This window comes from Acanthochromis polyacanthus, chromosome 14 (assembly GCF_021347895.1).
Source record: "Acanthochromis polyacanthus isolate Apoly-LR-REF ecotype Palm Island chromosome 14, KAUST_Apoly_ChrSc, whole genome shotgun sequence".
NCBI classification, from domain to species: Eukaryota; Metazoa; Chordata; class Actinopteri; family Pomacentridae; genus Acanthochromis; species Acanthochromis polyacanthus.
In genome coordinates, this window is record NC_067126.1 from 9,518,543 (window position 1) to 9,662,721 (window position 144,179).

Genomic DNA, 144,179 nt, shown 5'->3' on the forward strand with positions numbered 1-144,179 from the left:
TTGTGCAGTTATGTTAGCACATGAATAAAAGAGTGAGTTTTCGTGGAAAACATGAAGTTGTGTTGGTGACCCCAAACTTTTGAATGGTACTGTATATAAATTGAAAACCCGTACTGGATTGAAATTTGAGCAACTTTCCCAATCGAAGTGGTCATCTTGTACATGCATGTCAGAAAATGGACATTAGCTGTAATACCTGGTTGTGCCACCAGGCAGTGCTTCTTACGGTTTAGTAAGATGGTGACTACAGATCATTTCAAACTGTATCGACCAGAGGAGACGCTTGTGGTTCCACCTTCACAAGCACGGAGCGTTGTCGGGGTTTAGCTAGCAATGGGCATCATGACAAAGACTTCTGGGGTGATTAATGGCTTCTGGTGAAACCTCACATCTTTCAAGTAATCACACAAAGCTACTTATGTGTTTAAGGATGCATTCTGCATCTGGTATAATATCCACTGGACTTCATTAGGATTAGCAAGTAATTGATGACTGATTATTAGCACTCAGAATGTTGGGGATGCTGGGGACGAATCAACAATGCACAACCACACATATGGTGCAGAAACAGCAAGCGAGTTTTTTTGGTGCAAATCTTTGACTGTGAAAACTGCTATTTCTTCTCTTGATGGACGCTGCCGATCCTCCTCTGGTCACTAGCGATGATGAAAATTAAGGTTTAGATAATCCAACTGCATGGAAAAAGCACAAATGTGTCCCTAAGAGTGGTTACAAAACTTGTTTGACACAAGTCTTGATGTTCAACACCATGAACAGTCCCAGGACTTTTTGACTGCACCATGTCAAGGGTTGTTGTGGGACTTCTTATTTATTACCATCTCATCCTGAAAGGGACAAATTTAGCTAGTTATGTAATTTACGAACTCTTACTAGAATTTGCAAACTTCCACTGCTTCCAGGTATAAAAAGAATAATAATTTACCCCCAAAGAAGCAATTTATTGATTGATATATCACCAGTTCTTGGCCCTGTTGAACCATGTAATCTGCAGATCTTCAGTTATTATCGTAACTGGTAGGAATTATGAAAAAAATAGTATGTTTACTCCAGTGTTTTTGTGATTATAAACAAAACACAGGTTGAAGAATTCATTGGAAGCTGTTCCGTCACAGAGACTTTCTATTAAAATGCTTCAAAGCAAGTCTCTGTGATACTTTGCCTCTTACATTTATGCACCCTTTGAACTTTAAAGTCAAAAATAACTGTAATCTTAACCTCTCACCTTCAGCCTGGGGCTAGTTAACTAGTTTACACATGTATGGGGGAGTTAGTGAGCGTCGCGGTGTGGTTACTGACAGGATAGAGGACATATTATCATGCTGGACGTCCAACTTTTGCAGCATGTGGGTTTCTTATCTTCTTTTACAGTCACAACACAAAGCTCCCCAAAAATTCCCTGGGAAGAACCAGATGCTGCTTCCAACAAACTCCTCTCCACATCTCTAAGAGTGTGTTTAACACATTGCTTAAACTGGAGGTTTTTCTCTGCTCAGCTGACCACGACCCACACTGCAGTTTATTCTAAAGCCCCTCTCCCACTCAGAGGAAAGAAGTCCCCTCCCCAAACAGAAGCATCTGTGGTTTGGTTGTTATTCAACCCACAGGACAGACAGAGAGTAGCTGGGAGATTAAATTCATCATTCTCATCTGGTACAAATCCAATATTATTGTGTATTAGTTGGTGTAGCTTTACCACTGAAAACAAAACAGTAAGGCTCAACATGAAAAATGAAACAGTTTTAATCAATCTTTTTGAGATTCTGTTCTTCACCCAACAATCAATGACTTGATGGAATCAGCTTTTCCTCTTGGATCAAAGGTTTTTTAATTACTTAGTGAGTAGTAACATCTTGAAGTCTTGAAGTTGACTGCTCAAATAAAAGGTGTTCCAAATAATATTTCCAAATTATTTAAAATGATTTTTAAAAAGTGTTATGCACTTAATTCACTGTAATTGTGAGGTTTTGAGTTGGCAAATAAAGAAAAATGGTTGCTTTAGTGTTAAGTAGGAGAAAGGACTAGAACTTCTTCCTCTATGAAGTTATAAAACTAACTTTACTGAGATACCTCCACTTTTATTTAGTCGTAATGCAACTATTGCAGCAATCTGAGTTGAAATTTCACACAATATTAAATTGATGCAACACCGTTACGTCTACTCAAGTCATCAAAATAACGATTGCAACTTAAAAGGTCGAACTAAATAACAAAATTTGATTATTTTCAAATCCTGCAACCTAGCATTTAATTAAGTAGTAGGATCAGGTCCCTTGATTCTTCTTGGCATCAGATTGGTCTGTAATGTGTATGAAAAATTGTTGTTCTTCTTGGATTCACAGCTCAAATCAGCCAATAATAAAACATTGAAAGGTACATTCATTTTACAATAAAGATAATGTGAGATGCCGAAGTTTTTTATGGCATTTTTGTTTGTATTGGCCGGCCTCCACATCCACACATAGGAGTGAGACATATACAGTACATTACCATTCAAAAGTTTGGGGTAGCCCAGACAATTTCATGTTTTCCATGAAAACTCACACTTTTATTCATGTGCTAACATAACAACACAAGGGTTTTCTAATCATCAATTAGCCTTTCAACACCATTAGCTAACACAATGTAGCATTAGAACACAGGAGTGATGGTTGCTGGAAATGCTCCTCTGTACCCCTATGGAGATATTCCATTAAACATCATCCATTTCCAGCTAGGATACAGTGGGTCTTCGGTCTACGACGTCCTCTATCTACGGCGTTTCATCATTACGTTGGAACTGGTTACATGGAACTAGCTGGCGAGCAGAGTGGATGAATACGGCACACGTGCCGGCACAGAGCAACACCCACTACTGCTGATTCTGACTCAATCAGAGGTGAGGTAACTAAACATGGCACGTTCAAAGACATTCGGTAAATCTCAAACTGAACAATAAACACAGAAACCTCAACATCAACGATCAGTCTGTTATAATATTCTCTTATTTTCCTGTAAAATGACTCATACACCCATGAAAGTGACTGGTATTCATGACTTCATCATCGATATCGTGATGCACATAACAGCTTTGCTTTACATTTCGCTGAAGTTGTGACTCACGACAAAAACTTACTTCCTTCAATCCATAGGAACGGAAGTCTGACATAAGTCGAATACTCCCTGTAGTCATTTAGCACATTAACAACATCTAGACTGTATTTCTGATTAATTTATTGTTATCTTCACTGAAAAAAAAAGGTTTTTTTTCAAAAATAAGGACATTTCTATGTGACCCCAAATTTTTGAACAGTAGTGTGTATTTTTAGGTTTTAGCAAAAAAGCATTTTGGTTGAATTTCAAGTGTCAAATGGAGGACCTTTGTTGTCACAGGTAGTTAAAGACTCTCTTAGGGGATTTTTTTTTTTTTTTACATTTTTTTACTGGTTAACCATATGGTGTTTTTGTTTATATGCTGGAAGACACATCATAAGTGAAAGAAAACAGTAATGGTCGAGCATTTGAACCTTAAAACATCAGATAGTCTCAAAAACACAGATTTAGACTTTGAAGGTTTTATACGTGACAAAACTAAAGGATCAGTTCTGTCCGTTTACAGGGTACAGCTTTCGGTATCATTATTGTTCAGGATTGACATTTGATTGAAACGTGTGGCATTTGTTTAGCGTAGAGGAGTTTTACAGACTCTGAACAGAGTTGTAGGTGAGCTGGTGTGCTCAAGCTTCCTCGATCCACACAGTCTAGAGGAAGTAATGATGTATGTAAACCAGGTAGAGGCAGGAAGGGATTATTTTCATGGAAGAAACTTCTGAAATATGTAATTAATATGGATGAGTTTTCAGATAAGAAAGAGCAACCAGAGTTTAAGGTTATGGAATGGTCGGGAGTATCAAATCAGACTGCAATCAGAAATTACCAGCTGTCTACTTTGTTCAAATCCAGTATGCCATGACCCATCCATCCACCCCGACCTCCCCCCTTATGCAGCATTTGTGGCTTTAAAACAACATCGCCTGCTTCTGGAATATTTACTGTTTTCCCTGGAGGCTGCTGTCACAATGAAACACAACTATAGGTCATAAAAGCTGCTCCCCAACCAGGACAGTTTCATAATTGCACTTATAAATTACAGAAAAACGACACTCCTTACATAACCGCCCTGGGAGTCAATCATCACGTTTTTAGGTTCTCGAGCCCCAATGCTGCAACGAGAGCAGCTAATTCAACACGTTTTAACGGTCCAGGGTAAAAGTTGTAGCTCAGAGCCTGTTACACTCCCTCTGGGTTCCCCTTTTTCTTGACCTGCACTCAGTCGTGCTTTTAAACTCTGCTTTCGCAAACTATCTCTGAGAGTTTCAAACCAAGTTTTAAGAGCCTGGAAATGTCAACACAGTCGAGAAGTATTTACAGTCTGTAATAACAAATCATGCATGTCAATGATCCCAAGCTGCCTCCATTATAACCTCAAATCCATCTAATGCAAGAGCTGCTCCATTTACAGTCATATTGCTCCATCGCCACGCAGGCTTTACAGTAAATGAGGAACGTACTGCGATGCTGGAAGACGTGGGAAATCAAAATTACAGGTTGTAATGAAGACATTATGGGATGAGGAAGTACGTAAAGATTTTTTTTATCCTTTAAACAAGCTGATTCAGTAATTTATCCAAACAATTTTTATTAAATGAAACATAGAAAGAAGGAAATTTCCTCCTAGGTTGTAATTATCCAAACAGTCTCAGACGCCTAACACATTTACAAGCTTATTAAAGATGCATATCAAACGTGAGTGACCTCAAAAAATCCAAGGAAAACATCCGCTGTCCTGGCTGGATGGGATTGTTTGACTGTGGATCTCTTTACAGAGAAACCCGGCCAGGTTTCATTATCATAGTCATCTGTGCTCCATTATATATCTGCTGTTTCCTTCCACAAGGCATGGGATTTCTATTTTGATATGCACTCGGACTTGGAAATGCAGAGTTGTGTGTGTACGAATGTGGCTGATATTCAAGGTTAATAGTCCCACTGCTCCCCCAGCGTGGAAGTCTGCAAGTTATTATCCAATCTGTGCTGCAGGATAAAGAACAACGAGACTCCTGAGCTCAGAGACAGATCATTCAGCTGATTTCTTCATATTTATTACTGTAAATGTCATAGTTTTCTCCTATTTCCATCATTACATGTACCTTCCTACCAATTTCCTGCACTTCAGTCATTTATGTAGATACACTTTAAAGCAAAATCAGTGAAAAAGCACAAAAACTCTGGCAGTAAGTGTGCCAGAAAAATTTGCTTGCATGGAAATGTAATATTCTTCTTTTTTTTAATGGGGTAAAATAATAGCATGTATCTGTAAGATAATAATTTTTTTTATTTAAATACATCATAATGAATAGTTTTACATATCTTGAAAGAAAAATAATATCAATCATAAAAAGATTTTTTACCATATTTATATGGGCACTATTTATATGGACAAAATCTGTATATTAAAAAGTATATTTTTAAAAGTTCTTTAAACATACTTTGCATGTTTTTCTTTCATTTTTCAAAGCATTTCCTACCCCTAATATATGTATTTTTCTTTCAAAAAACACAAATTTCTGTAAAATAATACAGATTTTTTTTCCTGATTTACATAGAGTAAAGATCAGTGTAAATTTAAGATGACAAGTTGTAAAATAAGTAATTACTATTTGTAAAATTATTTTACTGATTTTTTTTATTTGGAAACTATTTAAAACAGGGGAAATCAGTAAAATAAAAGTTTAACAAATATTTTTAAATATTTGGGAAAGTTCTTTAAAAATGCTTAGCATTTTTCACAGTTTTGAAAACATTTTTCTATCCCTAACATACATATGTTTCTTTCTAAAAACACACATGCATGTTGTAAAACTAATTACAATTTATTAAACATTTTTCACAGATTTTTTTATATGGCCATTATTCATAAAACAGGGAAAATCTGTAAAATAAAAGTAAAAAGAATATAGATTTAAAAATATTTTTAAAATGTTTTTAAAGATATTTTGCATTTTTTTGTATTTAGCCTTTTTTAAAATTTTTCTATCCCTAACATACATAATGTTCTTTCTGAAAACACATACATACTTGTAAAATAAAATTAATTCGTTTTCCTGATTCAAATACAGTAAAGCTCAGTGTGAATTCAAGGTGACATGTAAAAGAACTAATTACCAATTTACCATATGTAAAACATTTTTGCAGATTTATTTGTACTTGGCCATTATTTATAAAACAAGGAAAATCAGTAAAATAAAAGTAAAAACAATATATTTAAAAATAGTTTCTAACATTTTTTTAAATATTTTTTTTGCATTTTTTCACTTTTTTTGCACTTGTCTATCCCTAACACACATATTTTTTCTTTAAAAAAAACACATAAATATCTATCAAAAATATTTTTATTCTGATTTACATACAGGAAAGATAGTTGTAAATTTAAGTTGGCATGTTATAATAGTTACTATTTGTAAAAAGGTTTCTGGACATCATGCACAGTTTTAGACAAGTGTATGTTATTTTTTTCAGGATTCTTGACACATTTTGGACAACATTTATTTACTTTGGAAAATATTTGAAGCACTCTATAACTCGTTTTGGACAATTTTGAACAATCCTCTTATTTTAGACAGATTTTGAATTATTTTTTAACATTTTATTCCATTTTGGACAATTTATGAGTCATTCTGGACAAATTCTGATGGACATTAATTAATCATTTGGGATAATTTATTCATTTTAAACACGTTAGTATATCATTCTAATTGTGTATTGCTATTTCACTGGTTTTCTGTGATTTCACAAAACTGTGAAAATCTATTAGTCTAGCTTGCTATCATCATTTTTATTTTTGCATTGTATGTAACTCCATTTTCATTGTGATTTTTATATTTATTTTCTGTTTTCTCTTCTGTGCTTCTCAGATAATTCTCTTTCCACATGGAGATCAATGAAGTTTTAACATATTTTGGGAGGGGGGCTTAGCCTGTGGTTCTAAGAAGCCTTTGCAGCGATGAATCAAACAAGCTAATTTACAGTTTGTGATGCAAAAGAGGCATCGCATAAAAAAGTGCAACCACGTTCCTCTTATTAATTTTCCAAAGCTTCCGTCACACATTCCGAGAGTCTGACTGCACTGAATTCGTTATTCCATAGCTGCAACAAAGCCTCACATGGACTTGATTTGGGATACAGTGTGGTTTGAGGAGCTTTCTCTCCCTCATCTTTGTACTAAATTAATGCAATGCAGGAATGCGCTTTGTCCTGCTGAGTTTGGGGACGAAGCTCGTTGCAGAAGCTGCTTTGACTGCAGCAGCATCCGTCACTTTCCCTCCCAGCTGCAGAGTTTCCCTGTGGTTGCTGTGTAACATAAAGCATGAATTCAGATCAGTTGTTTTTCTTTTAGTGTAATCATAACCTGTTTGAGTACACACTAATACAGATATTTCTGTTTTGGTGTCTTGAAAACAGCATTTTAGGTCTTTCCAACCAAAACTTTTCCAACATTTTCTGTTGTGAAGATGTGTCTGTGTGTGTAAAATGTAGAGTTTGGGAAGCAACACTGTCATATTCAATTTGTACAAGCCCGTTGTGTTGTGAGTTGTGATTGTGCTATTTGATGTATTGTTGATGTATATTAGTCAACATACTCCTAAATGATGTTTTTATGAACAGATTTAAAAACAAATATCCATATCAGTGTTGAACGACTTGAATATGTTTAACAGTAGTCGAAAATTTCTGAGCAAATTTGTTAACTTTCAAGTAGTTCCATTTTTACTTTATGTTTCTTTTCCACTATCAGAGATGAATATTGTACTTTTACTTTACTGCATGTACTTGCACATGATCCAACAGGAGGATGATTATGTTATTGTTTTGTCATCATTAAGAACAAATCAAATCAAGGAAAATCCTGATCGAAAAGGTTTGTTTTGAGTTTGCTGGATGTTTTGTTTTTTCACATGAACATGTCCCTTCGACCCGCTAAAGCTAAATTATGCCACTTTCACACAGTTTATTAAAATGTTGCTATTTTTGTGAAACTTTTTGACCACCAGATGGAGCCTTGTAGTGTTTCATGCTGTAGCAACCAGAGGAGACATCATTCATACCCTACTGGGCACCATGACAAAGATCTCTGTGTCATTTAATGCTCTCCACCCAAAGTTTATGTGTTTCAGACAAACTGGGGTCATCTAGGACAGGGTTCATGAGGTAACTGAGGAAGTATATATAGCATAGCTGCATTTGCAATTAAATATTTTGTCATTTAGTCAAGTGTTGAGTGATAATTTTGCAAATTATTAAGTGAGAGGGTGACTCAAAATGTGCATTCCCTGCATCCTGCCACAAATTGTGCTCTCCCTTCCTGAAGGATCAGGATGAAGTTAATTTTACTAGCAATTATTTCAAAAATACGTTGACTATGAATCTTGAATTTCACCTGTTCATCACTGCGGGAAGGGAAATAATGGCTTACGAGATGTGCAAAATACCCAATTTCTGTGACTTTACAACAACCGTATGCTGAGACGTGAAAGTTTATTTCTTTCATACCTCAGTTCCCCATTTTTGTGTCTCTTTGTAAACTTTTTATGTGACATTTAAAAAAGAGAAAATGAGTATTTTTTGATTTAATGCTTAGAAACATTTTTTCAACTTAATGCTGTACTTGCTCTTGCCCAAGCTGATCTGTATATAGTGCCTGGTATTTTATATGAATGTATCTTTCATCTTTCACACAAACACTTTTTTTGTGATTCTTCTTTATTCTAGTAGATTTTCATTGTATTTTTTAAATCTGCATTGCATTGTAATGTCTACCTTTGTGTCAGACATTTAAGTTGCTCTTCCTACCTATTTTAAACTCCACTTTCAAGGATCTGTATATGTTTTTCCACCACAGACGGAAGGTTTGATTCAAGTCAGAGCCATTTTATTTCAAGTTCCCAAAAACCACAAATGAGAAATTTGCCTCAGGGGGCCTGATTTGTACTATAAGCAACATCTTTTATGTTTAGGCGCTTGATTTTGATTGAGAAAAGGAACCTTAATGTAAGAAAATAATATGTACTTTTCGATGTTTAGCCATCCAAGAAGATAAATCTCCCCCTCTGGCATTGAAGTCTCAGGTTCACCCTTAAATTTCTATAATATATCTGCTCCACCCCACACAGAAAACAGAACAAGTGGGATTTGAAAGGCCCACATGTTAGGGTCATTAGTTGGGAAGCCGTGGCCTGCAGCACCATGTGGGGATTGACTCATAGTCTGTCCTCCTACACCACAGGCCCTCTATGATGTTTCACCCCAATGAAAGGCTCCCTATTGACATGATGAATGGGCTCAGCCTCGCGGTGCAGTTCTCAGGGAAATGCAGTCATGGCTGGGAGGTCATTGGCCTGAACCTGGCTTACACATGAGCATAATCATCCTAATATGCCCTCGAATGCATCAGCAGGTTAATGCACTTACAGGCTACTTAGCTGAGCAAACTTTCCTGAAGAATCTGTTCACGAGTCAAAGGATTCGCTGTCTGCCAGGTTGAATGACACGACTAAAGGCTTCTCAGAATGGTGAAGATCATGGACCGTGAACTGCGAATGAATTTAATGCATTTTCTGTGTGCTGAGAGAATTTTCATGTGCTTGAAACATCTTTAAAAGTCAAATTTTGAATAGTCAAAGTCCCCTTTTCTGCCCCAATTTCATAACCATGCACTGGACCACTTAAAAACCGATGGCCAAAGGTGTATGAGATTTTCCCTCTTTTTCAAAAATGTCACCAGTCAAAGTTTTATGGGGGAGTGGCAAAGAGAAAGACACATATTAAATCTGGACTAGAGTTCACCAGAAGACATATGGGAGACTCTGAAGTTAACAGAAAGAAGACCAGCACAACCATCCCTCCATGAAGCATGGTGGTGGCAACATGATGTGAAGCATGGTGGTGGCGGCAACATGATGTGAAGCATGGTGGTGGCAGAAAATACTTTCCCACTGCAGCTTTCCTTTACCTGGTCTGACTGCTTCCTGTGTGGGCGGAGCCTCAGAGCCTATACAGGAAGCAGCTCACCTGTGTCGAACATTTGAACAGAGAAAGATGGCAGGACTCGTGTGGATGTCGTTGGTGTGGATTGTGTTCATGATGTGTAAGTTTGATTTGTTGAAGTTTCTGCCGGTTAAGCTCTTGTTTCATTTGTGTTAGTAGTTATAAGTGGAGTCTGTGCTTCTGTGGAAAGATTGTTGATAGTTAGCTAATTAGCATATTCAGACAGTTAGCTTTTCCTGGGTCTTTTGCATGACTATGAACGTGCACGAGCACAGACATGTACATAATACGCTGGAACAGTGTTTTGTGGATTGATCCAAACCACTTTGCGTAAAATAGGGAGAAATAGGATGATAGCATTTTCATCCTATTTCCAGATCCAAAGGGCAGTGCTATGAAGTGAGATTAGCGGGTTAGCAAAGTATGTTGAGCTTAAAGTCAAAGTTTCCTGTGTCATGTTTAACCTGCTAGATCACCATGGCTACAGATGCTGTGGTGCTAACCTGGTCCAGAGCAGGTTCTGTTCAGAATGTCAGATTTAAGAAGCATCTCCTTTTAAATGAATCTCTTCTTGTTGATTCTCTAAAAGTGATACAGATTCTCAGCTGAGGAAAAATGCTTTTTCTGCAAACCTGTTGATCTGTACATTGCAAAAACCATTGAATGAAGCCGTGTAGTTACAATATCACATACTGTCTACATCATGTTGGCCCAGAACCCAACATATGCACTACCATTCAAAAGTTTGGAGTAACCCAGACAATTACATGTTTTCAATGAAAACTGACACATTTATTCATATGCATGTGTTGATTAATTTCATGTTATCTTCATTGAAAAAAAAATGCTTTTCTTTCTAAAATAAAGACATTTCTAAGTGACCCCAAACTTGAGTGGTAAGGTATATACAGAGCAAAAACAACCAGAAACGCCTTTGGGTTCTGAGAGTTCACTGGTTATGGTCCTTTAAATAGCCCTCATCTCTGCTATTTCCAGTAAATCGATGCCATATAAACAGAAACCAAATTGCTATTCAGTCTAGTAATCAGGCTGCCTCTTATTTTGTTGTTTTTTTAATTAAATGCACAATCCCAGAAGCAATAATCTGAAATATTTTCTCTGCTGTTCTGACCTGACATGCAACATTTACTTTCTTTTTCCTTCCATAAACACAAAACTTTCAAATGTGAAAGAAATATAATAAAACAGCAACCCTTCAGTCTCCGCCGGGTTCTCGTTTCGTTCTGTTTGCACAAGGTGTTCACAACAGGGGTGGACGGGGTCCTCCGGCCTCAGCAAAACACTTGTGGTTGGGATTAGAGCTCCACACCCAGAAGCAAGCAGCACTCACACTCACAAAAGCACATAGCACACACATGCATACTTTCACAGCTGCTCTGTGTTTTCACATGTGAAGTCATGTTCTGCTGAGGTGGAAAAAAAACAGTGGGACACGTTAAAATAGAGGACCGAACCAAGAAGAGAACAATGGAGCGGAGGGTGAGAACAGGGAGTCAGAAAAGGTAGCTCTGAAGTCCGACTCTGCTTCATCAGACGGTTGTTATGCTTTGCTCCTGCTGCACTCCACTAAATGATGACATATGAGGATCATTAGGTTATTTTAGTCTCATGTAAGCACTGGCCTTTGTTTCTAAAACAGGTTCCGTCTTTCAGGCGCTTCCAAGCCGAAAGCTTTGTGGGTGGATGTGGTCAAGGAGTCTGACTCTGAAGCATGCTGGGAGACCCTGTTGACCCTTCTGTTTCCATTTCTTGAGCTGAAGTGATACGAGGCATTCATATTCTCCACAAGGGTGCAAGAAAAAAATATGTTAAAAAAAACTATGGAATAATGTAACATTAAAAACTGTAAAAATGGTAGAAATAACTTGCAAATATCTGTAAAATGTTGATATTTTTAGCTGATTTAGGACACTTAAACACTGTGAGTTTATTATTGCCATTTTTAAACATACAGACATTTTATTGGACATCATTTGACAAGAATTTACAAGAAAAAGACTCAAAGAATAGAAAATTTAAAATCGACTTTTACAAAATAATGTCAGTAATTGTATTAGTATTCAACCGCTTGAAAGTGACTCACCAAATTCAACATGGATGGAGCTAATCGGTGCTAGAAGTCTCACAGTTAGTGAACTAGTGATTATCTAAACATGCAGTGAATGTGTCTCAGTGATTGTATGATAAAGTCTACTGTATCTGGTATATCCAGTCACCGGTGAATCAGTAAACCTGGATATAACTACACCATTAAGACTAAAGAACACAACAAGACACTCTGTGAAAAGGTTATCGAAAAGCATAAATCAGAAGATGGATAGAAGAAAATTTCCAAGTCACTGAATACCCCTTGGAGTCCAGTTAAATCATTCATTAAGAAATGGAAGGATTATGGTACATGTGTAAATCTGATTAGAGCAGGTTGTTCCTTGAAAACTGAAATACCGAGCAAGAACGAGACAAGTGAGGGAGGCCACCAAGACACTTATGACTCCTCTGAAGGAGTCACAAGCTTCAACAGTGGAGATTGGATGGACTGTTCCTACAACTGTTGTCTGTTCTTTACCAGTAAAACCTTTATGAGACAGTGTAAAAGAGATAGACACTGTTGAAAAAAATTCATATTAAATCTTTACTAGAGTTCACCGGAAGGCATGTGGGAGACTCTGATGTCAACTGGAAGAAGGCTCTTTGGTCTGATGAGACCAAAGTTGAGTCCAACAGATTAGATATTATGTTTGGCATCAAACACTGCATGGCATCACTAACATACTACCATCATGACATGAAGTATGGTGGTGGCAGCATCATGATGTAGCATCATGACGTAAAGCACGGTGGTGGCAGCATCATGATGTAGCATCATGACGTAAAGCACGGTGGTGGCAGCGTCATGATGTAGCATCATGACGTAAAGCACGGTGGTGGCAGCGTCATGATGTAGCATCATGACGTAAAGCACGGTGGTGGCAGCGTCATGATGTAGCATCATGACGTAAAGCACGGTGGTGGCAGCATCATGATGTAAAGCATGGTGGTGGCAGCATCATGATGTAGCATCATGACTTAAAGCACGGTGGTGGCAGCGTCATGATGTAGCATCATGACGTAAAGCACGGTGGTGGTGGCAGCATCATGATGAAGCATCATGACGTAAAGCACGGTGGTGGCAGCGTCATGATGTAGCATCATGACGTAAAGCACGGTGGTGGCAGCATCATGATGTAAAGCATGGTGGTGGCAGCATCATGATGTAGCATCATGACGTGAAGCACGGTGGTGGTGGCAGCATCATGATGAAGCATCATGACGTGAAGCACGGTGGTGGCAGCATCATGATGTAAAGCATGGTGGTGGCAGCATCATGATGTGAATCATGGTTACAGTGGCAACATCATGATGTGAAGGATGGTGGTTGCAGCATCATGATGTGGGAATACTTCTCGGCAGTAGGCCCTGGAATGCTTGTGAAGGTAGAGGGTAAAATGAAATTAAGGGGAAATCCTGAAAGAGAATCAGATGCAGTCTGAAGAGAACTGTGACTTGGGTGAAGATTTGTTTGCAAGAATGAAAATGACCCGCAAGCAAACAGTCAAAACTCCACAGAAATGATTCAAAGACAACAAGGTGAATGTTATGGACAAGTCAGAGCCCAGACCTCCATACAACTGAAAATTTGCGACTGGACTTGAAAAGAGCTGTTTACTCATACTACATCTGCAACCTGACAGAGTTTGAGCATTTTACAAAGAATAATGTGGTAAAAGTGCAGTGTCCAGATGTTTAGGCCTATCCAAACAGGCTCAATCCTTTAACTACAGCCAAAGGTGCATCTACTAATTACTGACTTGAAGGAAGTGAATACTTGTGCAATCCCTTATTTTATGTTTGATATTTTTGATTATTTGATGTTACTTTGTCGAAATTTTTTCACTTGAAATAAAGGAATCTTTATTCCTGTGATAAAAGACAAAGGAAATTGAATACTAAATACTGCTTATAGGTACTGTAGAGATCTGGAATCAAATTCTGTAAGTCATAGTGTAAAAAGTCAAAGTGATGTTGCTCGTGTCTGTAATTTTAATTCCAGATAGTCAGACTCATCTGTACAGTACATGTATGTGCAGTTTCCTCTCACTGACCAGTCAGTCGCATGATAAAAAAGAAGAGGAGGTTAAAGGTGAACAGGAAAGGTCGGAGGTCGCTGTGTTTATGAATGCCAGCCTGGAAGTGGAAGTGCTGCGTCAACAGAACTTCATTAGGGTCAGGATGTCGCTGTGGAGTGAGATAATCTCTTGTGTTTCCATCAGGTTGGTCTGTAGCAGCGCTGATGTAAATGACCTTAAATGCTAAACATCAGCAGGTTTCCTTCTCATAAGTGTCCCAGTTCTGATGTGTTTCTGTGACAGTGTTGAGCTAACGAGGAGATGTTCTGCAGGATGAAACTCAAAGGTGTGGCTGTCCACCTTCCAATTAGAGATGTAGCGGGCTGCCATCCATCCAACTGTTTTACGGGACGTGTGAGAATTGTCATCACCTTTTGAGCTCTAAATGTCGGAAAGAGCTCAAGATGATAGCGAGGTTTCAGATATGTTATACTCCCCAAGGAAGCCTTTGAACAGAACATGTGAGACCCAGATGGCTGTGATCTTTGTGTGGGAGGTCAGGCTTTGTGCAGAGGAGGAGGGCGGTGCAGGAAAGCCAAAATGTTCTTTCTAACACAAAGTTTCCTCATGTTTTTTTTTGAAGAATCAATTTTCAGTTGTGCCTCTTTTTCATATTCTATACGAACACTATTCAATAGAGCATGTACTGTAACCTTGCCAGCAAGTTGATTTCTCGCGATATTTGTGAGTTCACAAATCTCTCAAGAAACCATCTTGCTCCGCTCCCGCATTCACTGTTCGTACAGAGCCAAGTTGGCACGGGCCAATCACACAGCAGTATTCGTGTGTGGGGCGGGATATCCGGGTTTGAAGACGACACCAAGCGCCAGTAGATCAAAACAAACACGGCAACGGAAGACAACGATCGTGTAGATGCTGCTATTGAGTCAGTTTTAGCTGAATCTCGTATCGCTTCTTTGAAGGAAGAACAACGAGAGGCGCTTTGCGCATTTCTGGATGGTAAAGATGTTTGTGCTTTTTTACCAACGAGTTTTGGTAAGAGTTTAATCTACCAATTGGCTCCGCTCGTTGTGAAGATCTCGCGATTGGCTAAAAACAAACCTGTCAGAGGCGGGACATACTGTTGCATTGTCCAATCCGTGCCTCTTTCCTCCGAACGGATTTACATGGAGCTGTCCCAGATTGATATTGTGGAGTACTATCAAGTACTACACAATTATTAATCTGGCTATTGCCAGGTTACATGTACTGTTCTGTTAGCAACATGTTTTTGAATTGAGCTTACACAAAATTAAAGCACTTAAATAGTGACACAAGGTGAAAATCAAAATGCAGTTTTCAGAAACTACTGAACCGAACAATGATATGGCTGATTTTCTTGACATTTCTCACGACTATTTGCCATTTTTAAAGATATATTTTTTCCCAGCTGCAACTAGCTCCATTTGTGGAACAGTGGCGTTCACACCTTTGTGCTCGGACCCTAAAAAATATGGATGCAGCATAAGACAATCATTTGTGTTAAAATTATTAACAGAAAAAACAGTGCAGGTAAAATATTAAAACGTCAGTGATATAAAGAATTCACCCATGAGCACATGAACGTTTGGTGCTGACCTCAGTCCCCCTGGTAGCTTGTTCCATTTGTGTGCAGCTTAACAGCTAAATGCTGCTTTGCCATGTTTGGTTTGAACTCTGGGCTCTACTCTGACCTGAGTCTGTAGATCTCAGAGCCCTACTGGGTTTATATTCCATTAACATGCCATTAATGCATTCTGAACTTAAACCATTCAGTGCAAATGATTTTTTGTAACTTTTCAGTGTTTCTCTGCTGTTTTTCACTCATTCTGCTGTGCACATGTGCAGCCTGCATGTCAACAAAGTCTTCGTCAAACTTAGTAAATTCAAGAAGCCTGAAATGGGAGTACATGACGTTCTATCAAACTTATTAGTTGTGAAAAATAAGAACCATGTGAGAAAGAAAAGTAGCGGCATGAAGTGTTTGAGTTGTTTGCCTCAAATTCACATTCTTCAGATGTATTTTGCTGTTGATGCTGGATTCTGCCACACATACACACACTTTGTATACTGAAAACTCATTTTCAATCAGTTTCTGTAAATATCAAACACACATTCCTTTCTGAAAAAGTAGGTCTGAAGTCTCCAGTTAAAGAAATCGTGTTGCAAACCAGAGAAAATGTCAGAGCAGTTACCATTTCTGTGCCTGTCTAGATGCTGTTTGCTAGGGGCTCTGGGTCACTGTCAGCTGCACGTGTGAGCTCCACATGCAACATTCGTTTAAAGCGCACCATGAACCTCTGCTTACATCTGCATCCCTCTTGCTCGCTGTACGTGAACTGTGCATATGAATGTCGACTGCTGCTCCTCAGACTTTACTGGTTTGTCTGAATGTAATAAAGCTGTGTAATAAAGCAGCATCTGGTTGGAGGTGAAGTACAAGCTTCAGCTGGCAGCCTGGGAATGATTTGGCTCGTTCATGGTGAACTGAATGGACTGTGCGGTGGTTTGGAGAGTAAATCACAGGGATTCTCAGAAGAGGACAAATGCAGCAGTCAGTGGTATAATAAGACCGAAACAAAACACATCCAAACTCCTCTTCTCGTTTTAACCCAGTTTTGCAGAAATCACATGAGCTCTCTGTGCTGCAGCTGTTTGCATCTGCTGACGTCCTGGATGCTCCAGGCAGCTCTCTTCATCCAGAAAGCATCTCTTCAGTGGCAGTATTTCTGTCTGGGGAGGCTGCACGTGATGCAGACTGAGCAGCAGAGTTCATTGTTTTCCTGCAGCTCGTCCAGACTCAGCAGGACGGTGTGAACAAACAGCTGCCATCTCCTCGTTCCCGTCGGAGGCTTTGAGAAAGAGAAGAAAGTATGCGGTCAAGGAGCGGTTGCCGGTTACAGTCGAGAGCGTTCAGGAACATTTTTCTGACATTATTTTTAGCAGCTCTGAAATGAAAGAGTCCCAGAAAGCTGGCCGGGAAGGTCTATGATTTCCAGCTGCTTCACATCCAACGCCGCATGTCAACACTGACAAACACTTGCAGAACTTTGGGAGAAAAGTGGAGACAAGTGACGAAACGGCAATAAAAGAATATAATCTGTGCCTGTTAAGCTCTAAAATGTAGTTCAAGCAAACTGTTCCCAGCACTTGGTTGAATGCATGGCTGCAATACAAAACAATTTGCTGATTTAAGAGAAGATATTCTTTTCCACTGCAGAGAAATGTGCAGTGGTACAGCAGCAACAGGGACAGCACAGAAATGAGGAAGAGCAGTAAAAAGAAGATTCAGGAGTTTTTATTTGTTGATAACATACATGCAGTGAAACTGTTTCTCAAGGATGTGCAATAACAAACATTATGAAGTATACATAAGTCCTGTTGATATTGCAGATCTTAAAACAAAACTAAGTAATGCACAGATTCCTCTGAATGTGGAAAACAACATTGCTGCACAGAGTTCTTCTACAAATGGAAAAACATAAATATTACACTGATTTTATTGGTTTTCCACAGATTTTTCTATATGGAGAGAAATACTGACATATACGGAGTCATCTTAATCTACAAAATATTGCTAATCCACAAATTTGACTGAAATATGACTTTTTTCTGACGTGAGCACTTCTTTAGATCCAGCTTTTAAGGCACAAAATTATTTTTAGGAGTGTGTTGACATAAAAATGTTGCATCAATTTAATATTTGTGTAATTTAAACTAAAATGTATGCATTAGTTGAGAAAAAAACTAAAGTTAAGTTGAGCTAACTTAATGAAATTGGTGTGATAATTATTATTATTTTATTTAAAACTAAGTTTAGGTTGAGCTAGCTTAATTAAATTGGTTTAAGTACTTATTTTTTTCTTCACCTTGAGATCAGGATTTAAAGTCCTCTCCTCTTCCCACTAATTCTTGGAGCAACTTAAGTTTTTTAAAAACTTAACCAACTTATAGCCTATTTAACTTAAAAATTCCTTTTAAAAAAAGTGCAAATACTGTAACAAGTAAAGATTTTTCAAATTTGCCAACTTAAAAACCTTGTGTTCATAATTATTATAATTCAATACATAAAACTTTTAAAAAATCCCTTTAAACAAGGTGGAAATGCAACATGGAATAGTTGAATTTTGTGAGTAATCGACTTGTATTTATGCTACCAATCATTAAATTGATTGAATTCAAAGAAAAAGCCAATTCCACTAAGTCAATATAGTTTGTTGGTTGAACTTAATTGCACTGAAAGTTGTCATAACTCAAAAGGATTGATTCAAACTGTTGCATTTATTATTATTTTTTACAGTGTCCATGACATATTGTCTTCATTCAGATAAATGTGGAACATATATTCCACTCTGCGTCCACAAACAGTGTGTTTTTGTCTGTGCAGTGAGAGTGGATGTGGCCCAGACTTAGTGGTTTACTTTGCTTTACTTAGGCCTTAATTACAAGCCAAACTTTCATGGAGGAAATGGAAAAGAAACTAAAAGAGCCTTCATAAAAGAGCAAAGTCAGTCATTGTAATTATGTGATTTTGGCGCTAAACACGTTACTGCATCATTCTGCTTTATTTCTTTTTCCTCACTTTAAACACCCAGGATGGACAGTAAACAGACAGTCGGCCTGCAGATTAAATATTTAAAGACACACCAGTGCTGGTCACGCTTTGTGCACCAAAATAAGGAGCAGCAGCAGCTTTCTGGAGGTGGAAAAAAGGGTCCAGTGTGAGAATCTGACGGTGGATGAGGGGAAGGCTCTGGGGGCGTTTCTCTCTCTGGCTTTAAGGAGGAACTTGACACTGTGTCTGATTATGGTCATTTCTCTTCCCGGTAATCTGGCCAACAGGGGGGCGAGATATTCCACTTTTTGTCTGACATATTTAGCATTTTAGTCAGCTTCTTACGCGCTGAACCTCAGTGGAAGCTAAAAAACCAAAGCCCAGACTGAGCAGTGAGCTGGCAGTGGAGCGTCCCGGGGCAGGTCCTGACGCTGCGTCGCCAAGAGTCCGGAGGCTGAGGTTTGTGTGGACATTTCTGGGAAAACCTCCAAACGCTAACATTTGCCAAAAAGGGGGAAACCTGGGAAGAGCCACGGTTTTTCCCTGCACAGTCCCGGCGAAGGTTTTTCAGACCACATTTTGTCGGAGGTTCTTCCTTCCTGCGCGCAGAGGATCGACTCACAGTTTGCTGGAAATAAGCGATGACTGAGGATTAATTGGATCTTAAACTGCAAGAGCGCAAAAGCACTAAGTGTTCTGGAGATGGTTCAAAACTTTTTTGGAGTTCATTCATTTTACCCACTGCTGAGGGATTATTCAACACCATCTGGATGTTTGAGGATGATCTGAGATGAAGTTGTGGATGTAACTCTTTACGCACAAACTCTTTTCTCCCCCCGCCGTGTCCGTGATTTCCTGAGCAGAAGGCATGCTCACAAAGTGATCCCTGGTTGACTATTATGCGCTGATCCTGCGCCCTGAACGTCCTCATCTGGAATTAATTGATTAACAAATGCACTAAAGACGCGCCAGGACCGAGGCTCCACCGCTGGATCTGTATCTTCAGCCGACTTCAACTCCACCAGAATGAGGGCTTTTGTTTTCACTGTGGCTCTGATATGTCTGCTCACCTGGACCCAAGCCGACAAACACACTCACCTCAAGCGGGTACAGATGCACCGACGCGCCCGGCTGGGACGAACCCATCTGGGCGTAACGGACAAGGAGCGCTTCGTCGGACGTTTGCGCCCCGGATCCAGGTCTGCCATCTCGGTGCACAGCTCCAAGGGGGCGGAAGATGTTCAGGCTGACGAGGCTGTTTCTCCTGCCAGGACATGGGCCGGGCAGGGCAGGAGACCAGGGGGTCCGGTGCCAAGGAGAGGAGGCACCGGGCAGATCGGTTTGCCCCGCCAGGCGGAGTTGCTGCAGGATGAGGGGACTCCAGGAGCCAGAGCCAGAGTCACCAGGATGCCCAGCAGCTCGGGCTCTCCTAACCTGCTGGCCAGTTTCGCAGGGAAGAACCGGGTGCTGGTGATCTCTGCGCCCCATGACTCAGATGGATATTACCGCCTCATGATGTCCCTCCTGAAGCCAGATGTTTACTGCGAGCTGGCGGAGAGGCACGTCCACCAGATCGTCATGTTCCACCAGGAGGGAGAGATGGGAGGCAGGGTGAGGAGGATCACCACAGAGGGGAAGGTGATGGAGGAGCCGCTGGACACTGCCCTCATCCCCAGACTCATGAGCTTCCTCAAGCTGGAGAAAGGTAAGAAACCCTCAGACTGAGCTCCTCTAACGCATGATGTAAACACTGACTGGTGGTGTTCTGGTCTGCAGGTAAGTTTGGGATGGTGCTGCTGAAGAAGACTCTGCAGGTGGAGGAGAGGTACCCCTACCCGGTCAGGCTGGAGGCCATGTACGAGGTCATTGACCAATCGCCCATGAGGAAGCTGGAGAAGCTTCGTCAGAAAGGCTTCGTCCAGAAGTGTAAAGCAGCAGGTGTGGAGGGGCAGGTGGAGGAGGGAACCCTCTCAGGTGAGTCTTTAGAAATCCATTGGTCCAGCTAAATGGATTTGTGTGGAGCTGACATCGTTTATTAGGGTTAATTGAATTTATTTCCTGTGACTGGACCTGACTTAATTTATCAGGTTGGGCCAACTAATGTAAATGAAGTTGATTAAACTCAAATAAATTAAGCTATCAAACAGAAGTCAAATACAATTGCTTAATCTTTTAAATGAACTTAGTTAAATTGTGTAAAGTACTTCCACATTACTATATAGCTTCTGTTCAACTTAATGAACTTGTGTTGAGTCAGCCTGTTTCATTTGGGTTTAGTCAGCATAATTGTCTGGATTGAGTCAACTTAATTTAATCCAGTTGGGCTAGCTAGTGTAAATGAAGTTGATTAAACTCAAGTAAATAAGTTCCAACAGAAGTCCATCAGAATTGTTCAATGCCGAAAGAAAGTTGATTAATCATATGGAAAAACTTAAGTTAATCCAACTAATAAATTTTGAGTGTAATCATAGTTAACTGCAGTCAAAAAACTAAATTGATTAAATTATGAGAAGTACTTCCATATGATTAGATGGTTTTGTAAAGGCATTGAACAATTCTGTTGGTCCAACTAAATGAACTTGTGTGTAGTCAGCTTAATTTGTTTGGGTTGAATGAACTTATTTTCAAAGGCCTAAGCCTGACTTGATCCTAACAAGTTGGACTAAATAGTTTTGTATGCTTAAAAGTACACCAGTAAATAAGGTCGATTCAACCCAAGTAACTAAATGGTCAGCATTAAGCAATACTGTATTACAAATGGTCAAATAGTTTACATTTCAGCATTTAAACAACTATTTTGGTCAAACTATATTTACGTGTGTTGAGTCGAGATAATTTATAAGGGTTGATTCGACTTATTTCCAAAGGTTTGGACCTGACTTAATTTTAACAAGTTGGGCACAACTAGTTCTATATACTAAAATTCACACTAGTAAAGGAAGCTGATCCAACCCAAGTAAATTTAAGGTTAAATAAATGATTAAATAGCTTTCTTTCTTGCATGAAGCAATTCTGTTGGTCCAACTTAAGGTACTTGTGTTGATTCAACATAATTTATTTGGGTTAATTCAACTTATTTTTCTGATTTGAGCCCGACTTAATTTAATGTAAATTCAGTTGATTAAACTCAAGTAAACAGTTGTCCATCAGAATTGTTTCATACTGAAAGAAATCTGATTAATCACATGAAAAAGCTTTAATTAATCCAACTAATAACTTTTGAATGTAACCATATTTAACTTTGCTTAGGCAGCATGGAACTATATTGTACAAAGTCCACATTACACCATTCTGAGTGTGTCTTTATGCATTTTTTCTGTGCCTGTTGCCGATTTGCTTTCACTTGCTCAGACTTGGAGCGTTACAATGGCAACAAGTGCACTTTAGTTTGAAAAATCCAACATCTCTTTCCAGCACGAGTGGCTTCAGTTAATGCTGAGTCATTCTTTCCCATTACTCAGCATTAGCCACACTGACAGCAGTTTTCACTGGGGGCCGATTCTTCAGAGGAAATAAGCTCCAGTGAATTGTTGACAGTCTTTTCTGTGGATTATCCAGCTTTTGAGGAGAAAAGAGTTCTTGAAAGCTGAATTAGTGTTGAAATTCTTAAATATAATTCACTTCCACTGCTTTGCGGTATAGGCAGGGTATTTAAAAACATTGAATGAATTAAACCAAACTGTATGGTTGGCTCTAATTAAACCAAATGATGAACTACAGATTTAGTAATGTGGGTGCAATGTTCCTTTAAAAGCATGAACTGAAGTGTAGTAGTTATTTAAATCAATAATGTCTACAGTGGTGATGAAGTCTGGCAACATTTCTAAAGCTTCATTCTAAAAAGAAATAGCACTCACTGAGTGAAAGTTTTTATCCAAAACTGCACTTTGGCAGATGATATACAGAAAAAGTTTACAGTTTTGGTAGTTTGTCGTGTTGTTTTTCACAAATATGAAAGTTTTGGAAGGAAACCTGTTATATATTCTGTTTGTTTGTATGTGTGGACCAGTTCCTGACACTCCTGTAGAAAGAAAACCAATGAAGAAGATGCCAAGAAAGCCAACACAAGCCTCAACAACAACCACAACAACAACAACCACACGACCAACAACGACAACAACAACCACAACAACAACCACCCGGCCCACGACTACCACCACCACCACCACAACCACAACCAGAGCAACCACAACCACAACCAAAGCCACGACAACAACCACCAAACCCACCACAACCACCACCAAAAGAACCACCACCACCACAAGAAGACCCACCACCACCACCACCCAGAGGACCACCAGGGCCCACACCACGGCGATGTGGCTCCCAGCCCCCAGGACCACCGCTGATCCCTACTACTACAGCCGCAGAGATAGGGACAGGTACCCGGCTAAGACCACCCCGGCTGGAGATAACCGAACCGACAAGGACAACCGAGATCCACACGGTCGCAAGCTGGTGCCCGCAACACATAAACCTTCCAAGATGAAACCCACCAAGAAGAAGACCAGCACAGAGAAGGTGAATCAAAAGTGTTTGTTTTATGTTAAGGATTCAATCTGTATGAAAGCGCCTAAACACAAGGCAAATATAGATTCCAAGACAGTCCATTTTTTACTTTTGGATACATTCCTTTTGAATCATACTGGCAAAGTTGACTCAAAAACATTGTGACATGATTTTTTATGAAGACATGCAGTTTGTTGACATGCAAGTTCCACATTTGCACTGAAAAATGAACAAGAACCAACTATAAAAGAAGATTTAGATGCAAAAAAAAATGCTGTATGGAGAGAACTATCAGAAAAAAACTTTTTTTTTTTTGCAAAGTCCACATAACAAACCTTAAACAGTGACAATTTAATTTGAACTTATTCACCGTGGTTAATTAACTACAACTTCTACTTAAAGGCATTTTTCTAAAAATGCAAAAAGATGTGACATATTGAAACTGTAAATGTTTAAAAAATCACATTGGATGGCTAAACCCATTTTATGATGCATCATTATTTTGTACACAAACTGTACATGTAAAATTCACAGATAGTCCAAGCTACATTATCATTCAGTAATGGCTAAAAGAAGGGAATTAAAACATGGCAAGAAGAGAATGAAGAAGAATATAGTCAAAAAGTCATTGCTAACTGACCTGGAAACAGTTAAAGAGGCGTTCATCACAACTTTCTGAAGAAAATGAAGTGTGGTTCTACTAAGAGGAGGCAGAAAACAGTATCACAGTGGTCTAATGATGTATTTCAACTACAGAAAGACAAAAAAACAGGTTCTATGTCAGCAGTGTCTTGGAGTTGTTGCCACCACAAGAGGCAACAATTGGCTTGACCCTTTAAATCAACACCACAAAGCCAGATCTGAATGACGTCCAAAACATAAAACTAATCTTGATCCTTTTGTCAGTGTTGCACCATATAAGAAAAGTTCCAAGCAACTTTCCTCAGCTTTTCAAAATCATTTTTGATGCGGATGCAGTCCCCCACAAAATCACTCCAATCATTCTTTGCAAACAAAAAATCACAAAGTAATTTTCCCCAACATTGTACCACACTGCTGAACACGCAGCACACTTCCTGGAGAGTAATTGTTTTTATCTTTAGATTGTGTGTTGATGAAGCAACATTTTTTACATTTTTGAAAATAAGTAAATCTTTTTATTGAGATGTCTACTTAGGACATGTTGAATGGAGTATCACTTGCTTAGTAATACAGTTGATGTGGCTCTGAAATGGGCCTTTTGAAGTGCTCATGATATATTTTGTGGGCTATCCTTTAGTGTGTTGTATGGCTGCTTTTTTGTGCACGTAAAAAGTCAGATTTTGAGTCATGCATGTCCAGACCATTCTCTCTGTGTAGAATGGTATGGCAGCACCATATTATCAGTCTGGTTTATGGCTGAAATATCCTCTGTGTTGCTTTAAACCAACCACAGTTGCATTGCACAATGCTAAGCCCAGGATGCATTGAGGATGCCACTGAAAAATCATGTTTGGGAGGTGAGAATTGTGATTAAATTAATAAATGCATGATCCAAACTTTTGACAAAACATAATATTTCCAGCATGTCGGTTGGTGCTTGGAAAAAGATGCATATGATGGGCAGCCCGTGGCAAATTCTAGCAAAGTCTCCTTCTAGTAACTCAGGCTACAGGAGTTATTCTCTCCGAGCTCCAAACTTTGAGACACTAGCTCTTGAAAACTCAAGTTGGAAATCGCTAAACCATTGAGACCAATTTCTAGTTGAAACTGGCTTAACATCTTGTGTTTTTGTACGCAGGTGTTGACGAACGAATACGAGGACAAGTACGAGCCAAGCAGGCCGACGGTGAGCGACCCCGAGGAGGCAGAAACTTTCACTGACGTCAGTCCCACTAAGAGGGTGAAGGGAAAACACGACAAGCACGACAAGAAGAAGAAAAAGACTGACAAGGCAGCCAAGAAAGCCGAGAGGAGAGGAGGGAAGGCAGGAAAGGAGGGAAAGATTGGGGGAAAGAAAAACGGAAAGAAGCTGTCCAAGTACTCAGAGAAGGAGGACTACCCGAAGCCTACGAAGAAGCCGACGCCTCCTCCAAAGGGCTCCCTTGCCTCCTTCCTGGACTACTTTGAGAACCGGAGGCGGCTGCTGGTGAGAGCATGACGTATGATATTCACAGTCCATATAAAACCTCAACTTCAGGCTTTGACCGCTTTCTTTCCCAGTCTTGGATGAATAAATCCATACATGTGTCACACCAGGTGAACAAAATATCCCCACCAGCACCTCTAAGGTTCTCTTATTAACCCAGTATATCTTTCAAGGCAACCATAGGAGAGTTCTGTGTCCAACCAAGAAGAAGTCCACACCATACCCCCGTTTATAACCACAGCATGCAGCGTTAACCCTTCTGTTTTTCTGTCATAAATACAGAAGACCAGACGTGGTAATTAGTCAGCTTTAGGGTTGCTCATAGGTGGATTTTGTTACCCGTAAATAGATGCTGGCTGGCAGTTTCCTGTTGATCTCAGGCTTACTCATAAGCTACGCTAACTGGCCATAGCTTTGCATCCAAATACTCATCCCTTCTTCATGGTTGAGTTCTCTAAGTATTTATTGCAGTGAAATGTAGCATACATTGAATGAACTATTTGACCTTTCCAACAGTATCCGCGATATTGTCTGTGCGATAAAGTGTCAGTGAGAAAAGTAACTTGGAATTTAAGTCAAATGTAATTAACTATAGTTATGATTATACCGATCTTCTTTGACTTACTCATCAACTCGTCTTAATATTGATGTGTTAGTATGGGTCATGTGCAGTTTAACACAGCTATATTGATGCAAATCACAATCTCCCCGTTCCCTGTGCCCCCACCCGCAACAGCTGACGTTTAAAATGGTAAAATGGTGTGTGTGTCTCTGTGTGTGTGTGTTTGTGTGTGTGTGTGTGTGTGTGTGTGTGTACGCGCACGCGTGAGTGTACGTGTGTGTCTTTTGGCAAATATGTACTGTTAATAACGTTACTTTCACGTTGAAAATACGCGCGAGCTGTGTGTGTGTGTGTGTGTGTGTGTGTGTGTGTGTGTGCGTGTGTGCGTGCGCAAAATATTTCGCCAAGGTTGGCAGGTCTGTACTCCTGTTGGCTTGGTGTGCAGGGCGGCATGGATCAGTGGGTAGAGTGGCCGTCTTGTAACTGGAGGGTTGCCGGTTCGATCCTCGGCCCGTCGAGCTCATGTCAAGGTGTCCCTGAGCAAGACACTGAACCCCTAATTGCTCCTGGTGGGTCATGGTTAGCGACTTGCATGGGAGCTCCTGCCATCAGTGTGTGAATGGGTGAATGTGATGTATCATGTAAAGTGCTTTGGATAAAAGTGCTATATAAATACAACCATTTACACTACCTGCAGTTCAGCTGAAAAGTCATATCAGTATGGGTCCAACTGAGTTACTCACAGCTAGTCAATTGTGTAAAATGGTTGATTTTTGATGAATATCTAAATGAGAGAAGTAAAATGTGAAGACTGAGGAGAAGAAGAAGTGATATCGATGAAATATTATCATTTTTGTTTTGATTTAGTTAATTTTTGAGTCTGAACTTCACATCAGAAATGATAAATTCAAGAACCATTGGCAAACTGAAAATTCTACCGTTTTTTCTGTTTTTACGGTTACTGGCTTGGATCCATCATCCATTCTCTATACACCGCTTTATCCTCACTAGGGGTGCTGGAGCCTATCCCAGCTGACTCGGGTGATGGCAGGGGACATCCTGGACAGGTCGCCAGTCTGTCACAGGGCTACATATACAGACAAACAATCACACTCACGGGCAATTTAGAGTAATCAATTAACCTCAGCATATTTTTGGACTGTGGGAGGAAGCCGGAGTACCCGGAGAAAACCCACACATGCACAGGGAGAACATGCAAACTCCATGCAGAAAGATCCCAGGCCCACCCCGGGATTTGAACCGGGGACCTTCTTGCTGTAAGGCAAAAGTGCTAACCACTAACCCACTGTGCAGCCCTTGTAATTTATGTGATTTTCTAAAAGATAACATGCCTGTCAGAACTTAAGACATATCAATAATTCCACTTTTAATTGCATGATAGTCCACTGACAGCTGCTTTGGAGTCATCTTGCACAACTGTAGATGTTTTCTATGCAGACAGGAGGGTGGTATCACTCTTCACATGCAATTCTCTCCAAGAAAGCAAACATTCCCCAAAATGTTCAACTTTTAAAGTAAATAATAAGAGTTCAGCAAGTTTTCTACATCAGCAGTGAGAAACCAGAAGACACCAAGACGATCAGTGCAGTGATCCAACTGGAATGTCTGCAGAAACCATCATATTTTAGTTTTGTGAAGCTAGACACGGCAGTGTTCTGCATCCCTGAACAGTTGGAGATGTGGAGCAGCAGCAGGCGGAGGTGATCTACTGTATTCTGAGATAGTTTGTTTCCAAAACGGAGCACTGGAAGGTTACGAAAGTTTTAAAAGCCAAAAAGAAAATCTCAACATCTGGAATAGTGATTTGACACTGATTAGTTTTCACTGGTCAAGGACCTCTGTGCCGCGGGGCGTTTCCTACGTTTTATTTTTTTCTACTATTTCTTTCTAATCACACTGAAGTGCAACACGTCTCCCTGACAGGCTGCTCAGCTGTGTGTTACCAGACTGTGTGTCTCTGCTTTACAGTCGGTGTAGATTCTTGTCGCTGCTGGGAAAATATGGCTGCAGGTTCATGTCAACATCACCTCTGCAGCACACTGTGCATGTACGTATGTGTGTGTTTGTTGCGTATAGACGACATTCTGACCTCCATACCTTCCTCCCTGCAGCTGATTACGTCCCCCAGCGAGGAGAACAGTATGTATGTTCAGCAGAGAGACGAGTATCTGGAGTCTGTGTGTGAGATGGCCATCAGGAAGGTTTCTATCATCACCATCTTTGGCTCCCTGACAAACTCCACCATGAAGATCGACCACTATCAGATAGGTAGGTACACTGTAATAATAATAATTTTTAAAACTGTAATTTACTTTTATTTTACAGGTTGTCCGTATTTTGTTAATGATAACAAGAAAAAAGCTCTCAGAGGGCGCAGTACTCCACCAAGGCTGCTCAACTGTATCATTTCCAACGGCTGAAATCTTGAAAAAAGTCGGGCAACATTGAATGTGGCCATTTAATATAGATGTACCCATAAACAAAATGACATTGTGCTGAGCACACATGTGTGTTATGCATGTGTATGTTATGGACAGATACAGAGTCACGTGACCTAAATATGTAGCGGGTGGTGGGAATTGATGGGACTCAGAAACACCCCAACAATTTAATCAGTTGTTCCTTGTATCATTTCTGACGGATAAGTCCGCAATGTTCGATTTTTAGTAGGATTGCAAGCATGTGATCGTCAACAGGCAGCTGACGTAGTGTTCACTTGTTGTCATGGTTACAGTGATGCTGTGTTGATATCTCGCAATGATACAGAAATCTTTATCAGATCCATGGATCCAGACTATAAGCTGCATCACTGCCAAAATGTAATCACTTGGTCCTTGTATTATTTAGGACTTTCCCAGGAAATATCATCTAGATCCGTTGGTCTGTTTTTGAGTAATGTTGCTAACAGACAAACAGACAGACAGATGAACAAACCAATGCCAACTGCCTACTTGGTGGACTAAAAAAAAAAAAAAAACTATGCTTTTTAAAACTGTGATTTACAGGTTATCCCTATTTTGTTAAGTTGTGGATAATAACTTGTAAAATCAAAGTTTAAAGTGTTATTTTACATAGAAACTGTAATAAAATTACAAATAACATATCAAAAATTTCAATTTTTGTAATTAGTGATTTCATTCTTTTACAACCATGTACCATAAAATTATACTATTTCTTTTTAGAGCATTTAATGTTTGAAACATCAAAATATATTAAGGTTTTAAAAAAGGGAAAAATAGTAAAATTACAGAAAAAAATGTTAATTTACATGCTGACTGTGAAAAAATGCAAAACCTATAAATGTATGACTGTGAAATCAGACCATTTTTCCCTATTTGCGAGTGCAAAAATGTTATATTTCCCATAGCTTAAAAGAAAAAAAATTGTGCATCATAAGATTGGAAAATAGCTTTTCTATTTTGTTAAATTTCAAATAATGTCTAGTAAAATCACAGTAAAAAGCACTAATTTATATGCTGACTTAAAAAATAAAATAGGCCAAACATGTACATTATCAAGAAATCTGCTGTTGTCTAAATATGAATTTGTTATTTTGCAATGTGTGACTGTAAAATTGTACAGATTCGCTGTATTTAAATGAGAAAAAATAAATATTTTCTGTTATTTTCACAATTTTGCAGTAGTATTCCACCGTTTTTCGAAACGTTTTTTTTCTGCTACTGTGCTGTCAGATTTTTACAGTGTTTTTTTTACGGGTTTGGTTTTTACAGTGTAGTACCACATACAGGTCTTACAGCAGTAGGTGAAGGTTCAGTAAGTGTTCTGTCCTTGTTCTGTCACGACCTTCACTGTCTGGTTCTGCTGAATCAGGCTCCTGCTTTGAATAGTTGTTTCAGACCTGCACCACACATTTAAAGTGCCTCTCTGATGTTCTTTGCATTCTTTACTTTGCTCTTGTCAGTCTTTAGTAATTGTGCAACATATGCTCCTTATTTACACCATTAAAAAGCTCATTGAGAGTAAGAATCTCTTTCACTGGAGGCATAATTCAACACATTACAGACACAAAACTATTTCAACAAGGTTTATACTGAGCTTAAGTGAGTATGACGTTATCATAAAATCAAAGAAATATGTCACAAATCATCAGTGATGAGGATTAAGCAGAGCCATTAGAAGTCCGTCTTAACATCTGAATGTCTCTGCCTCCAATTAGCGTAAAGCTGCTTTGAATTTATTTGCCGCTGATTCCAAGTAAAGGAGGCAGCGTACTTAAATGCCCTTTTCACCCGAATTCGCGAACAGACTGTACGAATCAGTTCTGGGAGCAAAGACGATCGTTTCTCATAGTTTTTATGATGGCAACAGATCAGCAGATATGAAGGAAGCAGGCCAAGAACAGCTTTATAAGGGAGTTTATGAGCGAACAAGGAGGATTGTCCAATTTGGGCTTATTACACTGGACAGGAAGATATTTATTATCTGTAATAAACCTCAGTGCTTCGTACTAATGCATGTGAACATTGCAAGGAGTTCATGTACAAATTTGAGTTGTTTTCAATCAAAATCTCGACTCAAACCTCTATTTCAATCTTATTTACAAATCAGAAACAAAAAGTTGCTCCAAACAGTTTTCAGCTATCATTTATCGAGATGAAAAGCTGCTTTCAAAAGTGTGACGTATGTGGGCGTTACATAAATAGTGTTAAAAGTAGAGAGTTCAGGCCCTCATGTGTGGAGTCTGTTTGTCAACGTATGGAATGTAGATTTAGAGTTTCTGATATGGTCGAGGAGAATTCCAGAGGTTCAGCTGGTCAAAACATTCAAAACAAAATGATGGAAACGCAGACTTTTGCTCAAATGCAATACATGAACCTGTCAGAGTTGTATTTTTTAAGGCCATAAGAGTCATATCAGGTTTGCTAGTTGTTTCTCAATACTGAAATAAACAGAGTCAAGTATTGTTCCACTAAATATGCATTCTGCTTCCATGGCAGGTTTTAAAGAAGACAGCTTTAGTTAGCAAGTATGCTGCTGTTGCTATTCAAGCTCCAGCGAGTTCTTGGGGAAATTATACTGTGTGAATGTTCTCCATGCTAAAGCCAAGAGAGGTGTCTCCTGCCACGTCTGCTGTATTGTCCTTGTTTTACCTTCCTCGCATTATGTCAAGCTAGATGTTTTCGACACTGATTTCTACTCCAAGTATACCTTTCAGAAAGTACACCGACTCTGCCAAAGCCACAGTATTGTGTACCTCTCTCCACAGATGACTCTAAACGCTTCTGGCTTATTGGCTTCTTGCACTTGCTGTCATGTTCATGTAATAAGGTGGTGTTTGCTTTCTTAGTAACAGTGATTTTATTTGAGAATTTGTCATGTCTGTGTAGATTGGCAGTCATCCAGGTCTTTAGAGAAAACATAAGGGTGCCTTTCAGACCAGAAACACTCTTGGACAAAAACCGGTTCGCTCTGAAGATACAACAGCCAAACACATGCACAGACTTATATTTAAGTCAAATTAAAAGCAATGGACTTCTCTTTTTGGTTCTTCAGGATGTTATGCCTTCATACAAGAAGCTTCTTTAGTTCTAACTGACTGATGGGAAGTCTCAGATCAAGCTTGTCACCTGGAAATCCCACGATTGTCAGAATTAGCAACCCAAAACTGACATGGCTCGAGGTGTAAATGGTTTTAAAAATGCCAGATTAAGGATGACAATTCAAGTAGTGATTGGTGGTGTAACTTTGTGGGGAGCAAACTCAAGACCGCATTATAAGTACCTTTTAACTGGTGTTGTGGATTCCCTCAATTGTTGGCAGAACAACATGTAGCTGGTATGTCTGAGAAATATTTTTCCAAACTACAGACCCAGCATCACTCTTGGACAAAAAACAGTTCACTACGACGATAAAACAGTCAAACATGCATTGAGCAATGTTACATATGCAGTACAATGCAGAAAGGAATGCACAGATCTATATATAAATCTATGTAGATTCTTACTCATCCAGGTACACACGTGGACAAAATTGTTGGTACCCCTCAGTTAAAGAAGGAAAAACCCACAATTCTCACTGAAATCACTTGAAACTCACAAAAGTAACAATAAATAAAAATTTATTGAAAATTAAATAATCAAAATCAGCCATCACTTTTGAATTGTTGATTAACATAATTATTTAAAAAAACAAACTAATGAAATAGGGCTGGACAAAAATGATGGTACCCATAACTTAATATTTTGTTGCACAACCTTTTGAGGCAACCACTGCAATTAAATGATTTCTGTATTTGTCAATGAGCGTTCTGCAGCTGTCAACAGGTATTTTGGCCCACTCCTCATGAGCAAACAGCTCCAGTTGTCTCAGGTTTGATGGGTGTCTTCTCCAAATGGCATGTTTCAGCTCCTTCCACATATGTTCAATGGGATTCAGATCTGGGCTCATAGAAGGCCACTTTAGAATAGTCCAACGCTTTTCTCTCAGCCATTCTTGGGTGTTTTTGGCTGTGTGTTTTGGATCGTTGTCCTGTTGGAAGACCCATGACCTGCGACTGAGACCAAGCTTTCTGACACTAGGCAGCACATTTCTCTCCAGAATGCCTTGATAGTCTTCAGATTTCATCGTACCTTGCACACTTTCAAGACACCCTGTGCCAGATGCAGCAAAGCAGCCCCAAAACATTACTGAGCCTCCTCCATGTTTCACCGTAGGGACAGTGTTCTTTTCTTCGTATGCTTGGTTTTTGAGTCTATGAACATAGAGTTGATGTGCCTTACCAAAAAGCTCCAGTTTGGTCTCATCTGTCCAAAGGACATTCTCCCAGAAGCTTTGTGGCTTGTCAACATGCATTTTTGCAAATTCCAGTCTGGCTTTTTTATGAGTTTTTTTCAGCAGTGGTGTCCTCCTTGGTCGTCTCCCATGAAGTCCACTTTGGCTCAAACAACGACGAATGGTGCGATCTGACACTGATGTACCTTGGCCTTGGAGTTCACCTTTAATTTCTTTGGAGGTTGCTCTGGGCTCTTTGGATACAATTCCAACGATCCGTCTCTTCAATTTGTCATCAATTTTCCTCTTGCGGCCACGTCCAGGGAGGTTGGCTACTGTCCCGTGGGTCTTGAACTTCTGAATATTATGAGCCACTGTTGTCACAGGAACTTCAAGCTGTTTAGAGATGGTCTTATAGCCTTTACCTTTAAGATGTTTGTCTATCATTTTTTTCGGATGTCCTGGGACAATTCTCTCCTTCGCTTTCTGTTGTCCATGTTCAGTGTGGTACACACCTTTTCACCAAACAGCAGGGTGACTACTTGTCTCCCTTTAAATAGGCAGACTGACTGATTATGAGTTTGGAAACACCTGTGATGTCAATTAAATGACACACCTGAGTTAATCATGTCACTCTGGTCAAATAGTTTTCAATCTTTTATAGAGGTACCATCATTTTTGTCCAGGCCTGTTTCATTAGTTTGTTTTTTTAAATAATTATGTTAATCAACAATTCAAAAGTAATGGCTGTTTTTGATTATTTAATTTTCAATACATTTTTATTTATTGTTACTTTTGTGAGTTTCAAGTGATTTCAGTGAAAATTGTGGGTTTTTCCTTCTTTAACTGAGGGGTACCAACAATTTTGTCCACGTGTGTAATTGCAATCTTAGGAGGTTCTGGTAAAAGTAGTTTGATTTTGCTTTTTGGTTGTTGAGGATGTTATACCTTTATCCAAAATGTTCCCAGATCAGTTCTAACTGACTGATCTGGAAACATTTTGGGGTGCAAACTCAAAATTTTTGCTCAAAAACCGGATAAAACAACTCTGAGGATAAAACAACCAAGCACACACTGAATGAAAATATATATGCAGTACAAAAACCTAACTATGATGGAGACTATAACCACTCCTCAGAACTAATCCACCTCCATGTAAAGGAACAAGGGATACTCCTTTGAGGACAATCTCTAAACAGAAGAGGGATCTGCAACCACTTATCAGGTACTTAGAATGTACTCTTGAGACACCTCCCCAGACAGATCGACATCAATGACATCAGTCATCCTTGACCTGGCATTTTCACATCCATTCACACCTAAAGGTACAGCATGTAGGTAATTGTGGGAGATTGAGGTAAAATGAGCCAGTTTTACTTGAGGTGTCATTACTGTGGAGGCATGACAGTAATGTGTACTTCAAGATGTGGGGCATCCCGGGGAATCAATGATTTGAATTGAAAATTATTAAATAAACTATAAGAAATTCAACACCAAATGACCTCTTAAAAATTGTATTTAAAGATAAAATGTACAACTTTAAAGGCCAGTTTCCTTCAATAAAGCCCACAGATGACAAATTTTGGAACAAAATCATTTTCAAAATGAACAAATTTTACTGTCATTTATACAAAACTGGACTATAGCTATAGATTTACAGTAATGTAATTATTTTCCAATAATTAAACAAAAGTGCGTCATGCAGACAGTTTAGAGCTAGATCATGGTAACAGTTTAGCCTGACATTGTAGCTTACTAACGCCCGAACACGTGTGAAATAGTTTCCGATGTCTCAATAATTGTTCAGACACAACACTCATAAAACCATGAACATGAAAAATTTACTTTCAACAGCAAAAACCTGTTTTGTTAACTAGAATATGCTTCCCTCTTCCTCCATGTGCTCCTTCTCTTCACTGGGAGAGTAGAATGGATACCTCTTCAGGAATATTTGGTCTCTTGACGAATTTCTTCCATTGTTTTTAGAAACAAGAGGTGGCTCCATGAACCTATAGGCTCATCTTACCTCTAATGGGCCATTAGCAATGTGAGTTGGGGGTGAAAATATTTAACTGGGACTTCGTATCAGCCAGTTAGAAGTGAAGAAGTTTCTTGGATGAAGGTGAAATATCCACTTGCCTTAATAGAAGCTCTTAGGATGAGCACAGTAGCCATCAACAAAGGTAAAAATCAAGATTTCTAGACATCTTCCCAGCTGTCTCAAGCTGTCAGCATGTCCATATGCTGTTTTTTGTATGCTAGAAGAAACATCATGAGTAAGATGAGCAATCAAAGCTGAGGATTTCCACCTTGAAACTGCAATGTACCGATGACAGACTCAGTGAACTCACTGAAAAAAAGCTTCCAAATATGGAACTTTGAAACACAGAGATGAGTTTTTTTAGGACATGTCTGTATTGAATGTATCAGGGGAGGAAAGGAACCGCAGCTAGAGTACATACCTTCCTGTTGTATCATCCCTAACAAGGGGGTGAATCTGCCTCCTCTGGAGCTGATGTGTAAGCAGGAGATGGTTAATTCATCACACCCACACTTACACTCAGTGCAATTATGACAGCTTTTGAAAACTTTTCTTCTATTAAATTACTGTTCAAAAGCGAGAGAACCGCTGCTGCTTTTACAAGCCGTGCTGTGTCATTTGTGCTCGGCCGCCTTGTTATATTTTGAGACATTTTACAGCCGTCTCCAAAGCCGAGGCTTCGGTCAGTTTGTGTTAACTTCATGACATGCAAGCCCACTTTGTAAAACTTTATGAGTCTGTCACTCCCACACGACAGCGAGGTTTTATCCAGATGGAATGCTGGAAAAAGGGCGGAAGGTGACGTCAGCCGGCCTCCCCCACCCATGTTTAGGCTCGTTACACTTTTGTTCCACTCACCAGCTGGAGGGTCGGAGTGGATGCACCAGGGTACTTAAATTACCATGTTGTGGGGAACATAAATTTGTTTGCACTGTCACATTGTGGTGACCCACCTCCCTTTAAGGCACAAAAATCACGTTCTCATACCATAAATCTTACAATTTTTGTATGGAACCTTGGTTTAGGAGTAATGGTTAGTGGTAGTTATGGTAAAAGTTGAGTTCAGTGTCCAGGAAACGAATGTAAGTCAATGTAACTACCCCTAAAGTGATGGAAACATGATCTCTGAGTGTGGACATGAGTGGACTGAGTGTGGACATGTACTGTATACAAACAGCTGGTTGTTTCAGTGTTGCCCCTCCCTCAGTTTAGTGTGACTTCATGGTGTTTGGGTTTTTACTTGTGTGGAATATATCTGTGTGTTTCTTGTATATTTGTCTGTTTCTGAGGTCTCCTGCATGCTCTGAACTAGGGTTTTCCTGATTGGATTTCTCGTACGCATTACACAGCAAAGAGTGGGTGAGCCATCCACCAAAAACACGCTGTTCTGTGGTCTCTGTGTAGCGCACATATGCGTAGAGGGAGTGGTGATTAAAGGCTTTTGCTTTGGCTTGCTACAGTAAATTTCAAAGTCGTCCGACCTGCCAGATCTCGGCGGATAAAAGCTGCTCTTTGTCGAGTTTGTCCCTGACTCAGTCTTACATGTTTCCTTTCTGTTCTGAGTCTCCTTCGCCATCTATTCAGACACATTTCCATCTGATCATTGTTTTGGAGTCAGCAATAGAAAACACATTTTACTGTTATTGTGGTTTATTTGATTGAGAAAACAATTCTTCAGCGTCTTTTCACATCAAGAAGTCTGGCAGTTCTGTGACTTTCTTACAGTTATGTAAGAGCTTTTGATGCCAGTCTTGTCAAGTTTTGAGCAAATTATCAAAGCAAAAGTTACCACATACAATCAAAAACATCAGAGACTTTTCTATGAAAAATGTAAACAGCACCTGATTTTAATTTGGCCACTATCCCCTTAGAGTAAGGTTTTTGTGCAGCGATACACTACTCCCAGGGCTCCTGCCACGTTGGCTGGAAGTCCTGTTCTGACAATGTGAAGGTGCACATTCGTGATTTTGCCTTGAATTTGCAAAAACCATACATCCAAATGGGTTTAAAACTGACCAAACCTTCATGATGAGGATTATCACCAATGATGAGGTCTACGGTTACAACCCGGAGACCAAACACCATAGAGCTGGATGCTCCTTATTTTGTACAATCCATTGCCTTTATTTATCTATTTTTCTATTATTATTTTTTAGTTTATTTATATCGTTATATCTGTTTTATCTATTTTGTACTTAGATTTATATTGTTTGGCATTCGTTGTGGTTAGCAAAGAAAGAATTTCATAGTACAGGGAAACACTTTTCTTTCCTTTGCATATGAAAATAAACTTTGAACCTTGAACTAATCCAACATTCACATGATTTTACACCATCAGTTTGTTCCTAATTGGCAGTCTTTGAATGATGAGTTCCACCATAATGTCCTATGGCAGACATTTGAGATAGTCTTCTTGTGCAGTGATACTCTGCTCCTAGCGCTCCTGCAGCACTTGTAAGGCTGTCTGGAGGTAACATTCTGTAGGTATGTCAAACAACAAATCCCTTTATATCGACTGAATATGTCAAAATGATGAGCTTTCAACTTATATTGCATTCTGGGGAAGATAAAGAAGTCACAGAGAGCCAAACATGGCCAAAAAGGGAGAATGGAGATTGTTGATTATGTTGCTGAGGCCAAAAAACACCATTGTGAGTGGGGCAAACTTTAGCATGACAACATGTGCCATAATTCAGTTTGTTTATGCTCAGTGTTCCACGTCAGACACATTAGGATGTTATAGTAGGACTCTTCAATGATAGTGTGACCCTGGGGAGCAAATATATGGTACACAACTCTCTGAATGCTGAAAAAACAACAAGCACTGCTGATCTGATGCACCTTCTTCGGTCTTGGACATTGTGGCTAAGCTTCCACGGTGAGGATTAGATTGTTATTTGGTCTCTAGATTGTAGCAGTAGACCTCATCACTAGTAACATGTAAGTTAGGTCAGTCGACACAGAATCTGATGTTTGCGAAAGTTTGAGGTCCACAGTGAAATTGCAAATATGCATATGCTAGAGGCCAGAATAGGACTTCCTGGTAGGTCTTTAGGATGTTGCAGGAGCACTGGGATCAGAGTATCACTGCACAAGAAGAGTACTTCAAAAGAGATCGCAGTAAACAGTATAGACACAACTTCTAAACTGTTTGATTTCACCTTGTATACTCCATCCATCCATCCATCCATCCATCCATCCATCCATCCTCTATATACCGCTTTATCCTCACTAGGGTCGCGGGGGATGCTGGAGCCTATCCCAGCTGACTCGGGCGAAGACAGGAGACACCCTGGACAGGTCACCAGTCTGTCACAGGGCTACATATACAGACAAACAATCACACTCACATTCACACCTACGGGCAATTTAGAGTAATCAGTTAACCTCAGCATTTGGACTGTGGGAGGAAGCCAGAGTACCCGGAGAAAACCCACACATGCACAGGGAGAACATGCAAACTCCATGCAGAAAGATCCCCACCCCGGGATTCGAACTGGGGATCTTCTTGCTGCAAGGTGAAAGTGCTAACCACTAACTCACTGTGCAGCCCTTGTATACTACATGTTCTTGTGAATTCAGTTAACAGTTAACTAAATACGCTGCATACTACAAGCTTTGACTCCTCAAAAAGACATCTTAGCAAAATGTCCCTTGAAATTCAAATTCAAAAAATTCTAAAATGTGTGTCAAAACATACAGTACCTCACTCAGTCTGGTTAATGTTTCTTCCCTTCTCCAGAGAATGACAAGCCGATGAAGGGTCTTCGTCAGGAGGATCTGGTGAACCAGGAGCTGATCACAGAGCTGAGGAAAGAGTTCAGTATGACATATGATGAGTTCTACATGGTCCTCACTGACACCGACATGAGAGTCAAGGTTGGGACCAATGTTTTGGTGATAACAGCTTTTTTTTTCACTGATACCGTATTAACTTACTCAGTAAATCCACTTATCATGTCCATTTGGTTTGAAATCCATTTAAGCCTGTTTTACCCATTACAGGTACTATTGTGAGATATCTAATCATCAGAAATATGAATACCTGCATTACAGCAGAGGAAACACAGACGAAAATAAAAGTAAAGAAAAGCTGAAAAGCAGAAAACACTGAAGCAACAGCATCATATTGTCGACTGAGTTGAGTATACACTACCATTTGAAAATTTGGGGTCACCCAGACAATTTCATGTTTTCCGTGAAAAGTCACACTTTTATTCATGTGCTAACATAACTTCACAAGGGTTTTCTAATCAACACCATTAGCTAACACAATGTAGCATTAGAACACAGGAGTGATGGTTGCTGGAAATGTTCCTCTGTACCCCTATGGAGATATTCCATTAAAAATCAGCTGTTTCCAGCTAGAATAGTCATTTACCACATTAACAATGTCTTGACTGTATTTCTGATTCATTTAATGTTATGTTCATTGAAGAAAACTGCCTTTCTTTCAAAAATAGACATTTCTAAGTGACCCCAAAGTTTTGAACAGCAGTGTAGATAGTTGAATATAGGTCTGTGTGAGTATCCATGTCTGATATGTCATAAGATAAGATAGGATAAGATAAGATAAGATAAGATAAGATATACTTTATAGTGCTGCAGAGGAATTTGTCCTGGACTTTTTTTTGCATTCAACAACAGCATCATAATACACATTGTTGCAAGAACTTGGATCATGCAAACAACCTTGTGCCAAAAAGAGAGAAAAAGGTGACTAATCATGCTTAAATTCATAAAGACAGTAGTTTAATTGAATTAAAAGCAGATATAACAATGATACAAAATCGTAAAAGGACAGTAGTTTCAAATCATAAAAGTAGCAATGGTCAAGAAAGTGAATCTTTCTTGACCACTGATAAGCATGATGATGAAATGAACAAATTCTTTCCTCCTGCCTGATGATAACACCATCTTGTGTTCTTATGAAATCAGAAAGTTTTTGTATTCCCATCTGCCTCTGCTGCATGTTATTTTTAGGCCTAGTTTAGCATGATGTAAGATGGCGAACTCGGTGGTCAAGTTTTGCCACTATGAGCTAAAAACATCCCTGCTCAGACAGAGAGTCTTCACAAAATGTTTACACTGCATGTGCTCATCAGTCATTGGTTCTATAAACGCTGTAGATCACCTGAACTGGAGCAATGCAGTGAGTGCTCATGGACCAGACGTGAACTCTCACTGGGAAACTTTTGGATATATATTATGGATATGTTTATCATTCATATCCCTCTGTTACGACCCAGCTTATTGGGGTAAGGAAGCAACGCTATACTAGCTAGCAGAGACAACATTCGATGACATCATCTAATATTGTTTTAAAGTTCTAATGTTTACAGAGTGTTTTGAGGATATTTATATGTTCAAAGAAGATTCCTACATAGTTCAAACTTAACTACGATACAAGCTGCAACATTCAGTGGATGTTTGGACGATGTAGTCAGGGTCACACATTCTGTTTTATGATACCAATGTTATAATCAAGCATTTTACAATGTCTTCCACCTTTAGGATAGCCTAGCCAGCTAGACCCATGTTTCTGAAGGCACAAGGGTCTAGGCACGCTCGACAGGGAGGGAGGCGGGCTAAAAGGTTGTCTATCAAATCACTCTGCAGCAATTGGGTAGGTATACAACCAATCAGCGCAACGAATAGGCTCCTAGAGCGCCGGAAATCAGAGGATGCGGCAGTTCGGTGAAGCCTTATTTGTACAGTCAATGGGTGAAGCTCAAGTATATTACAGACATGTTAACAGAAAGATTATTCAGAATCGGTGCTAATGGAGCTCAACGACTGTTGTCGTTTTTGTTGTCGACCCTGGCAGAGAATTAAATTCATTGCCGTGGGTTGTCTAGCGCGGCTAGGCTACTTGTTTCCGGTTGTTTCTGTCAGAATCGTCGCGCCTCTGTCGTCACTTAGTTACGCCCGCCTTCTGACTCTACACTTCATGGTGATTCGTCCGGCCAGTTTTAGGAGAATCCAGCCTCGAGCCTTATGGAGGGTAACTAGACCCACCCTGGCAGAGAATTAAATTCGTTGCCGTGGGTTGTCTTGCGTGGCTAGGCTACCTTTAGGAAGGACTAAAAGAGAATTCCTACAGAAAAACATTCGAACATTCTCTCTCGAAGAACAAGTTAATTCTGGCTTTTTTGTAAGTTTTCTGTCCTTTGAAATGCACAAAAGCAGGAATGTAACACACTGAAGGAAAGGGAGGAACCTAAAAAGCATAACATGGGCTCTTTAATTTCCCTAAAAGGTTATAATAGTTGCTCTTTTTTATATTGTGCTGCTTATTTCCTTCAAATGAAGAATGTCTATGACTTATGCTGGTCTTCATGCTCCGTCTTGTACATCTCTTTGAAGGTGGACTGACGTGTCCTCGTGTTACCAGCACGGTGGCTTCATGAAAACACTGTTTTAATTCACACGACATGACATTTGCTCACCAGCTGTATGTGTGCGTTAGTGCCAGGGTAAATCGGCCGGCTGTTTTCGGACAGATCCATCAAAGAGGCCAGTGTTTGTGCTGAGACAGGGGAGTCTGTGAGGGACGTGGGCGTATGAAAGGTGTGAAAGAATCGGAACGAGCTGTGCAGCAAACTCAGCACATCGCCAGGAAGCCGCGAGCTGCATTTTCACGCACGTGTTTGACGCGGTGGCTGCTCAGCATTACGTAAATTAAACAAAATGCTCTGTTATGTTTGAGCAATCCAGCGCTGCTTCCCAGAAGTTATTATACAGAACAGTTGGGATGTGGTAACGGTTCAAAGCCCCAAAACTTCACTTCATCACTTTATTGGAAACAGTTTCACCATTGTTTTCTATTTTCATATTCTCTGGGCTGATTCCAGGTTCTCCTCCACAGGCAGATTGATTTTCTTACTCAACCTTTGCCTGCTTCTTGTTGATACTGTTTTGTTTTGTTTTTTTGTCTGTCAGCAATCCTATGAAGTTCCCATCGCCATGAAGGCCGTGTTCAACTACATCGACACCTTCTCGTCCCGTATTCGAGAGATGGAGCAGCAGAAGAGAGACGGAGTTGTCTGTAAGAAAGAAGACAAACCCAGATCACTGGAGAACTTCCTGTCCAGGTTTGTTAAAAGGTTTTGACCACAACATCGCAGAACATGTATTTTTATGCATATTTTGTAGTATTGCGATAGTAAATGTTCGTAGAAATGGCAAATTTCTGCATCTGCCTCAAGAAACTAGTTGTTTTTGTGCTTTTTAAAAAAATAGAGTTAATGAGCTTTATGGCAGATGGAAACACCCTTTCAAAATAAATTCAGATGTAGTGAAACATTTAACTCACAAGACTAGTTTCATCTGACAACAGCATGAAATATGTCTGATATGAAAGACAAACTACATCTTACCAGACTGAAAAGAATTCCTGTTAGTAATTCTTCTCTCGTAGATGGACAAAGTTTGGTTGGTTACATTGTGTTTGAGATTTTTTCAGTTGGCAGTTAACTGAGGTGTGTTCCAGTATCCTGGTTACAATCCTGTACAGAGTGTGACAAAAAGATTTAGCATGTCCCAAAAATTATAATGCAAATAAATAAATAAATAAAAGTTACAAAGTGCTTTACAACAGTGCAAATAAACATTTGCTTACTTCTAAGTGACATCGTATGGAACTCGAATTATGCACAAAAATGTTATGTCTGATTTCCTGCAAAATATCATTAATAAGTTTTATTACTATAACATTTTGTTTCGCCCTCTAAACCCCAAAACTCACTGCAGGTTTGAAAGGCATGTTATCTTTAAAATAATCACTGCAATTACACAATTTATCAGAGCAAGAAACTGTAAAAACAGAAAGAATTACCAGCAGCCATTGAACTCATCGTGTGTGATATGTGGTTCATTCATAAGAATTACCAAAATCTAACCTCAAAATTGTGACATTTCATGAAAATTTTTTCATACATGTCTCATTTAAAAAATGTCCCAAGATATAAACCAGATCCTGCAAAAAAACAAACTAACAAAAGAATCTGCCATCAGTGACTGAGTTGTGACCAACAACTGTATCAAAAAAAGATAGATAGATAGATAGATAGATAGATAGATAGATAGATAGATAGATAGATAGATAGATAGATAGATAGATAGATCCTTTCATAATTTTTTCCTAGAATTACAGTGCCACAGCAGTTTCAGAACAGACATAACACCACATATTTTCTCAAATAGCTTCCATACTTAATACGTTTTTACAAAGTTACTGGCTGTTTGTTTTTATTGAAATTCTATTGGCTGAACTGCAGGCAGTATTTTAAAAGAGCAGTGAAGAGACAAATATAGGAACTAATTAAAAAGAAAAAGATCTATAGTATGTACAGCTACCATTTTTTTTCTAGTATTGCTAACCTATGGAGTTATTTTCCCATTTTTGTAAAATGTTCAAAAATCGTGTACGGCGTAGCTGTGTCATAATGACAGAATACATTTCTGAGTTAGGTCTTCTTCTAGTCATGGTTGTGTTGTTTCAATAGAGGTGCAGGACTTTATATTGCTGTGAAGAATGAGTCCACAGTGAAGAAAAATGTGACAGGAACAAAAAAATAGAGAAACCGCTTGGAGTTGAGAGGGTTAATAACAACAAAAATGTCCAAATGGGTGGTCAGGCAGTGTTTACTTTGACATACTGTGAGAAATTCCCTCCAGCTCCAACTCTCCTTCATCTGGTCTGACTGCTTCCTGTGTGGGCGGAGCTTCAGAGCCTATACAGGAAGCAGTTCACCTGTGGTAGGCTTTTTTTTAACAAAGGAAGATGGCAGGACTTCTGTGGATGTCAGTGGTGTGGATTGTGTTCATGATGTGTAAGTTTGATTAGGTTTCTGTTGTGGATGAGCTCAGTTGAAGATGGAGTCTGCAGAACGGCTGTTGATATTCAGCGAGGCAGCATGTTCAGATGATTAGCATGAGTCCGATTCACTGTCCAAACTCTTCTTCCTGTGCATGAACGTGCAAGAGATGTCTCCCATTCCCAGAGCCAGAGAACTGCACTATGAAGCCACATTAGTGTGTTAGCAAGTATGCTGTTGGTGTTTATTACTTGGTGGCTGCTGTGGGGTTGTGAGTCCCTGTTTTTGAGATTTTCAGGGTCAAGATAGAAACGTTTGAGAACCCCTGTTGAATGTTTGGTGTGTAAAACTGGATCCCCTCTTGAATCTGGGATATTGTCTCAGCAGCTGCAGAGGAGCCATGGTCAGGATTATTGGGTGGTCCCATCAGGCTGTTCCCACTTCTATCAGACATCTGCTGCTCTGCTCACTAATCAGCCGGACCACAATTTATAGCCATTAGCGGCAGCGTTTGGCAGATTGCAGCAGCCTGTTTTTGTGTGTGTTCCACAGAGATTAAAAGTAATATAAACCCCCTTCGCCCTTCCTCAAGGCTGAATCATCACAGGCGCATATTTTTCTAAGGCAATCGGGCTGTCTTCTGTTGCCATGGAGACATGGATCACAGTGCAGCGATCTGGCAGCTTTTTTGACCATAATTCGGGGTTGTCACCCCTCTGGCAGTAATAGTAGACGGGAATACGTAGCACAACTCCTCGTCTTCGGTGCGGAGCTTTCGCTGCTGCATCAAAAGTGCCATTTAAGACCGGGCTAAAAATTTTCTGTGATTGCAGGTTCCGCTGGAGACGTCGCCTGTTCATCATCTCGGCCCCCAGCGACGAGGAGTGGGCCTACCAGCAGCAGCTCTACGCCCTCACCAGCCAGGCCTGCAATCTGGGTGAGTTTACCTCAATTAAACCTGCAAACTTTGACCTTCAACTGCTGAGTCAAGTCGCCTTCCTCAGGTCGGCGCAGCTGCTGGAAGCTGTACAGTGTCGTCCTGCTCTTTGCTGAAAACTGCTGCCTGCTGCAACCCAAACCTTGTGCAACAAAACAGTAAAACGACAACAATAACCTAAAAAAAAAACACCTTAAAGCTCCACAGTATTCAGAGGAGCAGCTGATGCTTCCCTGCAGGCGCATCAGTACAGCTGTAAAGCTTTCAAAGGCAGCTACTTTCAACTGTTTTTACTGTTTCGCAATTTTAAAAATGACTTCCCACATTGCAAAATAGTAGAACTGAACATTTATCCTTGGCTGGCGCATATTTTTAACTATTTTCCCACCATCATGGTTGTAATATTTCAGATTCTGCACAATCTCTCGGACACATTCCTGAAAATATCTCTACTGTCAGCATTTAATAGTGAGATACATGCAAAAAAAACTTGATTTTTTTTCCCAGTCACTTGATAGAAAGGCTAAAAAAACAATCTATGAGTATTATCGCATCAATTGCGGAAAGGGTAGAAGAAAAAATTATGTATAACGTGTAATTAATCCAAGTAATGACCAAAATAAAAGCTTAGAAGTAAAGGTCCTGAGAATAAACTGTATAAAACATTATACTATACGTGCATACGTTACAATATTTTTGCATAAAAACTGTATTATCCTCCTTTTGACTGTTAAAACAGAAACAACTGACATGCTTAAATAAAATGGTGCACTTATACGTACTGTGCTTAAGTGCAAATTCATAATACTTTTCCATTTCTTGCACCTTTCTACTTCCGTTCCACTACGTTTCAGAGGTAAATATTATCGCCTTGTGTTAAATGTTTCACTATTTTATTTTTTATTGTCTTTTAACTTTTGATATTTTTATAATTTTATCCTGTCTTGATGTGCAGCACTTGGAACAACTCATACTCAGTAAATAGATTAGGTTCAATTTGTCATAAATAGTGATAGAGCAAAGTCAGAAATTGTGATTTTGAATGTGGTTTAAGCACAAGTATCAGTTAAAGTTCCTTAAAAGTTGATGTTGTTGTGCCTTTTTTGCTGGTGTTTATTTAATCAGCATGATCAGATTAATGTTTTTTAATCCGTATCTTTCTCCACCAAAACAATTTCATGCTGCTGCAGCCCGGAGACAAAAATGCAGCATGCAAATGGTCTTATAGACTGAATTATACTTTAAATCATCTGTAAAAACAAAAATAAAAATAAAGAAATATGGAAGGAAGGATGACAGGAAAAAACATGCTGAATTTGTAGAATACCGCCATGTTCAAAAACTGTAAACAGTGAGGAAAAACAACAAAATGTGTACAATAATGATATTTTCTGCTGACTGAAATACAACTAGAAAAGCACTCAGAGCGCAAAGCCAAGGCTGTTCATTCCCTCATGTGGTATTGTTAGAAATGAAGCATTATTATTATTATTTTTTTAGAAATGCAGCATTTTTTTTATTAGTTACTGATGATCAGAAATCACGCCAACATAGAATGTGGCCATTTAATATAGATGTACCCACAAAGAAAATGACCTTGCACTTAGCACTGGTAGTGTGTGTTCTGCATGTGTACATTATGTACAGATACCAAATCATGTGACCTAAATACATAGCAGGCGGCAGGAATTGATGGGACTCAGAAACACCCCCACAGTTTAATCAATGTTCCCTGCATCATTCCTGATGGATAAGTCCCAATAAGTCCGCAGCGATCGATTTGTGGTAGGATCACAATCATGATCGTCAGCAGGCAGCTGGTGCAGTGTTCACTTGTTGTCATAGTTACAGTGATGCTGTGCTGCTATCTTGCAACAATACAGAAATCTTTAACAAATCTAATGAGGTGGTCCTTGTGTCATTTCTGACCTTTCCTGAAAATTTTATCGAAATCCATTGAGCCATTTTTAAGTAATATTATTAACAAACAGACAGACGGACAAACCAACACCGATCGTCACATAGCGCCGCCGTGTTACCACCTGAAAGAACAGGCTCTTAAAGCATCTTTGTGTTATTTCAGATCAGCAGAATGGATGTTTAGGTACCTTAAAATGTTTGGAATTGTTATTATTTCTGCACATATTCACCAGTGTTCTGGTAAATATGTTCAAAAGAGTGTTCAAACTCTTTTCTTTCCTGCTGACCCGAGCTTCACCTGAGCTTCCCTCACTGCCAGAGCATTAGTCAGAGCATCTATGAATATGTAAATGCCATGAAGAAGTTGATTACATGGAATGTTTCTGTTTACTGCAGCTCTCCAGATGTTTCAGAGGAATCCCAGATGACAGAGAGCAGCTCTGTTCAGCCTGAAGCCCTCTCCCCTTTTTCCAGCCCGACAGCTACTCAACTTTTCCACACTTGAATGCTTTTACTGTACATCTCAGAGAGGCGTTTATCTAAACCCCACACATCTCAACAAGCTGACGCGTCTGACAGAATAATGTAGGATAAATGTAAACTTTTATTAGCCCTCAGTGAGCTTCACTTCTCAGTATAAATCAAATAAAAGCCGTCAGGAGGATTTTCTACCCCGACCGAACCTCCTCCTGTGTTTATATGAATTCAAGATTTCAACATTTCTCTCCGGCTCCAGCACTTAATGCTTCAGACGGTCAGAACGTAGATGGATTTGTCACATTTCTGACTATGAATTCGATACAGCAGCAAAGGGAATCATGCAAACATTGAATAAACATCAATAGAAGAAGCCAAAATTCCAAATATTGCACATATCTATGGTGTTGCTCGAGTAAAAATACTGATTGAAATGGATTTATATGACACAGTTTTTTATCTATATCGTACAGATTTATGATTATGAAACAGATTTAAAACTTTATGGGAGGCCAGATGTGGAACTTGAGTGGAAAAAGTCAACGAGATGAGATCACTTAGCAGTAAAAGCCTCTAATATGGCCGAATGTACAAAGAGCTTGTAAATATTGTTTATTAGAGTTTTAAGCATCAGTTTTGGGGTGAATAGTTGTTTAAAGGTCTGACAGTTTTTAGGCAGTCAGGTTTTATGTATTTTTTGAAACTAAAGCATTTTTCTAGAGCAAGATTTTAAAGATATCTTTTATAAAGTGCAGTTAACCTCATCTCCTTCTCATAATTTTTACTCTGAATGGATTATTTATACATTACAATGAAGATATTTTTGTCCTCTTTCACTTAATGTAACTCTCTCTGCTGTAGGAATGATGTTTTTGGCATAAATTACCTCAGATCACAGAGTGTGTCCAACAAAACTCTCATTCACTCCCATTATAGCTTTAAAATTTTTGAGTGAAAATCGAAAACGGAGTCTGTCTAACCTGCCACCAAATCTGTATAAATCACAGCATGGACATGAAAATATATCAACTCGTTCAGAAAAAGATTCTGCTTCACACGTGAAAGAATTTTTCTGATCGACTTCTGGTTTTTGAGCTGTGACCGTTTGTTTAATCCTCAGTCTGCCTGCTCTGCTCCCTCCAACCAGCCAGTGGCTCACAGCTGATTGGCTGATTGATACGCTTTCAAAGTAAAAGCTCTAAGATGTTAAAAGGTGTTGCTCAGGGTTCGTGAAACATGCAGATATATAAGTTGTACCTTATGTATAGTTATAGCAGCACATGAAGTTGCATTAGCGCACTCAAAATGTAGAAGTTTAGAAATGTTCTAGTTTATTTTCCAATTATTTGACATCCTTTAAACCTTATTACATTCATTTTTTAGTTGAAACTGGCACCGTTTTTCTCTGAGTGAGTCATATGACTGAAGGAAAAAAGCTCTTCTCTCCTTATCAGCAGCTCCAGATCAGGCAGTTTGAGGACTTTTTTCCCCCCTCATGTGTTGCTCTTGGCCGGGTCGGTCCCTCCCAGACAAAGGCCTCGTCCTGCTGACTGTGCTGAAGGCCTCTGAGGGCTGATCCTGGTATTCGGTATTTGGCGCTCAGCGAGTGAAGCCAGCGTTCTCCTGTGTTTAATGTGGGCTTTCTCGCTTCAGAGGAAACGGCTTTTTTGGCAGCGACTCTGCAGACCACCACCACGTTCTCCTCCCTCTACCTGGAAACCGGAGCTCAGGATGGCTCCAATAATAAACAGTGAATTCAGGATGAAGGAGGAGAAAAGACTGCAGCTTTACACTCACAGGCTCTTGTTTGAAGTCTTTTTGTTGCCTATCTAAGATATTTGCCTCTCTCTTATGTGTGTTGCCATGGCAATGTAGGTCTGAGGCACATCGCCATTCTGAAGTTGGTTGGCACGGAGGCACCGGATATGGGCGGAGTCTTGGAGCTGTATCCAATCAACGGTGAGAACTTTGACGTGTAAAATAAAGACACAACACACATGGAGCTTTTATTTAAGCACCCTAAGGCATAGAAACTGAAAAATGATGCCCTGGATCTGCCCTCCTTCATGCAAAACCAGAATCGGTCCAGAAAGAGAATCTAAATCTCAAAGTTTCACTTATTTAAAGATTCTTCTGGTGGAATAAATTTTAGTTTTTTAGCTGGAACAGTCAGTCAGAGCTGTAGAATAATGTGATTTATTCTTTTCTGACCAGGTGAAGGGAACATTTTTTTTTAAATCAAGTAGTATTTTGTTGAAATTATTGCAAACTTTTCATCTCTAATATGTAAATGAATCAGGTAAAAGCACACCATTAATAACACTGCACTAGTTTAACTACAGTATTTACACTTGTGACGTTAATTTCTCTTGATGCAGCATCTATGGTCTTAAATATGCTGCACAAAAACTGTTGACCTAATAGTTTTTTCTTGTTGATCTTGCTTGGTGGGGATCTTAGATCTGCCCTCCTTTATGCAAAACCCAGAATCAGCCCAGAAAGAGAATCCGAATCTCAAAATTCCACTTGTTTAAAGGTTGTTCTCGTGGAATAAACGTTTGTTTTTTTAGCTGTCAGTCACAGCTGTAGAATCATGTGTGAATCAGAAACAAAACCCGATTTATTCTTTTCTAATCTGGTCAAGAGAACTTGTAGTATTTTATATAAAATATAATTTTGAAAGGTTTTAATCTTTAACATGTAAATGAATCAGGTAAAATCACACCTTTAATAACAGCCTTAGTTGAATCACATCATTTCCACTTCTTTCGTTACTTTTGTAATAACCTTATTTACTGGAAAGATCTTAAATGTGTTGAATGTGCTGAACAAAAACCATTGGTAGTTTTTTTTTTTCTTGTTTATTTTTCATGCTTGGGATGTTAGATCTGCCCTCCTTTTCTGCCAAACCAGAATGAGTCCAGAAAGAGTCTAAATCTCAAAGGTCCACTTCCTCAGATGTTTGTTTGAGAAGGAACAGATTCTGTCCAACCTCAGGGCTTATGGGAGACCAGGGGAGGTGGAGTCGGAAACAACATCTGATTTATTCCTTTCTGACCTGGTTTTCTATCTTAACAGTAAATTTTCTGGGGAAACACAAATCTGAGTCCGGCTTTGGCGAGACTGTAGAAATCAGAGCCGCTGCCAGAAGGCCGACATTTCTGTTTCTGGTGTTTGAGCTCAGCGTGAGGGGGCACAGTAGAAATAAATCCTTAAATCTGTTACATCTCTGCTCCATCCAGGAACTGCTACCGTGGAGCGTGAAGGTCTCTCGGCCACCCTGGTGAAGGACATGAGGAACTACTTCCAGGTGAGCCCGGAGTACTTCTCCATGCTCCTGGTGGGGAAGGACGGCAACGTCAAGTCCTGGTACCCGTCACCCATGTGGTCCATGGCCATCATCTACGACCTGGTGGACTCTATGCAGCTACGCAGGCAGGAGATGGCCATCCAGCAGTCGCTCGGCATGCGCTGCCCCGAGGACGAGTACGGCGGCTACGGCTACCACCAGCACGGATACGAACACGGCTACCAGGACGGCTACCACCAGGGTTACGGTTACTAGCAGGTAGCCGATGTTGCACACAGCCTCTTTGTGCTTTTCTTTCTCCATCTTTCCTCCCATTCCAGCTCCACTCACAGACGGATTGAGCTCCTTGAATGTTCCGTAGCACTTGGTGGAAGAATCCAACCTGCTTCCACCTCTCCAGTTCTTTCAGTATAGCGCATAGTAAGCTGCAGGTGATTTCTAGATGGGCCTGGAGGTTCAGGGATGTGCTGTGTACTTTAGTTGTTTTTTTTGCCATTTTTCCACCAAACACGTCAGTATATCATCTGTCATCTTGCCTTCCAGGTCGAACTTGCAAACATATTTTCAGCACAGACCGTTTTTGTTTTTCTTTTTTGTGTGTGTAGATAACAGGCTAAAGTAAGACATGTATTTATTGGACATCTGTCGCATTCGAGGTGAAATTACCGATGATTTTCTCAAAACAAAAACAAGCTGTCACATTATTTCTCTTTTGTAAAGTTCCTGTTGCTATACGTTGTTCTTATTTATACTCTGTTGGCTATATGACAAATAAACATTTGTTTACCAGTAAGGAGAGTTGAAGTGATTGCTGTGCACAAGATGTTAATTCTCAGAGTTTCAATCTAAATCCTTTGAGCTCCATCTCCCCCTGGTGGATTCACATCGTCATCGTGTCACAGTGTATTGATCAAAGACAACCAGACATTAAGAAAAGTGTGAGCTGTTGAGTTTAACCATAGAACACTTGAGATATTTCACGCTAAATTCCCTTTAAATTTATCACCTAGACATGTACACTTGGTTGAAATGATGCTGCAGCTCTTGGACAGAATTCAAACTGTTTACTGGCGGTTTATTTCACAACAATCGGTATTCGTACATATGAAGATTTTATGGCACCAACGTCAACCTTCAGAGATACTTCACAGTTCAGCAAAAAAAAAAAAAAGGCCAAAGCAGGAACCAGTCTGTTGTGCTTTCAGGCATCAGTGGTCCATTATGTACAGAGAAACCTCTAAAGGTCAGAATGTTTTGACTTTCTGTGTTGTCTCACAGTTTGTTTTTCATTCCTTCTGATCCACAGTCCAGCTATAACCCACTGCCTTTCCTCTGAAGAGACAGATGATGCATTTATTGCTCATTACTCATCTTAAAAAGCCCATCTCCGACAGTTTCCAGCTGCTTCTTGTGATGCTGAAGCTCTGGTTGCTGCTTTCGTTTGGACGTCCAGCTGCTACTATTTGAACCTGCGCTGCTTCTATGACAGTTTGTTTAGTTGCATGTAGCTGCATGTGGTTAATGCTGCACACATTAAAAACAAGGTAGCACTGACTGTAGGAGCTGTGCTATAATGAGTTTCAGCCTATAGACTGCTGCTGGCTCTGTCTATAGAGTGTGTGGGATTACACAGTTTAGACTTTTCTGGGCATTTTTATGTCTTTACTTTATGGTGGGGGGAAAAAATAGTGGAATAAAATGCAGCAAATGGTCCAAACCGGGCACCCATCCAGTAAGAACCCTAAACACTCTGTTACTGGGTCACAACTGGAATGGCTGCAGCCAATGGTGCAATAAAGTCCATGCCGTATTGTAATTATAGTATATAAAGGCATCCATCCATCAGAACTTTTAAGACTGAAATTTTCAACATTTTCCATTTTTAAGGGAAACATTTTTTTTTTAAATTGTCCTCTACTCAAGGCATTCAATCATGTGGATCTGTTGGAAGCGATTTTTTCCCATTTTCTCACCAAATGTCATGGCTATGGCAGTTAAATTTCAGGTGATATTGAACTGTTAAAGTGGCTCACCATAAAAGATGTTTTCTAAACATCAAAAATACAAAGATTGTCAAAAATTCAGCCAAAAATATTTTAGAGAACTTAGTTTTGGTTCCCAAATAAAGGCCATGACGTATTCTAATTATAGTATATAACACTTAGGGTGAATATACGCAGTAGTGGTATCCATATCTACATGTATATACAATTACAAGAACTTTTAAGCATGAAAATGTTGAACTATTTTTCCATTTTTAAAGGTGATTACTTAAAAAATTGTCCTCTCCTGGACTCCTTCAATCATGTGGTTCTGTTGAAAGCAATTTTGTCTGTTTTGGTCACCAAATTTGATGGCTGTGGGAGTTCTATTTGAGGTGATATTGAACTCTTAAAATGGCTTACCATATAAGATGTCTTTTGAGCATTAAAAATAGACAAATTCTCAAAAATTCAGTGAAAATATTTTAGAGAAGTTAGTTTTGGTTCCCAAATAAAGGCCATGATGTATCTGTTCTTCTTTGTTGTAGCAGTGGTAGTTTGTGTGCAGCAGGTTTGGTTGTGTTGAAACTCCTAAATAAACTCACATCTGTTCTAGAAGCACCACAGGTTCAAATACCAACATCTGGACATCCACTGACCCACCAAAGTCCACTTGATAACCACAAATCCAACTACAGCTTCAATATGGCAACCAGCAGCTGGAAACTAAGACTTTACAATGAATAATGAGCAATAAACACAAATATCAAAGCATCTCTCCTTACTGTAGTGCTTCCCAAAACTGATCAGAAGGATTATAAAACACATGAGGGGACACCAATCAAAAAATTCTCACTTTGACCTTCATTGGGCTCCGTCATTTATCAACACTCAATGTTCTGGTTTTGAAAATACACACTTCCCTTTAGTGTAAACAACAGTCCTGCTAATGTGTCATTTACACTTATAATATCTGTACTCAGCTCTGCTACTTAAGATTTCCACATTATTTAGTCTGAGTTTAAAGCCTTTAGCTTCAACGCAGTTTAAAAACAGCCTGATACAATCGTAAAACTGTCTGATAGCAGCATAAACAACAGGAATCATCAGAAGAAGTAAACAGAAAACTCTTAATTATCCCAAATGGAAAACATCAAATATTTTCCAGTGCACACATCCTTGCTGGTGCTTCCATCACTGCATTAACGACAGCAAAAAGATGGACAGACGGGCACATTTCATTATGTACAGAGTTCATCAATACTGTTTATCTGCTGACCGCAGTTCAAAGAAATGCTTCGATGCAGAATTAGTGACCTCGCTGCATCTATTGTGCAGCTCCATAAGAGCAACAGTGAAGAGGAATCTCCTCTAACCTCGTACTTGAGCTGGAAAATCAGAGCTGTGGAGACTACTCCTCCAATTCGCTGTCTGTGTTGTGTTTCGGTATAAGCTCCGCCATCTCCTCACCGTCCTGCAACAGAAGAGACACGAGAGTGAAGTCAGGTGGCGAAACCTCGGAGACGAACCTGCAGACACTGAGGTATTTCACACAGTGACATCTCAGAATCAACAATAGAGGTGGAGAGCATTTAGTGGCCTGAGAACTTTCTAGAGCCTCCACTGGGTCAGTCTGTCAAATTATCTCAAATTTTGTTTAGAATTTCTAAATGTGGAACAAAAAACTAAGATCTGTGAAATAATTGCCTGAATTTTGAGAGTCTCAAGACACTTTCACACCAAGGAATCTTTGAGTTTACATCCTCAGAAGTATATTTTACCTGAGAAGCTGTGTCAAGGGTTCATTATCCGCAGGAACACAACTACCAATGGCCTGAAACTTTGAATCACTCCAGCAGCATTGTTGTCTGCAGCTGCACAATGACAATAAAGTTCTTTAACCTTGAACCTGAACCAGAGACCAGTGCATTTAAAAAGGGTATAAAGTGCATTATTTTTTAAATATGGTTGGTAGTGCAGGGCTACACAGTGAGGTAGTGGTTAGCACTTTTGCCTTGCAGCAAGAAGATCCCTGGTTCAAATCCCGGGGTGGGCCTGGGATCTTTCTGCATGGAGTTTGCATGTTCTCCCTGAGCATGCGTGAGTTTTCTCCGGGTGCTCCGGCTTCCTCCCACAGTCCAAAAATATGCTGAGGTTAACTGAGTACTCTAAATTGTCCGTAGGTGTGAATGTGAGTGTGATTGTTTGTCTGTATATGTAGCCCTGTGACAGACTGGTGACCTGTCCAGGGTGTCCCCTGCCTTCGCCCGAGTCAGCTGGGATAGACTGGGATAAAGCGGTATATAGAGAATGGATGGATGGATGGATGGATGGATGGATGGATGGATGGATGGATGGATGGATGGATGGATGGATGGATGGATGGATGGATGGATGGATGGATGGATGGATGGATGGATGGATGGATGGATGGATGGATGGTAGTGCAGCTCCAGAAAGTTCCTATAAGTGTATATTTAAGGATGTGTCCATATTTCCTACTAAAAATAGAGTCTTTGGTCAATGTCTCACCAATTTTTGAGGCCTCAAACATCAGTAGAATTTCATTTCTGGAAGACTTGGCAAGACAAGGGTCAAACCTTCGTTTTTTTTTTTGACATAATATTGGTCTGATCTGAAATAGGGGTTTATATGCAGGAAGGGTAGGCCAAAAGTAGGCTCACAGTTGTTTCACTGTTTGTTTCATGTTTCAGATCTAATTTATGCAAACCATAATTCCAAACCAGTATTCCATATCCCTTATTCACATTTTGGAATTGTGATGAAGCTATTTCTTCCAATTATGATTTAAATTTTTATGGGTTTTTTTATTTTTGGGGGGAATTGTGAGCATTGGCAAACAAATTGAATCAAGAGCAAAGAAAGTGGAAACTAAAGCACGATTGGCATTGTGAAAACACCGAGCAGATAAAGGAGCCTTTAACACTCCCCACTTTCACGCCAGGTAACTTATCGCACAAAACATACGTATGAAAGCAGGTTTGGTGGTTGATGAAGTGCTAGCTACTCTTGACCCACCCTGTATTGTTGCATTGTAATTTCACATGTAAGTACGGTAACATTCGGTAAGGCAAAAAGAAGGCTCATATGTTGTTAAATTTCAAAATGAAGAAAGCATGGAAGGAACTAGTCACTTTTCACATAGAATGACAGCGTATAGACTTGTATAAACACCAGTTGTTGTGGTCCACATCATAATTTTTACATGTCAGAATAGCAAAAAACTGGAACATTTTCTTGCCACACACAAATTCTGCTGAAATTAAAGGATTCAGAAGTTGGTGAAACGTCGACCAAAGGATGTATTTTCAGTAGGAAATATCCATATATTTACACTTGCAGGAAGCCCTAATACCACATTCACTTGGAAATTTGGCACATTTTCCCATTTCTATATTTTAAAAAATTGCCCAATTCTGATACGATTTAATTGTTTGGATCTGCTGAAAACAATTCCGTCAGTGTCTTCACTAAATTTCATGGCTTTGGGAGTCATTATTATTATTTCTGGTGACATTGATCTCTCAGAACGGTTTCCCATATAAAATGCTTTTTGAGGGTGAAAACATGGAAATTCTCAGGTGTGAAAATCTTAGTTTTGGGTTCAAAATGACAATTAATCAATATGTTAGAGGCCTTAAAGTTGATGGAACATCAACCAAAGAGGGTATTACTAGTAGGAAACATGGATACATCCTTAAAAATATATTTACAGGAACTTTGTGAAGCCCCATTGTCACCTTCAGTTGGAAACTTGGCATTTTTTCCATTTTTACAATTAAAGAATTGTCCTTTTCTGGAAACATATGAATTTTGCCCTTATCCACACTAAATTTCATGGCTTTGGGAGTTATACTTCTGAAGATATTGAAGTCTTAAAATGGCTTCCCACTTTTTTTTTTGAGGGTGGAAATAGAAAAATTCTCAAGTGTGAAAACATGAAACGCTTAATTTTGGGTTTTAAATAACAGTTAATCAATATGTTAGAGGCCATAAGGTTGGTAGAACATCAATCAAAGACTGTATTATTAGGAGGAAATATGGACACATCCTTAAATCTACACTTATGGGACCTTTCTGAAGCCCAATTATTACCTTCACGTGGAAATTTTGCACTATTTTTTTCCCATTTTTGAAATTAGAGAATTGTCCTATTCTGGAAACACAGCATTTCTGTCAGTGTCTTCACTAAATTCCCTGGCTTTGGGTTATATTTCTGAAGAACTTTTAAAATAGCTTCCCACATAAAATGTTTAAGAGTATAAAAAGAAAAATTCTGAATTTTGGGTTCTAAATAACAATTAATACATTAGTGGCTTCAAAAGCTCAACCAAAGATTGCATTCTTAGTAGGAAATACGGATACATCCTTAAATATACACTTACAGGAACTTTCTGAAGACCCATTCTTAACTTCACTTGGAAATTTTGCCCTTTTCCCCCCCATTTTTAAGGGAGTTGGTCTCTGTGCAGCCTTTAAAATTTCATACTGTCAGGAGTTCTATCTCAGGAGATGTGTAACCTTTAAAATGACTTTTCAGATAAGAAGGTTTAAAAATACCGAAAGTCCCAGCTCCATACACATGAAATTCAAAAATCAAATATCAATTACAGATGTCAGAAGAAAAATCCGAGCAGTGAAGGAACACAAAATGGGAAAAGATGCACCAGCTGCCGATTTGTTTTTGTTTCACTAGACGCAACAAAGAATACGTCTGAAAACTAGTATTTCACACGCAACAGAGGCTTTCCTCAGACAATGCCCTCAAGAGGTTCCTGCACTGTTAAACAGCTTTCAGAACTGACAACACCACTAATGGAACCATGTAGAGTTTGGCTCCAGTGTGAGTCTGAATGCTGTTTTCATAGCAGAGAATCAGGTTTCCTCCTGCATTGAAGGAATCACATTATAGAGGAACGAGAGCCAAGTTTCCTACAGGGCGCCTGGTATGTGCGTGGGAGGACAGGAAGTGGGTATACATCGGGGGTGAGAAGTGTGTGCTGCAGATCTGTGATGTGCTTCCTACCCCTTGGGATCGCTGTCCGCTGATGACCCGGGGGGTTTCCTGCTTCCGGCTGTTCTCCGGTTCTTTGAGCTTGCTGGCGTTGTAGATAAAGATGGCCAGCAGGACCATGGGAGCCTGGAGGAAGAAGTGCCGTGTAGGGTGGAAGTCGAAGAGGAAGAAGGAGAGGCCAGTGACCAGGACAGTGGTGATCTGACCCGTCAGCACGTGGAACATGTTGTCTTTGAACTTTAAGATGAAGGCCACGGATAAACCCAGAGCAGCTGGAGAGGAGACAGAGCAGAGAGAGAGTCCTTCAAGCCACATATCTCTAGAAAACTTGACTTTTAAGACTATTATTTCCAGTTATCCTACAAGGGAACAGGGCTGCAGCTCTCAAACATATAGTATGTAGTGGATTAAACAAAGCCTTGATTCAGAGAATTTTGTCTCAAGGAATTTTAGTAATCAAATTACTCAAAGAATTGTTTCAGCCCTGCAAAGAACACTAGTTATTTCCAAAAGCTTGAAGTGACATTTTCCTGACAAGCGACCACATTTATGTTCCTGTGTAATGACTGTGCCATCCTGACAAATCACATCACTCAGCATCAAGAGCAGCAGAATGATCGTTTTGTTTCATTACTGCAAAAAGTGAGTGATACTAGAAAGTTCCTCCAGTAAAAACTGTAGACCTGCAACACAAGTTGGTTTCTTCTAATAAAGGAATAAGGTTAACAGTCCAATTCTGCCCAACAAGTTTAAATAATAATGGTCAGACCCCACGATAGTGGGATACACATTTGCCCGACTGATTTAAATATTAATATTGCAATACTATATTGTACGCAAATAATATTAAAATACATAAAAACCTACACTACCGTTTAAAAGTTTGAGGTCACTTAGAAATGTCCTTAATTTTGAAAGACAATCTGTATTTTTAATGAAGATAGCATTAAATAAATGATAAATCCAGTCTAGACATTGTTAATGTGCTAAGTGACTATTCTAGCTGGAAACGGCTGACTTTTAATGGAATATCTCCATAGGGGTACAGAGGAACATTTCCAGCAACCATCACTGTGTTCTAATGCTACATTGTGTTAGCTAATGCTGTTGAAAGGCTAACTGATGATCAGAAATCCTTTTTGCTGTTATGTTAACACATGAATAAAAGTGTGAGTTTGCATGGAAAACATGAACAGTAGTGTGTATTACACAAACTTACTGACCTACAGGAATTTTCTGGAGCCCCATTATCATCTTTGCTTGAAAATTTTGCACTTTTTTCCCCCATTTTTGAGGGAGTTGGTCTCTGCTGCAGTGAATAAACTTCAATATAAACAGTCTTTTAATATCGAAAACCATTTGTTTTCCAGACATACTAGGTGAGCTAAAAATGTTCAAACAGCAACAGTTTTCACAGTTTTCTATTTTTAATGCTACACTAAGCAAAGCGTCTCTTGGTTGCGGCTTTTTTTTTTTTTTAGAGAAAGATGCAATAATTTTCTCTTCAAATTCCACTCATTTATTTACCTGTGACCGGCACCAAACACAGGGAGTAGACGTTGTGTCCTTGCAGAACGTCATGGTGGATGTGGACACCTTGAGCCCAGACAGTCAGACCATTAAACACCACACCGAAGGCATATCTGGAAATAAAAGCACAGAGATCAGAATCAAATCAAGCCATGCTGCTGCAGTGTTTCCTCCATAAGCCGCCACTCACAGTTTGCTGTTCTGGATGTAGATGCTCTTGTTGCGCTGGTCTCCGTCTTTGAGGATCTTCTCGTTGTAGATGTTAGCCATGGCTGCGATAAAACACTGCAGGAGGAGCAGGATGTGACCGGCGCCCAGACAGAGGAGCTTCTTCACCGCCCCACCCCTCCAGGACTCGCCGGCACTGCAGCAGAGCAAAGACGAATTTAAATATTAATGGATGAATCTACAGCAATATACACTTCACCAAATAACCTGACTAATTCAAATATTCAGGTTAAGACACAGATTTACCAAACTAATATCAATCTTGAAGGTGAAGGCCTAAAATATTCTATATTATACAATGAAAAAGTTATGACAAGGCAATATTATTAATCAAATTCACCCAACTAACTTAAATATTAAGGTTATGAACCCTACATTATTATAAACTACACCAAACTGAGTAACTGGAAAATAACATTATTATATATTAAATAGATTAAAAAATGCCAAATTACCTCAGTAATTTAAAAATTAATACAACAGTATTACCTATTATATACATTTATGGAACTTAATTTAATATTAAGACTCTAAAATCAGGACCCCTCTAATATAATATAAATATCTAATATAAATACATATTGCAACAAATTACCTGAGTAATTTCAAAATGACATCTATTATAAAATATATATATATATTTTACCTCACTAATTTTGGCTTTAAGGTTACAAATCTACAATATTATTATACAAATTTTATTGAGTAAATTTAATACTACAGTTAAGAACTTCAATACCAAATTACCTGAGAAAAAAATATGTTATCATTCTAAAAATGTATGGAAGTAATTATTTTTTAAAACTTTTTCTTTTGCCATTTTTTCAAACAACAATTACATTAACACAAACTAAAAAAAAAAACAAAGGCTATAACATACTGGGGGGGGGGGGGGGGGGTCCATGTTCTTAGACATGCTTTCTTTTTTCTTCTTTTTAATATAGTCCATCATTGTTGGGACTTGGCAATGAATGCAGTCCATTTCTGCCATTTCAATTCCAAATCCCCTTCTCTGACTCTCAGGCGAAAAGTCAGTTTTCCCATGGTACAGTATATGTCTCTTCAACAATGTCCAGCCATTGTCGAGGCTTAGGAGGGTCACTTTTCAGCCAGTATCTTGTCAGGGCCTTTTTGATAGCAATGGTTAGGATTTTAAAGAGGTAAGTATCTCTCTTTTCAAATGTTTCACCAGGCATTAGACCCAGATATACAATTTGAGGGTCTCGGGGTAGTTTGACTTTTAAGATTTCCTCCATTATTTGTATGACATTCTTCCAGAACGGTTGTATCTTAATGCATGACCATGGAATTAATTTTAATATTAAGGTTAATACCCTAAAAATACTATAAATTCTAAAAATTTTCTAGACTAATGAAACAGTAAAGTCCTTCTAAGATTATTAAAGAAATATCCGTAAATAATAAAGAACCTAAAATACTACATACTATACCAAATTACCGGAGTAATTTCAAAATGACTATGATGACAATTGTGTACAATAGAGCCGGTGAGGCTGCACTGATTTGTTTCACTGATTTTTTTTACTTTATTTGGATATTTTCGTAATGCCATTCGTAGTCTCACTTCCTGTTGCTATAAAGAAATGGTTTTTGTCTTGATGTAGGCATTTTATCTTGTTTTTGGTGCGATCTCATTTATTTTCTGACATTTATTTTATTGTAAAGCACTTTGGGACTATATATAAGTACTATATTATCATAATTATTACTATTATTATTATTCTATGGACCATGAACTGGCCTTGAAACCACTCTGTGCAAAAGTTTCTCAGGAAAAACTGTAAAAATACAGGAAAAAGCCTCATAATTTCTTTAACAACTTTCAAAAACTCACATTTACTACTAGTTATAAACATCAAGTGACATTTCATTTTCAATTGTGTCTAATAATTAAAAGACTCAAACAATTCTTCTTCTTTTCCTTTCGGCTTTTCCCTTCAGGGGTCGCCACAGCGAATCAATTGCCTCCATCTAACCCTGTTTGCTGCATCATCTTCTCTCACACCAACTACCTTCATGTCCTCTTTAACCACATCCATAAACCTCCTCTTTGGTCTTCCTCTAGGCCTCCTGCCTGGCAGTGGGAAACTCAGCATCCTTCTACCAATATATTCACTCTCTCTCCTCTGGACATGTCCGAACCATCTCAGTCTGGCCTCTCTGACTTTATCTCCAAAGCCTCTAACATGTGCTGTCCCTCTGATGTACTCATTCCTGATCTTATCCATCCTGGTCACTCCCAAAGAGAACCTCAGCATCTTCAGTTCTGCTACCTCCAGCTCTGCCTCCTGTCTTTTCCTCAGGGACACTGTCTCCAGACCAAACAACATGGCTGGTCTCACCACAGTTTTGTAAACTTTTCCTTTCATTTTAGCTGAAACTCTTCTATCACACATCACACCTGACACTTTTCTCCAGCCGTTCCAGCCTGCCTGTACACGCTTCTTCACCTCTTTTCCACACTCTCCATTGCTCTGGACTGTTGACCCTAAGTACTTAAAATCCTCCACCTTCTTGATCTCTTCTCCCTGTAACCTCACTCTTCCACTTGGGTCCCTCTCATTCACACACAGATACTCCGTCTTGCTGCGGCTCACCTTCATTCCTCTCCTTTCCAGGCCAAACCTCCACGCCTCTAGCTTCCCCTCCACCTGTTTCCTGCTCTCACTACAGATCACAATGTCATCTGCAAACATCATAGTCCATGGAGACTCCTGTCTAACCTCGTCTGTCATCCTGTCCATCACCATAGCAAACAAGAAGGGGCTCAGAGCTGATCCCTGATGTAGTTCCGCCTCCACCTTGAACTCCTCTGTCACACCTACAGCACACCTCACCACTGTCTTACAGTCCTCATACATGTCCTGCACCACTCTAACATACTTCTCTGCCACTCCAGACTTCCTCATACAAAACCACAGTTCCTCTCTGGGCACCCTGTCATAAGCTTTCTCCAGATCTACAAAGACACAATGCAGCTCCTTCTGACCTTCTCTGTACTTCTCTATCAACATCCTCAAAGCAAATATTGCATCTGTTGTACTCTTTCTTGGCATGAAACCATACTGCTGCTCACAGATGTTCACCTCTGCCCTTAGTCTAGCTTCAACTACTCTTTCCCATAGCTTCATCGTGTGGCTCATCAGCTTTATTCCTCTGTATTCCTTGTTCTTAAAGATGGGCACCAGCACACTTCTCCATTCCTCGGGCATCTTCTCATTATCTAAGATCCTCTTGAACAACCCAGTCAGAAACTCTACTGCTACCTCTCCGAGACACTTCCATACCTCCACAGGTATATCATCAGGACCAAGTGCCTTTCCACTCTTCATCCTCTTCAATGCCCTCCTCACTTCATCTTTACTAATCTTTGCTACTTCCTGGTCCACAACAGTCACCTCTTCTACTCTTCGTTCTCTCTCATTTTCCTCATTCATCAACTCTTCAAAATACTCTTTCCATCTTCCAATCACACTATTGGCACCTGTCAACACACTTCCATCCTTATCCTTTATCACCCTAACCTGCTGTACGTCCTTCCCATCTCTGTCTCTCTGCCTTGCCAACCTGTACAGATCAGTCTCTCCCTCCTTACTGTCCAACCTAGCATACAAGTCATCGTAAGCCCCTTGTTTGGCCTTTTCCACCTCTACTTTCACCTTACGCTGCATCTCCCTGTACTCCTGTCTGCTCTCTTCAGTCCTTTCAGTGTCCCACTTCTTCTTAGCTAACCTCTTTCTCTGGATCCACTCCTGCACCTCCTCATTCCACCACCAAGTCTCCTTATCTCCTTTCCTTCCAGATGACACACCAAGTACTCTCTGACCTGTCTCCCTGATCACATTTGCTGTAGTTGTCCAGTCATCTGGAAGCACCTCCTGACCATCCAAAGCCTGTCTCAATTATTTCCTGAAAGTCATACAACACTCTTCCTTTTTCAGCTTCCACCATTTGGTCCTCTGCTCTGCCTTTGCCCTCTTCATCTTCTTCACCACCAGGGTCATCCTACACACCACCATCCTATGCTGTCTGGCTACACTCTCACCTACCACTACTTTGCAGTCACTGATCTCCTTCAGATTACACCGTCTACACAAGATGTAGTCTACCTGTGTGCTCCTACCTCCACTCTTATAGGTCACCCTATGTTCCTGCCTCTTCTGGAAGAAAGTATTCACTACAGCCATTTCCATCCTTTTTGCAAAGTCAACCACCATTTGTCCTTCTGCGTTCCTCTCCTGGATACCAAACCTGCCCATGACCTCCTCATCATCTCCGTTTCCTGCACCAACATGTCCATTGAAGTCTGCACCAATGACAACTCTGTCACTTCTAGGGATGCTCTGCATCACTTCATCAAGGTCCAACCAGAATTTCTGCTTCTCCTCCAGCTCACATCCTACCTGTGGAGCATACCTACTGACAACATTGAACATCACACATTCGATTTCTAGCTTCAGGCTCATCACTCGATCTGACACTCTATTTACCTCCAGGACATTCCTAACAAACTCCTCCTTCAAGATAACTCCTACTCTATTTCTCTTCCTATCTACACCATGATAGAACAACTTGAACCCTGCTCCTAAACTTCTAGCTTTACTACCTTTCCACCTGGTCTCCTGGACACACAGTATGTCCACCTTCCTCCTCTGCATCATGTCAACCAGCTCTCCACCTTTTTCTGTCACAGTTCCAACATTCAAAGTCCCTACTCTCAGTCCTAGACTCTTGGTGTTCCTCTTCTCTCTCTTCCTACGAACACACCTTCCTCCCCTCCTTCTTCAACCAACAGTCGTCCATTTTCCACCGGCACCCTGTAGGTCGACAGCACCGATGGCGGTCGTTGTTAACCCGGGCCTCGACCGATCCGGTATGGAAGTCAGACATCTGATTCGCATGTTTAATTTGGACAAAGTTTTACGTCGGATGCCCTTCCTGCCTCTGTATTTATCCGGGCTTGGGACCGGCACAATAAGACACTGGCTTGTGTCCCCTTGCGGCTACATTATTCATAAACAATTAATTCTTTCACTAATAGACTACATCCTCTCAAACCAACATGGACTAAGAAGCCTGCTGTGTAACACTTCAAAGCAGCTCAGGGAATCATGAAATCATGATTAAAACTGGATTAAACTGGCTGTAGACATTTTGTCCTCATCGCTAATTTTTCGCCCACTGCTGCCTCCGTCACGCTACCTGCTGTTCTTTGACTGCTCCAGAAGCTGAGTGTACAGCAGGCAGGAGTTGGACGGGGCGGACAGGTTTGCGTGGTCACCCTGCACAGCGTTGGAGTTTTGGCTGCCTCCTGATCCCGTCGTCAAGGAAACGATGGACAAGAAGAGGATAACCAAAGCTGCCCACTGGACCCACGACAGGCGCCTCCTAAAGGAGACAGAAATTTAATTGGTCATTACATAATCGAGCATTTCACATGCAGAATGTAGTGGTAATGTCATGAGAAGAGTCTAATTTGAGGGGATTAAGTGTGACTGTTTGAATTTGAAGCTGCTCTCAGCAAATTTTCAGTAAAAAAGAAGAAATCTCTTACATAGAGATTGCACGAAAATGGAAAAGGGGGCATGGAAAGGCAACAGCATTTAAAAAAAAAAGAAAAAACAAACAGGGAATTAGATAAAGTGTGACAACACTATGCACAGACACATCTCATCTTCTCAGTCTACAGAAACGGACACACTGTGCTTTCAGAGAGGAAAACACTACAGTTTTGTCACATCAACCACTTACTTGAGGACAATTCTGAAGAGTACAGCTGTGGTCAGGATGACGAGGTTGGAGGACAGCACTGTCATGACCTGAAACCAGAGGAAGGCTTAGAGACGCAACAAGCTAAGAGAAAGCATGAATACACAACAAGTGTGTCAAACATCAGGACAGTCTGTAAAGCTGGTGTTTTATGAGAAAGTAAAATCTGAAAACAGAAGAAAATCTCAGGCTTGCATGTAAGTGAAAGTTGAATATTTGGAATCTATGCAACAAATTTTCCTCTAGAACAGGGCTGTCACACATATGGGATGACTGTGCAAAGCGTAAAAATGAATATTTACTGTGAATACATTTAAAGCCGTTGAACATTGTGTAATATAAAGTCAGTCAGCACCTTCAGTATAAAAGTGTTCGATTTGGTGGAACTCTGTTGTTGACATACTGAGACAACTTTTATGTATTTTTTATGTATAAAATTTATCCATTTAAAAGGCAGGTGGGTAAATCAAAATTCTTCTTTAATAGTGAGTCTGTTCAGGTTGTCAGGATCACTGCACAGACGTGGAAATGAATGTAAATTTAAAAAAATTTATCTTTAAAATACCATAATGGTTGTATTTATATAGCGCTTTACATGATACGTCACATTCACCCATTCACACACTGATGGCAGAAGCTGCCATGCAAGGCGCTAACTACGACCCATCAGGAGCAATTAGGGGTTCGGTGTCTTGCTCAGGGACACCTCAACATGAGCACGACGGGCCGGGGGATCGAACCGGCAACCCTCCGGTTACAAGACGGCCACTCTACAACTGAGCCATGCCGACCATATTGTTCAGTTCCAGATGTAAACGACAAACTGAGGCATAATATTGTCGAAATTGCACTTATTTTTCTTTACAAATTTCAGGATGTTCACAATGTTTTGCAAAAAGATATTTCATTAAATGTGGACATTTTCAGAATGTATCTTCTATGTTTTTTTTAATGATTTTTATGGTTATTTTTCGGTCATTATGCTCTGATTTTACTGGTCACTTTAGATCAAACTGGGCTGCATGTGGCTCCTGAACTAAAATGAATTTGACATCCCCGGTCTAGAAGCTCTAATGTGATACTAACAAGCAGTCACACAACATGTTTAACTCACCGGCTGCAGGTAGGACATCACATAGAACGCAATGAGGTTGTCGAGGAAGTAGAGGAAAGCAGGGATGGCCCATTTTAAGGAGGAGAGGAAGGATGAACCGGAGGCGAAACCCAGCTCTTTGCACGATTGGCCCTCTGAAGGAAGAAACAGCGAAGCAACAAAGATTTCCATCACACACACACGAGATCTGTATGAACATGAGTGTTCGATATGAAGCTTATTGGTTATGAGGATTTGATAAATACGAGTACAATGATTACTCCATAAACTGGGTTGTTGTTTTTTTATACAAATATTCACTTATTACTTCGCCAAGGAATGCAGCAGAGTTATATGATGATCGGCGTACGTTTGTCTGTCTGTTAGCAACATTACTCAAAAACAGACTAATGGATTTGGATGCTACACATTCTGATCACTGGCATACATAAAATAACAGCAGTAACACTGCCAAGCTCTATGAATAAATGAATGTAAAATCTCTGGTGGAACTCGTGACAAATGTAGAAAATGGGTTTATTTCTAACCCAAATCATCATCTTTGTTGACTCTGAGTATTTTGGTTCCTAAACTTGACCAAAACCAACTGAAAATGTAACTAAATAGTTAGCGAAAGTCAAAGGAAGATTTGAATGCAAAAATCAAATAAAAATGATTGTCCTACGCAGCACACAATCTTCTGGATAAAAATTCATTGACTTACATTATCATTAATCCATACAAACTGCAAATGTGGACTTTAGTTCTGATTTGCAAAATCTGGGCTCCGTTGCCATTAAATGTTGTGATAAAGGCCTTCTGAGGCTATTAGAAGGAGGAGAAGATCCTTAATGGACTGTATATATAATGACTCCTATGCATTCGAATCATTGAATAAGCTGACAGCATCTGGTCCCAGAGCTGGATGCTTCAGATCTGTGGTTGCTGTCCCACCAACTAGTCTAGTCTCCATCATGTCCACTGTGGGATGCTGCTGCTGACCTTCCTCCAGTCCACTGCTTCCAGCTGTCCATTTCCATCAGCAGACTCTGCATCACCCTCACTTTACTTGATATGCTCTTCTACATATTTTTGAGTTTCCTACCAGCTACATATGTAGAATATTTATTGCCAGAGCTGTACATGATAACAGTAAACTATGAATCAATTTCAATGTCAGCTTCTACTTTTTATGTATCATCTGTCTTATCATGCATGTATCAAATTGTGTGTTTTATGTTCCCTGTTCCCCTCCTCCTCTCTTCCTCTTCTGTCCCCCCCAACCCGCCTGGCCAGCAGCAGATGGGTTCCCCCAAATAAAGAGCCAGGTTCTGCTCAAGGTTTTTTTTCTCTGTTAAAAGGGTGTTTTTCTTGCCACTGTCGCCTTTGGGCTTGCTCTGGGGGTCAGGCATATGGGTTCTGTAAAGCGATTTGAGACAGTTTGACTATAATTGACGCTATATAAATAAAACTGAATTGAATTGAAACGGGTGTCATTTTTGTATTGGCTGGTAGTTAGGCAAAATCATGTACTGCCAACATAGCGATGGCCTCTGCAGAAAAACCTAATGGTGACGTAATGAAGGGTTCTTCCATGTTTATATGACTGGGGGAAAAAAGCATCTAGTAACCTGTCTCCAGCAGACTTAAACAGTTCCACATTTTACTGCTTTCTTCATCTAAACCACCAAATATACTGAACTCCTGTTTCCCCACTGCTTCAACAGAGAGACGCTTTTACAGACAGAGTTATTTCTGTTATCTCACTTGGTTGAAGCTGTACAGGTCGTGTGCATGATTCAGAACCCTATACTAGCTGTGCACATGTAAGGATATCTTTGTTTCTTTCTCCAGTTAGCATATTTGCATCTCTTTAAACAAGGATAGGGGCTTATCCAGGCCTTTGAGATCGGGATGACATTTACATGCACAGACCTGATCCTAACCAGGACACTCACATGCACGTAAAGACACGGACAGCTTCAATATTTACCTCTGACTATGACTCCAACTGACATAACCAGACAGACGAGCAGTTTGAGGGCCTCAGCAAGCAGATTGACAGATGCAGGGAGAAAGTCGTACTTGTTATCTGCAAACAGAAGAAAAACAAAGAGACACGATTAACAAGCTGTCGACACGTCTGTCACATCTTTTCATCTCTCTGTGACAAAAAAGTCTCATTTGTTTCACTGTCGAATCCCTCACCAGCATTTTCAGAGAACTTGAGAAGCAGGTTGCGACTGGTCCCCAGGGTTATAGAGGCCAGGCCGAGGGCCAGAGTGTAGGCCACGGAGCTGGCCATGGCTACGACTGGAACTGGATGTAGACAAACCTGCAATAAATGCCCAAACAAACAAACAAACAAACAAACAAACACAGCACTGGTGTCAGACTCGGTAATGCAAAAAGAAATGCTCAGACTCTTGTATCTCTATCTGATCCACATCCATCCATCATCTATACATCACTTAATTCTCATTAGGGTGGTGGGGGATGGAGTCTATCCCAGCTGACTGGTGGACAGGTCACCAGTCTATCACAGGACTACATATAAAGACAAACAATCACACTCACACCTACAGACAATTTAGAATAATCATTTAACCTCATCATGTTCTTGGACGGGCTGCACAGTGTCGTAGTGGTTAGCACGTTCGCATTGCAGCAAGAAGATCCCCGGTTCAAATCCCGGCCTGGCCTGGGATCTTTCTGCATGGAGTTTGCATGTTCTCCCTGTGCATGCGTGGGTTTTCTCCGGGCACTCCGGCTTCCTCCCACAGTCCAAAAATATGCTGAGGTGAATTGATTACTCTAAATTGTCCGTAGGTGTGAATGTGAGTGTGACTGTTTGTCTGTATATGTAGCCTTGTGACAGACTGGTGACCTGTCCAGGGTGTCCCCTGCCTTCGCCCGAGTCAGCTGAGATAGACTCCAGCACCCCCCGCGACCCTAGTGAGGATAAAGCGGTGTATAGAGAATGGATGGATGGATATTGTCCATAGGTGTGAATGTGAGTGTGCTTGTTTGTCTCTATATGTAGCACTGTGATAGACTGGTGACCTGTCCAGGGCATCCAAATCTGCTGATAGACCCCAGCACCCCTGCGACCCTAATGAGGTTTAAGCAGTGCATAATGGACAGATGATTTTGGACTGTGGGAGGAAGCCGGAGAACCCGGAGAAAAGGGGACGGGGAGAACATGCAATCTCCATGCAGAAAAATCCCAGACCCAGGCTCATGTCTGGCTGCAAGGCGAAAGTGTTAACCACTGAGCCACTGCACAGCCCTTTATCTGATCAACAGCTGCAACATATTCAGTAAGACAGATAAATAAGTAAATACAAATTCTGACGGGATTTGCATGTGAATCAAAAACTGATACTGGAAAATCCAAGCCTTATAAACCACACGGCAAGGTCAAGTAGCTAAAAATCACTTGAATTACACTGTATGAGCTGTGTAGAGAAATTAAGGAAAAGTCATTTTACAGTGTCACTGTGGGCTGAACTTCTCATTTAAAGGCTCCTCTGTGAAAAAGCTAAACAGGAGCAATAAGCATTTACTGGAGCTCTTATGTTGACATAGTGTTTGTTCTGTCCTCTCTGCATGGAGCTGCACGTTTCTGACCTGTAGTTACTGACACCACCAAACAGTTTGCTGTTTATTGTCAGTTTTTCACTGCTTTATTCTTTTCTCCCGAGTCTGTACCTGTAAGCAGCTAAAAACAACTTTTTCCTCCCCACTTTCACCCAGTATGTTTTGTCTTTATAATATTGTAAGGTCTTGGCACCAGAAAAAAAAGTAATAATGGAATTGAATTATCTTTTTCCAATCAGCATGACGCCAACTCCTCAGACAACTGTTCTGTCCGGTTTGACTTGCTTTGATTTTTAAAACAATAATGGCCAAACACGTGACGGCCAAAACAGGAGCAACAACCACTAACATGCACTGGAGCTTTTTGGTAAGACTCTAAAGAAAACCAGACAACACAAAGTTTCAATGAGTCCAGAGCTGAAACGATTAGTGGATTAGTTAATTAGTCCTTTGACAGAAAAAGGCATTAGCAATTTATTAGTTAATTGGTTTAGGTATCTAAATCAAACCAACACCAAACATTTAGTGTTTCTACCTTGTGAATAATCCAAATTTGATGTGAAGTTGTTTTTTGTTGTACATGACAACAAATTGAATGCAAGTGGATTAATAAAAAGAGAAGTCTGACTTACTTCAATTTAACAGTTCTCAGATACACTGATTTTCTTTTCCTTCTTTCTTTTTTACTTAGTTCAAAGATACATTACAGGAGCACTGAAATAAAGTTTGGCTAGGAAAAGAAACCTAATGACAGCTGTCGAAGACTATTTAACAAAATAAAACAAGCTGAAACGTAAACTTCTTCTTTGCTCTGACAGGTTGTAGCAAGAACTTCCCACTATTTTCTGACATTTTAAAGACTAACTCACAAACAAAACAAACAAACAAACGAGAGCTGAATTTAGTATTGTATGCAACTTGCAGCCATGCTGGTTCACCTCTATTGTAATGTTCTAATATACTTTAATTGCTCACCAGTGAAGCACACAAGTTACTGTTTGCCTACTTGCACACATCATTTCGGATTAAAGTCACATATCTGTAAGCTAAGAGCTAAATTAGCATCATTAGCTCCACAGCAGTCATTTTCCTGCGAATAAACACGTCCAGCAAACGCAACAAGAATGTTCTTTCCAATATTCACGAACGCGGGTCTGACTCCATCACCGACAAGATATAAAAACGAGCAAAGTTCAGAAAAACTGACCTGTTACTTTCCTCTTTCACAAGACATGACTGGAAGATCATATGAAGTCAACAACAAACACTTCCTCATTACTCTGCGCAGGCGTATTGACACAGTTGGCGTGTTGACGTCACCACACTGCGGAGGTTTCGTCTGAGTTCTGTATATTCGAATATATTTATTCTTTTGAGGAAGAATTACATCCACAAAACAAAATTCTCAAATTCCAAACCATTATCCAAATCATTACTCGCTGAAATAAATCATTACTTTCAGTCATTGAAATACCTAACAAACAAAAAAATCAATAGAAGTATGGAATATTTATGAAGAACTGTTTTGTTAAAGAGATGCCTCTGTTAAATGTCTTTTTGAATGTTATGTAATTGTCAGAATTCTCTTAGTTTTGTTTATTTTTTGGTTTGTTTTTTCTCTTTTTTATTTCTTTTCTTTCGTTCTTTATTTCAGTGCTATATTGTAACAAAAGTCTGAAAATTATCGGAATGAACTGTCTGTATATGATGTAAATATAAAACTCACTGTAAATATGTATAATACACAATTTTAAAAAAAGAGTTCTGTATAACTGCATTACTGCACTGTTGAACTGCCAGATGTTTAGATGTTTATATATTTATTTTTATAGTCTTATTTGTATACAGTCTTATTTGTAACTTAGATACTCTCATGTTCTCTGCCTTTCATGCTGCTGGTATTGTGAATTTCTCTTTGGAGATTAATAAAGTATCTATCTATCTATCTATCTATCTATCTATCTATCTATCTATCTATCTATCTATCTATCTATCTATCTATCTATTCATTTTTCTTTAGTGGGCAATTAATAAAAAAAACTATTAATCGAATAAAATTTATATAAATCAACATAGAGAGCAAGAAAGTGAGGCAAAGAAATATAGACAAAGCTAATATCAAATAATAAATACATTAATTAACTTGAATGAATGGCAAGTTGGGCTGCACAGTGGCGTGATCTTTCTGCATGGAGTTTGCATGTTCTCCCTGTGCATGCGTGGGTTTTCTCCGGGCACTCCGGCTTCCTCCCACAGTCCAGAAATATGCTGAGGTTAATTGGTTACTCTAAATTGCCCGTAGGTGTGAATGTGAGTGTGATTGTCTGTCTGTATATGTAGCCCTGTGACAGACTGGTGACCTGTCCAGGGTGTCCCCTGCCTTCACCCGAGTCAGCTGGGATAGACTCCAGCACCCCCCACCCCCACCCTCCCGCACGCGACCCTAATGAGGATTGCGGTTGTTTTTCAGCAGAAAAATAAGATTATAGATTTACCCAACAAGCCTAAATACGACGGTTAAGATCGTACACTACTATATATAAAACACTTTAACTTGACATACTTTGATATTACAGTTAAAACCAACAATATTAGCTGTACATAATGCAAATTAACTAGACTAATCTAAAATTGAACCCTTAATTGAGGAAGAATTAAGACCAACGGGGGAAAATATCCAGAACGCACATTTAGGTGTTTATTTTGCAAGGCTTTGTTCATTTTCGCTTTAATACAAAACATATTTGCTTGAATGTAAGTAATAAACTGATGACGTTTCAGGGTGAAATCTATTAATTTAAAGTTTTACCAAGAAATAGAGGCCTTCAAAAAATGTTTGTGGATCTTTACAATTCATTTAGTACAATTCAATTTTCTCAAACATTATCTCAAAAATATTTTTTTCTGATCCTAAAAGCCACAAATCTCCACATTAACGACACTTTCCAGTTTTATTCCTCTCTGCATTCTAAAGGTTCCTACGAGAAAAAGAGGTTTGCTCATAAATCACTCACAGCCTGATTTATAGAACATTATATTCCTGAAAAAAGAATCTGAAAATTGATTGTTTTCTGGTGGCTGCCAGTATTTTCTGATTTATGAAGCAATAAAAAGAGAGATCCAAAATCCTGCCTCTCATATGTCAACAAAATGGAACCAAAATTCAGATTTCTGTTGTGGAAGTTAACAAAAATGTTTCCATTTTTGGAAACATAATGCCTCATTACCTTATTTAAACAGAACATTTCTTTAAAATCTTTGTCTCGTAAGAAATCAACAGGCGGAGTTTGACTGAAAAAAAATTCAGACATGTAAGTAGTTTAATTAAAGAGACAGCTGTATTCTCAGTACAAATGCAAATAAAAAATGGCTCCACCCAAATGTACAGAAATGTTTTTGCTGCTGAGTTATGACGTATTTTTCGAGGCGCTGGGACATTCTGAGGTTGGAGAAATTTGCAATGTAACTTTCAGCCCTCAACACAGAGCTTTTTTCAGGGGCATGATGGGAAGGAGCACAGCCCTTAGACATGACTCACTGCCAAGCACAGAAGGTCTCAATTACAGGAGAGGGAAAAGAAAACAGCACAGACACAGTTCATTGCCCCGGGACACAACGCTGGTGTCAGATAAAACTCAGAGAGAACATCCCCGCCACCTCACAGCTTCTTCACCTGCAGAACAGACCAGAGCAGCTGCAGGACTGAACCCAGACATGAGGCTCTATTTCTGGGCTGGAGCTCGCTGTCTCCTGCCCGTCCTGGTTCTTCTGATGGTCCCGCATGTCACAGCAGCTCAGGGCAAAGAGAGACACTATTACATCGCTGCTGTAGAGATAGACTGGAACTACAATGGAAATCAATCAAACTGGTAGGAAAAAAACTGGAATATTACACAGCAAGAGCAGTCCTGTAATATTTTTTTCTTTTATTTTTGGATTTATTTTAGATGTCCTTACTACAGTGTGTTACTTAAGTTGTTTGTACACTGCAAAGAAAACAGCAAAAAGAAAAAAAAAAAAGAAAAACCCTTGTAAAAACAAAGGAGGGAAAAATCTGGTGGCGAATGAATGATGGAATGCTGTAACATTCAAAAATGGTTACAAACAGTGAAAATGACTTCAAATATTGATATTTTTGCAGAAAAAATGCAGTAAAACAGTGCATCACATTGTGATAGAACAAAGTGACATTTGTAACAATACAGATTTTTGATGTGGACATTATTTGCAGTTATTTTTTTATAACCAAAATTTAAATTAGTGTTTTTTTCTGCAACTTTATACTATATTATTTGCAATTAAACAAAAATGATTCAAAAATGATGAATTTTTCCGTCCTTAAATAAGATCAGTTTACTGTTTACCAAATGATGCAAATATCTGTAAAATAATAATTTGTGTGAATTTAAATGCAATTTTTGATGTGGACATTATTTACAGGGTTGTTTCTGAAAGTCAACATATAAATGAATGATTATATTTCTGTGAGATTATAAGATATTATTTGTAATTAAACAAAAACATTTAAAAATGATGAATTTTTCAATCAGTGTGCAAGATAAGTTTACTTTGAAATGATGCAAATAACTATTTTATTGCTAATTTAAAGTAAAAAAAAAAGTAAAGTAAAAGAATAAAGTTTTTAAGTGAAAATAAAACTTTAAAAAAATGTAATTTAACAGTAATTCTGCAGTCACACGTAACAGAAAAGGTTTTTTTAAGACAAATTTTTGATGCAGATATTGTGTACAGTTTTGATGTGGCTGCTTTTTGTTTGTTTGTTTACTGGCTTTTGACAGTGAACATGTAGATAAAGTCTTTTTTGGTGATTTTGCTCGATATTTTCTTCAATTTTACAAAACAATGAACAACTGTGAAATAACAGCAAAAATTATTTTAAAATATTGAATTTTTCTTTGAAATATGGCAAATATCTATAAACCAATCATCTTTTTTGATGATATATACACTGTAAAAAAAAACCAGTCAAAACTTGTAAAAAGACAAATTAACATACTTAAAAACAGATGTGGACATTATGTGTAATGTGTAAATTAAAGCAGTTTTCTGTGATTTGACTTGTTTTTATCTGTAATACAACAAAGCAGGGAAAAACAGTTCAAGAAAAGTTTCATTTCACCGAGTTTCCTGGTAGAAGGGTCCAGTTTGTCCTTGTTTAAACAGGCTGTTCCTCATCTCTGATATCAGTTTGACACATTTTGCTGCAACACAGAACAGACAGTGAAAGTTTGGCCTTCATATCTTAAAGTCTCTGCATTGCTGCTGTGTGATTGGTGTGTAGGGAGTTTCCTTGTTTTCATGATTAACATGTTGTGTTTTTCCACTTTTACTCAGGTTTAGTCCCACCTATAAGAAAGTGGTCTTTCGGGAGTATGACAAAGACTTCAGGCAGGCTAAGACTCATCCATCCTGGTTGGGTAAACGCTGCATGAACACTTCATCTGTCTGGCTCTGATTACAAAGAAACACTGTTGTCGTCTTCACATTCACTTCCCACACAGATAGCAACTTAAATGTATCCGTTAAATGACTGAACATGCACAGAACTTTTATGTGTCACCAGGTTTGCTAGAAAGAATGATTTAATGTGGCAGTAATTAGAGCGCAAATGCTGAGACATTAATATTTATTCACACAAAATGTTGATTTTGGAGCTGGAGACTGGAGCAAAACACCACATGTTCTGTGAAGCAACACCTCACTGAGACAGAAAAGAAAACAATCTGTAGGAAAAAGGTGCATTTTTACATTTGGAGGAGTTTCTTTTCCCTTTAATGTGCCACTGGTTGTTATGGAGCACAGATGCTGAACAGTATAGGAGCAGCTGTCATTTCTGAGAACTTTTACAAAAAGAAATAAGCTTTTTTTTTATAACTTCTTCTTTCCATTCCAAAAAAATGTGACACATTGGCAGGTTCTTCTCTACCTTTTAATTTAACGCCCAAATACGTAATTGTGCAGAAACACTTACGTACTGATTCTAGACTTAATTTATGTTGTTGTTGTTGCATAAGAGGACATTACCAAACATATTCCAGTGGTTAAACTACATCTGTGATGATTCAGTCTGAGTTTATCCCAGTGTGGATTCCAGATAAACAAACTTGATCTCATCTTTCTCTGCAGGTCTTCTCGGACCCACGCTGAGGGCCGAGGAGAACGACACGATTGTCGTCACTTTCAGAAACATGGCGACCGGAGCATACAGCATCCACCCACACGGCGTGGCTTACGGGAAGCAGTCTGAGGGTGAGAGTCCCCAGCTGTGGATTCATTCATCTGACAGATGTGGCTGACCTAAAGACACAGCACACTGTAAAAAACAAAAAACAAAAAACGAAAAATAGGAGGGGGGAAGTAAAAGATGGTCAAATAAATTGGCAGTCAAAACAAAATCTAAATAAAATAAAATAAAATTATATTTTCATTCATTTTTGTAGCACTTTACATACAAACAAAATGCAACACAAAGTTCTTTACAGATAAATTGAAATGAAAATGCAATAAAACAATCCAAACAAACCTCCACTCCCAACATCATATTATAAAGGACTCTAAAACACTGGGAGCGAGGAGTTGAGGAAACAACATCGTAAGTAACACATGCAAAGGAAACAGCAGATGACATAAAATTAAATAAAACAAGATGTAAAAAAAATTATCAAAATTAATAGATGAAGGGCAAAACAGCAGAGCAAGAAAATAATAATTTATTCATGTTTTCCCTACAGCGGCTCACTGAGAATCAGCTCCATTCATTAAATAAAATAAAATAAAATAAAATAAAATCATATCTATTTCATTGTATGCTATGTGGAGAAACACTGTAATTTTATAGATTTTTATTAGATTATTGGAGAGATGCAACATGCCTAAAAAATTGTACTTAGTAAGCGGTACATACTTGTAAAAAACGTTTGTAATTTTTTTTTAAAAAAGGGTAAAAAGTTTGTTTAATTCGTATCCAGAGTTACAGAGTCTGAATGTAAAATTTGGCTTGAATAACAAATATGACAGAAGTCTTAGAATTAATAGTATGCACATAAATGTGTAATATGTGAGGAGCTACATATTTAATTTCAGATAGTTCTTGTCAGATTTATGTAAATGAGTGTGTAAATTCAGATAAATAATAAAAGTCGAAAGTTTCAGTAAAAAAAAAACATAAAAATTAATGAGCAAAATATTAGACATGTTGACATAAAACTAAACCCAGAAAATGTAAGAAAAATATGTAAATGAACTAAAAATACATTTTAAGACATTTACATTATATGCTTAATTAAATTATTTTATTTTCCTAAATTATTAGATCAATACAACACAGCTGAAAATTCCCCCTCACTCCACTTCACCGTTATAAAGAGCTACATATTCATTAAACACAAATGTTGTCATTTTTATGTTAATTCATTTGTACTTCAAAAGAAAAGGCACAGTACAAATCAAAAAGTAAATTTTCTGTAAACAAAAAAAGAGAAAAAAATGGAATTTGGCATTATTGGCATAATAACTAATTAACTGATGTGATGCTAATTTCAGATAATATCTGTGATTTCACAAGACTTTTGCATGCAGTTTTCAAAGAACAGAAACCTACCGTGACGTTTACTTTCTGTTAAATTAGTTTTTTTTTTTTTACAGTGTATTCAGTCTGTTCAGGTCACTGTTTGTGCTCATGATGTTACTCATTGTAATATTTACACAAGATTAGCCAACACAACAAACAACGCTGTTTGTCTTCTTCTAAAACATTAACCAGGACAGACAGACAGTTCTGAAGTCCAGCAGGAAGCTCTAAGCTTCAGGAAATCTCTGTCTAAAGAAATGGAGACTCTGTGGATTCAGGAAATTGGAATTAAGTGTTCCACCCACTGCAACAGTCAGAGATCAGAGGAAACACTAAATTAAGGAACTGTGTGAAAGAAATGTTTCATAAGTCTTCATTAGTCTTGGAGCTGCTCATGTCTTGTTATATAAGATTCATGAAGGAATCTAATTAATTAGACCAACATGAGATATTCCGTTTAATACTCAGCCCTCAGGTTTGAAAGACTTGTTGTGTTTAAAAAGAAAACATTTATCAAAGCCAGAATGAGTCACGTGTGAGTGCACTTCAATCAGGGAAATAATTACCAGAAATAGATCTAAATTATCAGAAGTATTTAATTAAAAAATCGGCAAAAAATAAAGCTTTTGCACCAGATTCTAAATTCGTTGGTGCAACCGAAAGGAGAAGTCTCAGAAAAGAGACAACAAAAGACACAGAGGAAACAAAAAAACCTTCACTGGATCAAAAAATACAGGCAGCATGGCTCAAAAATAGCGTACAAAGGAGCAAGTTGTTAGAAGATACATTCAGCATGGTGAAATATATTGTGCTAAGTTGCAAAGTAGTAAGAAAAATGGTGAGTTTTTAGACGTAAATAATTAAACAGTAACATGTGGAGGTCTCCCATTTCAAGTATTTGTACAGTGCCTATCATAAGTATTAACCACCTTTGATGGTTTACCCTTTTATTGCTTTCATAAATCAATCATGGTCAATAAAATTTAGCTTTTTTAACAAAAAAAAATTATTGGAAAAAACTCTTTTATGTCAAAGTGAAAACAGATTTCCATAAAGTAATGTTAATGAAAGAAAATTATATAAATAAAAATAATTGTTTGCATAATTATTCATCCCCTTTATAATTTAATGGTCTAATTCAATAGAGGTCCGTCAAATTGTTGCCAATAGTCTCGCAATTAGTGAAATGAAGATCATCTAAGTGGTGTGGGTGTGTTTCAAGTGATTGAGTTGTAAAACACCTGTGTCTGAAGGGTCCAGAGAGTGGTTGATCAGTATTCTTGGCTACCATTACACCATGAAGACAGAAGAACACTCTAAGCAACTCAGGGAAAGGGTTATTGAGAAGTACAATTCAGGGGATGGTTACAAAGAAATTTCCAAGGCACTGAACATCCCCCGGAGTTCAGTGAAATCAATTATCAAGAAATGGAAGGAATATGGCACTTGTGTGAATCTGCCTAGATCAGGCCGCCCTTGTAAACTGAGTGACCATTCAAGTAGGAGACTAGTGAGAGAAGCCACCAAGACCCCTACAACTACTCTGAAGGAGTTACAAGCTTCAGCTGCTGAGATGGGAGAGACTGTGCATGTAGCAACTGCTGCCCTGGTTCTTCACCGGTCAAAGCTTTATGGGAGAGTGGCAATGAGAAAGCCACTGTTGAAGAAAAGTCAGATTAGATCTGGACTAGAGTTTGCCAAAAAGCACGTGGACGACTCCATGGTCAAGTGGACGAAGATTCTTTGGTCTGATGAGACCAAAATTGAGCTTTTTGGCCATCAGACAAGACGTCATGTTTGGCGGAAACCAAACTGCACATCACCAAAAACACACCATCCCCACTGTGAAGCATGGTGGTGGCAGCATCATGCTGTGGGAATGTTTCTCAGCAACTGGACCTGGAGGGCTTGTAAAGATAGAGGGCAGAATGAATGCTGCAAAATACACTGAAATCCTGGGGGACAATCTTTTTCAGTCTGCAAGAGAACTACGTCTTGAGAGAAGATTTATTTTCCAGCAAGACAATGATCCAAAACATACTGCAAAAGCTACACAGGAATGGTTAAAAAAGAACCAGGTAAATGTTCTGGAGTGGCCAAGTCAAAGCCCAGACCTCAATCCTATAGAGAATTTGTGGCTGGACTTGAAAAGGGCTGTTCATGCCCGATACCCGCGCAACCTGACAGAGCTTGAGCAGTTTTGCAAAGTAGAATGGAGCAAAATTTCAGTGGGCAGATGTGCAAGACTGACTGAGACCTATCCACACAGACTCACTGCTGTGATTGCAGCCAAAGGTGCATCTACTAAATACTGACTTGAAGGGGGTGAATAATTATGCAAACAATTATTTTCATTTATATAATTTTCTTTCATTAACATTACTTTATAGAAATCTGTTTTCACTTTGACATTAAAGAGTTTTTTCCAATAATTTTTTTTGTTAAAAAAGCTAAATTTTATTGACCATGATTGATTTATGAAAGCAAAAGGGTAAAGCATCAAAGGGGGTGAATACTTATGATAGGCACTGTAAAACCTGTCCACACATGGGGTGTTGGACATGGTGATTCCAGGTTTTTCAAGTTTTTTTTACACCAAACATTTAAAGACATTTATCTTTTTCTTATTGTTTCATGGCATTAGACTTGTATCATAGTTCCCAGTCACACCCTATCTGGTTGAAGCAGATGTCTGCCTTCTCTGAGCCTGGTTCTGTTGGAGTTTTTTTCCCTCCTTCCTATTCCAGGTTTTTCAAGTTTTGTATATCAAAACATTTTCGTATTTGCAGGCGCCAACTACTTCGACAACACATCGCAGAAAGAGAAAGAGGACGACATGGTTCGACCAAACGGCGAGCACGTTTATTACTGGGAGGTGACTCCAGCTGTTTCTCCACAGCAGCACGACCCCGCCTGCCTCACCTACACCTACATCTCCCACCAGAACGTGGTCGAGGACTACAACTCTGGCCTCATCGGCACTCTGCTTATCTGCAAGCCTGGTGAGCGGGAAAATGCATTTTATTTAACTAGTTACTGCTGTTTTTAAATCCCCAGGTCGTTTCATTCTGATTAATTTGACTCTGCAGGCAGCCTGGATGATTCGGGGAAGCAGGTCGGCTTCCACCAGGAGTTTGTCTTCCTGTTTGGAGTTTTTGATGAGAAGCAGAGCAAGTACAAACCGAACGGATACGATCCAGGCAACCATGTGAAATACACCATCAACGGATACACAACAGGGTCGCTGCCCGGTCAGTCTGTCCACGTTTTATCTGGCATACACCGACCATGAAAAAGATAGATCAGATTTAAAGTTACACACAGTAGTTTGTTAGCTTAGCTTAGCACAACGACTGGAAACAAAAGGAAAAGTTAGCCTGGTACAGCAGACTTTTTTTTTTTTGGCTTGTCTGTAAAGCACTTTGTAAACTCTTTTTTTGTAACAGGTGCTACATAAATAAAGTTATTATTACAATATTATTACTACTAGTAGTTGTACTACTAATAGTATTGTAATAATAAGCTGACAGCCATAGTAGCAGTATTGCTATTATTTTTATTAAAAGTTCAGATCAGGACACCTCAGGCTTGATTGTGGTTAGTCCTTATAAAAAACTCTTGTAAATCAACTTTATTTATATATCACATTCATAAAACACGGTTGACAAAGTGCTTAACAGAGCATGCCAAAAAATTAGAGGAGAATACTCAGGAAGATCATTAAACAACAGAATTATTATTCTGTAAATCTTTTTATTGCAATAATTAAACAAAAGTAATAGTAAATAAATACAAGAAAAGCACTCATAGAGCGCAGTACTCCACCAAGGCTGCTCTGTTGTTGTATGATTTCCGACAGATAAGTCCACACCGGTCGATTTGTAGTAGGATCGTAATCATATGATCATTTGTTGTCATAGTTGCAGTGACACAAGCGGAATACAAGAAAATAGATGGTAAAGCTAGAAAGGCTATGCTAAAAATAAGTAGTAGTAGTATTATAATAGTACTAATAATAAGAAGAATAAATAAACATGAAAATAAATAAAATGTAAAATATGAACAATAAAATAAAGTTAAATCAGTTTGACAGCAGAAATAGATGATAATAACGGTGATAACAATTATTATAATGATACTACTACTACTAATAATAATACAATAAAATTACATAAATACATAATCAGTAAAATAAAATTAATAATAATATAAATACAGTTAATAAATCAATTAGATGACGATAATAATAAAGGAAAGAACAAGTGAAATAAAAGAAAATAGATGCTAAAGCCATAAAGACGAGGCTAATAATAATAATAATAATAATCAGAAGAAGTAGACGAAGAAAAAAAACAAATATATGTGTAAGCAAATAAAATGTGAAATAAAATAAATAATAAAATGAATAAAGTTAACAAGTCAATAAGACAGTAAAAATTGTCAATAAAAATAATAATGATAATAATAATAGAAAATAATACTATTACTACTGAAAATAAATAAAATAAAGTAAAGACATAAAGGGTAAAATAGCATTGGTATAATATTGAAACAAATATAGGTAATACATCAATTAGATGATCAAAAATAGACACGAATAATAATAATAATAAAGGTGTAATAAAAGAAAATAGATAGTAGAACCATATAGGAAAGGCTAAAAATAATAATGATAAGATGACGAAGAAGAAATAAATACAATGTAAAAGAATAAATTTAACAGCACAATAAATAAAGTCAACAGACAGTAAAAATAGATCATAAAAATAACAATAATGACAAAAATTTAAAACTCACTTGTAAATTACATGGTGGTGGTTTGCAGTCAGTGAGAAAACAATCCCCTGATGTTTTCATTAACTAAAGAAAGCAAATTAAACGCTCACATCTGTTTTCCCTCCAGATGTGAGCGTCTGTGCCCACTCCTCCGTCAGCCTCCACCTGGTCGGTATGAGCTCAGAGCCGGAGGTGTTCTCGGTCCACCTGAACGGTCAGGTGCTGCAGCAGACGGGCCATAAAGTGTCATCAGTTGGTCTGATCAGCGGCTCGTCGACCACCGCCTCCATGGTGGCTCTGCACACCGGCCGCTGGCTGCTGTCCTCACACATCACCAAACACATGGAGGGTAAACCTTCCTCTGACAGGAACACAGTCGATGCTTGGTGCTGAACTGACAGGAAAAAATAACAACATATTCTCATGGTTGCAGCTGGCATGCACGCTTTTGTGGACGTGAAGAAGTGCGACGCCTTTAAAGAGCCCCTGAGAAGGATGACCATCGCACAAAGACGAGAAAGCATGGAGTGGAAATACTACATAGCTGCTGAGGAGGTGGTCTGGGACTACACACCAAACACGCATGAGCACATCGACGAGTAAGGAGCAGCCACAGACACATCTTTAATCAACTTTTCATAACGCATTTAACCCTAAGCATCCAAAAGTGGGGTCTTTTCTGACTATGTTTTACACTGGAATACATTTTTAAATGGTTCTCTTTCTGTTTTCCATACATTTACTGCTTATTTTATTCATGACAGATACTCTAAGATGTTCTACTGCAAAAAAAAAAAGGTTTTCAGTCATCATTTTCCGCATTAAATATCTATGTTAAGACTTGTGTAGCTGTAAATCTTGCCCCTTGTAGCCATGATTTACTGCAAAATAGTAAAGTACAGGAAAAAATAAGTGGAAAATCACAATAAAATTTTTTAAAATTTGCATTATTCTTGCCACATCAATGGGCCAATTCCCGTAAAAGACTATAGAACATGCATGAACACATCGATAAGTAAGGAGCATTTAGACACATTTTTGATTAACTTTTCATGAAACCTTTAACCCTAGCATTTCAGAGGACTATGTTTTATACTGGAATACATTTTTAAATGGTTCTATTCCTGTTTGACATACATTTACTGCTTCATTTATTTATGAAAGCTACTCTAAGATGTTTTAATGCAAAAAAAAAGGTTTTAAATCACAAAATATGCAAAACTAGTTCAACTAAGATGTTTTCATCATCACTTCAGCATTGAATATGTACACCAAGACGTCTGTAGCAGTAAGTCTTGCCCCTTGTAGCCATGATTCACTGTAAAATTGTAAAGTTTATGAATAAAAAAGTGGAAAGTCACAATAAATTAAAAAAAAAAAAATTGCATTATCCTTGTCACACCAATGGGCCAGTTCCTGTGAAAGATTGTATAAAGTTGTAAGAGACTGAAAAACTCCAGGTGAGCGTCACATTTGCACATAAAAATACATAGTTGAGGTGATAAATGATCAAATTCAGCTGCTAAAAGGTTAATAATCTACATGCAAACTAATTCCTGTGCAGCCTTTGTGTTACTAAACTCATTCAAACTGCCCCTGTGTTCACATTTAAAACAAATTAATATAAATATCTCCATTTTAAATGCCTCAAAATGAAATAAACCCTCCTTCTGTGCAGTGACTTCAAGCATATGTACCTGAAACAGTCGGCGACACGAATAGGCGGCAAGTACAAGAAGGCCGTTTACACTCAGTACACGAATGAGTCGTTCACTGAGAAGGTGATGGACAAGCAGAGGAAGAACGAGCTGGGAATCCTGGGACCGGTGATCCGAGCACAAATCAGAGACGTTATCAAGGTGAGAGACCAGCTTCAAATGACACCGGAATCCCCAAAAAAGTCCACAGCTGCTCCAATGCCAGGAATTTCAATCAATCATTAACAATGGAGGTCTAAGTTGCATTTTAGTGTCATCAAGGTCAGAATAACAGCAACCGCAAACTCCTGGTTGTTTATTTATCATTCAGCTTAGTTTCACTTCATATTTTCCCACTATGTCAGACTTTTTTATACAAATGAAATTCAGCATCAAGCACATGACAGAACAAAGGAATAAAAATGCAATAAACAACGTAAAAACATTACATTATAAATGAACTACTTAAAAAACAAAGAGGTTTATTAACTTGAGGAAACTATCCTCCAACCAGATGAGAAGAAATTAAATAAAAGTGAGATATATTAAATAAATTAGATCAAATTAAATATCGATTGTTAAAATATAGATAGATAGGTGAAAAACTGCTGTAAATGGAAACATAAACTATCATAATAAAGCTGAAATTCAACACTTTGACCTCATCATCGGTGGGATTTGAAATAAAAACACAGAAGTCAAACAGACAGGAAGCTGTACTGTAGATTCTGTGTAATGATTAAACATTAATGGCGTGTCCTTGTAAACCCTCTTCTTCTCCTGCAGATTGTGTTCAAGAACATGGCCTCCAGGCCCTACAGCATCTACCCACACGGACTGACGGTGGAGAAATCAGAGGAAGGAGTCAACTACCCAGAAGGAGGTACTGATCGAAACACAGTTTAACTCTTTAAAAAGATGATAAATAAATGTTGGTAACACTTAGGATGAAAATCATACACAGTTAGAAGAAAAATTTACATAAATTTGAAAAAACAAACTGAAAATCCAGGAGTTGAGGCTGTAGGAAATCTATTTTTCCTAACTAAAATACAAACTCGAGCTTCAGTTTTACATGAGATAGATAGATAGATAGATAGATAGATAGATAGATAGACAGATAGATAGATAGATAGATAGATAGATAGATAGATAGATAGATAGATAGATAGATTTTAATGCTATTTTACAGTAAATATGTAAATTCAGTCTGTTTCTGCAATTGTATTGATATTTTCATGTATTCAAAAATACTGAAAAAAAAAGAAGAATCATAATTTACGGTATTACCCTTGAATTTAGCAGTTTAATCAAAAAAATATTTTTGGAATTGAAAAGGAAATGTTACGGTGATTTGTGTTCTGCAGAGTCTTACCAAACTGTTTACATATCTGATGGAGTCATTTTTGATGCTGTTGCCAGGAAACCAATCCCACGGCGTTCAGCCAGGTGAGACACACACCTACGTCTGGAAAGTGGTGGAGGAGGACGAACCTCTAGATGGAGACCCTCGCTGTCTGACCCGAATGTACCACAGTGCAGTGAACACACCACGAGACATCGCCTCGGGTCTGATTGGACCGATTCTCATCTGCAAGAGTCAGTCACTCAACCTCAGGAACGTGCAGGTAAAAATAAAGCTGCAAACACAAAGATGTGATGTGGTTTCTGCAAAAACTGTGGATTGCTATGCATTTTACACATATATTTATAGTCATTAAAGGGATAAACCTCTTGCGCAAACATGAAGTTGACATGTCTAGCAAGGATTTTCATGAAACACTGTGCTATTATTTCCGCTTTCATCTTTCCAACACTTTGGCTATAATACAACCTGCAGCTGCTCTATATATGCTAACAAGATACACTTAAAATAGTAGAAATGATCAATAATATAGCTGCTTAACATCACCTGGTTAGAGCTTTAAAGACATATAAGACACATAAAATCTTGTTTTAGTGCTTTGAATTCAGATTTTTAACATGAATAATGCATAAATAATGACTTCCGTAGAATTCCTGGACACATTCTGGGAGATTGATAAGTTAACATTTAAATTTTTGGCCCTAATGTAAAGAAAGATGTCATATATTTGATAACTGACCTGTCAGGTTTTTATCATCTTACGTCTTACATCTTAGGAGGAGAAAGACTAAACACCCCGGCCCATCTTCTAGATCCATCCATCCATCATCTGTACATCGCTTTATCCTCATTAGAGTCGCAGGGCCACCTTCTAGATAATTAATTACATTTAAAAAATGGTGAAAATGTTTTTCAGCTTGGCAGCAGACTCATTGTCTCAAAGTAGAATTCTTGCTTTATAACATGAATATTGCACAAAGAGAGGTTTTTTTTTTTAACTACTCGAGATATTCTGAGGGATTAAGTTGCTGAGAGAGCTGAAAAACTTTCCAGATTCATCGATATTAGTGTTTTTGTCCACTGTTGTATATTTGATGACTTACCTGTAAAATGAGACCAAGTATCTACACTGATTATGTATTCCACTTTTAATTCCTGTCACATCTGTTACATAATCGATTGTAGCCTCAAAATTTAAAAATTTGACATTAAAAAATAAACTAAAAAGTTAAAAATCTCAACACTGTCGCTGGTTGGCACAGTCTGATAGTGCTCTTAACTACCTATACAGGTATATAATCTTGCTACAGTGTTTTTAGACAGATTTTTTTTTAACATAAATAATGCACAAAGAGTGAACCAATTACAACTGTTGGACATATTCTGGGAGATAAAGTTGCTGTGAGCTTCTAAAAACTGATAGTTACCATTTAAAATATGTCTGTAAATGGTAACTAAAACTGAAACATCGCATACTTGATGACTGACCTGTAAGAATCCTACATGAGTGGAGCAAAACCTTTATCGAGCAACTCACTTGATTCTGTATTACACTTTTAAAACCTGTCACATCTGTTAGATAATTGATTTTAGCCTTACAATTCAAAGTCCCATTCATATTCCTTCATGAATAATGCATAAAGAATTAGTTCATTTTTGTCCATTGTGTAAAGAAAGATGCTGTATAAATTTAAATTTCTTTGAAATTTAATATTTCAAAGTTAACATTCAAAATGATGCTGTCAACAGAAAATGTGCCACAAACGAATCCACGTTTTTGCTTGTTTCTGCAGCTGAAAGCAGACAAGGAGCAACATGCCATGTTTGCTGTGTTCGATGAAAACAAGAGCTGGTACCTGGACGACAACATCCGTCGATATTCTGATCAATCCAGAGTCAACAAGGCAGATCCAAACTTCTATAAGTCCAACGTCATGCACAGTAAGTTTATGACATGTGACATATTTATTGCTATTTTCATGCATCTACCTTTATAAATTGCTAACTGTCGGGTGAATTTCCTCACAGCGATCAACGGCTACATGTTTGAAAGCGGCCCACTGTTGGGTTTCTGTAACGGTGAAGTTGCAACGTGGCACATGTCCAGCATCGGAGCTCAGGACTACATCCAGACCGCCACCTTCTACGGTCATCCATTCGAGCTGAACAAGAGGACGGAGGACTTCCTCAGCCTCTACCCAATGACCGGAGAGACCATCTCCATGAACATGCTCAACGTCGGTCAGTCAGTGTGTCTATAAATCAAAAACAGGGACAGATTTAACCTGAGAAAGTATCCTAGCAGTAGAAAGGCTAGACACTGCAGGAATTAAAATTGTTTTCTCATGTAATTTTGAGGTTATGGGAATATTTTGCTTCTAACGTGTCTTCCTTAAAGCTCGTGTCCGGAGTTTCCATTTGTTTTCAATTTATGTATCATTGTTTAACAAAGCTTAAATGTGTTAGTCTAGTTCGATACCATAATATAATATTAGTATGACGCAATATGAAAATTGATTCATTTGCTCCGCCTTCCTCTCATAGACCCCCATGTTATTCCAAAAAGCGCCGGTCGCTGCCGACCAATCAAGTTCGAGCTTCAGCTTTGTCATGCTGTCAATCAACGGTTACGCGCACAGCAAGCAAGCCCATGCAGAGGTGGGCGAGCTACGCACTACGCAACCGCGCGCACATTTGTTTTGCTTGTGGAGGAGAGAGCATCAGGGATCAGCAACTTCCAGAAAAGTTACCAATCCCACGGCTTGTCAGGCCAAGAGACTGCAGGACGTTTTTTGGCTCGGGGTGCTCGCGTCGCTCCCCGACCACGGCCTCCATAGCCCGCCTGACGGCTTCGTTTAGATGCCCGACCTCTGGAGGAAGATGTTGGGGCGTCTGGGACATACTCTTCGTCAGAGGAGTCATGCAATTCTGAACTCTAGATAGAAATAAATAAACAATGTAACACATATACACGCGTAAATGCACTAAGTTTGATAAACAACGTCATCGAGAGGGATACACGAGTGTAATCACATATTGAAACTTTACTAGTTCGTCCTAGCAGATTCATGTTATTTTGGTATTAGGACAAGTTAGACTCAATACAGCATTCTAACGTAATTCCTTTATTATTTACTAAATGTACTAAATGTAGAAGAGTGGAAAACAGCAAAACAGGCAAGATGCTGCAGCACTCCGGGCACTCCTCTCATGTACTGCGCGCGTGCACAAATAAAGGGGCGAAATCAGAGGGAGGGACGGTGGGACCACCAGTGTTTTGGGAGACGCTGCGATTCAAACTCCGGACACGAGCTTTAAGACTAAATACATAATAAGGTGTTTATCTCACTGCATCTTCTCTATTTCTGTCTCTAGATTTCATCTTTAAAGCCTGTTGACTCAAAATAGGCTTTTCCCACACTGACACAGAATTTCCAATTTGGCATCACTAAGCTTTCCACTTTCATTCCTATCTATATTCTGAATTTTTTTGCTTTTCACTGACATATTTGGTCATATATCATTTACAGTCTGATTTAGTGAACATTTCATTCAAAAAAAACATGGCAAAAATGTTGTTGTTTGTTTTGTTTTTTGCTGGCTGCTGGCAATATTTTTTTGGCTCCCTAAGTTGTAAAAAAGATACATCCAAAATCCCACCTGTAAAAAGAAAAAAAGCCATAACATGTTTAACAAAATTAAACAAAATCTGAAGCTGGCTTTATCCAAATGATAAGATAAATCTTTATTCATTTCAAAGGTAATTCTTTTGCCAGATTTTGCTCAGAAAAAACAAATGACATGATGTACAAAATGCAGTGCTGGTAATTACGCTGAGGTTAGAAGTTCTGGAAATGAATACCAATTATGCCATTTTTGTGTGTTTGATACCCAATTTTCATATCAAAACATAAAGTTTCAGAAAGCTTTCAATACAAAAACAAAATCATTGTCTTATTCTAAGTAATCAATTGGATGAATTTTATGATGATACCTATCAGTAAGAAGGTCTATTCACCCGTAATGTTTCCCTTTAAGTGCAGATTCATAGACACGACGAGTTAACTAGTTGTTAATGTTACAACTGTAGTCTTCACATGTTAAGTGACATTTTTTCTCTCTTGAATCAGGCGTTTGGCTCCTCGCTTCTCTGAATTCCCACGAGACAAACAAAGGAATGCGCCTGAAGTTTCAGGACGTCGAGTGCTACCGTGATCGCCAGTACGAGTATGACTACGACGAGATAGAAACGAACAGTGAGTTTACTGTGTGGAATCCTCAGAGCTTGGATGAAATCAAAAAGAAGGAAGAGGAAAATGCAAAACCGGTGGAGACAGAAACCCCGGCTGTGATTGACGAGTACACTTACGGGTTTGCAGAAGAATTAGGTCTCAGGTCTTTGAAAAACAAATCGTCAGACTCAGACATGGAGCAGCTGGACCTCTCCTACTTCGATTATGACTATTCTGACAGAGATACAGATCGGACCTCGAAGGATAAAACTGAGAAATCTAAACCAAAGACAGATGCACTAAATGTAACATTATCTTCAAATCGGATCGATGTGGGAGGTCAAAACTTTACAAAAGTTAATTTGCTAAACCAAAGCATTAGTGAGAACACAACATATGTACAGAACATTAATGGGCCATCAGGCTTTGACAATTCTTCCACGTATGAGACAGAAAACACAACCAGGTTAAACATCCACAATATGTCACTAAAGAATGAAAGCATAACTGCAAATGGCAGTGCTTCTGTAGTCAATAACGTCACAGTTTCAGGCACAGAAAACACAACAGTTCCCAACGCCACAGCATCACCCGGGGTTGGAAATGTATCTGCAGATGCTACCAATCTTACCACTGAATTGTCAGGAAATTTAATGCAGACCGGTGATGACCTGACATTTGTGGAGGTGATTTCTGTGGAGGATTCAGAGGAGAGAGTCACTCGGGGGGATGTTTTCTCGTATTCTGTGTCTTCGTCCAACATCGACAAGACCCCAAACAGCAACACATCTGCTGATGCTCAAAGTCCAACAAGAGAAGATGAGAGTAACACAACAACAACGCTGTCAGTAGATGGAACAAACCATTCATTGTCTTTGCCAACACCTGATTCTACAAAAGTTAACATCAGCGGCACAGATGTACAAAACCTGACCATTGTTGGGTCGCTGGTGGAGAGCACAGGCAACAAAACCAGCAACAATGACTCTTCAATCACTGCAGCAAAGCCGGATTCCTCTCAAGTTGTAACTGTTCCTGCCAATTCCAGCCTTGAAAATGCAACACATATTATCATCAAAAATCTCACAGTAGATGTATCCAGATCAGATCTGTCATGGAAGAGCAGTTCAGACATCAGAGAGAACTTCACTTCTCTTGTGGATAAGTTGACTCCCACACCTTCTCTGGAAGGTTTCCCCAAAGAGACAACACTTTTAGGTAACCTTTCCATCTCCAGTGCATCCGAGGATCTCATTGCCTCAGAAAACAGTGAAGAAGTGTTCATCTACCTTCAAGAAAACCAAACACAGGTTATCAAAAGCTCCTCTGTTAAAATACAAGGCCACAACTGGACTTATGAGGGAACTCACAACATGGTGCCCATGGAGATTCACGACCACATGAAGAAATACATTGAGATTCCTCAAACAGAGCCACCTCCAAAAAGAAAGGTAAAGAAGGTGAACCTGCGACAGAGACCTCAGAAGGGCCAAGGTATGAAAACAAAGAGAAGGAAGGAATACCAGCCTCAGGCCAGGAGTGGTTTACCATTCTCCCCTCGTGGATTCAATCCTATGATGACTCCTCGGGGGTCTCGACCGATGGCACCACAACCAGTCTCAGACGAGGAGAAGCTGATCAACATGCCCGTTGTCATCGGCGTTCCACGGCCCGATTTCAGCGACTACGAGCTGTACATTCCTGGGGATGAACCGGATCATCTTGCGCCAGTTGAACACAATGTAAAAGCAGATGAATATGAGTATGTGATGTACAAAGACCCCTACAGTAGCCATGAAGATGTCAAGAATTTCAACCTGGACGAGACCACCAAATACCACTTGAAACACTCAGGCCCGAACACCAAGATTTATTTCATCGCTGCAGAAGAGGTTGAATGGGACTACGCTGGCTACGGGCAGAGGTAAGAAAAGCCCTGATTTATTGGAAAATCATGCAGTAAAAATTAATGATGTCCCGAGACTGATCCAATTACCAGAGGATTGGTGCTGATCACAGGAACTTTTCACTAATTGGTATGGGTGTAAACCTATGCGAGATTCTTTGTTTACATCTGTTGTTACACAGAAACATAGAAGAGGAAAAAAAACAGTGAAAACAGCCATCAGTTGTTCTTCTGAGATGTAGGAAGGACTGTGCCAGTCTATTGTAGCTTAAATTAATTCTCATTCGCTGAGCTGTGGTAAGTTAGCCCCATAGAAGTCTTTATCTCGGTACTCCTTTACTAGGTAAACTCCCAACACAAAAGGAACCACCTCCTTGGGTTGCTCTTGTATTAAACAGTAAGAGGCTCCACCTGGATTGGGGCAAAAAAGTACACTTGATTGGGAAAGTTCTGGTAAAAATGCTGTTCTAGTCTAATCTAGCTTAAAATAATCCTCATTTCCTGAGCTGTAGTAAGTTAGCCCAATAGAAGTCTTTATCAAGGTGCTCCTTTAAACTCTCTAACATGAAAGTGCTCACCTCTTTGGGTTGCTGCAGTATGAAACAGTAAGAGGCCCAACCTGGTGGTGCAACCAGCTACTACAGCTAATCCACAGTACTTAAAGTGTGTATGATCTAGTAAATATGAGATAACTTGGATCCAATTGGGATAAAGAAAATAGAAAAAAGATTGGGACATTCCTGGTAAAATGCTTTTCCCGTCTATTCTGGCTATGGTCAGTAAGCCTCATAGAGGTCTTTAGCAAGGTGCTTCTTTTCTAACTACCCAACACGTGCATACCTCTGTGGATTACTACAGCATTAAACCATTTACTACAGCTAATCTACAATACTTAAAGTGTGTATTTTCTAGGAAAATGGTATTGGCAGGTACTAATTTTTAAATACCTTGGGTCAGATTGGGGCAAAAACAAAACTTGATCAGTGCATCCCTGATACAAAAAAAAAAACAAAAAAAAAAACATCCATAGACAATCATTGCTTAACTAAGTTCCTGTTTTGGGAACAGGAGGCAAGACAAGTCACATATAGTCCGAGAGACTAAGTTCACCAAGGTGGTTTTCCGAGGCTACATGGACAGCAGTTTCACCACGCCAGACATCCGTGGAGAGGTAGATGAGCATCTGGGCATCCTGGGGCCTGTCATCAATGCGGAGGTTGGACAAAGTATCCTGGTAAGACTGTTGGCATTTGTTAGTTTTTGTCTGAGGATGTTACATTATTTAATTTTATGTCTGAATACTTCACATTCTCCATACTTAGATATTTAAAGTCACCTTCAGACTACTACCAAAAATCTGATGACATCTGATAATGTCAAGCTTCATGTTTCAATGAGCACCCTGCTCACTTTCCTGTAAGTCTTATTAGCAAAATTTCACATCAACATGGCACAGATCTGAACTGCATGCATTTGTATTAACAGGTACACATGCCCAAGTAATAGTAGTTTAAGTTTTGTGAACTGATTTGCAGGATTTTTCCCACATTTTGGCGCCATTATTTGTCCAAAAACATCGAGAGTGACAGAGTGTCAAAATCATAGAGCAACTTTCTCATTCACTTTTTTTTTCCCAATTTCACATCTTTTACAAACCAAAATGTCCATGAAAATAAACCAGATTTGGGTTAAATCTTCAATTTATTAGTGCATTATTATGCTTTGCATAACCTGAAGAACAGTGCAGTCTTGCATGTATGACACATATGCAATGAAGCTGTGAGAAAACTTAGCGTAGAAGTATGCAAACTCACCGGATTAGATTATAGGTATAATTTTGCTATTTCTGACACAATTCCAAGCGTCTTTCTCCTTCCTTTCTGTCATCTGTGTGTTAGCACTTTCAAAATCCCCTTTGCTTCGGTAAACAACAAGAAGTTACATGCAGCAACCTATATGCTAAAAATTTCAAGTCTTGCAGAAGATTTGGTATGTGGAATTAGGCAGGTCTGCTTTGTTTCTTCAGGTAATCAGGCATTTCAGTGAGAGTGCTCAGGGGCACCATCACTGCATCCTGGCCTTAGCGCTGTTCAAGATGACTGTGATTGGTTTAAAGAAGTGCAAACAAGGCAGACAGTTTTTTTCTGCTATAGGAAAATGAAAACAGAGTGGAATCAAACCATTTCACATCACTGATATAGCACTCTGGAGAACGGCCTGCCCATGTAAGAATAAGATAAAAGTGAGCAATGTTTAAATGACAGAATGTTGTCGCTTTAACGGATTGATATACTCGGGTTGTTGTTGAGGGAACTTAATGAAGTAGACTGATGCAACTCTTGACCCTGTAGGCTAAATATGAGGTTTGAGGCACCAGCTGGTTAGTTTATTTTAATATGAAGACTGAAAAAAGAGGGAATACCATGCTCTGTCCTCAGCTAAATTAAGCTAGCTGTCTTCTGGCTTTAGATTGATATTTACCCTACTTTTAGTATTTTTCAAAATGTCTCCAAATGTGTTCTTTTGTCTTCTAGGTGGTGTTCAGAAACAAAGCCAACCGTCCATACTCTGTCCACCCTAATGGGGTTTCGTATACGAAGCAGACGGAGGGTCTGTCCTACGAGGATGGATCCAAGTACTGGTACAAATATGACAACGAAGTCCAGCCAAACACCACCTTCACGTACTTATGGAAAGTCACTTCTATGGTTGGACCAAATCCAGGAGAGTCTGACTGTCGAACCTGGGCCTACTATTCAGGCGTTAACCCTGTGAGTATTTTACTGTGAAATGAGAGATGTGGAGAACTAAGTATGCATATAGCGTGCTAGGAACACATATTTTCAAGTACAAATTACCAAGGGCTGAACAATTAATCACAATATAGTGCAATATCAAAATCACAGGCGCTGTAATGTTGCTTGATAAAGGTGAAATGTCACAAAATACTAATATATCAGAAGCTACAGTGGTGCTGCAGAGTTGCTAATACCTATAAATCAGCTTTGTAGACATGAAGGGACATGCTTCTTTGGTACAGACTGCAGCAAAAACACATTTCGGCACCAATTTGATCAAACACCATCGCTACAAAAGAAAAAAGCAACAGAACACCTTTCTCAGCCACTTTTTTGACACAGTGAAATGTCCATAATAGTAAAACTCTGTAAGAGTTGAGAATAACGTGACTCACCGATAGTTAACATAATCCATGTTTTGACTAACTGGAGCTGAAGTTTAGTTTGTTGTTTCCAGCTGTTTAGGAGTCTTTCCTTTGAGTTAGCATCTGCAGCATCCAACAGCAGCATAGGATTGATCGGAAAAATTTAAAAAAAAAGAGAGATGTGGAGAATGAGCAACTAAATGTACATGTAGCATACTAGGAATTTATATTTTCAAGTACAAATAAAAGCAGGATTGAACAATTAATCGAAAAATAGTGCAATATTCAAACACCATTATAAAAGAAGCATAGGCCTACAAATCAGATTTGCAAACATAAGGGCACATGATTATTTGGTACAACATCAAATTATAGTTTTTCTTTTTTTCAGTGGAAACAAATGGAAAAATCTCCATTAAAATTGTGACTCAGTCATAATATCGATTAAAACAATTGCTAATTACAACATGATGTTTAAGTTTTTAAATCTGCCTGAAGTTAAAGCCACAACAGTTGATTTTATGTAAACACTGTGAAACATTGTGATAGTTTTCACACAAAGCCTCACATTAAAGCTTTAAATTAAGAATAATTCTTCAAATATACTGAGAATAATTTCACATTATTGTATCCTACATGATCTGTCTCTTAGGAAAAAGATATCCATTCTGGCTTGATTGGACCTTTGCTGGTGTGTCGGGAAGGAACATTGGACAAGAAGTTAAAGGACTCGAGGGAGTTTGTCCTGCTTTTTATGACCTTTGATGAGTCGCAGAGCTGGTACTATGAGAAGAACTGCGAGTTGATGCAACGGAAGACCAGAAGGAGAGTTTTGACCCCTTACCTCGGGGAGAACCTCAAGTTCCACGGTAAGACTTTGACCGGCTTCAACCTGCCTGGTCTTTTTAGTGCAAAGCATTGAAATGTTTTGTAGTAGACCCCCAAAATAACATCACAAATCTGTCAATGTGCAAAATATAGGCTGTTTAATATTACATAAACATAAAACTCACATAATATATACTGCTCAAAACTTGACGCTGCAGGTTGAGCATTGAAGTTTTAACAAAAATGACATAAGAAATTGTGTTTTTTGTTGTTTCTGTAGCCATCAATGGGATTATCTACAGCCTAAAGGGCCTGAGGATGTACACTGACCAGCTCGTTCGCTGGCACCTCATCAACATGGGATCTCCCAAAGACTTCCACAGTGTCTACTTCCACGGACAAACATTCCTGCACAAGAAGACCACCAGCTACAGACATGCTGTTTACCCGCTGCTGCCTGGTCAGAATCTGTCTTCTGCTGCTTTTACATTCTGAGTAGAAGTTACAATCAAACAGAGAATAGCTCCAAAACTGGCTGTGTTTGAGGTAAACAATGAAAAGGTGATGATGTTTTTTTCCCAATAATCATTTTAACAAACTGTCTTTGCAGGGAGTTTTGCCACTCTGGAGATGCATCCGTCCAAACCTGGTCTGTGGCAGCTGGAGACAGAAGTTGGTTTCAGCCAGCAGAAGGGCATGCAGACCCTCTTCCTGGTTCTAGATAATGGTGCAAATGATTTTAAATAAATCGTTCTTTGACAGTATGGTTTTCTGACTATACCTGCATGTTGTATTTTGATGTTTCAACACTGCTTCTGTGTCTCCTAGACTGCTACCGGCCGCTGGGTCTGCAGTCAGGCAGCGTGAAGGACAAGCAGATCACAGCGATCAACACTAGAGGTAGACAAACCGCCTTTGAAGCAGCTCTGACCAGGGCTTTTCTGAAGCATATCACTGTCTCCTACACAATATTCTAGAGGCAAATATTGGACTTTATACTCCACAACATTTCTTTTAAAGCTATAATAAGTGATTTAGCAGGCTGAGATGATTATGATTATAATGTTATGCTGTATTATTTGAAATTAACCCTCTGAAACCCGAACAGTTTCCAGCCTTTTTTTTATTTGCTCCTGTCACATTTTCCACAATGTGGGCTCAATTTTCACTGTAATAAAAAGTCCTTCACTTTTATGGAAGCGGAACAAGCATGACTAGAAGCAGAGAGTTTAAATATTTTCTGTGCAGAATGAAACACTTTTAAATCCTCTAATGCTAAACAAGCTGAAAAAAAACTTCTGATTAAAAAATTTCTGATTATTTGTTTTACAAAAATTGAAAAAAAACAGGAATCAACATTTGCAGCATTTTCTAAACGCCGACACAGTTGTTATTAATACTACAAAAGGTAGTGCCATTACATACTAGAGATATTGTACTACTTACACATTTGTTTTATTTTATTTCTATACTTGTTCATCACAATTTTAAGCTTTTACTTGATCAGTTTTTTAAATGAAATAGCCTTTCACACATGACCATCATAAAGTTAAAATTTCTAATAATTCTGTTTTTACAGCTTCTGATAACTGGTGTGATTTTGGCGATTAAAAAAACATGGCTCTGATTTTGAGTTAAGAGGTTTAAGCTACTCGGTAGTGCATAAATTAATGCAACTTTACAGTGATGCAGACGCAGCAGTTACACTAAATGAATACTTGCATTTTTGCTTATGCTTTTTAAAATTTATTCATGTAGAATTTTGAGCAAGACTTTTTCTCGTAACAGAGAATTTTTGCACTTTTGCATTGGTACTTTTACTTACGGATCTAAATATGTCTTCCACTGTAATGATGAGTAAAATTAAAGCTCAATAATGAACAAATTCACCAGTATAATGATAATATTTCCATCTGTGCAGGATACTGGGAGCCACATCTTGCCAGACTGGACAATGGGGGTAAATACAACGCCTGGAGCACCGACCGGGAAAACAGCTGGATTCAGGTGTGTGGTCCACACTGTAAAAAATAAGAAAAAAATCTCATCGAAAAACGGTGATGATAACACAGCAGGGCACCAGAAAAAAAATGCATTAAGGAGCAAGGAACCTCTGGAATTCTGTAAAATATATCAAATAAATAATAATAATACAGTGAACCCTCGTTTATCGCGGGGGTTACGTTCCAAAAAGAACCCGCGATAGGCGAAATCCGTGAAGTAGTCAGCTTTATTTTTTACAGTTATTATACTACTATAATATTATACTACTATAATACTGCACTTGGGGGAGCGCTGCAGCTGCAGCCAAGTGGACGCCGCGGGGTTACTCTTGCCTCAGAGAGCGGCTGGCTGAATCAATTGGAGCAGTCGGGGGTGGGGAAGGCTCGCGCAGGCGCTCATCTCCTGGGGAGCGCGGCTGCGGTGGCCAGAGACGGCGGGGGTAAAGAATAATGCTGCTCCGTCGGCTCCGTCTTTCAGGGTGTCTCACTACATGGAGACCAAGGAGAGAAATGATCCAGCGCTCCACAGCAGACAGCGCTGGCCTATATGGCAGAGGAGACGAGGCGCAGAGACTGTTCACGTTGGTCAGTCCCTTAGCCAATCAGGATGCAGAACACAATGAACTGTTTAAAAAAGCATTAAAAAAACTGCACTAAAAAAATCCATGAAACAGCGAAGCCGTGAAAGGTGAACCCCGTTATAGCGAGGGTTCACTGTACATAGAAAAATAACAGTATATATATATGTATATATATATATATATATATATATATATATATATATGTATGTATATTATTATTATATGTTATTCACAGTTTTTCCTGCTTTTTACAATTAACGTGTGAATTATTTGCTATTTTCCTGTCATTTTATGAGTTATTATCTGTAATTTAACAAAACAGGGAAAATCTCATAGTAATATGGTAACATTCTGGCAGCAAGGGTGCCAGAAAAATACATAATAAATGATGTGGAATTATTATTAGCATGTTTTTTGACGTAAAGGAACAAATTAGAATTTGTAAACTCATGGCTGGAGACTGAGACAGTGACAAACATTCTTTACTGTCTTTCAAACCTTAATATACATAAATTTTCTGTCAAATAACAGTAAATATGTGTAGAACAATGATATTTTTGCTGATTTAAATACACTGAAAATACTGTAATTTTATGGTTATACAATGACCAACAACTTGTGAAAATACAGATTGGAAGTGGACATCATTACAGCTTTGGCCTGCTTTTTATTTGCAGATTACGTGTAAATAAACACCTTTCTCGGGTCATTTTCTGAATGATTAGCTGTAAAAAAATTGTAAAATAGCAATAAATACTTAGACATTGCAGTTACATTTTTGTGTGTTTGTTTGCTTGCAGTGTGCTTATTAAGTGTGTTTGACTGTGTGTAAATACAATCTGCTTACCCGTGCAGGTGGACTTCCAGCGACCCGTTGTGATCAGCCAGGTGGCCACGCAGGGAGCCAAGCAGATGTTTCAGTCCCAGTTTGTGAAACAGTACTCCATCTCCTACAGCAACGACCGCAGGAAGTGGATCTTCTACAAAGGCGACAGCAGAGACTTCAGGAAGGTGAGTTTAAATGTCTCCTTCAGTGATGCAGCTACTGTGTGGTGGCACTGCTTTACTCCTGTCTCTTTAACCAGATATTTGAAGGTAACACTGAAGCCTATCAGACGACCACAAACACCTTCTTTCCTCCTGTGATTGGGCGGTTCATTAGGCTCCACCCCATCACCTGGTACAGCATGGCCACGGTCCGCATGGAGTTCTACGGCTGTGAGCTGGATGGTAGGATGTCTTTATATATGCATATATTTATACACTACCGCTCAAAAGTTTGGGGTCACCCAGACAATTTCATGTTTTCTAAAGGTTTTCTAATCATCAATGAGCCTTTCAACACCATTAGCTAACACAATGTAGCATTAGAACACAGGAGTGATGGTTGCTGGAAATGTTCCTCTGTACCCCTATGGAGATATTCCATTAAAAATCAGCCGTTTACAACTAGAATAGTCATTTACCACATTAATAATGTCTAGACTGGATTTCTGATTCATTTAATGGCATCTTCATTGAAAAACTGCTTTTCTTTCAAAAATAAGGACATTTCTAAGTGATCCTAAACTTTTGAACGGCAGTGTGAAAAATGTTAAAATCTCCAGTACTGCACAAGGTGTCAAATAAAATTCCATGTCCGTTTAAGGGGCAATTTAGGGCTGCATTGTATTTCAGCTTCTTAAAATTTCCAAATCTGCTTTTACCCACTGCTTTTTTTCTACAAAATTTGTGCCTGAAATTCTCAAGTTTCAATGTCAATTTTGAAATCTCTGTAGGGTAATTCCATCTCTGCCTTCTGCCTAACCATCTCTAATTTGGAAATTTATAATAGCATCTATGAAAGTTTAGCTTGATATATCAAATACTTTTCAAGATAAAAACTTGTTAAAAGTTCCTGTCGACCCACAACACATTTCATTTTTTTGACATATTCAGATTTGAGGCTTTTTGAACTACTGCATCTGAGGAACTGTAAAAGCTAAAAACCTGAAATATTTACTGTCATGTAATCAGTTTTAAAGATCGTAATAGTAATGAATCTCTAAAATAAATGAAAGTATGGAAGTAAAAAAATAGAGGTATTGCAATGAAAATATTCAAATTCCTATCAGCAAATACTCAGTTGTTTTGGTCACTTGTCTTATATATTATATATATTATATGATATGCAGGCATGACTGACATCTAGAAGCACTGAATGAAGACTCATATAATAAGTTTTTGTATGTAACTAATGTAGCTTGGTTATAATAAAATTAAGCATTGTTCCAAGTTTTGGTAAATGATGTTTGGGTTCAACTCTACATGTGTAGCCCTCTAACAGGTTTCAGGTGGCCAGATTTTAGGTTCATCCAGAAAAACCCACACAGGAACAGAGAGAACATGCAAACTCTGCACAGCAGGGTCAAGCAGCAAGTTAGAACTATGTAAATATGTTATGAACTGACGATGGATAAACACAATTGAACTGAACCCAGAACTATTGCACCATCGTTCTGCTTATTGTGTCCTTCATGAATTTATCAAATTTGATAAAAATCTGACCTTAGGCGACTTCTTTAATGTATATTATATTTATTTCTTACGTCTCAGGCTGCTCAGTTCCTCTGGGGATGGAGAGCGAACTAATAGAAGACGGTAAAATCACAGCGAGCTCCACGGCCACCAGCTGGTACTCTGGACCCTGGAAAGCTTCTCTGGCACGACTCAACAAACAGGGAACCATCAACGCATGGAGGGCGAAGGTAGAAAAGCCTAAATACTGTCATGACAGGTCATAAACTAGCGCGTTTACAGTCGTAGACCATGTTTATCATGGTAGTCTTAAGTTTATACTGACTCTTGTAACTCTCAAACACTTACGTCTTCATCACAAGGAACAATCATGTATTTTAGTTCTTTTATAGATTTATTAAATATCTTCTGGAAATATGACAAAATCTGCTGGGTCAGAAATATACATACAGAAATATTAATATTTGGTTAAACTTCCTTTGGCCACTTCCACCTTAATTAGATGCTTTGGTGGCCATCTAGGCTTCTGGTTGTATCTTAATTCCTCTTCACAGAATTGGTGCAGTTGAACTAAATTTTTTTCGTTTTTTTCATCACAGTCCACAGGTTCTTGACGGGGTTTAAGTCAGTACTTTAAGGAGTCCAATCTAAAACCTTAATTCTAACTTGATTTAACCATGTCTTTAGCAATTCGATGTGTTTTTGGTGTCATCTCTTGTTGAAACACCCAACTGCATGCAAGATCAACCTCCTGATCAATGTGGAAGCAGTCCTCCTCCTTCTTTGTTATTCATTTCCACAGAGCATGATACTGCCACCACTATGCTCGGTTTGGTGTTCTTGGGGTTAAAGGCCTCATCTTCCCTCCTCCAAATATATTTCAGCTCAGTTTTTGTTCCATCTGACCACAGAAATTTCCTCCAGAAGGCCTTTTCTTTGGCCATGTGATCAACAGCAAACTTTGCTGGAGCATAGGTTTCTGGTTCTGGAGGAAGGACTTCCTTCTTCATGGAGCCTCTCAGCTCATGTTGATGTACAACACTGTGGACACTGAAAGCTGCGTTCTAGCAGCCTATTATTCATTACAAAGCTGTTTCATGCCAATTCTTGGTTGACTCTTGACCATCCTCACCAATTGTCTCTCAGCAGCAGGTGATAGTTTGTGTATTTTCTGGATTGTGGCAGTGACACAACTGTACCATTTTATACTTACAGTTGCTTACACAGGCGATTTTAAGATCTGGAGCTGCTTTGAAATCGCCTCAAGTGACTTTCTTGACTCGTTCAAGTCAACAATTTGCTTTTTCTCAGCTCCTATGTCTAAAGAGAGAATTAAATGAACCCTATTGAAAGTGGCTCAGGAGTCATCAGCTGTAGTCAATCGCAATCACTCACGAGAAGCTTCGACGACATGCCAATAAGAAAATTTGACACAGCTTTCTACATCACCAAAACTGATAATTCAAGTTGCTGTTTGTATATTTTTGACTCTTCAGATTTTTGCCTATTTCCAGAAGACCTTTATTAAATATGTGAAAGAACCAAAATGCGTGATTGTTTCGCATGTTTCAGTGGTTCTATCCTAGAAAATTAACAGTTAACTTAAGACTATAATGATATACTTTCTAATCTTTATGAGTGCATATTAATATTTATTCACAATTGTATGTCGGTTAGAAACAGCAATTTACAACTACAGCCCTCAAAACCCTTCAATATGTGATGTAAAAACCTTACAGAACTAATCAGTACCTTACCGTGTCTCTGCTCCACAGTATAATGACATGAGCCAGTGGCTGAAGGTGGAGCTGCCTCAGGTGAAGAAGATCACTGGCATCATAACTCAGGGTGCCAAGTCTCTGGGCTCAGAGATGTTCGTCACCTCCTACATCCTGCAGTACAGCGACAACGGCATCCACTGGACCGACTACACGGACGACGAGGACCAGCCCCACAGGGTGAGACGCAGCAGAAAATCACACCGAAACTGTGAGGTCACGAAACTGGCTCTAAACCTCTTCTTTCTCTCGTCAAATGCAGATATTCATAGGAAACAAAAACAACAACGACCACGTCAAGAACTACATCTACCCTCCCATTTTCTCTCGCTTTGTGAAAATCATCCCCAGAAGCTGGTCGGGCTCCATCACCATGAGGGTCGAGCTGCTGGGCTGCGACTTCGAGTGACGGATTTGCATATTAAATGACAACGAGGGAAGTGAAACGTGCACTTGTAGGAAGGTGTAGATTGCAGGAGATACGTTACAGTCGATATTTACAACACCTGCCGCTAAAAACATGAACACTGACATTAATAAACCTGAAATGTATGCAGAAAGTGGTGCAGAAAAAATCACTAGAATGCCGGAAATGAAGTCGTGCACATAAATAAATACATGCAAACTTAAAGTCACATGTAGGTCCAAGCATAAGCACATCCACTCTCACATATACAGCAGTCTGTAATGCATATCTAAATACACTGAGGCAGGTAAACACACATTTACTGCTTGGAGCATTTGTGAAACTCATCATTCAGCTCAAGGAATTCAACTGCTACATAACTTAGGGCTCCTGCCACTGGGAAATTCCTTTCTTAGTTGTTGTTGTTGCTAGATTTCTATGTTGCAATCGAGTGGGATGCAAAAAACGAGTAATTTTAACCATTGTTGTTGATAGTTTTGTGTTTTGTTGCATTTTTAAGTCCATCAGAAATAAACGTGAATGAATGTAAATATGTAAGTAGACATCATGTAATTTATTTTTGAATAAACACGATTTCCACTCTTTTTATTCGGTGTCCGGCTCAGTGAAGTGTGTCAACACAGATGAATTATTTGCGAATGGAGCTTCTGGCGTGCCAGCTGTGAGTATGGGCGCTCCGGTGTCTTCTCACGGTGTCTCCGAGGTGTCACTTTTAGCACCTCGGCTCTCGAAGGCCTCCACTGTCAACAGACACGTGCAGCTGCAAACACGTGTTGTGCTTATCCATTTGCTGAGCGCGTTAAACTGGGCGCTGGAGGTGTGAAAGTCTCGGCATGGCTGCGCTGCCAGCTACTGATCTTCGAGGGCAAATTAACTCTTAGATAGTTTTATTGGACCTCTGGCTGTCTGGGGATTTCTGATGAGAAGCAGCTGTTGGTCTGCTGAGGAAATACTGCAGATAGTTATGACGTAGAGACATCCAGCGGCTCATTACAGCAAAACCTTTGGATAAAATTCCCAATAGTCTCAGCTAATGTACACAAGAAGGTAGCATTAGCAGATCTGCAAAGTTCAGAACGGTGTGTTAACCAAATCTCTGACAAGAACTGAGACATAACTTATCATTTGTTTGTATTTTTGCTTTCATGCTTCATGACAGCTAAAACCCTCTTAATCTAAAACATACCTACAGGTTTTAAAGCAATGATTTTTTTCACAAGATCACTAAAATGACCCCAATTATCAGATCAGCTTTTCAACTTTCTGAAAGCAGTCCAGCTAATAACGTGCAGTCTGGGATAGTTACATAAATATCTGCCAAAAATAAACTGTCTATGTGGACTTTATGTTGAATTGAAAAATGAGTCCACAGTGAGTAAAAATGTGACAGGAAATGATCTAGAAATTATCTTAAAAGTAATTCTAAAGCAGACACATTAGAACTGCTATTACACTTATTTTGGAAGTAGTGACACCAAAGAGGAAAGCAAAATCATCCTGGAGGTAATAAAAGTCGGCAGTATTGTGTCTGAGCTGGTTTCTAATGTGACTCTCAAAAAATGCCTTAATGTTTGTAAATGATTACAAATAAACGGAGAAAGGAAAAGGAAGAGAAAGAAAAGGGAAGAAAAGGAAGAAGGAAAAAAGGAAAAAAAAAAAAAAATGTGACTCTCAAAAAACTTGTTTTAACTCTACTTACAGCTGAAATGGGTATCTGTACATTTGAAATAAAAGTTACATACACTCAACAAAAATATAAATGCAACTTTTGTTTTTGCTCCCATTTTTTATGAGATGAACTCAAAGATCTAAAACTTTTTCCACATACACAATATCACCATTTCTCTCAAATATTGTTCACAAATCTGTCTAAATCTGTGATAGTGAGCACTTCTCCTTTGCTGAGATAATCCATCCCACCTCACAGGTGTGCCATATCAAGATGCTGATTAGACACCATGATTAGTGCACAGGTGTGCCTTAGACTGCCCACAATAAAAGGACACTCAGAAAGGTGCAGTTTTGTTTTATTGGGGGTGTCCACTCCTCTTCAATGGCTGTGTGAAGTTGCTGGATATTGGCAGGAACTGGTACACGCTGTCGTATACGCCCATCCAGAGCATCCCAAACATGCTCAGTGGGAGACATGTCCGGTGAGTATGCTGGCCATGCAAGAACTGGGACGTTTTCAGCTTCCAAGAATTGTGTACAGATCCTTGCAACATGGGGCTGTGCATTATCCTGCTGCAACATGAGGTGATGTTCTTGGACGTATGGCACAACAATGGGCCTCAGGATCTCATCACGGTATCTCTGTGCATTCAAAATGCCATCAATAAAATGCACCTGTGTTCTTCATCCATAACAGACGCCTGCCCATACCATAATCCCACCGCCACCATGGGCCACTCCATCCGCAACATTGACCTCAGAAAACCGCTCACCCACACGACGCCACACATGCTGTCTGCCATCTGCCCTGCACAGTGTAAACCGGGATTCAGCCGTGAAGAGAACACCTCTCCAACGTGCCAGACGCCATCGAATGTGAGCATTTGCCCACTCAAGTCGGTTACTATGACGAACTGGAGTCAGGTGGAAACCCTGATGAGGACGACAAGCATGCAGATGAGCTTCCCTGAGACGATTTCTGACAGTTTGTGCAGAAATTCTTTGGTTATTCAAACCCATTGTTTCAGCAGCTGTTTGAGTGGCTGGTCTCAGACCATCTTGGAGGTGAACATGCCGGATGTGGAGGTCCTGGGCTGATGTGGTTACACGTGGTCTGCAGTAGAGTGCCTATATAATGAGAGTGGTGACATGACGGGTCCAAAAAATGTTGGTCACGTGATCTATAGGAGCCATTTTGTTTCCAATTCATGAACGCCGGTTATGCCTGTTAACGTTGTTTACAACGCAGAGAGTAATTCTAGGTCTTTTTTGGCTTCATAAATACCTGAAAAATGACGGGCTGTTGTGCCTTTGGGTGCACAAATCGATCGGAGAAGGGATTACACATGTTTAGATTTCCCAGGAGTAGTGAAAGAATGAAACGGTGGGAAAATAAAGTCCGGAGAGTGGGATGGAAACCGACTTCATCATGATTTTTGTGCCAGGTTAGTCCCATGTATGTACTTTCATGTTATGATGTATGGGTGAATGAAAGATAGAAAAGTTTGATGTGATTTTAGGCAGTTGTGGTTATTTTGACTTTGACCATTTTCATGCATGGAGATGCATGAAATACGGGCCGCTGAAGTTTAACGGGGTAACATGTTAAACTTCAGCGGCCCATCTGAGCTTCGACAACAGCCTCCCTGTTCATTCACATGATTTCCAATTCAACAAACAGCTGACAGTTTTCTGTTTTCTGGTTTCCGTCCAACCTGCAGTCACTTATCAGCCTCATATGACCCGAACAGGCTCCGTGTTGTTCACCTGTTTCTGGTAGTGATGTTACGCTCGAGCCAGTTTGCTCGACACAGTGCCGAGCTTTTGAAGCCAAAGTGTTCTGAGACGGTGCTTCGATCCCTGCTTCAGCACGCCCACAATCACGTGACTATCGAGAACGAGGCCTCGTTACGTCACATCGCGTGTCGCGGTGCTTCGAGCGAACTTTGAAGGGGTCGGACATTTCAATCTGTCCAGGTCTTAAAAGGCATAGGGGTCTGATTAACTCCTCAAATTGTGGGTTTTTGAGAGGAGGAGATCACGCTAATGCATTTGTCATTTTGAGAGAAGTTAGGGAGAGTATATATTTAGTTTAGATATATCTAGTTGCATTTCATACATTAAATAACACACAGATACATACGCATAGATTCACTCATACACAACACACATTCATTCATAGAAACACACTACACATATATGCACACAAACATACATATATAACGTTTTAAAACATTTATTGCAAGTACAAAGCAGTGTGAGACAAGCAGTCCTGAGGCTTTTTCATTTTTTCCACTTAGGTGCAGTTCTGACACAGGACCAGCAGATGTCACTCTTCTGATAGTGTCAAATGCTTCGAAGCAATGTGTCATTCTTGAAGCAGATGTGTCAAAGTGGTTCATTGCTTCATGAAGCTTCGATTTCACCATCACTAGTTTCTGGGCTGTTAGCCGCCGTTAGCATGATGATGCTGTTAGCCATATGCTTACAGCTGCAGCAGCGTACAGGCGGACGGGAAAACGTATTTTACTAAATTGACCGAAGCTGCAAACTCGATGATAGAAACATTATACACCCATGGAAAGCTTAGATTCTCATGAATCCGCTGGTATGTATGTGATTACCACAGCGGGTAATATAAACACATTTGTCCAACAAACGGCAAATAACGTAAACAGCACAACTCACCTTTGAAGGCTCAAAACTAGTCACAGATGAAAATATTCCACAAAAAAACGGCCATAATCCAACCTTGGACATCCAGGCAAAACAAGCCAGTAAATTATTTTGTCCAAAACATGTCTTGAAATCAGTAAACAATCCATAGTTTTCGTGAATGTGCACCTCGCGCTGCGCGTCCCATATTGAGTGAATCGAAACAAAATGGCGTCAAATCCCCAGTTGTCGCCACTCTCATTATATAGGCACTCTAGTCTGCAGTTGTGAGGCTGGTTGGATGTACTGCCAAATTCTCTGAAACGCCTTTGGAGACGGCTTATGGTAGAGAAATGAACATTCACTGCACGAGCAACAGCTCTGGTTGACATTCCTGCTGTCCGCATGCCAATTGTACGCTCTCTCAAATCTTGCCACACTATCACAGATTTGTGAACAATATTTGAAAGAAATGCTGATATTGTGTATGTGGAAAAAGTTTTAGATCTTTGAGTTCATCTCATAAAAATGGGAGCAAAAACAAAAGTGTTGCGTTTTTATTTTTGCTGTGTACGAATTGGTGTTGATTTTACATATACACTACTGTTCAAAAGTTTGAGGTCACTTAGAAATGTCCTTTTTTTTTTTAAGAAAAGCATTTATTTTTCAATGACTATAATATTTAATCAATCAGAAGTCTAGACATTGTTAATGTGGTAAATGACTATTCCAGCTGGAAACGGCTGATTTTTAATGGAATATCTCCATAGGGGTACAGAGGAACATTTCCAGCAACCATCACTCCTGTGTTCTAATGCTACATTGTGTTAGCTAATGGTGCTGAAAGGCTCATTGATGATTAGAAAACCCTTGTGCAAATATGTTAGCACATGAATGAAAGTGAGTTTTTATGGAAAACATGAAATTGCTTGAGTGACCCCAGACTTTTGAACAGTAGTGTATATTAGTGATTTTGGTTTTCTTAATTTCCAACTTGTCAACCTTCAGTCACAAAGTTTGAGAAACTGTTTCTAAAAAAATGGAAGCATGTGATCCATTGACTGCTGCAGCTCCTTACTGAAAGGCGTCCTTTCATGACTGTCAAACCTCTGCAGATGATCCATAATGCAGCAGCACGTCTGGCTTTCAATCAGCCAAAAACAGCATGTCACCTGACTGTTCAAATCTCTTGACATTTGCACTCAAGCTAGAATGAAAACGGCTCCCTCTACCTGAATTGTCATTCAGGTCCCTGAACCAACCACCACAAGAGGACTGGTGGATAGCTAGACTCTTCTACTCTATGGTTCCTTGGTGGTGTAACGAAACTCTGTTCAATCTGCAGAATCAATCTCAGTCTTTAAGAAAAGACTAAAAACCTAGCTCTTCACTGAACACCTCCTTTGCACTTGCTTTATGGCTCTTATCCAGGTTGTTTTCTCCTTACTAGATACTTGCTTGTGTTGTATCTGCTCTCAGGTGTACGTCGCTTCAGATAAGTATCTGCTAAATGAAATTGTAGAATGTGGAGCCATGCATCAAGGAAGATTTTTAAATTAGTACTTTTATGTTTGGTTATTTATTTTCTGATAATGTCATCGTGTTTCTACTTTTTCTTCTACATGTAAATTAGTCTGGATAATGAAAAGACTTGTGAAATTCAACTTTACTTGCATGCTTCAGGCCTTTCTGCCGGTTTTTACCAGCTAATGAGGTCTCGTCATTGAACTGACAGCTCTGGGAATGTCCACTACTTCACCTACTGGAGCATTTGTAGGAAACAAAAAAACATCTGTGCAACTGCAGGTGTGACATTTCACCACCAGATGTCGCTCTAAGTTCACTTTGGCTGCAGATCTGCCAGAAATATCTTCCAGATCAAGTTCAGTCTGAGAGACTTTCATCTGATAAACGATCATCTGATATGAAAGACTTTCAAGGTCCTTCTGACTTGCCGAGCTGCAACATTAAACTGTAAATAAGTACTTTAGAGCTCAAAAACTGTCACTAATACATAAACAAATGAAACAAATGTGACATTTTGAAGAAAACACGTGAACTCGCATAACTCCACATTTATAGGTTCAATAATAAGTTTCTGGGTCTATTGTGTGAAAATGATTTGCTAACAAGGTCAATAACAATGTTAATCAGTGATAGATGAGGTATTTAGGCGCTGCACTTGTGAGAGGAAAAAAATCTGTGTTTTTATGGTCACTTTTAAGGTTTTGGGTCATTTTACATCCATAACATGTTTTCTTTCAGATTCATAGAATACATCCGAAATACACATTTAGGTGATTATTTTACTGCATTTTTGTCAGTTTGTGTCCAGATTAAATTATTATTCATATCTTTAAAACGCAAAATGAATTGTTTCTCCGACTCTGAACAAGAAATCTGCATTTCAGCAGCTCTTAGTCTTACCAGACTCTCCAAATTTATATTCTATATCGTCTATACTCTGAAGATTCACTGTAAAAAGTGTGTTTAGGGTGTAAAAGTAGCGTTTACTTTTCTGGATTCCATCAACTTGAAATTAAACTTTTTGCCGTTAGACTATTTAAGTTTGACTAAAAGTTTAGTTCCTTCACATGTTTCGGCTGCAACTTAACTGATGTTTTTCAGTGCAAAGAAAAGGACGGAACAGGAAGTGTGATGTTAAAAGCAATTCTTCATTTTTAGTGTTGTAACAGAGAGATTTGTTCACTAACATCCTGATTTATGGAACATTTCACCAATAAAAACATGGGGACAAAAACTTGATTTTCATGAGTTGTGTTGATATCGTGATGTTGCATCAACTCAATATCATGTTTAATTTCAACTCTAATTTCTGCAATAGCTGATTTAAAACTGAATTCAAGTTGAGGCAACTTAATTAAATTCACAACTAAATTGACAACTTAAAAACATCATAATTATGGTGATAAAGCACATAACACTTGAAGAATTCCTTTTAAATAACATGGAAATAGTTTAAGACTTGATGCCAAACATGATTTTTTAGAGTTTAGCAACACAACACTTCATCTATAATGGTATTTTTTGATACATTATATCAAAACAAATTGTAACTCTTGGGATCTTTAAGTAATTTTCCGTCTGGATACAGAATTTTGTGATGCATAGACTAATAAAACAAAGAGGTAACTTTGACTGTAACATGAGGACAAAGTTCAAATGTTACTGCTGACTTTATCAAGTGTTCAGATTCCTGTACATTTTTAGACACATAATGCCTCATTTGCCACATTAAACATAAATATTCAGAACATTTATAACACAAACAATGATTTCACTGTTGTAAATAATCAGCTTGGATAATTTCATGATATCTATTCGTTAGGTATCAAAAACCCCGCATTCCAAATGTTATTTAAGCGAAAAAATGAACTTTTATCAGAGAAATACGCTCAAAAAGGAAAGTTTATGGATTCAGAATGGCCTTTTCCTTAATTTAAATGTTACGAACTTGTCAGACAGTGCAGTAAGTGATGCTGCAGCTCGGTTCCTGTTCCTGTTAATCATAGTTTGGCCTCCTGTCAGGATCTGCCTGGAGATAAAACATGAACACACTCGGGGTCACATTATTAATATCACGCAAGCTGTTTACAAACACACCGTTTAGGGAGACGTCAGCGCCGTGGAACCTCATCCGGAGCCGTTTTTATTGGCTGAAAAACACACAAACACACTAAAACACACGCTGGACACACACAGACAGGCACACCCTCCTCCTGCTGTGCGCACCGCCCCTTTTTGCGCGGTTCCCGTTAAAAGGCGGCGCTGCTCGGCGTGAAGCGTCAGTTCACGGAGCCTTTAGGCGGAGCTGCACATCGGAACACACTGGAACTTTACACTGAGGGACTCTTATATACACTCAAACATATAAAACGCACATTTTTGTGGACATTACTGGATAATCTGAAGCTTCATTAGTGGAATCATGAAGTCTCCAAAGCTGAAACCTCAAGGTAACTATAATAACTTCTTTTCCCATCCTGTTTTATTACAGTTATAATTTAAATTTGTACTTAAAGAAATTGCAGAAAGTACACAATATAACTGTAGCAGCTCTTTTAACAGTCAAACTGTAAATATTCTGCCACAATATCAGGCCGTGTTATCATAATTTGCATATGTAAGGTTCCATGGTTCGTGCGTAAACTCCTCGCGTAAAACTTAAATTACGCGCATAATTGTTCACATTTTTGTGCTTTTTCTTGCAGCAAAGTTCGTCAACGAGGAGGACTTGAACGACGTGCTGTGCGAGTTCGACGCGGTGATCGAGGACTTCACGTCGCCGGTGGAGAAGCGACACTTCAGGTACGACGAGCACCTGAAGACGGTGAAGAGGAGGAGCAGCGCCAGCGTGAGCGACAGCGGCATCAGCGACTCAGAGAGTGAGTGTTGAAGGATGATCTGCTCTCCCGGTTTGCTTTTAGTCTCTCCCAGTCTCTTCACGTCTCATTAAATGACAGGAAAAAGTCACTTTGCGATGAAACCGGACTCCAGTCACTGCAGTTTAGGTCATGAATAGGTACATTTGGGCATCTAAAACCAGTGAAAGTGACTCCAGAATGGAGGTCAGGCAACATGCAGACTAAAACACGGGGTTTGTTTACTCTATTTTACAGTTTAAGTCTGAAAATCTGATAAAAATGTAACTTTATGTGGAGAATATGCTTTGAATCTTTGACCGCTCTACACACCACTTCCTTGAATGCATCATTGCAAGATGAAATCATCTGATTTGCATAACCTTTCTAAGCTTTAAACATGATTTGTATTAGTTGCGTTGACGCAATGATGCTGCATCAACTCAACAGTGTAAGTATTTCAACTCAAATTTTTAATTTTAATCATTTAAGTAGATTAAACTTAATCAGTGGCTTTAGTGATACTTAACATAATTTTGATCTATTGTAGCTATTCTCTTTTATCAGTGTTGAAACAGATTTTTTCACTCACTTATTGATTTGTAGACGATTTTACCCATAAAAATGTGGCAAAATTGATCCTAACAAGTTGTGCTGACATAATGATGTTGCACCAGCTTAATATTTTGTGTAATTTCAATTTAAATTTCTGAGTTAGTTAATTAAAAACTAAACTGAAATTGCAGTAACTCAGTAAAACTGTCGTGAAAATTACTTTTTAAAGTCCCTTTTCCTGTCTACTGAACAATGGAACAACTTAAAAACTCTTAATTATGGTAATTAGATATGCAACACTGAAACATTCCTGTTAAAAACATGGAAATACCAGTCGGAGAAACTTAATTTTTATGACTAATCAGCTGAAAGACTTGACTTTATGCAACTAATCATTAATAATACTTTTAATTGGAGAGTAATTTTTTTTTTAGCTTAGTATAGTTTGTTGATTGAACTTAATTTCATTAAAAGTTGTTTTAACTCAAAGAGAATAAAGCAAACTGTTACTTCAATGTGTTTTGTTTAGTATAGCAGCTCATTTCTTGGTGTGTAGTGGTATTTTGTGACTGATATTATCAAAAGATTGCAACTCCTGGACAGATTTTGCTGATATTTCAGTGGATTCCTTGTGCTACTGTTGCTATACAACCAAACCTCCTGTGATACCTTAGCAGCATCTTATAATGTACATGCAGAGGGAGGAAAATATGTGCATAAATGTAATCCCACACAGAGGAAGTGATAACGAGAGAAAAGGAGCGAGAGGAGAAACGCTGCAGAGACTTTGGCGTTGGATTCAGCTGCATATTTTGGCACACCTGCCCCCATATTGTGGCTGCGTCTCTAAAAGTTTTACTGCCATACGTTACGATATTACTCCACCATACAGCGCCTTTTAAAGCTGCCACCTCCCCAGCTGCAGAGCGGCCCCGGGCAACCTGGAACCCAAACGGGAAAGCCTCATATGCTGACACACTAAGAAAAATATGCTGCAGGTCCCCATGTGCAAAGATAGTTTCCCAAACACATGTGAGACTTGAGCAGGAGGCGTGAAAGGAGCTTCTTGTCCCTGGAAAGTTCATCTGTGGAGGCATTTAAGAGCAGAGAGAGGATGTCCAGACTATCACTGGGATCACACGATACTCTGTGGAGAAATCTGTAATATTCTGGCAGCTGGGGTGCGCGAAATACACTGTAAAAAATTATATTTTCAAAAAAGATTGCAGTTTGTTTACACATTTTTGCTGACTGAAGTGTTAAATTATAGATGATAACTAATAAAATTATATAAATAAGATGTTAATTTACACATTAGCCATAAAACAAACATGAGTTAAACTATAAATAATGTCAAAAATCTGTATTTTTACATAAAACATTTTTTTTGTGATAACAGTAAAATGACAATTTTTTTGCATTTAAATCAACCAAAGATATAATTATTTTACAGATAATCGCTGATGTTTGAAAAAGAAAAATATTCATATAAAGAATGAAGAATAGCAATTTTTCCTGTTTTGTTAAATCCATATTTATAAGTCATAAATGAGTGACAGTACTGGGTTTTCTTTTTTGAAAAATATTTATTTATTTTTGCATTTTTTTCATGTTTTTTTCTGGCATCTTTGCTGTCAGATTATTGTTTTTTAAAATATTTTATTTATTTCTATTTTTTAAATTTTTTTTACAATATGCAGTAAAATTATAGAAAGTAAGCATAAAACTAATTCATTTTTCATTTTTTTGTGAGATTTTGTGTATTTTGGGGGGCTTTTCCATGTTTAATTAAGAAAACTCATGTTTAAAAACTTAAAACTATATCTCTATTATATAAATATATGAAGTTTAAAATTGTAGAACTATAGTTTTGACAGATTACCATTGCTTATAGATGTTACACACCAATGAAAATGTATTAATTCAAAAAATTTTCTTTAACTCTATTTTATTTTAGACATATATTTTCAATAACAAACTTACATTTTGCAGCCTACTCCATTAGATAAAAATGCAATATTTGTGAAATTGTAATACATTTGCATTTTAAAAAGCATAAAATTAAATAGAAATTGTCTGGTTATTCGCAGTTACAGGTTTGAATGTTATTTTACGTTAGACATGTAAATCCAAAAATTTGAAGAAAAAAAATCTGTAAAATTTGTGATTTTTTTCCAGTGTAGACTCCAGAAGGGTGATCAGATTTTCAATATGCGAATGACACAAACATAATTAAATGCAGATTTTTCTCTTTGCATTCAGATAACTGCATGATAACTGAGCTTTCAGTGGTTTGGTGTCTGTTCACAGTGTTTACCAGTCCAGCTTTTACACAACATCAATGGTAAAACATCAGGGAAGGTGTTCAAACATGCACTAATGAACTGGTTGATGTGTTCACGGGATCAGATTCCTGCCTTAGCGCTGCTCCTCTCCATGGCACTAGAACAACCGGGGATCTATTGTCCTGCAGCTGATGGATGGGCGGACCGCTGGGGGAGCAGATAAATGACTAAAACAGAGTCTTGGACATGCACCCTGCAGAGAAATTGAAGGAGGATAGAAGGAAGGGAAGCTGAGAAATAGGAGAGTTTCAGGTTCAAGTCAAACACTGATGCTGCTGCTCCTGTTGTGAGGCGTCTCCTGTCTCCTGCTGAGTTTTCAAAGCTGCAGGTCAGAGAGGAGAATAAGTCGGTGGTTGACATCTGAGACACTGTTAGATTGCACTGCAGAAATACGCAGCTTTAAATGAAGCATACACTGTACAAAATGAATGTTTTAAACAGGAAAGTGTACTGTTATTTTACAGATGTTTCACTGTTTTGTTAAATCACATGTGAATACTACTAAAATCATAGAAAAAAGAAGTATTATTTCCATTTTAACTGTAAAAAAAAGTTGTAAATAACATCCACATCAAAAATCTCTATTTTTCCAAATGGTAATTTGTTCTTTTACAATATTCAAGCATAAAATTCCATAATTTCTACAGTAAATTGGCAAAAGAATATTGCTACTTTACAGATATTTGCTGTTTTAGTAAATTACAAATAAGATTTAATAAAATCAATGAAAGAAAGTATTACCTGTCACAGTAACCCTAAAAAAAGCAAATTTTTACATGGTAATCGCAAAAAAAATTATAAAATTTGAAAAAAAACTCAGGAAAAAAATCAGGCCATAAGTGTAAATAATGTCCACAACAAAAACAAGATTTATTTCATGAAAATGACAAAAAAGAACATTAATAAAATATTTTGTGTCACTCTTGACAGAATTTTTATTTCTTCATTTATTTATTTACAATTAGCCCCAAAGATATTGTTATTTTACAGATATTTGTTATTTTTAAAATAAAATTCTGTCTAATAAGGGCTAAACTATGGTAAACCAGTTTTTTAAAACAGTTATTTTACTCATTTTGTTCAATTACAGATTACAGGAAAACAGGCCAAAAACTAGAAATAATGTCCACATCAAACATCCATATTTTTTTAAAAAACTAGGAATTTGTTTTTATTTACAAAGTGTGACTGTAAAATTACATACATTTCCTGTATTTTAATCAGCTGAAAATATCATTAATTTAGAGTAATGTGCTTTTATTTTTCACCTTTTTCATAGTTAATGTATCTTTTGTGGCACCCTAGTTGCCAGATTTTCACTTTTTTTTGTTTTTGTTTTTATTTTTACAGTGCAGTCACACACATTTGCTTCTAAAGTCAAACAGATATTTATTTGAGAGTTGATTAAGAATGACAAAAAAAGAGTCACTTTTAATGACTAGCAAGAGACAGACGAGCCAAACTTTGTCCTGCAGTACAAGAATCTTTGCTAAACTCTTTAGTTGCTTCTTTTCTTACCAGACATAAAAACAGTGAAAATCTGTCATGTGGTGGTTTGAAATATGGTCTGGCAGAATTAAGGTGGCCATTATATCATTTATGTGTGCAGATTTGGGTGGTACAGAGTTAGAAGCAGCATCCAAACAACTCTGCCGTTCATCTCCGAACCTGTTGAAGATAAATCTTAGTTAAGAGCAGGGGAAGACTTGGCTGATTTCAGAGATGTTATATTGCTGTCACAGGCTGCCACAACTGAGGTTTAGTCCCTGAGTTATGGCTACAAAGAGTATTTTTTGCTCTCAAGCGATCCAGTGAAGCAGAACTTTTGTTGTTCAAAATACACCAGAGACTGAAACACTTTGTTTTTTGTCTAGTAATGTGTTTGCGTGTTAAAATACCTGCACATGCATGTGTTTCATGAGTGCAAAGGTTGTCATTACAGGAGAATGCAGTGATTACACACCGGAGCTGCTCCACTGACACAGAAACACTGAAAAAGTGAACTTTATCCAATTCGTCTGTGTTTTGTTGTTCTGTCTGGCAGGTGCTGAGTCGCTCAACAGAAACAGCTTCAGCTTCAGTGACGAGAGGCTGAACTCCCCCACCGTGCTCTCCCCCACCGCCTCCTCACCGCCGCTGATGTCGCCCAAACGTGAGTTAAACTCTTTACACACAAAATTGTCACTTTGTATGATGAAATAAGAAAAATCCAAGTTTGACCACAGACTGTATGCAGAAGACTGATGTAGCAGGTCTGAAAAGTTAAGTCAACGTGGAACCAATTAATGCTTACTATGTCTGCAAGGGTACATTTGACATAAATTTCCTCCTCTGGCACCAAAATTTGTGACCAGGAAACCCATTTTTTCTTAGAAATGAATTCTTGTGATCAGGAGAAACTGTCTGTAGAGATTGGAAGTGCTTCGATTATTTCCGTTTATGAAGCAAAAACAAAGCAGGAAGTTCTAAAATGTCCAGGTATCCTGTGCTACGTCCACCTACAAACTCTACCTCAGACAGTTGCTCAGTACTTAATAACTGGAACATGTTTTCCATTGACGAAAGCCCAAACAAAGCGGGTAGTTCTACAGTCTCCAGATACCCCTTGTTATGTCCACTCACAGGGCTCAAATTCTGCTTAAAAACAAATGTTTTATGTTAAAAGGAGAGACTGTAACACTATTCATTCCTTTCTAATTCATCCTTAACAGAGTTATAACTGAAGTAGTCACTGCCAGACATTGGAGATGCTTTGATTGATCTTAAGTCAATAGAAATCACGTACAAATCAAAGCAGGAGGTTCTAAAATCTTCAGGTATCCTTTGCTTCGTCTGCCCACTGTGTTCAAATTCTGCTTAAAAAGAAATGCTTGTTTTAAGGAGCGAGTGTACGAGGAGATTGCCCAACATCCAAACCTTTCTAATTCATCCTTTACAAAATTGTGCTTTGATTTCTACATGATTTCCATTGACGAAAGCCCAAACAAAGCAGGAAGTTCTAAAATATCTAGATGTCACTGTGCTCAAATTCTGCTTAAAAGCAAATGGTTGTTATAAAGAGAGACTGTATGAGGAGATTCTCCATTATCCACTCCTTTCTAATTCATCCTTAATAGAGTTGTAAATGAAGTAGACATTGGAGGTGCTTCGATTTCTACATGATTTCCACTGACAAAAGCCCAAACAAAATGGAAAGTTCTAAAATCTCCAGATATCCTGTGCTCTGCCCACCTATAAATTCTACCTCAAACAATGCTGCTTATAAAGAGAGACCATACGAAGAGATTCTCCATCATTCAAACCTTTCTAATTCCTCCTTAATAGCGTTCTAACTGAAGTAGTCACTGCCAGACATTGGAGGTGCTTTGATATGTACATGATTTCCATTGATGAAGCTCTAAAATCTCCAGATATCCTGTGTGGTGTCCAGCTACTGTGCTCAACACACCTCAGGAGTAATCAAATCTGTAACCAGCTGTTATTTCTTAGAAAAGTGCAAAGTCACAACCTTTCAGAAACATTTACAAGATCCCAGAGTGTTTTTGTGTTCGATACAACAGCTAATGTGACCAAATGTGCTGCAGATCAACATATACCTAAAGTAGTAAGAACAGAACTGCATGTGTGTCTGCAAACTTGCTTTCAAAGTCCACACTCTTCATGCAGAAACCATAGATTAGCACTTGCATTACTTCTACCAGCCAGCAGGGCACAACTCCTTTGATTGTTTGATTGTATAGAAGTCTATGTAAAAATGAAATTTCTTATCATTTGATTTATTGGTTCAGTAAATGTTTTTGTGATGATTTTATGGCCTCAGTGTCTAGTTTCAAGTCCCCTTCAATACAGAATGATGTTTATTTTGTAAATTATGGTTCCACTTAGAAGAAAATAGATGATAAAGAAATCAGTATTGTAGCACAGTTCAATTTCTCACTCTGGTTTATTAAGAGCAAGATGGTGACGGCTGGAGATGCAGTGTTTTTGACAATGGATTAATTAGTTTGAGTCATTTTTTACATATTTAAAAGAAGTAAAAATTGTCTGCATCTACTTAAATTAGCATATTTTCTGGTTTCTTTGCTCTTCTGTGGCAATAAATCTAATATGTTTTGGTTGTGGACAGAACAACACATTTGTAATCTTGGGATTTTTGAACTGTCTGTAATTTTTTTACTGTTATATTAATTTTAAAGACCAGAGAGCTAATAAATTAATTGATAAAATAATGACAAAATCACTAATTGCAGCCCTAGTGATGGACAAATGTCAACCTCAAGGATCCAAAACTGTAGCTGACAAACAGATGGGTGATGTCGCCACCGTTGCTACGTCAATCTTTTCTCTACAGTCTGTGGGTTTGACACGTTTGCATGTTCAGGAGGTCTGAAGAAGGAATCTGTCAAACCCATAGATCATGCAGCTCTGTTAGCTGTTTCATAATATGTGTTTGAAGATGCTTATAATAGAACTCTTCCTCTCTCTCAGCCAAACTGGGCGACACCAAAGAGCTGGAGGACTTCATCGCCGACCTTGACAGGACATTAGAGAGTAAGTGCTAAAGCCACCTGGCTGTCAGTGATGTGTGATGAATTAGCTTCCCGCTGGCGCCACCCGCCACCCGGGATCAACAGCGGCGTTTGTTTGCTCTGTCAGCTCCGCTAACGACTGCTCATAAAGCGACTCAGCGGTTCCTCCCCTCAGGTTTTCTGAGAAACAGCGAAGCGTCAGGATTACCGAGCGGCCGAGGCATGTCAGGAGGACCTGGAGGCCTCCGGGGTTACAGCCGAGAGAAAGGCAGCGTATCGGTTTTCAGCCGTCACTCAGAAAGTTGCTGCAACCGACAGCATGCAGTCGTAGCACCGGTGTCCCGTTTCGTCCTATCGTTTTCTCCCCTTATCGCTTCTGTCATATGTATTTAGTACACTGAAAACTAGTTGTTGTTGTTTTTTAATCTGTGAAAATTGTGGAAACGCTGGAATAAAAAATTGTGGAATAATGTTGCATTCAAAAGCTGTAATATCTTAAAAAAATACCAGAAAATCTCTGTGGAATAATAATATTTTAGTGGCTTTAACTACAATAAAACCGCAATTTTACAGTCACACATTGTAAAAGAACAAATTACTATTTTATTTATTTTTTACAAAAAAATAGATTTTTGATTTGGGCATTATTTGCATTTTTTGGCCTGTTTTCCTGCCATCTGTAATTTAACAAAATCTGTAAATTAACTGTTTAAAATAGCTTACTGTCGTGTAGCCCTTTTGATACATGCTTCTATTTTTAAATAATAATAAATATCTGTAAAATGATTATATTATAATTTTTAATTAATTAATGAATTTATTTTTGCTAATTTAAAATGAATACATAAATAGCAATTCTGTCAACATCGCACCAACAGCAATAATAATAAAAAAAATCCTTTCTCTTTTTTACAGTCAACATGTAAATTAAGTTCTTAATTATTTTCTTTGATTTCACAAAACACAGAAATTTTGCAGAATAATTTCAAGAAATTATTTTTTTTCAATCCTTATTAAACCTAATGCTTCTTTCAAATAACAACCAAATATTCATAAAATAATGTTGTTTTGCCGATTCAAAGAGTTCAGTCGTGTGGTAAAAGAGTAACTTGATGGCTGAACACTGTAAAAGAACCAACTGGCATTAAAAAAATGTAAACTTTTTAACGTGGACATTATTTACAGTTTGATTACAGGTAACATTATCAGGAAAAATCTGTAAAAAAGCAGTTAAATTTAACACATTTATTTTTGGCCGACAATGGCAAGTTTCTCAAAAATAATGATATTACATATATCTTTAAAATGATGACATTTTTACAGATTTAAATACAATAAAATAGTATAATTTTACATGGCTAGACATTGTAAAACAATTAGTTAATATTTGTAAAAAGACAGATATTTTAAAGCGGACATTGTTTACATATTTGTCAAAAACTGTAAAAATCTGTAAAATTGTAGTTCAAAAAACAGTTATGATTATACACTGTCTTATTTCCATCCTCAATATGCATAATTTCTTGCCAATAAATCTATCTTTAAAATCTTTAAAAATAGTAATGTTATTGCTGATTTAAACATAATGAAATAATGTAACTTTACACTGCTAGACTTTCTAAAAGATTGAATTAATATTTGAAAAAATACAGATTTTTTTCAGTTTTTTAGAGTTTGGTGTACTTTTACTAAATAGTATCTGCAATTTAACAACACTGTAAAAATAACATAAATTGGTAAAGGACCTATAGTTTCAGGGCTTTTTTTTTTACAGTGTGCAACACAGATCTGCACCTCCTGATGGTTTTTCCTTTTCCACGATGAAGTCTGAGGACAGAGAGTGATATTTTTTAAAAGATTTATGAAGCACTTTGAGGCATTTTTGCAACGTTTGTCAGTTTTACCCAGGCGTAAACTAACCGTGACATCACCTGTTGGTTTCAACGCCGAGAAAATGAAGTCCGGATTTTGCTACTTCCTGGTCGCCATTTTGGATTTTTTGGAGCCAGTGACGTAAAAAGCGTCATCAAACAGGCTGGACCGGAGAGCAACTAGGGGCAGGACCAGTCAGTGGGACTGTCAATCAAGTATAGCCACGCCCCCTGGCTCCGCCAACTTTAACGATTTATTTAAAATTCAGTATTGATTTATTTTAAGATCGGCCACCTGATCTCTCTTTTTGACCATGAAAACTAACGGGAAAAAAATCCTGAGCTGTAGAAAATCAGTCTATCAAATTTGATTTTTTCCAAAAATGAATTGGGGTCTATGGAGCAAAAGCTTTTTGGAGCCAACCCTAGCGGACGGTGTGATATTGCAAGATTTTGACACTTCCGGGTGGACTTCAATTTTGGAGCCAGATGCTACGTCCATCTTTATATACAGTCTATGGTTTTACCTCAATCTAAGAGGACACGGAGCTGCTAAGTAATTTACAGAACATCTCGGTTAATAATACATCTAATTTGTGAGCCTGTGAGTGTTGGAACTTGCATCAGAGAAGCAGGAATTCAGTCTAAATTCCAAATGTAAATGTCAGGAATGGAATGAGACAGAAGTGGGAGTTAGACCTGCTCTGGTTCTGGACGTGAGGGAAGCTCCTCTCATTTACTGGTGTTATTTGTGATAACAGAGCCGCCTCTTACCACGTCTGTCTTGTCTCAGGCATGTGACGCAGAAGCTGGCGGACATCTTGGAGCGAAGCCATGAGGGAGGAAGCGACGCCTGGACCCCCCTGAGCAGCTAACATGCACCTGCCCCCTTCACCACCCATAACGAACAAACCACCCAACAGGATGCAGCTGGATGGCGAAAGCAAAATAGCTCAACGGCGGCATCGGAGCTGTGCTGACTCCAGACCACATGGCTCCTGGGGCTGTATGGGCCGCAGCAAGGGTCAAAATTAGCCTTTCAGAGCGGGATGGAAACACTCAGCAGCCATGACGTAATGGACTCCTTAGAAAGGAAAAAAAAAACGCTGCGAAGTGGCGGATCATCACTGGAACATTCATCATCCCAGACCAGCTCCCTCCTCCAACCTGCAGCTGCAAGAGTATTTAAAACAAAAAAGGCTTTTTATAATAGAAATATATTTGTAATTTTATAGAGCTCATTATTGTAAATTTGTCACTCCTTTTGTTTTCTTTTTTTGGTGAAATATATTTTTGTATCATATGTAAATAATAATTGTTTCAGATTTTATTTGCCTCGGTATCGACCGACCGGACAGTCAGATTAAGATTTGTCGACTGGAGTAAAGTTGATCAAATGTGAACTTAATCCGCTCCGAGAAAAAACTGGAAAGCAAAATGTGTATTTAATACAGCTACTGCCTCCCAGAGATGACAATAAAGTATGAAATGTTGTCCTTTTAATAACATGTGGCTCCTCTCTTTATTTTCTGTCTCTGTGCCTCTGAATTTAACCAGTTACTGCTCCTGTCACAATTTTCTTCACTGTTTGCTCGGTTTTTACTACAGTATAAACTCCTGCACCTCTATGGAGACAGAACAGCCATGACTATAAGGAGAAAGAACTAGAAAATGTTTTTTGTGCAATGTGATGCAGTCAAAGTGCCATAAATCGCAAAAAAAAAAAAAGAAAATATTTGATTATATACTTTGCAGAATTGAAAAAAAATATGGAATTAACATGTACAAGATTTTTCTAAGCACCTACAGGTAAAAAGGTGGTCCTACATATCAGAGATCCATCCATTCTCTATACACCACTTTAGCCTCACTAGGGTTGCGGGGGGTGCTGGAGTCTATCCCAGCTGACTCGGGCGAAGGCAGGGGACACCCTGGACAGGTCGCCAGTCTGTCTCAGGGCTACATATACAGACAAACAATCACACTCACATTCACACCTACGGGAAATTTAGTGTTATCAATTAACCTCAGCGATGACTAAAATGACTAAAAGATCTGCTACCAGTTACACATCCAAAAGATGTGTAACTGGTAGCAGATTTTTTTTAGTTTTTAACAGATTCCCATTACTGTAAACAGGTTTTTTTGGGGGGGGCGAATTTTTAAATCAGACACAATTTTAAGCTTAGATGTTTTTTTTGTTGGAATCACATGTCACAGATGAGTAGTTCAAGAACTGACAGGAAGTTTAAAATCCAACAACTCATTCTGTTGCAACAGTTTTCCTGCAAAATTCCAGATAAATGGTGTAATTTTCAGATTTTTTGTTAAAAATCCCACAACTTTCCTGGTGGGTTTCAGGGTTCAGAAGGTTTTCTGTGTCATGAATAGCTAAACTGTCAGTTACGGCTCTTCAGTCGTGGAGTGAAGTGCAGAATTTTAAATTTCTCCTTTGTGTGAACATTGCCTGAAGTTCAACAGAAAACACCTTGAATTGTTGTTACATGACTGTAAGTCACAGATGAATCAGTAATAATGTTTTAGTTGTGTGGTAAAAAGCAGAATTTTTTTTGTTTTTTTCAGAATCTCATTACTGTACATGGTTTATTTTTGGTGAATTTTTATATCAGTTTTAAGCTTATATTTGATCTGTTGGAAGATGAGTAGTTTAGGAGTCGACAGGAAGTTGAAAATAAAACATTTCATTCAAATTTTCCACTAAATTCCAGATAAATAATTTTATTTTCACACCTTTCCTTGCAGGTTTTGGGATTCAGAGGTTTAATCTCGTCATGAACGGCTGAACCGTCAGTTACAGCTGCGCCGCAAATTGTTTTTTGTTTGAGTCTCATTTGGGTAAAAAGTGTAGTTTTGCATATTTTGTTAATGAGCTATATAGAATAAAGTATTATTCATGACATTTGATAATCTTAAACTTAAATTAGGGTAATTTTTCTGATAGAACAACAGATGAGAACCTCAAGAAACATTTGAAAACTCAATGAGTTTTTCTCTTTTTACAGTTTTAGGCTCCAATAAATGGTGTAATCTGGGTCATTTTTTGAAAAAGATATTGAGTTTTCAAACCTACTGCGTAATTTTTACAGCTCAGGGAGTTCATGTTTAGCTTTGTCACATTCTTGAGCAATGGCAGCCCATTTATTTAATGCACATTTTGCAAAGACAGTGTAGAATAACTGTGAAATACTCCAAACTGAATTTTGGAAAGTCCCGATTTCCTGTTAAATTAAATTACATGTTGATTTCCTGCAGAGCCACTGAGCTCAGTATGCTGACTGGTTCAACTGGAGCAGCACTTTATTAACCCTCCAGCTCCACCTCCCTGGTATGTTCTTCCTTTTCCTGGTGTCCGGCTTCCTTTCCTGGATCAATTCAGACAAACCCAAAGAGATCCTCGATAACTGACGCCAAAGTGAAAGATTCACTGAAAATATCACCCATGTAGGAAGACATAGGAAGACGCAGGAAGACGCAGGAAGACGTAGGAAGACATAGGACATCCACCTCCTTCCAAGAATCAGAATCAGAATTAGAATCACTTTATTCATCCCCGAAGGGAAATTCAGAACGCGTAACAACACAGACACTTTAAAATAGAAATTACAACTTGCTCTCCTTCTGTACTCATTAATCAAGTGCTCAACAAAACAGCACTTATATAACTTCTTTAGCAACAGGGTCTATTTCCAGAGGTGGAGGGAGACGGCAGGGTGCGACCCCTCCTTGGCCGGCGGCAGCTGTGGTTGGAGGATTGCGAGGCTGAGGCTCCCCTCCGTCTGCAGGTCAGAGGTCGATAACATTAGCAGGCCGGCTTCTATACTGGTTCCTCAGCGGCAGAGCAGCAGGTGCAGACAGACACTCTGGAGACTGCGTTTCCCACAATGCACCTCAGCTCTGTGCCGGGAAAATGCAAGATTTCAAATCTGCAACACAAACTTTCTGCGAGGAGTTCTTAGGCTTGTTTTGCTTCTTTCTTGGTAAAGTACTAATATTGAAATCAGTGTTACACACATAGATCTGACAAACACCATGGAAAACAAACAGTAAAGAAAAAAATTATTATTTAAGTAAAAATACAGCATTTAAAAAAAAAATTAGTCTTAAAAATAACAGAAATAATATTTTAAAAATGTAACCTTTAAAAATTATTATTTTCTTTCAAAAATCTGTAAAATACTTACATTCTAAGCTGATTTAAATATTGTAAAAAAAATATAATTTTACTGTCACACACTAAATGAGAGGCATTCTTTTACAGTTTGGTTCATCTGTAAAGGATAATGTAAAAATTAATACCTTTTTCTGTGATTTCACTAATGTGTAATTCAACAAAAAAGGAGAGGAAATCTGTAAAATATCAGTTTAAAAAATATTTTTTATCAATACATTTGTATATGCAGAGTTTTTGTCAAATAACAGCAAATGTTTGTAAAATAATTAATCTCTTAAAATAAAAATGGTGTAGATTTATGATCAAATGTTATTAAAGAATAAATTATAATTTGCAAAAAAATACAGATATTTAGTGGGTTAACGCGCAATTTTAGTAACTACAAAACAGGGAAATTAGTAAAGTAGTCGTCCAAAATACATTTTTAGTCACTCTCATAATTGAAAAGTAGTTGAATGCTGTAAAAGCAATGTAACTTTACAGCTAAATTAATTGCCAATTTTTTAAATTATTAACACATATCATTTTTCTTTCCAATAATGGCAAATATCTGCAAAATAATAACATTTTTTTATAATTTAAATATTATTAAAAAAAAGTGTAATTTTGCTGTCAAACATTGTGAAAGAACAAATTATTATTTGTAAAAATACAGATATTTTGATATGGACACTATATACAGTTTGAAGTGGTTTTTTGGGACTTTTTTGTCATTTCCTTGTCAATTTTTATAGTAGAATATTGTTTGGTATTTACAGCTTCTGTTGGTGTACAGAAAACATGTGAATAATCTTTTTTTTCTGCAATTTTGCTAGTTATAATCTGTAATTTTGCAAAAGCAGGGAAAATATGAGAAATAACAGTAAATCATTGAACAAATTACAGTCAAAATCTTTATTCTGATTATTTTTAAGTGTGGTTCCTTAGGCTTGTTACATATGAAACCTTGAAATCTGTATTTTTGAGACTCTTATGAGTATGACTGCAGTTTTAAGTTTCGCTACTTATGAAAAATCACCACATGGAGAAGTTAGACATGTTATTTAACATCTAAAGAGCCTCATTTTGTATGTAAAGAAAGCAATCCGACCCGTTTTTTTCCATTTAATCCATCAGTTACTTTGGATTTCAGCTGCAATCTTTGATTGTTTTTTTATGTTTTGAAGTATTAAAATAAAAAAAAACTTCAGCTGGGAGTCGCTCACAGCTGTTGGCTTTCTGTATCACTGTGGTGGTAGAATGCAGTCTGTGGTACTGTGGTGGTAGAATGCAGTCTGTGGTACTGTGGTGGTAGAATGCAGTCTGTGGTACTGTGGTGGTAGAATGCAGTCTGTATCACTGTGATGGTCGAGCGCAGTCTGTGGGTCTGTGATGGTAAAACACAGTCTGTGGGTCTGTGATGGTAAAACACAGTCTGTATCACTGTGAGGCATCGAGGCGTCTGGTCGGTGTTGTGTCTTCAGTACAGTTGGCAGACTGAAGCTGTGGTCGGACACGCTGGGAGTCCGTCTATCTGCTGCGAGTCTGCAGGCAGCTGGCAGCGAATCTCAGAGTTCATGTTGACACAACACAAGATTAAAACAACCTCCCTCCTGGCAGCAGCAGCAGCATCGCTTCAGCCGCATGGTTCAGTCCCACATCAGTGTTGGCCTTGGCACTGGACAGCAGAAAATGGAAGTGTGGGAAAGTAGAGCAGCGAGATACACACTGTAAAAGAAGATACACACAATTTACTGTTAGTTTACTGGGTTTCCCTGTACTGTTAAGAAGTAAAAGAAGCAAGAAAAACTGTAAATAAAATCAGAGATCTGTATTTTTACAAACACTAATTTGTTCTTTTACAATGAGTAGATATAAAATTATATTAAAATTAATATATCTAAATCCACAAAAATAAGATTATTTCATATTTATTTTTCATTTTGTTTCAGAAAAAACTGATAAAGACTTAAAAATGGTAAAATAAATAACAATAATATTGTTAAATATTAATTAAATATTATCTATTTAATTAAATTTACCATAATAACTTTAAAAAAAAGATGTACACATTGTGAAATAAAAAAGCTAAAACACACAAACAAACAAACAAAATCAGTATTTTCACTTTTACAATGTCCATTGATCCATTCTCTATACACCGCTTTATCCTCACTAGGGTCGTGGGGGGTGCTGGAGCCTATCTCAGCTGACTCGGGTGAAGGCAGGGGACACCCTGGACAGGTCACCAGTCTGTCACAGGGCTACATATACAGACAGACAGTCACACTCACATTCACACCTACGGGCAATTTAGAGTAACCAATTAACCTCAGCATATTTTTAGACTGTGGGAGGAAGCCGGAGTACCCGGAGAAAACCCACACATGCTCAGGGAGAACATGCAAACTCCATGCAGAAAGATCCCAGGCCGGGATCTGAACCAGGGATCTTCTTGCTGCAAGGCGAATGTGCTAACCACTAGGACACTGTGCAGCCCACTTTTACAATGTGTGACCATAAAATTTCATTAATATTAGTAATATAGTTTAATCCACTAAAAGCAAGATTATTTTACATTTCCTATTTTGTGAAAGAAAAGAAATATATTAAGGACTTTAAAATGGTAATTTTTTAACTGCTATTTTTAAAAAATATATATTTTCTCTATTTCATTCAATTCAACATAAGCATTATATTTTTTTCATTTACTCATTGACTGTAAATAAAAAAATGCAAACAAAAAACTAACAAAATCAGTATTTTCATTTTCATAGTGTGTGACTGTAAAATATTACTGTAATGTAAAAATATTATTAATTTACAAATATTTGCTGTTATTTGGAAAAGAATATATTAAGGACTTAAGGATGGTAACTATTTTTTGTCAAACGTTATTTTAAATATTTTCTTTGTTTCATTAAATTTGAGATAAGTAGTAAAATTGCAGAATTTAAAAAAAAATAACACATTGACTGTAAAAGAAACAAAAACACACAAACAAATATAATCATATTAAGGACTATTGTATTAAGGAATTTGTATATAAATTCTTGAGCTGTTATTTTACCAATCACTTTATTTATAGGAAAATAATGTGCTATGTACACAAATTTGGACATAATTTTCCTGCAAGATGGTAAATCATTATTTTAAATATCATTTTGCATATTTCCTTGTTTTGTTAAATTCGAGATCACGAGACAAAAAATTATAATTTCCACATTAAAAAACCCTCAATATACAAGGCAAAACTATAAATAATGTCCACATCAAAAGGGTGTATTTTGTTCTTTCAGTGTGTGAGCACAAAATTACACTGTTTGCTGGAATTATTTATATCCATCAAAAGTATTCCTATTTTTCTGATATGTGTCATTGTCTTTAATAGTTTTCTTTTTTTATTTTTATTTTCCAGCATTAGAGTATTCCATTGTTTTAAATATAACTTTTGTGGCAACCTTGGCTGTCAGATTTTCACTATTGTGTCTTTTCCCATATTACAGCTTTTTTTAGGGGCTTTAGAGACAGAGAATGACAGAAGAGGTGTACAGATAAAGAAACAGTCAAACAAAGTGCCTCTGATGCATGTGTCAGTCTTTACGTTAGGATTCATTCCTCTGAGGCCCCTCTGTGCTGCTGAAGTGGTCGTTCTATGAATAGTGTGGGCAGAGACACACAGATGTGCGTCCACATCACAAAGAGACAGAAATACGCTGAGACAAATATCAGGTTCAGCTTTCCTCATCACGTCGCTGCTGTCCAGATGTCCCTGCTGGCAGAGAGGGAGCGCTAATGAGCATGCTCAGAAGTCCTCGCCTGTAATCTGCTCACCTTGTTGTTTGCATTGTCGGCTCACAGAGGGAGGGTCGGGCCGCTTTCTTGTTGGTCCAGAGGCTCGAAACTCAAGTGAACCAGTGATTATATTTGCCCACATATAGTGCCAAGAAAAGGTTTTCACCCCTGCCTTGGAAGTTTTCCACTTTTCTTGCTTTTCAACATAAAATCATGGTCAATAGAATTTGGATTTTTTTGACAAGATTTTAAAACAAACCACAGGTTGTCTTCAAGTATTTCCCTAAACTTCTCCTGCAATCATTTTATTTCCACATTTACAAGCCTTCCAAGGCCTGCTGAGGAGAAGCATCTCCACATTATGATGCTGCCATCACTATGCTCCACAACATGTTGCTGCCACCACTGTGTTTCACATTATTTTAACAGTGCCCTTCTCTTTGTCTCCCATAAAGTTTTTACTGGTAAAGAACAGGCGACAATTGTATGTCCATCTCAGCTGCTGAAGCTTGTAAACACCATCCTTCACATCATGATGCTGCCACCACCATGCTTTACATCATGATGCTGCCACCAGCATGCTTCACATCATGATGCTGCCACCACCATGCTTTACATCATGATGCTGCCACCAGCATGCTTCACATCATGATGCTGCCACCACTGTGCTCCACTTCATGATGCTGCCACCACCATGTTTTACATCATGATGCTGTCACCACCATGCTCCACATCATGATGTTGCCACCACCATGTTTTACATCATGATGCTGTCACCACCATGCTCCACATCATGATGCTGCCACCACCATGCTTTACATAATGATGCTGTCACCACCATGCTTCACATCATGATGCTGCCACCACCATGCTCCACTTCATGATGCTGCCACCACTGTGCTCCACTTCATGATGTTGCCACCACCATGTTTTACATCATGATGCTGTCACCACCATGCTCCACATCATGATGTTGCCACCACCATGTTTTACATCATGATGCTGTCACCACCATGCTCCACATCATGATGCTGCCACCACCATGTTTTACATCATGATGCTGCCACCACCATGCTCCACATCATGATGTTGCCACCACCATGCTCCACATCATGATGTTGCCACCACCATGCTTCACATCATGATGCTGTCACCACCATGCTTCACATCATGATGCTGCCACCACCATGCTCCACATCATGATGTTGCCACCACCATGCTCCACATCATGATGTTGCCACCACCATGCTTCACATCATGATGCTGTCACCACCATGCTTCACATCATGATGCTGCCACCACCATGCTCCACTTCATGATGCTGCCACCACCATGCTCCACTTCATGATGCTGCCACCACCATGCTTTACATCATAATGCTGCCACCACCATGCTTTACATCATGATGCTGCCACCACCATGCTCCACTTCATGATGCTGCCACCACCATGCTTTACATCATGATGCTGCCACCACCATGCTTTACATCATGATGCTGCCACCACCATGCTCCACTTCATGATGCTGCCACCACCATGCTCCACTTCATGATGCTGCCACCACCATGCTTTACATCATGATGCTGCCACCACCATGCTTTACATCATGATGCTGCCACCACCATGCTCCACTTCATGATGCTGCCACCACCATGCTTTACATCATGATGCTGCCACCACCATGCTCCACATCATGATGCTGCCACCACCATGCTTTACATCATGATGCTGCCACCACCATGCTTTACATCATGATGCTGCCACCACCATGCTTTACATCATGATGCTGCCACCACCATGCTCCACTTCATGATGCTGCCACCACCATGCTTTACATCATGATGCTGCCACCACCATGCTCCACTTCATGATGCTGCCACCACCATGCTTTACATCATGATGCTGCCACCACCATGCTCCACATCATGATGCTGCCACCACCATGCTTTACATCATGATGCTGCCACCACCATGCTCCACTTCATGACGCTGCCACCACCATGCTCCACATCATGATGCTGCCACCACCATGCTTTACATCATGATGCTGCCACCACCATGCTTTACATCATGATGCTGCCACCACCATGCTCCACTTCATGATGCTGCCACCACCATGCTTCACATCATGATGCTGCCACCACCGTGCTCCACTTCATGATGCTGCCACCACCATGCTCCACTTCATGATGCTGCCACCACCATGCTTTACATCATGATGCTGCCACCACCATGCTTTACATCATGATGCTGCCACCACTATGCTGTTTTCACTGGTAAAGAAGAGGCAACAGCTGTTGTACGTTCAGTCTCTTTCATCTCAGTTGCTGAAGCTTGTAGCTCCTCCAGAGGACTCATAGGTGTCTCGGTGGCCTCCCTCACTCATCTCTTTGGTACTCGTTCAGTCAGTTTTCGAGGATGGCATGCTCTTGATAGATGTACAGGTGTACTATATTCCTTCAATGTTTGAATGATGCCTTTAACTGTAGTCCAAAGGATATTCGATGACTTGAAAATGTCCTTGTGTTATCCACTGACTTGTGTTTTTTAATAACATTTTCACAGTGTGTCTTGTAGTGTTCTTTAGGCTTCATGGTGTAGTTAAATCCAGATTTATTGATTCACCAGCAACTGGATCTTCTGGCTACAGGAGTTTTTATACTGCAGTCACTGAGACACATTCATTGCACTCAGGCATGAATATATAATCTGGTATCAAACCCACTGTTGTAATTTTTAACCTGCTTAGTGGTAATGACAAGCTTTCATTGTTTTTGACAGAGTCCAGATCCACTGAAATGAAGATCGATGGCTGCTTCAGCTGACATGGAGGTAATTATTATTAGTGCCTCTCTGACCTCATCCATTAGTATCTCCATCACTGCTATCAGTCTGACTTATCTATGACCTGAGTTCATGCATTTATCTCTGAACAGACTGGAGCAGCTGCATTACTTCGAATGTGCACATTTAACATCTTAACTGAAATGATATTTTAGTGTTTTTGCAGATTTAAAAAATAAAAAGAAACAAACAATAACAAGTGAAAATTTTGTAAATTCAAAAAAATTCCAGGGTATATGACATACATTTGATTGGAGAACGAGAAAAGATTTTAAAAAATGAATGCATTTTAACATCTTCAGCCACAAGATATTTTGCTTTTTGAAAATAAGATTGTAAGATAAAAAGATAACTCAATGTAAAATGATTGTTTTTTCAGTGTACATGACAAAATTCGATCAGACAACAGAAACTAAAATAAAAAAACAGATACACATTCAACATCTTAAGTGAGAAGATACTTTTGTTATCTTTGTGTATTTCAAATATACAACAAAAAAAGGGAAGGGAAAAAAGGGAAATCTTAGGAAAATTAAATTTTGTTTCAGTGTACATGAACAAATTCAATTGGACAACATGCAATAAAATGTAAAACAAACAAACAAAACAAATAACAAATTTGTACATCAAAACTGCAAAATGGCAAATCATTCATGAAAATGTAATTTAGTGATGATACTAACAGGGCTGCCCACTCTCGCGCTTTGGCAGTGAGACACACGCAACTCAGTCCCTTCACACGCTCTCAGGCCTCACTCCAAATATCACACGGCAAAAAAAAAAAAAAAAAAAGAAGTTCCACTTTGCTGTTATGGGAATATGTAACCTTAGGGGAAATTCAGTTCGCATTTTTAGTCCTGAGAACGCCACATTTGTGAAAATCCGGTCCGTATTTTCCGTCCGAAACGCTGCCCAGTCATTGTGCAGCTGTCAGGCTGGCTGTCTCTGAGTGACCACCTGTGTTTGAAAGTAATCTACTTGTGTCTTTTTCTCCTGAAAGATCAGAATCAGCTCCAACATCTGGATCTGACAGCATCAAGTCAACCAGAAAGGAAAGAAAAATGAAAATGACTTCTTTCTGATCACATCTGTTCCGCTGCTCCCATTCTTCACCTTTATAGTCCACTTTTAAAAGTTCAGCAGACAGGTGTGACGTGTGGAGACTTTCCGTTTCACCCACTTTTCACCCACACTTTAGGGCACCCAGGTCGGACTTGATGTTTGAAATACTGACCAACAGCTCAGATTTAACTGTCTGCAGTTTTGATGGATGTTAAATTTTCACTCAAAGCCGCCAGGAGCTGGATCTTTAAAATAACAGCTGTCTGGTTACAGAGTGAAAGTAGCAGTTCCTCCTTAAGGTCAGAGATTGCAGCAACAAAAGAAGACGTTGATGAAGATGTTCTGAAGCAGGACCAGAAAGACCACGACCAAGCAGCCTGGAGATCTTAGGCAGCGTCTCCCTCAGGTGGGTGTCAACGGTGTTCACGGTCAGGTCTGTGGTAATCCTGTCAAAAAAACAAAACAGAAAAACATCTAGATTATAAATCAACATGTAACCAAAGCACTGTGTGTATAACGCCATAGTTTAAGATGTAGTTCAGAAAATGTCAAAGTATAGTATACTTTTCAAGAATAACATAGTATGTCCTGTAGTTCATAGAATAGCATGTCGGCAACAAAAAAACCCCATAGATTATTATGTGGTTCAAAAAGCACAAAATGATAGGATGTTGCCTAAAATTGTTATGTATGATATGTGGTTCAAAAATGTCATAGTGCAGTATATTGTCAAAATAGTATGTTATTCAAGAAAACATCAGAGTATAATGTCATCTAAAAATGCCATAGAATAATAGTTCATTGCACAAATAAAAGTATAGTAATTTTTAAAACTGTTCAAATTCATATATGTTGCTAAAAAACAACCAAATAAACCAAAACAAAAAAAAGTCATAATAATATGTCAATTAAAAAGCCTATAGTATAGCATGTTGCTCTAAAAACGTCATAGTTTAGCCTTTAGTCCACAAAACAGTGTTCTGTCCCGGCTGTCTGAAGTAGGTGAGGAGCAACACAAAAACAGTCCAAATGCTGGTTTCCAGAGGGTTAGACGAGTATTTATTTGAAAGAGTAAGTTTACAACAACACAACATGTAAGGGGGTTAAAAGCAAATGGGTGTTAGTAAAATAAAAATAAATCAACAGAACTAAAAGTGAACTTCACGTTGACGCTGAACGGCATTTCAACCAGGAACAAAATAAAAGATCATCAATACAAAAAAAACCTCTTCCTGTTCACCTCTTAAAACCCCAAAACACACCGCAGTAGCACCCTAAACTAAAACGACCAATGGGTTCCCTGTTTTCCTTTCTGATCAATTCAAAGGTGTCTCTCTATCTCCCCACACATCCACCAACCACTGGAACATATCTCCACAGTTGTGCTGAAGCTTAGCTTCCCCTTAGAAGAAGTGCGGCAAGATGAAGGAACCTTTTGAGAGGCAGCTGGCATCGTGATTGGACGGTACTTTGGTCTGTTCCAATCCCGCCTGCCGTACAGCAAAATGAATTTACGGCTAGCTGAGGTTAGCTATCTGATCACTAGCTGATATTCATGTTTCTTTACCCTTCAGAGGGCAAGAAAGTGCACTCTAAAGTATTAATAGGTCACTTGCAAGCTGAAAGAAAGCTATTATCACCGTTAGCTTGTTTACTGCTAGCTGCGGTTAGCTTTAGGGACAGATGCAAATTTCTACTTGTAGCATATGAGGAAAATTTTGTGGACAATATACTTTAGAACTTGTAAGGACGGTAAAACAATAACAACACTGTGTCTAAGTTATTATTTCACAAAAATTTCTTTGACAGATTGGCGCAGGATGACATGTACAGTGCCTATCATAAGTATTCACCCCCTTTGATGCTTTACCCTTTTATTGCTTTCATAAATCAATCATGGTCAATAAAATTTAGCTTTTTTAACAAAAAAATTTATTGGAAAAAACTCTTTAATGTCAAAGTGAAAACAGAGTTCTATAAAGTAATATTAATGAAAGAAAATTATATAAATGAAAATAATTGTTTGCATAATTATTCACCCCCTTCAAGTCAGTATTTATTAGATGCACCTTTGGCTGCAATCACAGCAGTGAGTCTGTGTGGATAGGTCTCAATCAGTCTTGCACATCTGCCCACTGCAGTTTTGCTCCATTCTTCTTTGCAAAACTGCTCAAGCTCTGTCAGGTTGCGTGGGTATCGGGCATAAACAGCCCTTTTCAAGTCCAGCCACAAATTCTCTATAGGATTGAGGTCTGGGCTTTGACTTGGCCACTCCAGAACATTTACCTGGTTCTTTTTTAACCATTCCTGTGTAGCTTTTGCAGTATGTTTTGGATCATTGTCTTGCTGGAAAATAAATATTCTCCCAAGACATAGTTCTCTTGCAGACTGAAAAAGATTGTCCCCCAGGATTTCAGTGTATTTAGTCGCATTCATTCTGCCCTCTATCTTTACAAGCCTTGCAGGTCCAGTTGCTGAGAAACATCCCCACAGCATGATGCTGCCACCACCATGCTTCACAGTGGGGATGATGTGCAGTGTTTGGTTTCCACAAAACATGACGTCCTGTCTGATGGCCAAAAAGCTCAATTTTGGTCTCATCAGACCAAAGAATCTTCGTCCACTTGACCATGGAGTCGTCCACATGCTTTTTGGCAAACTCTAGTCCAGATCTAATCTGACTTTTCTTCAACAGTGGCTTTCTCATTGCCACTCTCCCATAAAGCTTTGACCGGTGAAGAACCCGGGCAGCAGTTGCTACATGCACAGTCTCTCCCATCTCAGCAGCTGAAGCTTGTAACTCCTTCAGAGTAGTTGTAGGGGTCTTGGTGGCTTCTCTCACTAGTCTCCTACTTGAATGGTCACTCAGTTTACAAGGGCGGCCTGATCTAGGCAGATTCACACAAGTGCCATATTCCTTCCATTTCTTGATAATTGATTTCACTGAACTCCGGGGAATGTTCAGTGCCTTGGAAATTTCTTTGTAACCATCCCCTGAATTGTACTTCTCAATAATCCTTTCCCTGAGTTGCTTAGAGTGTTCTTCTGTCTTCATGGTGTAATGGTAGCCAAGAATACTGATCAACCACTCTCTGGACCCTTCAGACACAGGTGTTTTACAACTCAATCACTTGAAACACACCCACACCACTCAGGTGATCTTCATTTCACTAATTGTGAGATTATTGGCAACAATTTGATGGACCTCTATTGAATTAGACCATTAAATTAAAAAGGGGGTGAATAATTATGCAAACAATTATTTTTATTTATATAATTTTCTTTCATTAATATTACTTTATAGAAATCTGTTTTCACTTTGACATTAAAGAGTTTTTTCCAATAAGTTTTTTTGTTAAAAAAGCTAAATTTTATTGACCCTGATTGATTTATGAAAGCAATAAAAGGGTAAACCATCAAAGGGGGTGAATACTTATGATGGGTACTGTATCTTCGCCTCCACCTTCAGACTCGGGTCATGTTGTTCTAAACAGCAGAAACGTGGGTGAGTTCAGTCTGACAGATCTGTAGATTCACTGCTGACGTTCAAGCAGCCGAACAGCAGCAGGTGGTTTCATAAAGACTCATTACCAAAGGAAAAAATGTGACTTTTTTTTTAGCTTGTTTGGTTACTAAGAAACAAATGGGGGAAATAAAACCAAGTTATCATTTCAAATCTGGACTAAAACTCATAACACAGTTGTGTTTTGACAACAGTCCGTCGGTTATGTAACCGCTGTGGCCTTTCTGCTCTGTTCCGCTTCCATCTGTAACCCAGAAGGTTCCATCAGTGTTTGTGAAAAACATGTTTCTGGGCTTTTCTAAGATTAAAAAAAAACACAGAGGGGCAGTCTGGTGAAATTTTATGCACTGATTTCCTGGAAAAAATATGTAAAATAAGCTGCAAAATCAACAAAGAAATTAGTTATAGTGATTTGGTCATGGGCAGGAAAAAGCACATATTCTGAATACTGAGGTTTCCACTACATCCCCCCAGAAATCTATACTTATTTATTACTGTGCAGGGCAGTCGATTCTGTGCAGCCTAATTAACTGTTGGATTAAGCCTACAATCCATGCATTGAAAGGTTTGCACATAAAAACACTGAAGTCCGTGTTTCTCGAAAACTCAAGGGAATGGAAGAAAACTAAAAATGTCTGAAATGAAAAATGTAAACACTTCATCTTCTCATTTCCATGTCCTGTCAGACACTCTTTAGGCCTATATGTTAAATACATTATGTGAAGTGCACGATTTACCAATCGAGACCACAAAAATGCAAAAATGTTGTCAAAAACTCTCCATCATCTGACATTTAGCACATTTTTTTGCACATTGAAAGCTGTGTTTAAACGACAATATCTCAGGAACTCTGAAAGATAAAAGCCTGAACTTTCCACTGTTGTTTCTCATCATGTCTTTAAATCTAAATCTGCAACATTGCACAAGTAGATCAGATATTTTCTGTTTATTGATGAGTTGAAATATGAAAAAAGAGAAATTTTCAAGACAAATTTCATCATTGAACTCACATTAATGACAAAATGAATAATTCAGATATCAATTAGTGATATTTTTGGAGTCATATGTAGCTGAATTTCACAATGATACTGAATAATCCCATGCAGAGTATGTTTTAATATGACACATTTGTTTTTTTATCGTTGAATTTTCTTAACTGAATGAGCAGGTATGAAAAATTGTAAATAAAAAAATACTTTATCTCACAAAGTATTTGATATAATTCTCAAATTTCACAAATATCTTCGTAAATATTCATATTTTCAGACAAATCAGGGACGTTGTATACAAATAGTTCTAAAAATGTGATGATTTCAGATGCAAGCTTATTTTGCTCAAGAAGTGTCTTTAAGCCTAAAAAGAAAAAAAAGCACAATTTGAACACGTTCATGAGGTGAAAGAATACATATTCAGTGGAAGGAGTCTCCTCCACGCAGCTGTAGTGCAGCTGAGTCAGTAGGTCATGAAATGGGAAAACTTTTGCACGCTGAGGAAGAATCGATGATTTCATTGTGACTTAAGAATCCCCAGCTGATGCTCAGACACAGCTGCCTCCCTTCTGCTGCTCTGAACTGAGAATTTACTTCCTCTGAGTCCAACTGGAAACATTTATGCAGAGAGAAATCAGGACACTGCTGTGTTGGAATATTACAAATAAATTTCTTTTTTTTGGTTTTACTGGAAAGCAAAGTCACAGAAACATTGCATTATTCTCGATATATTTGTCCGACTAATGCACTATTACAGATAAAATATACTTTTTTTCTGCCTTACTGGACACCAAAAACACAGAAACATTGGTATATTGTCAATATATTTTTCAGAGTAATGCAGTCCCTCCAGGAATTCGCGATGTTGCGGTCGTGTGAATTCACACGAAATCAACCAATCTCCGTGAATTTTGCACGGCCTTGCAATTTTGTCCAATCACCGCAACTTTCCCTCAATTTTGGCCCGTCTCCCATGAGTTCCACCAATCAGAACAGTCCCCAGCGCAAACCTAATGCACGTACGTCACCGAATTCACTTCCTTATTTATGGTTTGAAGATGCAGACATGTGCGATACTAATGTCTCTCATTTACCAACAAAAATTACTGCTGAAGACCGTGATAAACAATTAATTCACTGAAATATACTTTTTCTGCTTCACTGGACACCGTAAACACACAAACATTGCATTCTTTTCCAGATATTTATAGTTTAATGTATTATTATAGATAAAATATACTTTTTTTCTATTTAGTAGGCACCAAACTGAAATATTGCACTATTTTCAACATATTGTGTTATTGTATTATTAAAGATAAAATGTATTTTTTTCTTGCTTTACTGGACACCAAAAACACACAAACATTGCAATATTTTAAACACATTTGTCTAATTGACTAATTCATTATTACAGAGAAAATATACTTTTTCTGCCTTTTTGGACACAGAAAACACAGAAACATTGGTGTATTTTCAACAAATTTGTCAAACTACTGCATTATTACAGACTAAATATACTTTTTAAGTTTCAAAAGTGTGACCCAAGCATGTATAAAGTCACGACCGGTCGGTAAAAACCAGATAATGTTCATGAATGGTGGCCGACGTGGCCGCTGGGGAAGGTAGACTCTGAGTCACAGTGAATTAGCGTGACATGAGTGTGACCAAATATTTCCAAGTTGTGAGTCACTGCAGTGTTGCACATATGATGGATGTGGTAACCCCGAGAGGAAGCCTGAGGACTGCATTTGTCTTAGTGAACACTAATCACGTATTTATAGATCAGATTTTGACGTTTTTCTGTGCAGAAACGGAGAAGTCATCATGAAAAATGGGAAACAATGCGGCAGCAGAGAGCAGGCAGATCCCAGATGTTCCTCTGTTGTCATGCAACTCATTTCAACTTTCTGGTTTCCATCTGCTCCTCGCTCCATTTCCTTCCGTTTATCCGTCTGTCTTTCTGCATCTTAACTTAATTCATAATCGCATCCATGAATATATTCAGGAAAACCGCAATTTCTTTTCCTCTTTCCATCCAACGTTTCTTCACCATAGAGGAAGAGTGAAGCGTCCCCTCAGGGCAGATGTTGATTCAGAGCAGAAAATGTGTCCCCGAGCAGCTTTTATTGATATTTGATCAATGCTTTATCTGTCAGTGGGTGATGAGCACTTTTTCATGGCCATCAGAGGACATTTGGCATGTTTATGAATGTATAAGAGGAGATTAGAGGCTCCGTTTGGGTTTGAATAGTCAGATTAGTTGGTTTAAATGGAGGGTTTAGCTGCTGCTGCTCCTGTTTTGTCATTTCTAAGGATAAATCCTGCTTATTAAAACTGGATTTAGTTGTGAAGTAATCTGGAGATGCTGAACTAATTTGGAAAAGAAAATGAGTAAATTATTACCCATCTGGTGAAATCCCGATTAAAACTTTGCTTCACTGCCCTGCAAACAGTTTTCCTGAGCAGGAAGGAATTATATTATTAAGTTGTATTTGTTTTTCCTCCACATTTAGGGATTTAGACAGTATGTCTCCCAAAAAAAATCTGAAAATCCCCCTCAGAAATCCATAAAAACAATCTTTTCAACTTTGCCTACAGCTCATAATTACTTCATCTATAAGCTGCATTTGCTTTCTCTGCATTTTTTCCGAATTTGTAAAGCATCTTAAAGTGTCTTTAAAAGCGCTATTTAAGTGTAATGTATTATTTAATTAGTATTTTTGGATCAAACCTGCAGTCAACCTTCATTCTTTTTGCCCCTTGTTTAGTGATTTTACAGATTTATAAATGACTTTAATGTGTACAAAGTTATCAGGAAGTTGCAGAAACATCAACAAAAGCTTGTAAATCATTTAAATGAAGCTAAATTCAACCAAAACATCAGATATGAGTCGTGACGGAGGCGTTGTTTTCACCTTTGGGCATTGATTTTGCATCCTCTCTTTCCTTTTCTGCATTCCAGTGATTTTTAATTCACCAGTTTGTTCCTTTTCTGCATCAGTTTATAGCAGAAAATTTCTCATTTTGAAATATTTATTAACCTGCAGGTTAAAGTTTCTCATTTAATATTATCCCTTTTGATTCAACACACATACCGGCCTGATTTACTCATTTTTGTTTGGAGGTCTTTAAATGTGTTCAAGCCAACTTTTCACATCAATGACAAGTAAATTATTTTTTATTAATATTATAGACCCCTGGACCTCAAATGCTCATGCTCAAGACTTGGAAATATCCCATGTACTTGAGTTTGGCATGCTGAGAAAAAAAAGACCCACTAATGTTGGATGTATTGTTGCATCTATGAGTTCTAGCACTTTTTCAGTATTCTATTGATATTAACTTTAAAAACAAGGGATAAAACCAAATGGATAAAACACGGAAAGTACAAAATATTCTAAAAGCACGAAAAGAAAAAAACCCTGGTCATCTCAGAGTCACAAGGATATTATTTAGGAACTGTTGGAAAGTTCCTCAAACAAGCATCAGGCTCATCACGAGTTTAAAGATTACAAACTTAAAATGTCAGTAGAAATTCTCAGTCATCCAGGTCACAGTAACCTGAAGAGCTTCATCAAAAAGCAACCAGAACTTCTCACTTTTTGGTTCTTAACCTTCATCCAAGAAGCTTCTGCAGTTCTGAATCTTGAAACAAGAATTAAAAGAGGTAAAACATCTTGAGAACTGAAAACACACCTGGCTGCATTTTTGCTTGAGCTCTTTGGGTTGCAAATGTAAGATGCCTCTTGGCTGTGTAAGGCTCCAAAACAAGCAATAGAATCTTAAAATCTACTTAATGGTGATCAGTAATGTGAAGTAATGTGGTCAGGGCTACTGGAACGAAAGAAAATTCAAGCAGTTGAAGCCAATGTTCCCCTCAGTTACATCAAAATAAAGCATCGGGAGGTGATGAAGCCATAGAGGACCATCTCTGAGTCGGAGAAAGAAAGAAAAACTAAGCGACACAATCTTATTAAAGGACTGACATGGATTGAGGTTTCTGACCTCTTGTTTGGATCCAAACCTAATATAAAATACTAATATTGTGTCTGAAGTTTTAGTCATTGCAACTGATGACATTTGTGGACAACCAGTATTTAATGTCAACTAGGCAGGGAGGAGGCATCATCATTACTAAGGTAGAGCAGAACGTACAGTTGAGTGTCATCGGCAGAAAAGCATTGATGGACATTGCATTTACTGCAGAAGAAATGGAGTGCCTTAAAAGTAGAGAAGCAGTAAGACATAAGTAGAGGAATTAAGAGAGCTAAAATAAGTCTTGAATAGAACTGTTAAAAGTAATTCTGGCAATGATGCTGATATGATAAGTAATATCACATATGATAATAAAATATTGCACTAAATACTGCATTACATACATAAATACACGCTACAATAAATGTTATTGCTTCCATGCTACATTTGTTGAGTGATGCTGTTATATATTGAGCAACTCTTCAAAACTTAACAAACTCTTTGCTGCTCTGAGTTTTGACTGGCAGCTGAGAGGTGAGTGTCAACACTTCGCATTTACCTGCAGAGTTACTTCTTTAACTGCCCCCCTCAGGCCAAAGTCGCTCATATTACCCCAAACTGAAGAACTTAAAGAGTCCTTTGCACCCAATGAGGTGACATTAAGCCTGTTGCAAAGAATCTCTAACAATAGAAGTTTTTAGTAGTTTTAATCATCTTAGCGAAATTTCAAAAATATGGACTATTTTAAATTTAAAGACCATTTGAAATGTGTTTATCTAAACACATCTGAACTACTGCAACAGTCTTTATACCAGCCAGAGCTAAAAATGTATTGATCAACTTGACAGAACTCAGCTTTTAACCAGAACTAAGAGACGAAGATCAAACCACTGTTGTTTCTTGATCTTTATATTGACTTACTGTGTGTTTTAGGAACAATTTTAAGATTTTCTTGATATATTTTAAGGCCCTTCATGGCCCGTCTCACACCTATATCTATGAGCTCTAAATGGAACAAATGGAAAATAACCAAGGACCCAGAATAGATCCCTGAGAAACTCCACAGGTGAGTGACATGCCACCAGTTTCAACTCAGAGAGATCTTAAAGTCTTTTCTTCTTTCATATATTGTGATGCTGATACTTCTCTCCGACGTAATTCTCAGAGCTCTAAATGGAATAAACGGAAAATAATAAAAGGTCCAGAATGGATCCCTGAAGAACTCCACAGGCAAAAGATTCACCATTGAATTTCTACTGAGAGAGATCTAAGAGTCCTTTTCTGCTTGTGTGTAATATAAATACTGATGCTACACTGATAATTTTACTTGCTTTTAAGGCCTTTCCTGGCCTCTTTCCCATCTATATTGGACTCCATGGTGCACTAGCATGTACTCAACGAATCATCTTAAATATTTTTTATCCGAGGGGCTTCCCTGATTTACCCTAATTTCCTTCAAACTGTTTATTTCTTTTAATCGTATTTTACCTCATCCAACATTGTGTTGATTTTTAGCCGACAAACTGCCCTTTGACTCTTGAAATTTATGATTTTATGTCTTGTGAAGCGCTCTCTCACCTGGATTTTGAAGAGTAAAGATTGCGACTAATCTTCTTAATACAGAAAAGCCATATAGTTCATTCCTGTGATGGTTTGGTATTGAAAATAATGAAGGACCCAGAATGGATCCCTGTGGAACTCCATATTCGAGAAATTTGCCACCAATCTCTATTGATCTAAGAGTCTCTTCCTTCTTTCAGGTTCTCTAAATACTGGCAGAAAGACATGAAAAAGATGACTCCTCTGCACTTTATAAGGTCTGCAACCTTTAACACTCAAAGAGCCATTTCGACCCATTTCTCACAGAAAAGAAAACACCGGGAGCCGCAAAATCCTTTTGGCATTTAAAATGAAGACAACACTGCATATATCGCTTTGTACCTCTATGCCCTTGTTAATAAGTTGTGATTAATTAATTACAAAGCCTCTAATTAGATAGATTCATTTTTTAAATTGTGTCCTACCACTAATATTTATCTTACTTGGTTAATGTCATTTTTGCTCCTGGACCTCATATGTTATGTAATGTTAGCTGGAAATCAATAATTTGCAAATGTCTATTTAACTTGTAAAATCTATTTATCTATTTATCTTAAAGCTGCTGTCCGGAGTTTCCATTTGTTTCCAATTTATGTATCATTTTTTAACAAAGCTTAAATGTGTTAGTCTAGTTCGATACTATAATATAAAGTTAGTATAACGCGATATGAAAATTTATTCCTGAGCTCCGCCTTCCTCTCATAGACCCCCATGTTATTCCAAAAAGCGCCGGTCGCTATCGACCAATCAAGTTCGAGCTTCAGCTTTGTCATGCTGTCAATCAACGGTTACGCGCACAGCAAGCAAGCCCATGCAGAGGTGGGCGAGCTATGCACTACACAACCGCGTGCACATTTGTTTTGCTTGTGGAGGAGAGAGCATCAGGGCTCAGCAACTTCCAGAAAAGTTACCAATCCCACGGCTTGTCAGGCCAAGAGACTGCAGGACGTTTTTTGGCTCGGGGTGCTCGCGTCGCTCCCCGACCACGGCCTCCATAGCCCGCCTGACGGCTTCGTTTAGATGCCCGACTTCTGGAGGAAGATGTTGGGGCGTCTGGGACATACTCTTCGTCAGAGGAGTCATGCAATTCTGAACTCTAGATAGAAATAAATAAACAATGTAACACATATACACGCGTAAATGCACTAAGTTTGATAAACAACGTCATCGAGAGGGATACACGAGTGTAATCACATATTGAAACTTTACTCGTTCGTCCTAGCAGATTCATGTTATTTTGGTATTAGGACAAGTTAGACTCAATACAACATTCTAACGTAATTCCTTTATTATTTACTAAATGTACTAAATGTAGAAGAGTGGAAAACAGCAAAACAGGCAAGATGCTGCAGCACTTCGGGCACTTCTCTCATGTACTGCGCGCGTGCACAAATAAAGGGGCGAAATCAGAGGGAGGGAGGGACCAACAGTGTTTTGGGAGACGCTGCGATTCAAACTCCGGACAGCAGCTTTAAGCTAATAACTTTTCTCCCGTAAGTCGCTGCCCTATTTTCCAAGACGACACTCCTCTGACTCTCTGACCTGCTGCCTTTGCCGGACGTGACATCGAGCCGTGTTCTTGCGAGTAACGTATAACCCTATCAAAGAGTAGATACTGAGCAAGACAATTATCTGTGGTTTACCTTAGTACTCATGAGTACTTTTGACTCAAAGACAAGACGTGTCTTTCGTGGAGTGGAGCTTTAATATACAGGCTTGCCATTCTTGAGTACAAAACGATGTGAAACTACAGGCGTTGCTTCTCCAGGAGTAAAACAAAATAAAAGGCATGAAACGTGTGGGAATTGGAAGC

The 144,179-nt window shown here is 38.6% G+C and overlaps 4 protein-coding genes across 4 annotated transcripts; 3 read left to right on the forward strand and 1 right to left on the reverse strand.

Moving 5' to 3' along the window:
• The first annotated feature begins 18,824 nt into the window (after nt 1–18,824).
• ccdc80 (coiled-coil domain containing 80) lies at nt 18,825–51,071 on the forward strand. The gene is made up of 10 exons (XM_022201502.2): nt 18,825–20,527; nt 20,599–20,796; nt 22,832–23,343; nt 25,112–25,459; nt 28,154–28,310; nt 38,558–38,694; nt 41,758–41,909; nt 44,468–44,571; nt 48,844–48,927; nt 50,211–51,071. The coding sequence occupies exons 1-10, from the start codon at nt 19,849–19,851 to the stop codon at nt 50,531–50,533; spliced, it is 2,694 nt and encodes an 897-aa protein (XP_022057194.2). The 5' UTR covers nt 18,825–19,848; the 3' UTR covers nt 50,534–51,071.
• A 261-nt stretch (nt 51,072–51,332) lies between these two features.
• slc35a5 (solute carrier family 35 member A5) lies at nt 51,333–70,831 on the reverse strand. The gene is made up of 10 exons (XM_022201503.2): nt 70,744–70,831; nt 68,145–68,271; nt 67,930–68,028; nt 65,958–66,091; nt 64,826–64,893; nt 64,277–64,462; nt 59,016–59,189; nt 58,823–58,938; nt 57,308–57,567; nt 51,333–53,734 (listed from the first exon to the last, which is right to left on the reverse strand). Exons 2-10 carry the CDS (start codon nt 68,239–68,241, stop codon nt 53,672–53,674), a joined length of 1,197 nt encoding a protein of 398 aa, XP_022057195.2. The 5' UTR covers nt 68,242–68,271; nt 70,744–70,831; the 3' UTR covers nt 51,333–53,671.
• A 2,194-nt stretch (nt 70,832–73,025) lies between these two features.
• On the forward strand, nt 73,026–102,989 carry f5 (coagulation factor V). Its single transcript, XM_051959019.1, has 25 exons — nt 73,026–73,405; nt 74,892–74,974; nt 75,684–75,806; nt 79,917–80,129; nt 80,217–80,378; nt 82,031–82,252; nt 82,337–82,502; nt 83,582–83,762; nt 84,387–84,483; nt 85,023–85,228; nt 86,760–86,907; nt 86,995–87,207; nt 89,097–91,122; nt 92,173–92,338; nt 93,639–93,875; nt 94,920–95,136; nt 95,376–95,555; nt 95,706–95,822; nt 95,924–95,995; nt 97,017–97,102; nt 98,535–98,690; nt 98,765–98,909; nt 100,275–100,426; nt 101,972–102,154; nt 102,237–102,989. The coding sequence occupies exons 1-25, from the start codon at nt 73,038–73,040 to the stop codon at nt 102,381–102,383; spliced, it is 6,066 nt and encodes a 2,021-aa protein (XP_051814979.1). The 5' UTR covers nt 73,026–73,037; the 3' UTR covers nt 102,384–102,989.
• A 7,548-nt stretch (nt 102,990–110,537) lies between these two features.
• Nucleotides 110,538–121,915, forward strand: rgcc (regulator of cell cycle). The gene is made up of 5 exons (XM_022201501.2): nt 110,538–110,704; nt 110,960–111,133; nt 116,054–116,161; nt 118,498–118,560; nt 121,203–121,915. Exons 1-5 carry the CDS (start codon nt 110,677–110,679, stop codon nt 121,208–121,210), a joined length of 381 nt encoding a protein of 126 aa, XP_022057193.1. The 5' UTR covers nt 110,538–110,676; the 3' UTR covers nt 121,211–121,915.
• The last annotated feature ends 22,264 nt before the right edge of the window (nt 121,916–144,179 follow it).

What these genes read in the sequence shown, in the direction of transcription:
- slc35a5 (XM_022201503.2), bottom strand. Translation starts at nt 68,241, where the DNA reads ATGGCCAGCTCCGTGGCCTACACTCTGGCCCTCGGCCTGGCCTCTATA. An exon ending in GAGCAGTCAAAGAACAGCAG is followed by an intron (nt 59,190 to 64,276) that starts GTAGCGTGACGG and finishes GCTCTGCTGCAG; the next exon opens with TGCCGGCGAGTCCTGGAGGG. An exon ending in TACATCCAGAACAGCAAACT is followed by an intron (nt 58,939 to 59,015) that starts GTGAGTGGCGGC and finishes TTTTATTTCCAG; the next exon opens with ATATGCCTTCGGTGTGGTGT.
- f5 (XM_051959019.1), top strand. Translation starts at nt 73,038, where the DNA reads ATGATGGGAAGGAGCACAGCCCTTAGACATGACTCACTGCCAAGCACA. An exon ending in AGGTTGGACAAAGTATCCTG is followed by an intron (nt 92,339 to 93,638) that starts GTAAGACTGTTG and finishes TTTGTCTTCTAG; the next exon opens with GTGGTGTTCAGAAACAAAGC. An exon ending in TGTTTACCCGCTGCTGCCTG is followed by an intron (nt 95,556 to 95,705) that starts GTCAGAATCTGT and finishes CTGTCTTTGCAG; the next exon opens with GGAGTTTTGCCACTCTGGAG.
- rgcc (XM_022201501.2), top strand. Translation starts at nt 110,677, where the DNA reads ATGAAGTCTCCAAAGCTGAAACCTCAAG. An exon ending in CGGCATCAGCGACTCAGAGA is followed by an intron (nt 111,134 to 116,053) that starts GTGAGTGTTGAA and finishes TCTGTCTGGCAG; the next exon opens with GTGCTGAGTCGCTCAACAGA. An exon ending in GCCGCTGATGTCGCCCAAAC is followed by an intron (nt 116,162 to 118,497) that starts GTGAGTTAAACT and finishes CCTCTCTCTCAG; the next exon opens with CCAAACTGGGCGACACCAAA.
- ccdc80 (XM_022201502.2), top strand. Translation starts at nt 19,849, where the DNA reads ATGAGGGCTTTTGTTTTCACTGTGGCTCTGATATGTCTGCTCACCTGG. An exon ending in CTTCCTCAAGCTGGAGAAAG is followed by an intron (nt 20,528 to 20,598) that starts GTAAGAAACCCT and finishes TCTGGTCTGCAG; the next exon opens with GTAAGTTTGGGATGGTGCTG. An exon ending in CTGGAGAACTTCCTGTCCAG is followed by an intron (nt 41,910 to 44,467) that starts GTTTGTTAAAAG and finishes CTGTGATTGCAG; the next exon opens with GTTCCGCTGGAGACGTCGCC.